Genomic DNA, 116,657 nt, shown 5'->3' with positions numbered 1-116,657 from the left:
CTGTTTTCAATGTTGTATGCCTTCAAGTTGTCTGCAAGGGCTACCAGATTCACAGAACATATGCTATCAGAGACAAACAACAGCAAAATTGAGCTTGCTATGAAAAAACACAGTGAGGTGAGTGAGTGTTTTTTTAAACTTGTGATATTTTACCACACATTTAAGGTGAGATAACCAGACTCATAATTATTCTATAAAATAATTATGTAATTTGATTACATAAGTATTAATTATTATTAAGATGAAAGGAATGCTGACATGGTAATGTGTACAAACCAGTAGTGGTGGCTACTGATCAAGATGCTTGTATTCAGTTTGTAAAATAACTAAATTTCTATCCAGCTAGGCCTTAATCATTAGTGTTGTCTTTATTTATCCAATGGACACATCATGCATGTATTCACTCTAGGTTATTGGTTTAAGCTGACTAAGTGATAGTGATTTCCCCAGTCAATGTTGTCCTGGAATTTATTTAGCTACATGAAGAGAATCGGAAACCTGCTACTCATGATACACCTTGTGAAGATGAAGATGAGCCACCAAAGAAAATCACAAGATCCAATTATATTATGTTGTCCACTTATACGCATCAAGACCTACATTTAAACATATTGTAAAGGTTTTGTGTGACCTTCACTCTCCTCCACTAGTACAAGATTCGGTGCATGAGTTTATACATATATTTTCTGCTTAGTTCATAAGTTGTACAACAATGCTTAAGTAACAGGCAATGAACAGGCCCAGAACAGCTCTGCTCTCTACTGCAAATGTTCGCGCTTATATAGCTGGTAAGCCTCCCCTCTGTTCTACTTGGCTGGGCCCGGTTCAGCTTGGCCCAGCTTGGCCCAGCTCGGCTCAGCTCGGCTCAGCCCGGCTTGGCTTAGACTCAGCTTAGCTCGGCTTTGGCTTGACTCGGCTCTGGCTTGGCTCAGCTCGGCTAAATGCAGGTGGGCGCCATCCACCACAATATATGCATGATTTTTTAAAAGGAAGTGCGGTACTGCTCACACAAATCAACTACTCACAAAGCTGTCCTTCACTTGGCCAAAACTGTGTCTGCTGGTATGTTCATCTATCCTGTAAATTAACCTAAGATATGATTTCTTCAGTTGCTTTGACTATGATTAAGGTTAGAAGGCACCCTCGGAGAGACCTCCCCTCGATATATAGTGCTACAAACTTGAAAAGGTAATATTCTGGTGTGGCTTTTTGAGACAAATCCAATGGTATACTTGGTTTGTTCACCAGACAAACGGTTCTCATTTTATAAATCAGAATGTGGTTTCGAAGTCATGATTCTCATGCAAAATATCTGGCCTACCCTAGGACACTTATATTTCGCTAGTATTTAGTTTCGTGAGTAGCTCACAGAGTAAAATTTCGAAGCAACTTAATTTCGCAGCTCTGATGAGTGCGAAAATATAGTGATGTGAAAATAAATGCAATGGAACAAACATAATTATATTCCTCAGGTTCGGTTCACCGATAAAAAAAATTCAATTTGCGACTAGTTTGTAATTGTGAACCGCAGGTAGAATGATGTGGGCAAGGTCGATAATGCAATTTGATCGCTTGCTGCCATTTGTTTCTTGGACTATCAACAGGCCAGTTTTCACTGGGGCAGCTGGCCGGCTGAGCCGCCCTAACTTTTTGGGAATTTTTTACAGTAAGTACAGTCCAACTCGAAAAACTCGCCCTCAGATAAAATGTAACATTTCATCTCAAACACAAGGTCAACTCAAACGGATTTGTTTGGTCAGTTCCAACGCAATGATAAATTCCTTCAGATAACTCGACCTCAACATCCTTTATTCGAAAAGTTATTTGCCCAACGGCCATGGACGCGGTTTTTATCGCTGTAGAATGCCACTTCATTCCAAGCCATAGAGACAAACATCAACCTCTAGTAGTTCTTAGGCATCATTATTATCATCAACAGAGGCAAAATATTTTTTGTTAACGACTTTTATAAAGGTTTGCAAAAGATTCAGTTTTATCAATCATCCGCTTGGCCGTGTCCCATCGAAAGCGTAAAAGCCTCCGAATGAACTTAAAATAAAATCCGCAAAATTGATCTTTGTTAAAACGCTCAAAAGGAAAAGATGTTTTTTTTTCTGAGCGTATTAACTGCGGTCATGTTTTGCCTATTTTAATTTAAAAACGTCTCGTCAGTCACATCACTTAAAACAAAACAAATCTAAAAAAAATTACAAGTTATTGAAGAGGTGTCAGTGGTGAATCCAAACCTTTCCAGAGCCATGCTGCTTGTGTAGTACTGCGAGTGTCAGTGCATGTGTCTTATTTTCTTTCAACACACGGTGCTCACTGCATTGATTGATGTCCCCAGCAAACGATAACGCTAACTAATGCATGTGCATTGACATCAAATTCCTATCATTATAAATCATTCCTAATGGGAAAATAATCCTAAATAATTGCAAAATAATAACGTAATAAATTTTGACAGTCAAATTATTTTGTTGGTTTATATTTTAACGATGCTATAGTGGTCGTTAAAAACGTTAAAATAAATGTCGTTATAAAATTCAATTATACAGTATCAATGAACAAAGCTATTTAGTTTCGCTTTTTCGCTCGTTTGTTATGATAGTTTAGTTTCGCACATGAAACTTTCACGAGAGGATGACACCGCGAAAACGCAAAAGTTAAATGCCGCGAATACATAAGTGTCCTAGGGTAAGCTGCATAAACCACAGCAGGCTGCAAAGCATATATTTCTTGCACAAACCTGTGCCTTGCAGCCTTAATGATGTGATTGCTGTCAAACTTTAGTTGATTTTGACAGAAAGAATTGATTTTTTTCAATCAGTTGATAAGCTGTTTGGTGTTTTAGGCGATCCCATTGTCAAGATATTTGAAGATTGTTAAAAAATTCTTAAAAATGCTCAGACAAAAATGATGTGCCCAGACTAGATATAGGACACTCAAAATTGAAGATAAATTTACCTCCATTCTCCTATCTTCCTCTGCAGCATAACACTGCTGACGCCTGTCAGCTCTAACCATGCGCTGTCTGCCCCAAATGTTAACCGCCTGATACTCAGAAAACTCTGAGTCACCTTTACAGGAGCTAGAAGCATGGTTACAATTCTGTTGTTCATCAATGAAACGTGCCGATGCATTAATTCAGAAAATTAACGATGTCAATTAAGTCAGTAAATATTGAGGTCTATGCATGATCTAGTAATTAAGTAAAACCTCTTACTTCGAGATCACAGGCAACCGGTTTTACGATTGATAACATTTATTACGACCTATATAAAATTTTCGTGTTAATGATTGGCTAAAAAAGAGATCTTATATTTATCGCTCGTGGACTCTTTTCACATGTATCACTATATATGTCACAAATGAAGCACCCGCTCGAATCTGAACGTTTCAATAGATGGCCTCATTTAAACGCTTATATCTCTGGACAGGGTAAGTATACAAAGACAAAAATGACATCAAATTGTAGCTGATGTTTTAGTATTTTATTGGTTTAATTTTATTTGATCGTCCTTTATGACACAATCACATCTTTTACTACTTACACAATCATATCTTTTACTTTTACTATTTTATCTTTTACTCTTTCACTCTTTTACAATCCATCATTTTTTTACGTCATCAAGTCGTTTGCACATGCACTCATTCACGAAAAAGCCGCCATATTTGTAGAAAACGATCGTTTTTCTTTTATTTACTAGTACTTTTAGGTGTTATTTTGTTACTATAATAAAAAATTGCAAACAATAGCATTGTTTTCAGAAATTCATTGCAAAAGCTTTGTGTTTTTAACGATAAAATTGTCTATAAAGATGGCCGACAACGATAAAATGGCGTCACAAAAAACGAAGGATACAAGGGCTATGTTACACAGGACAGCTCTGGCATTCACACCTCACTATGATCATAGCGAAACAATAGAGTGCATTGGTTGTCACTAGCCTCTCAGATGCTTGTAGTTTACAACTGTACTTGCGACAAAGATTTCCTAAAAAATGTTTGTAACAAGTAGTTTACCAATTTATTTGCATCAATACAACCTGCATTGAAAAGCCACTTTTTCTTTTTTGACTTTAGTTTATCGAAAGAGTACACAATGTTGCGCAACAACGGAGGGAAGTGAGATCACTTGAAAGTAAATACATGTAAATATATAGGTGCATAGATATGCACCTTATAGTTAATATAAATAAACCAATTCAAGGAAGTTATAGGTTAATGACTATTGTTGAGATGATATTGTACAAGATTGAAAGAGAAGAGAAAGATTAGATGTTATAACAATCATCATCTTTTACAAAATATGATTTACTGTCCTACAAATTGCTGCTAAGAGTCTGGGGTACAAATTTTTTCCAAGTAAAGTAACAATAGGTTATGCTTTATTGGTAAGCTTACTTAGTAAGTATTAATGCTGTGTGACTCTGCAGCTGTCCTAAAACTTATGCTCTAATCTAACCGCCATTCTTATCATCGGTTTTTTAAAGCTCACAACATGTCTGCCGGTCTTTTGACTGGCAGAACCTCCTTTCTTATAAACAACGCAACAGTTCAAATATAAAAATTTTGTTCAAGTATATGCAGAATATTCTGATTGAAATAAAATAGCAGTTCAGAGACATGTACAAGTTCTGTATTCAGTCTAATATTCAAACTGCCAGAGAAACACATCAGTAAAAATTGAGCTCAATGTGACCAATTACAGTGCCAAATGTGACTGATTAACTGAATTGATTGGCTAAAAGTTGTTAGATACATAAGCAAAAGCTACATATGTACTTCCAAACTGCTGTTTCATTGTTTTGCATGCAATGTCTAGCACAACTCTATTCCATCTCTTCACTCTGTCAATCAAATAGCCATTATGATAAAAAAACTAATTGAACATTATGAAATCTACAGAAACATCATAAACAGTAGTAAAGACACTGAAAGTAGTTATATGCTATTTGGAAAATCAAATGAACTGCCAAGAGTAGGGAAACTGAATTCTTCTAATATCATGTTGCACCGCTTAACAACTTCACCATCCTTCATCCATTGGTATTGCTCTTTTGTGTTTCCGGTTTTCCACTCGACATTCGGAGCCGCCGCTTGGCTGTCATAGTTTAATGCTTCGCACGCTAAATCTACATAATCAGATGAGATGTCCAAATATTCAAAAAGTTTGACAACTGTCGCTCGTTTGTTTTCTGCCAGACCATCATACTTGAGTGGTTTAATATTGATTCCATTCTGTTGAGCCTGCTGTATTGTAGTCAACTTGGCACACCATGTAAAGCAGGACCATTCGATAAGAGTCCTTGGTCTTACCCTAGCAATGACCTTCATACAAAAGTCATGGTTGAAGCCATTAGTAAATGTGCCCAAATTGGATATATGAGACCACCATTTAACATCTGAAGGATCTCGGTACATCAGCTTTTCAGCGATATAACGCAGGGTTGCGGAATTCCCAAAAGCTCGCTGAAAGGAACTAACTACAGGGAGGACATCTCGATATGCTACAAGAAGCTTATGCTGGGGAAAACGCCTTACGAGATGGCCTATCATGTGCTCATCAAGATGAATTGCCTTCCATAAGACTGACCAACCTGGAGGTGTTTGTCGTAGATACACTGTTATTGTGGCTATCAATATACGTCTGTATTCTTCTGTTTTAGAAAAGCTTTCTGCGCAGCTATAACCATGGTCACCATGTACAATACTGTAATGCAAAGCTTGTGGTGCAGAAAAGGCAACCCATCCCGGTATAGAGTTAAATGCCTGCACCCAGGCTGTGGACCCGCATCTGGTTGTATGGAAGAGCCAAACTACTTTTCGATCTTCCACATCGATCTTGTCTACCAACTTATAAAAGGATTGAACTGGTAGAACAATCAATCTGGTACAACGCCTTATTTGAGCCAACCATATAAAAGGATGTTTTCTTGAATCAAGTATGTCAGAGTCAACCTCTGTGAATGTTGCTGTCTTTGAAGTGACTGACAGAAGATGCACCCTATTATCCAAAACAATATCGGCGGGCGCAAACCTTTCATGAACAGTGAAAAAACTTTGCGGATTTAATTGGTTACTAGAAGGATTGATCCACACCACTCTCTGCACATGAGCCGGGGCTGCAGCTTCTTTACCACTCATTGCAGATTCTATCTTTGCGGAAGTCCCTAAAATAAATTTGTAAACCAGATAAATTGTACCTGAGATGATAACAAAATGTTAGGAGTAAACATAGATTAGAAAGGCTTTTAATCTTGAAACCTTGTTTAAAGGCAATATTTGCAATGAAAAGTTTAACTGTGCCAGAATGCTATGATAAAATTACAAAACAGTTTTTTATCATATGTTCACTTGCTGTTTGCTGCCATAGTAACAAACTTCGTTGCAGCTTCTAAACATCAGCAACACACTTTTTGCATGACATACGCACTTTATAACTATTTTCTATAAGAGCCTAAAAAATGTTCAGAACAGTAGTTATAACTGCTTAGACGCACCAAAATATGTTTAAACTCACCATTAAGCACCCAAATAAGTTTCACAATCCTCACCCAGAAATGGTGAACATACTTCATCAATATTTTAGGCAAGGCTAGAAGGAATAAAGGCAGCATGCTTGCTAGCGATTGAAGCGCGCAGAATGGCGTTACCGGCTGTTAACTTTGATATCCACTACTAGCCACTTTACTTGGTCAATGTACAATCCTCGATGTTGACTCAAGTAGCCGGTCTGAATCTTACCCCTATCTTAATTTTATGACCTTTGACCGGTCTTGGGTGCCGTATAAGAATCATTAACCACCTATTCAGCAACCTGTGAGATAAACACCACGTGTTCTTAACCAAGGCTGCGAGATTTTTTATATATATATTGTGGATAAAATAACGACTAAATAATGAGCTATTTTCTATATAATCACTTAAACTAACTACCAAATAAATTTTTAATGCAATCTCCTTTTGTGAATGTAATCATGCAAAATTCATAAAGCAATCATGCAAAATTAATTAACTAACAAATAGTTTTTTTATGGCCCATAATTGCTCATTTAACTTTTCATCGTTTCTGCATATCTCAAACACTCTGACAAAGAACATGTAGCTTATCTTCATTACCAATCTGCTACTTTATAATCAAAAAACATCAAAACATACCAATGAGCGGAAGGAGTGGTAATTTAGAATTCATTTACACAAGTTATTCCGGCATACAGAAGTGTAGGCCCAGGGGTAGAGTAAGAGCTCCTTAATCTGTCAAATGGCATAGACAATACTGCACAGAGTATTTGAGTAGTAAATTTTAAATCTGACTACAAGTACGAACCTGTATTTAATAACTGAAAGTCCCTCACAAAAAGAAAGCAAGCTTATTAAAACCAGGTGTACAATTGCAGAAATATAAGCATGTGTTATGACCCTGACCAAACAGAAAAACGTAATACCGTAAATACCCAACTAACTGGCGCCTTCATACTTTTAACCATGTGATTACCATGGTTAAAAACGTAATCAACTGATAGATAAGAATCAATACTTTCTGTTAAAATCAACTAAAATTTGACGCCTTTAAGACATCAAATTTTAGTTGCTTTTAACAGAAAGTATTGATTCTTATCTATCAGTTGATACATTTTTTATTGTTTTAGGCGATCTCATTGTCAAGATATTTGAAAATAGAAATCGACAAAAATTGATCGCTGTAAAAACGCTCGAAAATAAAGATGTGCCCAGACTTGCCCAAAATGATGTATATAATGAAACAATCTCTCCATCTCTCGTATTCACATCGGCTATTGCGATAAAAATCTAGTCTAACACACTCTATTGTCATAAATTTTATTTGGTATTGTTCTTGATTGCTAAGATAAAATTTTAAATCTATCCAGAGATGCATTATTATAAATGTTTCAGATGCCTCAAATAAGTGTAATTAAAAATTTGTGATATTTGTTTTCTCTAAATGCTGTATAAACATTTGAGCATCGACTACAATTCTTCCAGTCTACAGTAATTAGGTCGTCGAGTTAACTTATTTCATCACGGCTTTTGTATCAGCAGAGTTCTCAGTTGCTACCCACACCGGAAACTAGTTAATAACTAAAATAAGCAAGCCACATATTTGAAAGGAGTACTTTCAAATATATGGCGAAACCAACTGCATCCCCAAAAAAGTCATGTATAATCAATTTTATCTAGTCATTATTAGTTCCAATTTAGAGAAAAATATACTGGTCACATTTGATTAGTTGATTCAAGTACAAAACCAATGGTTTTATGAGGTGACCAAAATAGTGAACATAAAACATAAATTTCTTCGAAATCAATTGTAATAAATACTTTTATCCTTGTATAGTCGCCATCTAACTTGACACCAAGACCGCTCGCTCGTATTCGAATGACACAATAACAGCTATGACATATCGAATGACACAAGGAATGACATAACCACTAGGCAATAAACACAGAGACAGCAATCCATGAGACAGCAATACTTGTACACAGAAATGAGTAATAGTATTCCATGCAGTACACAAGAGTATAAATGATATAGGCTTAAAAATAATACATGCACGCATAGGTTACTATATATACATAGACTACATCAATCAACCCACCTATCTGACAAATGATTAATAAAGCCATTCATGCACCCGGTTGACGGTTTGTGGACTCACTTGTTTTCACTTAGTAGCATGCAGCATAGAACTTTTTGAGCTCTTATTCACTATGTTTCCATGATGCGCAGTACTTCGGAGTTGCGCCCTCTCCGAATCATGGAAATGGCGCCTTCACACTGAAATCACTGCACACTGATCAGTGCAAAGCCAGTGCAAATTTGCAGCAAGGAAACGACATTGCGCAGTGGCTGCGCATAGCTCTTTTGCTGTGGAAGCCGATTCATCGAAGGCCATGAACTAGTACAAAAGTTATCCCGCTAATCTTGTTTTTTTCTATTCTTCCGATCTTCTTTTACTTAAATTTAATTATGGTCTGCACCCACAATGATGATGAGGTGATTCCTTTCCTAGACTTTGTTATTGATGCCAACACTTTTCGAAAAATAGGTGGCAAATCCCAAAGTAACGTTTAAATAATATATTACTTTGTAAAAATTGTGTTAAGGTTTGTAAAACCTTGTGAATTTGTATTGTAAATAAAAGTATAATGACGACAGAAGCATAAAAAGACCGTTTCTGGTGTTCGGTATCCATGATCAATTCTATTTTTCCATCAGGCGATTCGATTTATAAAATTTCTCTTTTCTGGCTAATTTGCTGAAAACCATTGCGCAGCATGTAAACTTACAATCCCCTCGACTTCGGAGGGGGCTGCGTCGCAGTACTGCGCATCATGGAAACATAATGATTATTTGGTCCGTTGGAATTGAGTCGAGCTATGCAAAATTACCTGTCAATACAGCTCTGATTACACTTCATAAATCCATCCATCAGACAAAATTTCACCACAGGTGGCAACGGGCTATGATGTATTTAGTATGTTTTGCAAATCTTGTTTTGCATCAGCTTCAACCATACTACTTTATTGTATAATTTCTACAAACCAAAAAATTTTCATCTCAGCATAACATTTTTATTAAAAACATCCATCCAAGTTGTGGTCACTCACATAGGTTGAGCTCATATATTAGGACAAATTAATCTACTGCAGCAAACTCAAACAAAACATATTATGGTTTGTGCAACACAGATTTGTGTCTCTCATTCCCATTTATGGCAGTTTCCGGACTGACACAGCTACTCTGCTAGTCACACGACATAAACATCCTGCAATCAACAGGACAAATGGAATAAATATATGTCATTCATAGATATGTCGTTCTACTAGCGTATATACTGAAAGCTTTTAAATTGGGAGTTAGATAAATTGCGAGTAATTTTAAAAATGAATAAATGTTTAACAAAAGCATTAGTACGCCAAGCCAACAATTCAAAGCTTTGTTTCTGGGAGTTGAAGATGTGTTGAAGATTTTCTTCACTTGAAGAAAGTGAGGAAAATCGATCAATTTTCCTTACTTTCTACAAGTGAGACTTGTAGAATCTAACTTCGAGATCACAGATAACGCGTTTTACGATTGACAACATTTATTATAATCTACATAAAACTTTTGTGTCGATGATTGGCTAAAAAAGAGATCATATATTTATCGTTCGTGGACTCTTTTCACATGTATCACTATACGCGTCACGAATAAAACACCCGCTTGAATCAGAACGTTTCAAAAAAGGATCTCATTCAAACGCATATATCTCTGGACAGGGCTAGTCTATACAAAGACAAAAATGACAACAGATTGTAGCTGATGTTTTAGTCTCTTATTGGTTTTAATATCATATCATTGACATTTTTGATGCAATCACACCTTTAAGCAATGCTATTGTTTCAAATTAATATATTGTTTCTAATTCATAAACAGCACTGCCACTTATTTTGATAATAGAATGTTATAAAGCATCTATAAGAATGCCTTCTTATGCTAGGTATTTTTTTCTCTGAAATATTCAGAAGGTCTACAAAATTCTGGTTTGGTTAGTATACCAGCTAACATTTTTTGTGATGAACATTACTGAATGCTAACAACATAGTTTGCCACAGTCTTTGGAAAGTAATGATGGCAAATTTCAGTGTGCTTAGTCTGAGCATGAGCTATCGGGTCTGGGATGATTGCGATGACTGGTTGATTCTCCTCTCAGATTGCCGCCAGCCCTTTGATAACCAATTTGAAGTTGTCCTTCAGCCTGCAAAACCAAACTGCTTCCTGTTTGGTAGAGCGTAGTACAATTTATTTGGCCACTAATGTGGAAAGAACCATGAGAGGCTGTTTTTTGCTTAGCAGGCTAAATGCACTTCTAGCCATCTCGAACACGAGTCCAGATGTTGAATGGCAATAAGATAACCTACTAAAGACTGATTACTTGTGTATTGCAAACCCAGCTCTGGTGGGTCTTTAAGGTATCTCATGATAGATTTCACACCTTTAAAATGTGTTTCGAATTAAACTTCACCACCGCTCCCACTGCCTTTGCTATATCAAGCAAAAGCAGTATATTATCCCACGACCAAACACGAGCGAAGCGATAGTTCGGGAGCTTTATGATAGATGCATATGTGCACACAACTCACGAAAATTATTCATCAATGGCCGTCGCAAACCCTTGCACCGAAATCTCATCAACGAATTTAACCATTTTTCAATGGAGTCGTTTAAGTATAAAAACGATACAAAACACATAAAAACCTATTTAAATATGTTACCAAGTCTTTGAAATTTGTAGACAATACCCTAAACCTTACTCATCTGATCAGATTATACATAAATAAACAGATTAATTTGGCCTAAAATCGCTATTAAAACTTTGACAAGCCTTTTTTAATCAAAATTAAGACCGACCAACGAAATGCCAAGAAGGCCGTGAGACAGAGAGTAGAACCATTAAGTCGTGCGAATTTCACGAAAAAACGTGCACATTTCACCAGTCTATAGCATTGTCGAATTGCCGAAAATTTTTGTAATTAACGTAGAAGTACTGAAAAGTAATCGTTCCTTTTTTGCCAATTTTAAAATAACTGACATTTTAGACACTTATAATGAGTACTTTGTTATTCCAACCGATGTCCAAAGCAGTGAAAGTAAAGGAAATGACGATGATATTTTTCTAACGATTCTTATAAGATTATTATGATGTTTAATTATAAGAATAATTATTCGTTTTTATAAGATTTAATTATAAGAATAGTCATTAGAATTTACAAGATCGAAGTATACAGTGACTGGTGTTGGGCAATGTTACTGTTATTATTTTTTCTAAATAATTTTGTTAAATAGATTTTCTAAAAATCTAGATAAATGTCACAACTTCTTGATATTGGTTGCTGTGACGTTTTGAAATGTAAACAAAATTGTGCATTGGTTTTCTATTATTACTGTATTACTATATTAATAATATTGGTTATTCTAACAATATCAGTGCATTTTGCTTCTAATATTGCATTTCTCCTATTGTAGGGGGAAGATACAAACATATAATATTTTCCTTTCATTATTGCTGCTTGTTGTACATAATAACACCCAGTACATTACAGCTACCATTGCAGCTACCATTGCAGTTATCCTATTGCACCGCAGTGCCATTTGACTGCTAATATTGCATTTCTCAACCATCAGTACCCTTTCTTTTTTCCAGTATCACTTTGGTCGTGGGCTGTATGACAGGGGAATTTCTAGTTATATATTATTATATTCTTTATAATGGAGCATAAAGCAAACTAGCCGTCATCGACCGGTAAAGCTTTTGGATTCATCTCCTTACTAATTCTATCATCAGTACGGAGTTAGACATCAGGATCAGCTGGTGTCGAAATTGGATTTGCTAAACTAAACTTCTCAAGTAAACTAGGAATCTACTGCTGCTGGTGAATCTTTATCCTATCGCTAGCAACGTTCTGCTCGATTGTAACTTCTAAGGAGTAGTGCAGCTTCTAAAATTTTTCATTTTGATTCTGGCTGAAACATTTTCTTTCAGATTGCACATATGCGCTGTTTGTCTCTTTCATCATGATAAGATGGTGAACATACACAGCCTCGATCTTGTTGAATGTTGGGTGAATAGACAGGCTTGGGTCAGAATCACCCTCAGACAATCCAAGAGACTTCATGTAATTGCAAAAACCCCATTCAAATATCAGACTGAATAGCGATGGTGCAGTTCACACACCAGATGATCTTTGCCATTTTTGACTAAACCATCTGAATGCATGTATATCTCCTTTTCAGGTTTCCCATCCAGAAAAGCAGCAACAACATCAATTTTATGTGCTGGCATCTTTCTCTGAACAGCAAATGTTAGCAATGCTCCAAATGGTGCAAACTGCAGTACTGGTGAGAACGTATCGTTATAATCAATTTCATAGGTCTGACCGAACCCTTTGCCTACCAACCTTACTTTGAACTGTTCAATTTTTCCATCTTCATTGTGCTTCACTTTAAACCCCCATTTAGACTGGATAGGTTTTTTCCCTGGCTTTTTCAGTATGCATTTAGATTGGAAAGGTTTCTTTCAGGTAGTATCTCAATCAAGCTCCACGGTTCATTTTCTATCAGAGGTTGATACTCCTGGTTTATTGCTACCTGTCTTTCAAAAGCCTGATCACTTGTTATAGCCTCTATACAGCTTTTTGGTTCACAGATCAGACTGTCATGATATATCATGTAAAGCACTTGGTGACCGTTAGCTTGAGAGTTCTTATCTTTGAAACAATATTTTACAGGTGTAAGTGTCTCTATAGACAACCGCCAGAAATGTCTATGACATTTTAGTTTCATTGTAATGGTTTTCTGCACCTTTTTTAACCAAGCTCTTATGTGAATGCGCTTTCTTCAAACACTAAATTTTGTCTAACCACTTTGTGTATGAAGTCATCAAGGAGCCTGTTCCATTTTGAAGTTTTGCTATAACCGAAAATGCAAAGCTTCTGAGCCTTTTTGTCAAATTTTGTGGCTCGGCATCAAAAACATGGACATAACCAAAAACTTCTAAATTCTTTAAAAACACACTCAAGAAGCCTTAAATCTATTTTTATTGGGGAATTTTTCTATACCAGCACTTTTAGGGAGTTTTATGATGTTTGTTAGCCATTTTAGGAGCCCAATTTCTGTCATAAGCAACTGTATTGACAGCCTCAGCCCATAAAGCATTAAGAAGTCCACACTGAGTAAGCACTGTCCGAGCTGACTATATGAGGGTACAATTATTTTTTTCTCAGCAACACCATTTTGCTCAGTCAACTTTGGTATGAAGCACTGATTCTCTATTGCTCAAAAATACTTTAAATACTCTTTAATTTCATTAGACGCAAATTCTCCACCATTTTCTGTTTTCAGTACAGGATAATCTCACCAAACGGATTTGTTACAACGAATCCCAATATCAATATCAACTGGAGCAAAACCTTTCATGCACAATGGTGATCATAGACAGGTTGCCTATTGTGTGTTATCAGCATGGAATTCCTTGCCATTTTGGCAAAAGAAAATTGATAGTCATGTTGGTTTCAGGGCTGCTTTGAAGCAGTACTCGCTAGACTCTCTGGAATAGATTTGTTCTGATTTCTTTTGCTTAGACAATCATGTTTTCTTCATTAACAATCTCATCTGTTAATTCGGGCTCTGTGCCTTGACTGGCCATGATACTGCGCATATGGGTCCTCATTGCACTTTACTTTTTCTATCATCTTGTGATGTTGTAATTTAATGTAAAATAAAACAAACACACAAACAGTGAAAAAACATTGCAGACTTGCTTGTTTACTGAAAGGATTTTTCCAAACCACTCTCTGCACATGAGTGGGAGCTGCATCTCTACTACTCATTGCAGGTTCTAGTTTTGCAGACGCTGCTAAAAGATATCGATAAAAAACATACGAACCTGAAGTGAGAACACAATGCCAGGTGCAAACATATATTACTATAATTTTTTATTCTTTTAGTTGTGTCTAAATGAAATATTTGCTATGAAAAGTTTTATTGATACAGAATTCAATGGTATTTTAGCAAAAATAGTTTTTATTATATAAAATGTTTACTTGCTGTTTGCTGCCATAAAATTAAGCTTTGTTCATTGCAATTTCAGCACATCAGCCATGCAACCTTTGCAGGAAGTTTATGATTATATGCTACAAAAACCTAAAAAGGCACTCGCCCAGTACAGTATTTATGACTATTTACACTTCCCAAAATGTTTAAACTTAACCATTAAGCACTCAAAAGTTTTACAATCCTCACTCAAGGTTGATAGGCACTCAAGTATGCAAAATAAATTTATTGCCTACTGACTCTGTTATCCACTACTAGCTACTTTACTTGGTTGAAAATCTTATAGTTTGACCTAGCATAATGCTTATCACAAGGTTATGCCATTTGACTTAACTTGAGTGTGAGCATTTGAATATGGACATGGATATGGACTGTTCAGCAGCCTGCTAACTAAATGCCACTTGTTTTTTAACTAAACCTGCAAAAGACATGGCAGGCTGCAATGTGTATATATTTTATCGCACAATGGGGTAAAAAAAGAATGGCTCGTTCCAGTTATGCTTACCAGGTAGACAATGTTCAGGACAATTTTTTTCAATAGATGCAACAATGGTAAATTCATAAAACTACAAAACAATTATAGCCAGGTACTAATAATATCACTACCCTAGCTGACAATATTCAACATCCAACACCGATATCTAACCTGCAACAACGAAAGACAAGAGCTTTGTGACGATAAGAAAGCTCGTGCCTTTACAGCTGACTATGATCACGATTTATAAATATTTTAATGTTCTCAAGCTGCAATAGATTGTATCTGTTTTACACCAGATGTTTCTACTGTATACTAAAATATCTTAGCTTATTTTTGCTAGCTATTGATAGAGCAGTTACAGACTCTCATCACAAAAGTGAAATTTAGAGCATAACTCTAAATTCGTGGGTGTTGTGGAATTACATGAGTGCCTATGCTAAAACCCAGGCTAAACACAGTAAACACCTTTTTATATTTCTTTGCACTACTTCTTTAGGTTAATTTTAAGTGTCAAGGGAGAAATTTGTGAATATAAGTTAAATATTATATATTTAATTATTAGCAGTAATAATAATAATTGTTGATAATAATTGAATTTTCTAAATTTATAATTTTAGAAGTAATAATGAAAACTGTATTGTTTTTGTGTTTTCTCTGATTGTAATAATATTATGGTTCTATGTGTAATGGTTAGCCTCTGGACCTTGAGTTCAATTTCTCCCAAGACCAATTTTGACCGCAGACAAAGTGGCACTTCGGCCCACAAAAATCAGACTGCTGCTATAAGGCCAAATTGAAGTAACAACTCAATCAATGGAGATGGGCACTCCTATAGTTCTCCGTGCAACTTGTATTGACAATAACGCTATTGCGATGATGAGCCCAAGAATCAAAGTTCAACACAAGTAGTATTGAGATGCAAGGCCTACTACTGATTGTAGGCAATTATCTAATAACAACAAGAATGTGCCAGTGGTTTGTTCTCAAGTGTCTGCAAACTCTATTTTCTTTAGAAGATCAAAAATAACAATGCTGTCAATCTAACTAGCCAAAGCAAAAATAACAATATGCTTTGTATAATTAGCCCTATTAGTTATGGCCTTTCTAAGTTTAATAGTTACGTGTCTGCGATGATGCATGTAGTGAAGCAGCGTGTAGCGATGGCTCCTTCTGCTGGCAGGGGGGGGGGCTGAATGTATTCTATTTTCTCAGGGCTTAGTAGTTTTCCTGGCTTCCCAACTCCTGGGGTAAATTACTCTGTTGTATGTTTATCCTCCTCAATAGGGTTATCCTCTGCAGGCTATCTGCTGCAGGCTAATAGGGCTTATATTAGCCTCTCTCTATGCGCCCCTTTTTTTCAGTTTGGCTTGCTGCCAGTGGCCCTGCTTTTCTCTGGCTCGCTGCCAGTTGCCTCTTCTTGGCCTGCTGCCAGCTCCTCCTTATATACTTATTCTCAGATCGTTGACAAGTGTCCATTGGCTGCCTGAGTTCATTCTTGTTTATCTCACAACATTCCTGTAATGTCTATTTTTAGTAACTTCGATGTCAACCAGCATTCTTTTCTGACAGCTGATATCTGACGCCATCTTTTTTGAGATTCCATGACGATGCTGGGAATTCCAATAAGCTAACAAGTCAATAAGCTAAGAGACTAAGTCGATAATTTCTACAAGAATGGCCATAACCTGAAAACCATCAATGGCTGATTCATACAAAATGAATTTTGCTATTATACTTATCCTGAGACAACTACACGTATAGTTATCTATCTAACATAAGGCAAAAGAGATATTCATATTTCATGTGATGCATTTTACAGTTATTATATAACTGTTTTTTTGTTTTTTATAACATTAAAATTCATGCGCAATTACATTATGATTTCACAAAGTCATTTTATCTATAATAAATGATGTGATAAGCTATATATATAAAAATGTTGTAAATACTCGATCGGTTGATGGTTTGATGTACATGTGTCCCTGCTTGTGCTTGTTGTCACTCTGCAAAATAATATTGGGTAGTTCTTGTGATGTATTGTTCTCCTTCGTATGTAGTGGTGACAATTATAATTGATTAGTAGAATGGTAACACATCTCCTTCATACGTAATGGTGATAATCATAATATTTTCATCAGTACATCATTTACTACGCTGTTTGTGACAGCGGGTGGCAATGCTTCAAAGCTACTATTATGCTGTCCTCGCAACGCTCCAATGTCTCTAACGCTGATGCATTCCTATCCCGTTGTTTTTCACGCTGACCTGTCAGCGCTTCAATCAATCATGCATTCCTAGCTGTCATATCTGATGCTTCGGCCTCCTATCTCTGTAGCTTTTCACGCTGACCTACATTCCGATCTTCGCTGACTTTCACGTTGACTCTCAAGCTGGCCTTTCAGTGCTTCCAACACTAATGCATTCTTAGCCTTGTAGTTTTTCACGCTCTTATTTTAGTGTTGCAGTTCTTGTGATGCCAATCTTAGCGTGGTTGTTGCTTTTTGTTACACTGTTTGCCGCAGACTCTAACTTTCACCGTTTCCAACTGTGACATAAGTAAACTAAAAGCACATGAATTTTCTGCATGTAATTACAGGAGTAGACTAAATAAAAAATAACTCATTCTAAATAAATAATAATATATTTGGTATTTACAATAATGTAAAGAATTTTGCTTACTTTTTTGAGCTGTTATTAGTAAAGATATTTGTTGTTTTCTAGATGCTGTGGAACCATTTTAACTTGTCATATAGCCCAGAAAGGGTTCTAAATACTAAAATGTATTAAGCACAATTTCTCCAGCTATAAATATAAAATTTAAACTTATTTTGCAAATATTATCTAAATATTATAAATAAAAATATTATCTAAATAAATTATTTAAATATTATCTAAATAAATCACCAGACACTTCAGTTTCTTCTGAGCTAACAAGATAATTTCTCCCTCAGTGATCACAATGGATGAAGCAATAACTTGACACGATACATCGGTATATAAGAATAGAACTATTTGATTTCCAAATACATTTATAACCTGACGATTCAATTAGATTGTGCAAATTTTCAATACCTAATCAAAACGCAAATCATCTATTTATAATGACGTGTGGTGTGTGGCGATATTATTGTGTAACAAGAACCTGTCCATTTCTGTTGATATTTATTTGTTTATTTAATTTAAAAAGAAGCTGTTTTGTGTTCGTGATAATTAGAAAAATTTAATTCATGAATTCCTGTGTGCGTAGGAGGCCATGGAGTGAGCTTATTATAAGACTAGAATGTCTGTGGTTTTTAGTTCTAGCATCGCTCACTCTAAATATCGTAAGGTTTTAGATAAATCACCATTACACAATTATATTGTTTATAATATATTTTTATGTTTGGCAATATATCTTTAGATGGTAACCATTTTGAAATCATCTACCTTCAAAATTGCTACCAAACAATCAAACCGCCATATTACGAAGTTCTAATAAAAATGTTGCGACATACCAATGTAGCAAAACAAGTAAATCTAGGCTTCGGCTATTACTACACAAGTTCTAGAGCTATCGGCACCAGTATCTTGGTAGTCTCACGGGCTGCAACAGATGATCAAATGTGTTGATGAAGAACAGACAGTAACGATGGGCACAACTAATCTAATACACCAGAAGGCGGACAATTAACACAATTATTATCAACCTTATTAAAATTATTACCATTATTATTAATGTCACTAATTATTGACCTAACAGGTCAATAAATAGTGATGTAGTTTTAGCAGCATTCGGAACATCAGTGTATTCGGAACTGCTAAAGTTGAAATAAAAATTACTAAAGTGGGAAAATGTTTAGAATGGAATAGCCTGCACTATACTTTAATGCCATCTTTTGCAAGCGCTGTTTCTATCATTCGCAAGCATTTTTATCTAGAAAGTTTATTTAACATTCGATAAATATTTGAGAATAGCAAAACTCAATCAACTTGCACATTTTATTTGTACTAGGACCCTGGGCTGCAAAAGATGATCAGATGTGTTGATAATTATCAAATTAAAGCACAGAAAGTATTGATGGGCACACCTGATCTGATAAAACTAGAAGGAGGGCAATTAACGCAAGGGTAAGAGTGTTGGGCTGCCAAGCTGAATGATGCCATATTTTTACTAACCTGTGACTGTAGCTTTTGAAAGACAGACAGACAAACACAGCTCTTACTATAGTAAGGATTGAAGTCATAAAACAGTTTTCATAGACAGCTACCATTACAAATAACAAGAAAATTTAATAAATTTAAATGCTCTCCAGGCTTCAAATGTGTCTGACAGTTCTTATGCAATTATTTGAATTCGTTTGATTACAATTCATTGCACTCTAAATTATGACTCATTCGTGATCATTCAACCTGTCAAAAACAGTCCTTCAACTGTTATCTGTTGACACGCTTGAGAGATTCATACGGATACTCGGCAGTAGTCTTGCGGCAAAGTTCTATTTACTACCAAGTGATACGCTCAAGTACATATACCTAGTAGAGCCACGCTCGAGGGAACCCGCATTGAGAGAAAGTATTTAGTTTAAAAAACGGTGAGAGGTATATTATATTATATTGGAAGAAGGCATAGCATTTGCCACAAAAGTGCTTCCGGTGTGCTTTTGTTCACGTGAGTAGATCCTAAACAGGAGTAAAAACTATCAAAGGAAAAGGTGACTCTGGTAAGCCACATAATTATTAAACTTGCTGGAGGCTTTTGCTGCCTTGACCAGACAAAAAGTTTTTTGTTGCAATCAGCTCGCGACAGTATGACTGTGCACCAAAACACTCACAAATTGATACTTGGTGCTGCAGGCTGGTCAAAGGAGTAAAGACTTGCTAACTGTCAAGTATTGCTCACTTAAAATTAATTTCAATTTCTGTTAAGAGCAAGTAAAAGTGTATATATTCTTTAAATACAAACTTAATGAGCCAAACACAGAGCTAAGGTAGCATACAAATGTCATTAAACCTGTATACCAGTATCCTTAAACCTGTATATAGGTGTCCTCAAACCTGTTAGTCTTGTATATTTGAAAGCTAAACAGCAACTGACTTACTACATAAGTGAGACAAGAGAGTAAAAGGATTATTACATAACAATTACATAACAGGTGAGTAAGTCAATATGAACAAAGAGTATGACAACAGCTATATATAAATACAAGATAATGACAGTAGTCAAAGTCTAAAACTAGTACATATTCAACACTCCCACATAGTTTTGACATGCACACTTATTAATCTGTTAGCCCCATGTTCTGCCGATGTACTACAAAGCGGTCTCTGCATAGGGGTTTAGTTAAGATGTCGGCAGTCATATCAGCGGATGGACAGTATTTAATAAGAATGTGTCCATTTGCAACAGCTTCTCTCAGAAAGTGATATTTGATGTCAATATGTTTTGTTCGGGATTTTGTTGCGGTGTTCTTAGCTATAGCGATTGCTGCTTGATTGTCAACCATGCATGTTGTAGGCATATGAGCATCCTTGCCATCAATGTCATTGAGTAACTTATGTAACCACATTGCTTCTTGTGTTGCATGAAATAACGAGACGTATTCAGCTTCTGCCGTTGAGACGGCTACAGTATTTTGACGTTTGCTTTGCCAGCTTACAGCTCCACCTGACATTAGAAACACATTACCTGAAGTAGAACATCGATTATCTAAGTCTCCAGCCCAGTTTGCATCGGAATAACCGATGACTTTAGTTTCATCTGACTTGTTGTAGCAAAGTTTAGTTGTCAGTGTTCCTTTGATATAGCGTATGATTCGCTTTACAGCAGTAAGATGAGCTTCTGTTGGACATGAGTTGTACTTTGACACTTCACTTACTGCTTGTGCTATATCTGGACGTGTTGCAACTGAAGCATATAAAAGTGAACCAACCATTGCTTGATACTTTTTTGAATCTACAGGCTTACTGATTCCATCATTTTTTATGAGTTTAACATTTATGTCTGCAGGTGTGGATACCGGGTTTGAGTCTTGCATACCAAAGCGATTGATGACTTGCTGAAGATAGTACTGTTGATCTAAAGATATTGAAGATTCGTGTTGATCAATATTAACTCCCAAGCAATAGTGCAGTGGTCCTAAGTCTTTCATTTTAAACTGATTTGAGAGAGCATGCTTCACTTGCATTAATGATGCATCGTCATCACTCATTATAATGAGATCGTCAACGTATACAGCCATTATAGTTTTGATGCCTGAATTGCTATCCCTAACATATACACATGGGTCAGTAGTGGACTGACAAAAATCTATAGACTTCAGAAAACTATCTAGAGCAAGATTCCAGCATCTAGGGGATTGCTTCAGTCCATAAATAGACTTGTTGAGTTTACACACGAGATGTTCAGATCCAGGTTTAATAAAACCTTCTGGTTGAGACATGTAGACTTCTTCATCAAGTCTGCCATTCAAAAAGGCAGTTACAACGTCCATTTGATGAATGTACATGTTGCGACTAAGACCATATGCCAGTAGCGTACGAATTGTTGCAAAACCAACAACAGGTGAGAATGTCTCATGATAGTCTATTCCATGCTGCTGTGAATAACCCTTAGCTACTAGACGACCTTTGAATCGCTCTATAGTTCCGTCACCTCGATGTTTAGCTTTAAACACCCACTTGCATCCAACAGCACTACGTCCTTGAGGTAACTCTGTAAGATTCCAGGTATTATTATCTATCAGTGACTGATACTCACACCTAGCAGCTTCTATCCATTCCTTATGTTGAGAGCTTTGTTTTGCCTCTGAGAATGTCTCTGGTTCAATTATGTGACCAGCTTGATGAGCAACGTGTTGAGCCTGGCTTACATACTCATCAATTCCATAGCGAACCGGAGGTCTACGTTCGCGAGCAGATATGCGTCGCTGTTGCCCTTCACCAGTGCATTGTCCAGATAGGTTTGGAGTTGTCTGTTCATTTACTGAATGTTCAACAAGAATAGATTTCTGCTTTGTATATTGGTCACATGATGGTTTAACGGTATTTGTAAAGTTTGTTTCATCAAATACCACGTCTCGCCTAGTAGTGACTTTACCAGTCGATTCATCAAGCAGGCGGTATGCCTTTGACTGTTTGCTGTATCCTATAAACCTTAGCTTCTGGCACTTCTTGTCAAGTTTCTGTCGCAGTTGATCTGGAACATGAGCATAAGCAATACATCCAAACACCCTTAGATTGTCTATGTTGGGTTTGCGTTCATACCACTTCTCATACGGTGTGAGATCATTCTTGTGTGAGGAAGTAGGAAGCCGATTTCTAACGTAGGCAGCAGTAGAAATGGCCTCAGCCCAGTATTGCTTTGACAATTTAGCATGGCACAACATTGAACGCGCTGCTTCACACAGAGTTCTATTCATTCGCTCAGCAACACCATTTTGTTGCGGTGAGTAAGCTGATGTGAGTTCATGATGAATACCTTTAGATTTCAAGTAGTCGGTAAATTCTTGAGACAAGTATTCACCACCTCTATCTGATCTCAGTGTTTTAATGGTTTTTCCAGATTGGTTGGTTGTATGTGCTTCAAACTCTTTGAACTTCTCAGGTACCTCAGATTTGTTTCTAAGAAAATACACAGCACAGCATCTAGAAAAATCGTCTATAAAGGTAACAAAGTATTTGCTACCTCCAATTGATTCTGTTTCCATTGTACAAACGTCAGAATGCACTAGTTCCAGCTTCTGGGTAGCCTTGATATCTCCCACAGGTTTGAAGGGTTTACGAGTCATCTTTCCTTCAGCACAGCCTTCACAAAAAGAAATGTCTATTGCAGGTAAGCTTGTAGCACAGACTATATTTCCTTTACTCAGTTTTTTCAGAGTAGTGCTATTCACATGTACTAGACGTTGATGCCAAATCTCTGCGCTAGCAGTGTTTGCATATTGAGTTTCAGTTTGTACACAGTCTAGACTGAACAGCTTATTAGCTAGTGATCCCATGGCCCTAACTCGACCACTAGCATCCTTAATCCAACATCGAGTATGGCCGAACTGAACAATGTAGCCTTTCTGAGTGGCAGCTCGAACTGAAAATAAACTGCTTGTTAGCTGAGGGACATGAAGTACATTGTAAAATGCAGATGCACATTGAACTCTACGATTGAGCTTTAGCATCACTTACAACACCAACTCCCACAGCTTCAACTGTTCGACCATCACCTAGGCTGACCATTGCTATTTGTTCTAGCTTCTTGTAGCTATTAAAACTTTCCCTGTTAGGTGTCATCTGACACGATGCTCCCGAGTCAATTAGCCAGGATGAGCTACAGTGCAATGAAGATGTATTGCTATGATGAGTGATAAATGTAAATTCATTGCCTACACAGCCATTGTCATTTTTACGTTCAAAATGGTTTTGCAGCCGCTTCCATGCTACATCAGGTGCTTCTGTATCTGTTATTAAGTAGAGAAGTTCAGTACTAACAGATAGAGCAATTACTGAGAAAGCCTTACGATACCTGGATTTAAAAGCAGTTTTCAGCGCTTGATCAGCTGAACCTTCTGGTGCTTTCTCAGTACCATCCACGATATCGTATAGATCCTTTAGCAGCAAAATGTGTTTCATCTGGAACTTCCATGTCTGATAGTTCTGACTGTCCAACTTATCTATTGTCCATTTATCACTATCCATTGTAGAATGAGAGGTAGAATCTATGTTCTGGTTCAGTAGTGCTTGTTTCACTGTTCATGGTATCAATTGTTTAACTCCTGGTTCACCAGTCGTTGGTCAGTCAGTATAATAGCCGATCACCCTTTTTCTGGTATCAAACTCATGTACAGCTTCTTTGTTTGCCTGCCTGGGCCCATAACCTGTTAGTCTTGTATATTTGAAAGCTAAACAGCAACTGACTTACTACATAAGTGAGACAAGAGAGTAAAAGGATTATTACATAACAATTACATAACAGGTGAGTAAGTCAATATGAACAAAGAGTATGACAACAGCTATATATAAATACAAGATAATGACAGTAGTCAAAGTCTAAAACTAGTACATATTCAACAAAACCTGTATTCAGATGTCAATAAACCTGTATACAGGTGTCATTAAATCTGTATACATGTGTCATTAAACTTTTGTACCAGTGTCATTAAACGTGTATGCATGTGTCATTAAACGTGTATACTGTTGTCATTAAACTTGTATGCATGTGTTATTAAACTTGTATGCATGTGTTATTAAACTTGTATGCATGTGTTATTAAACTTGTATGCATGTGTTATTAAACTTGTATGCATGTGTTATTAAAGCTGGATAAAGCGTCAATAAATTTAGTTATCTTCAATATATCACAGAGCAAACAATTTAGGCCCTACTTTATCTTCTTCAGAAAAGCTATGGATTCAAATGACAATGGTAATCTACTCAACGCACTTTCCAAGTATAGAATGAGACATGGTTTGGAAGACGCCAAAAGAATTCAGAGTCAAATTTTAGCCACTTCACCATCCCAGATTGTTTCCATACTGAATGAAGCCGATAAAGGCAAGCTGCCAACAGTTCTTCTCGCTGCTAAAATAGGTCACACCGATCTTATAAAAAGCATTTTGAGCTCAATCAGTGAACTGGAGAAGAGCTATCTTTTGGAACAAAGAGACTTTCATGGCAACACACCCCTAGCTGTAGCAGCGTACAATGGCTATGCAGAGACTGTGAAGGTTCTGCTTAAAGCTATCCAAACTGGAAACGAATACCAAGTTTTTCAGATGCAAAACGAAAATAATCGTACAATATTTCATCTGCTTGCAGTGAATTGGAATGTAGATATCTTCCAAAGCCTCATATATGCTGTTCCATCAAAACTATGTCACAAGTGTTTTAGCATTGAAGACATCCAAGGTAACACAGCTATTGCATTGGCAGCTCACTATGGTCACAGTGAAGCAGTAGAGTGCATGTTACAATCTATCAGTCTGAACCAAAGATACACAGTTCTCGAGTTGCCCAACAAATTGATGGCTTCAGCCCTTCACCGAGCAGCTTTTCGGGGACACATTCAAGTAGTTCAGTCTATCATTAAACTTGTTAGTAAGCAGCAGATGATTGAATTACTCTTTCTACTAGACGGTGACCAAAATACAACGCTACACTGCGCTGCATATAAAGGTCATGTGGGCATTGTACAACACATACTTGACATTCTAGAAAAAGATGATCAGTATAAACTTGTGACAGCATGCAATGCTAATGGCAGAAACTCAGTTCATATGGCTGCTCTTGGAAACAGTATTCATGTAGCTGAAACCTTTCACAGACTGGTTTCTAATGAGGAGATCAATGCTTTAATTAATTCACAGGATAGTCTCGGTGACACGGGCCTTTCTCTTGCTGCGTTCAATGGTCATACGACAATGATAGACTGGATATTAAACATTATAAACCCCGACTCTAAGCTAAAGGTTCTACAAACTAAAAACAAAGAGGGAGAAACTGCTCTTCATAGGGCAGCTGTTTCAGATCAATTTGCTGCCTTAAAAACCATCCTAGACTCGCTCGATGATTCTCAAAGATACTGTCTGTTGCAGCAGCAAAACACAAAAAAAAGCACAGCTTTAGTATTGGTTGCTGAGAGAAAACACACACAAGCTTTAAAATACATTCTCGAAGCAGTAAATTTACCAGAAAGGCATAATCTTCTAAAACTTGAGACATTGGATGGAATGACAGCATTATATCTAACGTTTCAAAATGGTGATGTTGAAACATTTAATGTTATTGCAGAATCAGTGAGCTCTGAGACTTTAATAGACCTGTTAGCCCATAAGAACCAACGAGGCCTTTCTTCTTTACATATTTCATCTTGGCTGGGCCATGTTGGTTTTATTCCTATTCTAGTTGAACAACTGCCTTCTTTCGATTGGTACAATGCGCTCACAGTTGAGGATAGTGAAGGCGATAATGCTTTGCTGATATCACTGAGCATGGGACACACAGATATGGCCATCGAATTTCTGAAGTCTCTACCAGCAGCCAATGTCAGCGATTTGTTAAGCATAGCAAATGATAATGGTCGCACCCCTCTTCATTTAGCAGCATATGAAGGACAAAATGAGGTTGTAAAGGTCATTATGAATCTGGTAAACAACGAAAAACAAATTGAACTGCTGGCTATGCAAGACATCGATGGCAATAATGTTATATTTGAAGCAGTCTCTACAGGAAATACAGGCACAGTGAAAATATTTTTGGAGCGAATAGAAGTTAATGTAATTTACAAGCTGCTAACTAAAGCCAATCATGAAGGTAAAACTGCAATTCACCAAGCATCGCTGAATGGTCATAAGGCAGCCATTGAAATGCTTCTAGATGCTCTCGTCAATGTCCAGATATGTGATTTGCTAGTGACCCAAGACAATGCAGGAAACACAGCTGTTGCTGATGCTGCTAGTACAGGTCAGACAGAAATACTATTTTCTTTACTCCAGCGGTTAGATGATAGCAACAGAGACAAAATCATAACACTTCCTAATCTATCCGGTAAAACATTACTTCACCATGCTGCCTCTGCTGGACAACATGAAACAGTGAAATCAAAAGTTGCTGAGCTTCTCACTAGCAAACAAATGCAGAGACTTCTTTCGTTCAAAGACAAAGATAAAAAAACTTCTGAAATGATTGCTATAGAGATGTTGGAGTCAAAAGCCATGGCAGATGCTGAAGATGACAATATAGATGGTATGTCAAAAGATACAATAGTTTGCTAGCTAAGGTTTGCAAAGCCTTGCTTATGCTGATTTAATAAACCTTTACTTTACTCTACAAACACTTTACTAGAAAATTTCTAAAATCTCTAAATATGTTTTTTAAGTACTCTCATCGGCGTAAATGCTCAAGAAACATTGTCACTCAGTATCTACTCCTTATATGCTGAGTGTTTTTAAGTTTTATATATAGTTTATTGTAGCTTTATGCAGCAACAGTTTGGCCCTATAACGATTGATGATAGCTACACCAACCATAAATTGCTAGCATGAAATGATTGCTCAGCATTCTGTAGGTCCAGTACTGTTGCACGGCCATTAGGTCTCCAATTTTCACAGCTTTTTCTTCTAACACGTGGTGACTGAAATCGTGACTAAAATGGCTGACTTTTGAACTTTCAGGAACCTTCCAGTTATCTAAAAATAAAAAGACTATTGCATTGATTTATTTTACAGTTGACAAAGGTACAACCATGAAGTTTCCCCAAAAAGACAAAAAGAATTACCTTTCAAGTGATGACGACGCAGTGGCAGCAGCAGTTATCAGCCCAAACATAAATCTGCAAGATTTGTCCTTACAGCCACTCAAAGACACATACACCAAAACCAAAGAAAGGAATCTCATGCCTGCCCTTACAGAAGATGAAATTGAAGCATACTATCTTAAAGGTAAAATATAATTGTTTAGATTTTGTCCTAGTAGTTCACTAAAGTGAAGGGAACATTATTTGTGCATACCGTGAAAGAATGCACGAGACCCAATGTCAAAAATAGTTATTAATAAATGGGGTACGTGATCATAAGTACAAATTTAGCAACTCGTGTATCTATAAATTTAGAGTTATCTTTTTAAAAAAAATTACAACAATTTATGACTGAAATGGTAATTACTTTGTCTACAAAAACCTGCAAGCAACTCCAATAAATCATTTCTAGTGTACATTGAATGCATTTGGTTTTAGCATGAGGTTAGAAGACACTTGATAAAATACCAGAGACTAGGATATACTTGATAAGATACACCTGAGATTAGGAGAGACCTCATAAAATATACCTGAGTCTAGGATATACTTGATAAGATATACCTGAGACTAGGATATACTCGATAAGATATACCTGAAACTAGGATACACTTGATAAGATATACCTGAGACTAGGATATACTTGATAAGATATACCTGAGACTAAGATACACTTGATAAGATATACCAGAGATTAGGATATACTTGATAAGATATACCTGAGATTAGGATACACTTGATAAGATATACCTGAGACTAGGATATACCTGATAAGATATACCTGAGACTAGGATATACTCGATAAGATATACCTGAAACTAGGATATACTTGATAAGATACATCTGAGACTAGGATACACTTGATAAGATATACCTGAGACTAGGATATACTTGATAAGATATACCTGAGACTAGGATACACTTGATAAGATATACCTGAGACTAGGACATACTTGATAAGATATACCTGAGATTAGGATACACTTGATAAGATATACCTGAGACTAGGATATACTTGATAATATATACCTGAAACTAGGATATACCTGATAAGATATACCAGAGATTAGAATATACTTGATAAGATATACCAGAGACTAGGAAACACCATAAATTATACCAAACATTACAATACTTATAAAAAGTTTGAATCCTTGTTTTTACTAGTGCTCACCATGTGTGCACTTACCCTCTGCCAACGGACTCAACATAACTTAGCTATCATGTACCTTTAGTTAATCTAGTAAAGGTGAAAACTTCTTTATTTTTCCTAAAATTGTGGGAAGTATACACTTCTAGTTTAAATGCCTTACATTCAACAAATTTGAGCGCAATGGAAAACCAAGTCACTATATAAAATACTTTACTTATTAACCTTAGCCTTTGCTATACAGCCATCCCTCAACATATGGAGTTAATTAATTCCTAGAATTTTAAAATAGTTGAAATTGTCATGTGTTGTAGCAAATATGTTTTAAAGAGTATGCTGTATTTTACTTGATTGGCTTAAAGATAGAGGTAGCGATAAAAATATTTAGTGTAGCTTACACTAAATTATGCTTGATAAAGTTTAAGTAAACATATAACTTTTTTTGGTTAATCAATCTAATTTCTACCTGCTTCTTTGCTAGGGATGACCAAACTACAATGCTTTTAAAAATTTCAAACATTATATGTTAAAGGTGTTTTTGAAAAGTAAATAACTGTTTTAGTTGCATATGGTATGTTGCAAGAGTCACATCTTAGAATTCATATGCTACAATTTTTGTTGTAATGACGAGTTACAAAACTCATATGTCTAGAGAATTTTAGGTTACTGTTTCACCTGTACATGATATGCTACAATGCTTGTATGTTTAGTGAATCTTTTGATAAGATCTAAGAACTTCACAGTGAGCATATTCTATTGTCTTACTAATAAAAAAGTTTTTAGTATATCTAGGCCTATTACTTAATCCTTAACTCAAATGAAAAATCTTATTTATGCAAATGTGCTAAAAACTTTGAAAGATTAAAAAATTAATATATTTGTGTAAAGCACACATTTATTTCAGAAACATTGCTTTCTTTCAAATCGATTTTTTAGATGAATTCGATATGCCCTCTGAGATACAGGACACAGAAATTGTGAAAACGACCGCAGGAAACGAAACTCAACTATTGGGTGTTATAAGCAGGATACCAAAAGATACCGATTCATATTATGAAGGTATATCTAAGGTTTTTGGCAGTGTACATAATTCATGGTATAATTGAATAATTGGGCCTAAATTTGAAATTTATAAAATATTCATTAAAACTGTACATCTGCTTTCTAAAAACAATGCAAATAGGAAGCACAAAATACGTGTCACAAATTTTTATTGTGTTGCTAAAAATGAGTCATCATGATTATTATTTGTTTAAAGAATGTGATTAAATATACCTTACCAAAGTAGAAATGCTCTGGTTAAGATATAAAATCCAAATGATACTAAGCATTTATTGCTAGCTTTTTTGTAGCGTTTCTGTTATAAACTGAAAGTAAACAAGGCCACTTGCAATGAAAAATTCAAAATTAAGATTGGCTCATAAACATTTGCCATGCAGTCTTTGTATTCTTAAGTTATTAAAATAGAGCCTCATGGTTTTATTTAGTAAATACATCCTAAAATACTGTGGTATAACTTGATTTTGGTTTTCATGTAAACATGGTATCCTTTAAAAGAAGTATATATTAATAGCAAAAAACAATATTACCACCAAAATTAACTTTACATTATTTATATATATATGTGAATGCGTTTTTTAGGACTAGCTGATGAGAAGTCAGAAGATGTAGTCAAGCCTGATGTACTTTCAGAAAATAAGGGTTAGTTTATGTAATTGCATTTGAGTATTATGTAACGACGTAGCAGTGATGGTAAGACAAATATAGTTTTTATGCAGATTAGGCAAACTGCATATGTTTTTTTGCATCATTATTTTAACTAGACCAATTTAGCTCTTGCTCTCATTATTCTTTATATATTTAGTTTCAATATTTTTAAGTGAATGACTTTGAAGAAAACCTATATCAAGATATTGGCCCTCGATCATCCCAGAAAAGTGATCTTCCTAGCAAATTGTTGTCTGTGAATGAGCAAACACCATCATTAGAAAAAAATCTGCATTTAAACATAAAAGCTGCTATTCAGCCTATGGCCGACCCAGAAATAAACAACAGCCTTGAAGGTAGGTCTGAAAAATATTATTAAAAATTTGGTAACTTGAACAAAAAAAAGAATCATACATTCCATGATTTTAACCTTCGATATTCACCCATTATAGGTGATATTAGTTTTAAAAACTTGTTCTTCTCTCACAGCTTGTTCTCATATACTGCTGCAGTTATTATTATTAGCTTGGTGATAAATCCTAAAGATTTTTTATTGTAATGAATGTGGAGCTACTAGATAATTTAGAAACTTATAAAAAAATTGTGTTGAATAGTTGCTTGCAAGGAAATAATCATCTTAAGTGAATGGCTAAAATATGCATAGACTAAAACGATTTTAACTACATTGCTTTTTGATACAACTTCAATCATACCTGTGTAACACATACTTCATTTACAAAAATAACTGTTTGTAAGCAGTTAAATTACTGTATATGTAAATAGCATACTTATAAAAATCTAAAAAACTCATTATTTTTCTGTTGTCAATGTTATTGACATAGTGAGAAATATCTTAAAAGCATAAATATAATACAGTATAAAATATATGCTTTTTAGATTTGGTTAAGGATTGTAATCTTTAGATGATCACTCCTTCTAGGATGAATCTAACTTCTTTATTCCTAGATGAGAAGATTTTGATGAACAGAAGAGAACATGAAAGAGAGTGGAAGCAGCTAGGAAAAGCGGAAACACAGTATCAAAGGCAGATTGCGGAACTAACAGCTAAGTTAGCTGCCGCTGAGGAGAAGATTAAAGAGTTGCAAAAAACCAAACCTGACTAGTGAGTTTCTCTACTGGATATTCTGTACTTTGTAGATGACGACAACTTTTATCAGTATAAACTACGATGTACTAGCTGCCATCTTAAGATGTAAGTCACAATGAGTATAAAGATGTGTTTTATATGCTAACTATAGGTGAATGTCCGATGTTGCATGGGTAATGAAAAAAGCTTAAAAACAGTGGCAGGTAATGTAGCTGACATTGGCTAAGTTTCTTTATGACCTTGAGTAACTTAAGCTAGTAACTTAAGCTAGTCTAAATCTTTACTATAATAAGAGCACTGATTGCAACTGTGCTTATAATTGTATCACACCATTATGTCTCATGATCAAGCATGCTAGTAGAAACCAATAGTATTTTTCCAAGGACTTGGAAGTGTGCACATTTTACCTGCTGTAATAAGTATGTACACAATTATTCCATCATAGGACAATAAGAGGCTGTGTGGACTAGTGGATAGCACGCCTGTATAGAAAACCGGAATCTCCTAGTTCCAATGCAGTGCTGAGAAAATACTTTTGCTCCTGAAACTTTATCACTGTAACTGGACAAACGAACGACAGACAGACAAACAGAGAGACAGCCAGACAGACACTCAAATTTATATACCTAAACAAGTGGAACAATAGGTCTAACTGGTTGCCTCGTATCTACATAAAATTTCTTAAAATTTTGAAAAGTTCTTTTAAAGATCAGGTTTTTTATCTTTAAAGGAAATCTAGTGGTTTACAAAAAATAGCAAAATTCTGGTCTTGAACACTAATCCATAATTAAGATACGCATGTTACCCATCAACTGCACTGCGATAAACAGCAACAAATCATGTGACTATATCTAGAAATGTAATTTTTTGTATTTTAGAAAAAAGTCCATATGTATAAAGAAATTGAGACAGTTTAAAATTATAAACATCAGACAAGTTTGTCAAACTAGATGGAAAGTTAGATGAGACTAAGAGAGCTAAGTGAACACCATAGAAATTCCTTGACCAATTTGCAATAAACTATGCTAGCATTTACACAGTTTTTATGAGAAAGAGAGAGTACATCTAATACTTAATGGTGAACATCGATTTGAGTTTATTATCATAGAATATCTGTTCCTGTTTGCAGATGATGCAATGCAAGTATGATGGATGGCACCCATAAAGATGTACTGCATCTTATTTCAACAAGAGATGTTGATTCTGCGGTCATCAGTGGTTGCCCTGTTGCTGCGCTTTATGACACTCTGTCAGTGTTGCACATTATGACACTCTGTCAGTGTTGCACTTTATGACACTCTGTCAGTGTTGCACTTTATGACACTCTGTCAGTCTTGTGTCATTAAGTCCTTAGTTTTGTGCATTTAATTTTCTCAGCAAATGATTTTCAGAACATTTGATTTAAAATTACAAATTTTTAAGGTCATAAAATCTATTACATTTTTTCTATAAAATAAGAATTACATACTGTTGTAAACAGTCGAACAGTGTAAACCCTCTACTTACAAAAAACCATAAATGCAAAAGTTGTAAGTTTTTAAAGTCTATTGTTAAAAATTTTACTTCGATTTGCAACAGATGTTTCCACATACAAAAGGTCTTTTGTATGTCGACCCGCTTGTTTTATACTGTGGCCCATTAGCTGATTTCGCATCTTGGACTGTTTTTTTTTGTGTGGGTACAATGTACAACTTGACTTATATTTGCTAGCAAATTCAGTAAATGAAACATATGTTGTTTTTGATTTAAAACTGTTATTGGTCATATACATATGAGGACAGCTTTAATAATAAAAATAGTATGTGCTACTACAATAGTTGTCTACTCTTGTGGATAAAAAATTGTTGAATCAAGAGAGAAGAAAACTCCATTTTACCTATTCATCTAACTTACGCTATAGAATATGACACTGTTGTCCATCGGTTGCCAAATGGTTTAGCTCTCACTCCATTTTTACTTTAATTCCAACATGGCTACTTCATGCAGGCATAGAGCTACTCATAAAGTCATCTAGCAGACTATAGTTGAGTGGCTAGAAACTGGTGATAAAAGTATCAGATAATCAACTTGTTAGGTTTTTGTAATCTTGCAAATCTAAAGGTCAACTGTCCAGCTCCACTTTTGATTGTATAGCTGGATCGGTTGATGATTATCAACTTATACATATATCGTTGTGATACCATCAAGAATTAAATAACCTATTTAGAGGTTTTTACTCTATCTAGAAATCTTGCGCTGAAGACAAGTCTAAAACTAAAAGTGTACACGTAGAGGCCTTCAGATAAATTTAGAAAGAGAAGCAATTACCTGTGTTGGTGCTACTTCTTTTAGTCAATTGAATGCCTATGAAAAATTGTGGCAGCGCTTATTTGACAAATACTTTCATATCAGTTTAAATATTTAATATGTGCTAATTTACAAAAGATATTCTTCTTAAAAAGTAGAGTTTGGCAGTTTTGCTATATTTGTAGACTATGTAGAAAGTTGCTATGTAAAATTAGGAAAATATAAACAGCGGAATTATATCACTATGTTGTAGGTCGATAACCTCAAGGATTTTCTCCCTTCCTTTTTCTGATGCATGGAAAAACAGAGAAGTTAATATAGAATATCTTTAGCTTTTATGCCCTTTCTATAGAAAGGGATGTTGACCAAGGTTGCTGTCAGGTCAATGAAAGCAGCCTTGAAGGCTGGTAATACTGTGTCAGATGTTTCTGGAAATGAAAACATCAAAAGTAGGGCTAGGCACCAAAACCTCGTAACACAGTTCTAACACCTAGAGAGAAATCATTCCTTGAATGATTCAACTATTGATAAATTATATAATATTCTCAAGTCTACTCACTTACAGTATGCTACAGAGGCCACACTTATGCTTCATAATGAAAGTTATTACAAAGAGGGCATATGATCAACTCACTCCTTATTATCGCGCTTAACTTTCTCCAAAAGTAGACAAATATGATCAATCTGTATTAGCCATTAGCAATCATGCACATGATAGTGTGTCACCACTTTCTACATATACATGTTTTTTAAAACATCTGTATCATGTATTGCTAACTGCATTTCATGATCAAGAGTCTAATGTTTTCATTGTCACTTATCAAACCGTTCAATCTCAGAATGCTAAATGAGTACACTGAGTTCAAATAGATCTGACAGTTAGTTAGAGAGTAAATACGATACATATATGTACAGGGTGTTCCTTGAATCTAAATCCGTTGCTTCTATTAAAAGCTATGCTTATATAGGCAGCCAGAGGCTGCTGGAAACATAGGCAAGCTAAACAAGAACATCATATCTGAAATATTTTCTCACATTAAGTTTTAAAGCACACAGCACAGAGACAATGTAGATTTACTAATAGAAAGTAACGGCTGTGGTTAACCCCTATAAAAACTCTCACTACCGAGAACTTGTAGGCCTTTGAAAAACAACATGAAGTCTACTTATATGAGAAGCTCATTCACAATTGAATGTTAGTAACATGTGTTACTAGCAAAATTTCCAAACTACTGTACAGAGAACTCGTAATTCTTTTAGTTCTCACCGGAAAAGCGAATTTGATAATAGTGCACAAAATTATTGAAATAAAAACACCAATATCAAAGATTTTCATCAAACGTGAACGCCGCAAATGTAAAAAACTGTTGGGTACCAGAAGTAAATATTGATTTTGAGAAAAGCAAGAGCCATGAGTAGTCAGAGAGAACTTAAAGCTTAAAACCAATATTGGTCCTGAGAGAACCTAATAATGTATCAAAAGATAAAAGACTTTAATTTACTTTAATTTCTGATTAATTATGAATCTACACTTGGCAACACTTGAAAGCAATTAGAAATAATTCTACTTTGAGAAATGTTTAACACAGAACAGATCTGTAATTTGGTAGACTTCAAAATCACCAACAAAGCCGCCCATTCAGATTTCAAATTAGACAGGTCCTACCTTTTACAAAGATTACCTAATAGCCCTCAATTGAAATCTTTTAATATTTAGTAGAATTGTCTTCAATTCTTTTTTACACCCTTCAAAGACATTGGTTAAACAGGTGCTAAACCAAAAGACCAGATGTATTTCTGCACAACATTTAAAGACTAATGTTCTACAAATAGGTATCACTGATACGGGAATTTGCAAGATGTTTAACTTGATATACATCAATATATCAGGGCAATCTTGTCACCACTTCCAATAGAAGAGTATACAAACTAGAGAACCTGATATGCATGTAGTAACACACGTAAACATGAATGATTGAAAAATAACAAGAGAGTAAAGGGGTGAAGGGGAGGAGAGGGAGCGAAATAATGTTGAAAAATTGGTGCAAAAAAGTACTTTCAAAAGGCCATGGTGAGTAACTATGGAGACTGGCTAGCCATGGTGAGTAGCAATGGAGACTATAGCTAACCAAAGTTTGTATTAGGAAACATGCTAACTGCTAGCTCTGCAAAAAAATTTGAAAGTTTGGTTGGACTAATATGATAACCTTGCAATAATCTTTATGATGTCTATACCCTCTGTTACTTCTGAGCTTCTATGCAACTGGCAGAAACTTGAACATAAATATTGCTACAGCTTCGACTAAGTTGATCATGCAGTTTGCGTTTTTGGCTGCACATTGTTTTGTCAGAAGCCCAGATAAATACATAACTGGCAAAAAATTACTCACAAAAATTGGTTTACCTAACTTACTTGGATAGTCTAACCTACTTTAAGCTACTGCTTTTCTCGCATGCATGATGGCTGCCATCTGTCTCATTTTCTGACTTCTTGACACTTTTCCAGTTCAAACTAAGATCCAAATGACAGACGGCACACTATTATTTTTTAATGCAACCACTATGAAAATGGTCTTTAGTACTACTATTATAGGCACTATTATCTTGACTGGCCAGTCACTGGCCAGTTGCTAGCAAATGACTGGTAAGTGACTGGTAAGTGACTGGCTTTGTAGAAAATGCTAATCATAATTTTCTTAGCAATGAACTATAGCAATAAAATAAGGATGACAATAATTATTAGTAATAACAAAAGAATGCTAACTGCAATTGCTTGAGCAATGCAATCATATGATGGCAATAAAATATATATGACAAAGTGTCTCGAGAGTTCAAGCTTTAAATTCGGCATTTTGATAATCATTTTGTTTTAGATAAATACCCTGGAATATGGTATATCTTATACACTCAGAAAGTCGCCAGTTCTGTGTTTATCTGATGTCCCATTTTAAGAGTAGCTAAAGTCAGTGTACCCTATTTACTTAACTACATAGAAGAAACTCAATACAGAATTGCACTTGTAGATTAATAGCTCAGTGAACATGGAACATGAAACCCTGATTATGGTCGTGAAGGAAAGAAGTTATTCAAATGTTATTTTAAGCAAAAAAATGAATAGAACTGGGTGGAGTGTGTTTTTCCATAAAACCAGATGTTATTTTTTATTGATCATACCTTGTCAATACAATTGTCTGCATAGCCAGAAAATAATCAAAATATTAGCCCTATTGTTTTTGCTCAAAACACCATTGATGTTTGCTAGTGAGTGCATTCTTATTAAAACCCATGACTTATATTTGACCTTTTAGAATGTGGCTGGCAGTTGTTGACAATGATGCTATTAACTTGTTCATCGACTCCACCCAAAGACTACAATGCAGTACAAACTACTGTACAAATTCACATACTTTGGTGTGGTAGCTGATGCAGCAGTGAATGACAGCAATTGTGTTTGGATTAGCAGCGTTTATCATAATTAGCTTGAAGTTTGTCTGTGAGTAAATAAAAAAAACATGCAAGTTGTTTTACCATTGTACTAAACAGTCTGCAATAAAAATAATTGATAAATGTAGCATGATTTCAAGTTGCAGCATTTATAATAAAATTTGGTGTTTAGGGCAAAATTATTTTGCTTTGCTTGCATTTTGCCTTTTTCTGCTGCAGCTTCTCTTACTTACTAGCCAGTTTACATTAGCATGTACTCATCACAATGGTTGTAATAAATGCATGATGATAATATATGTCATAGTGTAATAAAGGTATCATTATAATATACATGTATATCACAGTGTAATAAAGGTCTCATTATAATATATATCACAATGTAGTAAAGGTATCATGATAATATATATCACAGGTAATAAAGGTATCATGATAATATTTGATGTATCCCTCTTACAGTCGGTCGTTTCGACAATGACTGTCTCATGGTTTAGGCTTTATCACTGACTTCCATGCAGCTCTGTCTTCTGCTTTCTCTTGCAATCTGCATAACAAATCTCACAGTATAATAAAAGTATCATGATAATAAGTGTCATTATGTAATAAAGTTATCATTGATTAAACGTGAATTTTTGAAAAATTAATATAATTCTAATTTGATATAAAACATTTGCACTTATTTTAAGATGTCTATGCATTTATTAATAAGTTAAGAGACAAATTGAAAGACTTTTGTCAAAGCAATCAAAGCTAAATCAGTTCTAAAATTGGCCTTTTTTGTAGCTTCGCTTGTTGGAATCAGTTTGCTCGCCATTCGCGTTGCGATGAAAGAAACTTTAAAGTTATACCGGAACCTACTAGCGCTGACTTAGTCACAAGTACTACAACTGTGAATGTAAATAGGATTGCAATATTTACATTTCTGCTTACTGTTAGAAATATTTAGAAACATGAATAATGTTTATTGAAAAGGATTGAGTTTCTTTAGACACGTTCATCTTCTTCCTAAATTATGACAAAAGATTTGCTAATGTTTACACATACCGACTTTGACCATTTACGTAACCCTTATTATAAATGCAAATATATTCTTAGCGTTCAAGCAAAGCTTGTGACAGGCACACATATTCACCTACGGTATTGAAGTAGTGCATGTGATAAATATAGATATTTACCTACAATGTTCGAGTAACGCTTCTGACACCAGATATGCACATGCAAATATTCACCTACAACGTTCAAACGCACAAAAATATATATTTTCAGTGTGGTTCAGGCTTACACATCACTGGTGTAAAAAGTGTGTGTTAGTCAGATAGGACTTATTCTTACAAGATTATAAATGAGTGCCAAAGAGGTATTTAACAATCAATAACTTGCCTTGGCGTAAACACACAGATGTAAACTTCTGTTAATTAATGAAATGAGTATAGAATTTTTTGAGTTATGCCCATGGCTACAGAATAAGTTGTAAACAAACTACACACATGCAAAAAGTACATAGATGCTACAAGATGCTACATCAAATAATGATCATCTCAACCTTATGACTTTTTCCTATTCTTTGGTCGAATATAACTTAAGGAGGTAATCCTGGCTTTGACAGTATTGTCATGCTTGCTTATTTAAACTTCAGCATCTCTTATGTACCACAGCCAATAAGATATTGTAGCCGTTGGACATTAAATACCGAGTTAAGGCTTTTGGCTTTTCTTTAATGAAGTGTTACAGAGATTTATCTTCTTGATCAATAAATGCCAATCATGTACCCGAAGCATTTAGCAAACACCATTATTATTATTATTATTATTTTACAATTTCACAGATATGATATTAAAATTCAAACATGATATAAAGACTTCACCCTCATACCACTCATTGCCAAGAAGTCATAACTGTAGTATTCATTCTATAACTGTAGTATTTGAGCTATAACTCTAGTATCAAATCTACAACCGTAGTATCTAACCTATAGCTGTAGGTCTTCAATTTATAACTGTAGTACTTACATGTAATATACAGTTGTAGAGTCTAATCCGTAACTCTATGATTCATTCTATAGCTGCAGTATTTAATCTCTAAACTATAATCTAATCTATGACATATCTAGTTCATACGCAATGAAATAGAATAAACTGCCACGCCATGCTTGCAACACATTATTCATAGCATTGATGTTAAGCTGCATCGTAACAGATCTACCCTTTTGCTTAAGTGTCTAACATATTCTTTTCCCCATGAATAAATGAAGCAGCAGATAAGTTAGCTCGATAGATCTATTTAGGAAACTCCTTCATTTATCTCTTGTTGGACACATTCAACTTCTCTGTTTACTCTGTTGAGTTCTTATTATTATAAAGTAGTCTAGAGACATACGCACACGTGACAAGCCAAGGCAATGCCTGACTTTATCTTAACATTGCCTGTTTTTACTCTGCAGTCTCTGTGTTAACCTCAAAAAAGATATTAGCCATAGTGCACACTGTATGTGTACTAATGTCATTATTATTATTATTATTATTATTATTATTTATGACAGAATAATTTTTTGAGAAATAAGTTAAAAAGCAGCAGCCATTTTTCATATTTCCTTCCGTAATGTGCTGACCTTTATATGACTACCTCTACTGCTCCTAGCTAACAGTTAGCCTGAACAACAATCAATTCTATAATAGCATTCAATCACGCGCCAGCTCAGACTCGTTCAGCCTGGTTTGATGTCAACAATGACAATTACGTTATTGGGTGTTTGCTTTATTCTTGAACCAATCCCTGTTCACATATGAATAAAAGATTGCGAAAGTATTATAGAGTGTTGACTTGAGTGCTTAGTCCATTTCTCCTCTTAAAGGCCACCTGGTAAGAGTCAAATTGTTTCCAAAAATAGTTGACACTCTTTAGCAACCGTATATCCTTTTATATTCTAGTTTAACATTTCACAGTAATATTGGAGATTTGTTTCCTTGCTGTACACACAGCTGGATATAGAAAGATCACTTGAACCTTCTCATCCAACCAATCCCTTAGTGTCAGCCAGAGCGTTAACTCAGCTTCTCGGATTTGATTGTTATTTTCTCGTCTGCCAGGACCTTGAAAAAATGGGTAAGTGTACTTATTATTTTGTACTAGTTTTTGTTTGCATAGACACCAATATGGAGTTGATTGATTCAATAAACTATAGATAACTATTAAGTTTTAGCTAGTATAAGCTGGTTAAACAATATTCTGGTAGTACTCTATACATATAAAAACTAAATAAATAGTACATTCTGCAATTCTAAGCTCGTTAATATAGTTCTTGGTTGGTTATTGGAAATTACTTTGTGATGAGTTCAAATTTTGCATTGCAATTTACATGGCACTTCCATAGTCTTTGACTATCAAATGTTTTATTTCCCAGGCTTGAAGAGATGGTTCCTACGTGTGAGGGCTGTTGACCTCTTGCTCTCTGTTCTTACACTGCTTTTCATCACAGGCATCCTAGTAATGAATACACAACTTTCTGCTAAAAACTCTCACAGCCAACTGTCACCAGTTCCTCAAATGGCTAATGTCGAAGGTGTAAATGATGCCCCGCTATCAGGAAGAAGAGTCAGACGCAATGTTGATGATGGAACTTGGGTACTTATTTATAAACAATTTCTAAGCAAATTGCAGACAGACTCACTATGCTATATACAATAACTAGCTGTGCTACTCGGGATTGCCCGGGTAATAAAAAGTCTTTGGACAGAAAATTGATTTGTATTCAACATATAACAGCATTTGCCATTCTAACTTTTATACTACATATCATGAGAGAAATGTTTTGTGTAGTTGAAATAAATTAAGAGAGAAAATAAAACAACTGTAAAGGTTTTCAAACAAATGGAAGTTTAAAAATTCATTACTTGAAAGAAGCGTTTCGTTGAAATAAATTTGAAGGAAAATAAAACTGTAAAAGTGTTTAAACGTAAATGTGAACTTATTAGAGAGTAATGGTTAAATATAGTCTATTTTGATACGATTCCAATAAAAGAATATTTGGTATAAAATTATATGATTTCAGTTTGTTTCAGTGTTGGCGAAAATTAGTGTGCGGAAATATTGTAGGTTATTAGATGTACATAGAGTGGTATAGAAACCCACAGTCATTATCTGATGCAATCACCTCCTAGTAAAAATCATCATCATTAAAAATAGTACCAAAATACCATGTTAACCTTGGTAACTATATAGGTACCTACAGTGACTTTAGTGCATTTTGTGGTTATGATTTGCAAGATAGCACATTAAAATGCACTACTTGGAGAGTTCTTACTTTTGAGACAGGCGTGCAACTTAAATGCTGAATTTAACTTGAATGAATTTAATTTACTAAACACATACATTAGCGAAGGAAGTTTTAGTATGTATTTTAGCAAACTTCAAACATTTAAAAGAAATTTTATCCTTTACTTTATGAAACAAATGGCACTTGTTTCAGCTATGTTAGCTAATCGTGTTCATTATAACGGATACCGGATATACCGGAGAACGGATACGGATAACTCGCCATTGCGAGTTCAGGGATGTGTATCTTTTAATAACATATATAATCGGTACACTAATAGCCAAACTTCAGATTCTGGATAAATTATTGTTGATTTCGTGGGCCGAACAAATTTTCCCTAACGAGAAAAAGACGTAGAAGCTTTGTGTTGCATATATTTAGGTCCCAAAATGTTTCAATATAATTGTTCGCGTGAGAAGAATTGGCCTTGACCTTAGCTGTAGTAACTGAACCTTACGAAAATATATTTCTTAACGGGGCATCATAACGCGTGGGCGCATTGGTAAAATAATCAATGTGCGCTATAGCTATATCTATAGCTAGACACACCTACACACCAACAATGAGAAATATATATATATAGATTTGCTCGTTGATTTTTACTGTGGTGGAAAAGCCATTTTTAAGGACTCTTAAGTTAGTCACTGTATGGGTTTTTGTTGCTCTTAGTTCTCAGGTCATTAGGTCTTTTTTGCTATGTTAGTACTTTTAAAAATATATAACACATAGTTTTAAATCTTAAAATGAATGCAGCCTTTCCTTAATATTATTTCTACTCAAATAGTACTACAAAAATTTAACTTGCAATGGATTTAAAAGAATATTGGCAGTTTGAAATTATTATTTGCTTCAAAGAATTGGCCTGTGGTAAATAAATATTCATGCAATGGCAAAAACATCAGATGGCACATGCCACAACTTGACAAAAGAAATTTAGATTTTATAGCAAATGTTAACAACTTGTGAAGAGGAGTGATAAAACACGAATATAATGCTACCTTGAATGATTAATCAATATTATTGACGCAATTAGGTAGAAAAGATTAAAAACTCTGATAAAGGAATAAGCTTTAAACAACCTTTAGGATAGATTTTGAAACAATGGTGAAACTTTGTGTGAAAGAAAATAACTATTTTTTAGGAGGTACCAGCTGAGGTGTACCCAATCACGCTCGGTGTCCCTGCCAATTGTGAGCAAGCCACCATTCTGTCTGAGTTTCCAAATGGCACTTGTTTCAGCTACTGCACAGCTTCATCATGTGGCAGTGATGCAATGGCCAGCTTAGAAAGTGGAAAGTAAGTACAATAAGTATAAGTAAGGGTAATAGTAGATTTTCCCTAGTTTTAAAAATGAAGGCAGCAAAAGATGAAGTCCTGATTTTTGGCTATACTTGCTGCTACAGCATGTGGCAAATGGTTGACCCGTTATGACTTTCTACAGAGTAAATGTCTGTACATATTCTGGACATTTTTACCTGTTTCCTTAACAATGATTATTCTAGTTATAACATCTACCCATTTGGAAAGTTATTGGAAATATATTTTAAGTTATACACCAACCGAGGCCTGTATCTTTGTGTTAGCATTAAAGATGACAATCTGAAGGCTGCTTGTAAATATTTTGGCAGTAATTAAACTTTAAGTCATTATTCTTTCTATGGACTGCTGTTCAGTATTTATGTAGTTCAGAGCTGGTGTGCACAGCTCGAATCATGCAACTGGGATTTCAGCGAAGTGGTACAGGTGAAATCTCCCGATGGATCAAACAGCATCCCGATGTTACAGCCAGATATGCTGATATTTTTATAGATGGAAGCGGACAGCTGATCTTTGGTTAGTTAAACCTACCAGCCATGCTTTAATTATTTGATTGGATTAAGATTTGAGGGGAGGCAGAGATGAGCACACTTTTCTTAGTAACAGAAAATAAAACAGTAATAATAGTAAAAATTGCAAGAATATTAATAGTAACAATAATTATAGTAATAACAATAGTAAGATAAATATTAACAGAAAAAAATAATAGTATCAGTAGTTGAAGTAGTAATAGTAATAATTGCTAGATGTAGTAAGAAAGGCAGAGGGTGAGGTAAATAACAGAAGACATTTGGAGAACTTACACTACCTTTGAACGTAATCTTGAATTTACACTTACACTCATTTTATTACTTACCCATATAGAGTGGTGTAGAGTTTTCTGTCTACATTCTTCTGTACGTCGAATGTATAATTTCCTCTTTCCAGCTTTTTCGCTACATCCAAGACTCTAACCACACATTCCGTTCCCAACTATTCCCTATAATTTGCCCATTTTCTACTATCAAGCATTGAGAGCTCTGTTTTCAATACTGATTTAAGGTTTCTCATCTTCTGCTCTTGAACTTTTGACCTCTTGACATTCTAATGACTGATTTTAGCTTTTTGCTCTCACTTTATGACAGCTACAGTTACAACTAATTGTAAATTTTTACAGTCAAGCGATGATAGGTAAAGACTATTGACCGACTTTTTTCTTCCCTTTCGGTTTTCGACAGTTATAATAAAACTGTTGAATTTAATCTTTGACCCTCAGTCCTTAGCTGATGGGAGAATCTTACAAAATAGGTTCCATTTATTGTCTATTGATCTTCCTTTACTCTTATTATCTCTGCTTCCTTTTGTTCTCAGTCAAAACTTTCCAGAAAATCCAAAGATATTTACTATGAAATTTTCTTATTTTTTATTTAAAAATAGTTGCTTTCTACTATAACCAGTTATTCTATACTTGCTAAATTTTTCTTAACAATTTTACTTCGTTCCTCCTGGTATCATTATTTAGCAACCACTCCAGTTAGCCAATTTATATTGTGGTAAGCTAATTATTTCAGTGCAATCTTTTTTATGTAGTTTCAGACAACCTTAACTCTCTTAGTGTCACCATCAAGGAAACCGAACTTGATGAACAGCAGCATTGTTGGCTACCTAAAAATAGCCACCAAATTTTTGGTTATGCAGTTGCTTGTTTTTAAGCTGCTCTTGGAATCTCTTTATTGTTATTGATCAATTTTCTTTGGTTCTTGTTCTTAAAGAATTAATATAATTTGTTTCAGTTTTCTTTCTTTTGTCACTTGCGCCAGGTTGATTCCAGCATTGAGCAATTAAGACTCATCCCTTCATTACCTCTTTTAGCATATTCATAGTTGTATTTAAAATACCTGCTCACTATTTCCCAGTGTACTACCATTTCAATTTGGAGCGCTCATGTCCATACTTTAGCCTGGGCATGGCTCTCTTAGGGGTGGGAAGGGAGGAGAAAGAGAGCCTGGGACACATTGTGAAAAAAAGGTAAGATAACTTCTGCAAAACGAGCGACATATGTTACATATGAAGCTTAGAGTGATACTAATGGAAGCGTGTGGATAGATTCAGATCTCACGATGTATTAGATGTGGCACGTTTAAAAGCCTAGCGTCACGGTCACGTAACTTGATCTAGTAAAATGCCCTATGTTTTTGATAAGCTTGGTGGTTATGTAATACCCTGTTTGATAACAAAATGATAAGAACCATAGGTTACTATTCTCTTGCGTTTTCACGTTTGCAGTTTCGTTTCATATACTAATAAAAAAATGGAGCGATTCAAAAATCATCTATCAAAACTAGGCATAGTCACACTGAGACCAGAACAGTCTTAAGCTTTACAACATATTATTGCAGATTTTGACCAATTTATAGTTCTTCCTACGGGCCTCGGAAAGAGTATTTGGTTTCAGATGGCATTGTTTTGCAGTGGTAGATCCGAGTTGTTCATAATAACTGTCGCGAGTATAATCATGATACTCGCGAGTAAAATAAAACTGAGATTACTTTTTACTAGATAAACTTTTCTTTACTAGCAGCGTGCAATTCATTTTTGTTGTTCTATTGCTATTCGTTTGCTATGTTTTTTTATTTAATTGATTTAATTTTTTATTATAGTTAAATCAAAACATAGTTAACTAAACATATGAAATAATATAACTCTCGTGATTGATTTATTATGCAACCAACATCTCATACTTACCAACCAGCGTTTGTTTGCTGCAAATTCAGATTAAAAATAATACATAATACTCGTGTATATCATAAATAAGACCGTCTCATGATACTCCTTCGGAAATAACGATTGTGATATTAGCGACTGGAGAAGTCGACTTTTAGAGTTGTCTTCCCCGGGTGTTGCTATGTGTCCAGGTTCTCTTTCCCCCCCAAGAGAGCCATGTTGAGGCTATCGATACCTCAGCTTTAGCCTACGCTGGAATAGAGCCAAGCTTGAAAATTTTAATACGGTCATTGCTATAAGTTCAAGCATTATAAGTCTCCAAGTGTACATTTGCTAAATAGGTTTGTACTTGTTTACAGACAATAAATTGGATAAGTTACCAAAACATTTGACTATTCTACCTGGAACATTAGCATAGTCTAGGTTGCAGTGAAGTACATGTAACTGTGATATTGAATATTACAAGTAAAAGCATAGAAACTCGTATAAAGTTCTCATCAATCTGAATCTACAGATTCACACTAATATTGTATCCACTAGCATCAGCCCTACCTCTTTAATAAGCATGATGAAAGTGGCTTTCGTGTTCTGTCATAACGACTCTATGATCCCTGTAGTCTATTAAACAAAAATTATATGATATGTACTGTCTAAATATGCATAATTTACAGTATATATAGCCTATGATAATTAGAGTATATCATTTATGTACATGTAGTCTATGTTATGTTTCGTCTATAGTATGTATAGCCTATGATAATTAGAGTATATAATTTATGTAGTCTATTTTATGTTTAGTCTATAGTATGTATAGCCTATGATAATTAGAGTCTATAATTTATGTAGTCAATGTTATGTTTAGTCATTAGTATGTATAACCTATGATAATTAGAGTCTATAATTTATGTAGTCTATGTTATGTTTAGTCTACAGTATGTATAGTCTATGATAGGTATAATCCATAATTTGCTTAATTTACGTTGTGTGAGATGTTTGAATATAACAGACTGCAATAATTATTCTTTTTCTTAAATTTAGACATTATGGTTTGTGCTGTTTTTTACAGATGTTTGTTCAATTGATCAACTGCGAGACACGACAGCGGCTGGATACTTTGAGTCTTACCCTTTGAGTTCTGTCGGAACGGCAGGAAGTCAACAGAATTATTATGTGCACTGTGAACATTGCCTTACAACTGGTGAGGTAAGCTTTGATAATTTTGACTTTGATAAACAGACCTGTGTCTTATTCATGATACCTGATCTGTAATACTGTGCATAATCTTGTATGAAGTGAGGATAATTCCCAATATACGATCTGTCATATTTAATAGGTAGATTATTATTTGGGTACTCTCTTTGTGGACCTGCCAACAGCCATGCTTCCCTTCACAGACTCAGAAAACCAAAAGTTCATAATCACGATTAAAAATCCAACTAACAGAGCTATTGCGGAGTACTTCTACCCATACATTGTGGTAAGACCACTACAGTCATACATAATTATAATTTTGTATCTTTTAGACAGGGTGAAACAACTTCGAATATTTTAAACATGGCTATGTAATTTGAGAGTTTCTCTTTTTAAATAAACAGATAAATTTATCATATGCTGTTAAATGCTATTTATTAATATATGGAGGTTCATCAGTATTTATCAAAATATTAATAATAAACCCAATTTCTAGGTTTATCTCTTGTGATATTATTTGTAGAAAGCGGGAAGGTTTTATAGAAACAAATGCTACTAATAACAAAACGAATTTTTAGCCAGCAATCTCGTCTTTAAATAACTACCCATCCTTGCAAGTGGGTTGCACAATTACAGTGCCATCAGAAATTATAAGAGCACCTCAAATTTTAAGAGAGATTTGCTGGTAGCAAAGATTTACTGCTTTAATTTTTTAAAGAACAAAAGTTGGCAATCAATTTTTTTTCACTGAAGGCCTGTATGCAACTGACATCAACAAAAACAAGAGGTAGCTTAGTTATTTGCTTATTGTCAAGTATCATAACAAATTGATGACTTCTCCTTTGAGCCTTCATATATATTTTATAATTTTTATATGTCAGCAAAAAATTGCAGTCGAACTTTGGATATGAACGAAGGCGCTTCACCGTTATTTTTTGTTCATAGGATTATCATAGGATTATCACTTTGGATTATTTCAAAACCGCTTAAACTCATTTTAAACAATTCCTGTTTTCTCTGCCAGTTAGAAATGAACGTTCATTTAAAATGTGAGATAGTGCAGCCAATCTAGCCAATAGCGGTATCTACTATGGTAATCTACTAATCTAACCATAGTGGCAGTGTACCCTTTTATAGTGTTGCAATGATAGATGGACCCAATATTTCCACAGGAAGGAACAGACTTGACTACTGTGGGCGGTCAGGTTTTACATGATGCTATGAGTGCTGGAATAAATGAAGCAAAGAACTGCATGACAACTCACGGACCTACTGGATGTGTCTATGGCCACAATACTTTCCTTAGCTCAGCACCTCTAGCTGAGACACAGATGCTTTACGATGGCTGCTACTCAACACACCTAGCCCATGTTCTCACACAAATTAGCGTCTCCCAGGTCAGTGGACTAAATTATTTTATTGTTTTATACATTTTATTCTACTTGCTCAAGCTAAAAGCAAACATAATTTGACTTGTACTCTGACTATTATTGAGTTTGAATACTGGAGATTATCTATCAGCAGCTGGTATTGGAATGTGGAATATAGAATTTGGTGACTTGCTTTCCCAATGTTTGAGTTTAACCATTTTTACAATGTTGATTTAAACAAGACAAGTGGGTATCCTTGTAGCTTGTGAAATTTTTAAAATGCATTTTAACTGTACAATTTTTAACTTCAGCCTTCTTCAGTTTGGTTAAAATAGTTTAAAATTCAATAGAAAATTTCAATTTCTGTTTTATCAAAGAAATATGTTCTATATTCACAAAATATTCCAAAAACTATTTGGTGAAAAGAGTGTAAAACCTCATAATATATCCCTCAATAAGCAAGTACTGGGTGTTTACTGGCACTAACTAGAGCTGCTACCTACTAAAGTTATGGATATTACTATAAAGAGTTTTCAAAATTCTGACGCTGAAAAAAAAACTTCCAATAATCTTTCAAACATGTCTTTTCCACATAAGTAGCATAACCTTACCTGAGTCATATTATGGCAGACTATTCGAACTGTATTAACCAAGGGGCTAGACTATTGTTTTTTTGTTCTATTCCCTCTTCCATCAAATATTAGTAAAAATCTTTTAGTTGAGCTCAAGTTGAAGTAGAGCCATTTGAAAGCAAAAAACTAAATTTACTGAAAAGTTTTGTTAAATTATCTCAGTTTAAATTGAAAATCTCCGTTTCACAACCATCAGAAGTCTAATTTCATTAGAGCTTCTGATGATTGTGAAACTTTCAATTTTATTAATTATCTGAGTTATCGAAGACTTGATTTTTAGAAATCTTTGTTTATATATTAATGTTTTTGGCCCAATTTTTATGAATAATAAATTTTTTATCAAGTTGAGATACAAAAACTCAAAGCTGCCTCATAACGTTAGCAAGAACAATGATATCACTTGAAGTCGTTTTCTTGTAGACATACTTTGTCAAAATAGAGGAATACTCAGCAAGCTCAGGCACTGTCATGCAAGATGTCTACAACTTTATTGGCCTTGAATACTTTGAACCACCTGCCCCAACTGGTAATTCGATGGATAAGCCTATCTTAGCAGAGACAATTCCTATGATGGATGCATTCTTTGAGCCGTTTAACCAGGAGCTCAGAGACCTGCTTGGGGATGACAAGTGGCTCTATACAAGATAATAGCATAAAAGGCTATACTTGACTCTCTGTTACTTTAGTGTGAAAAATAATAATTATTGTACTTTTCTATTAAACCTAATAATATGAAAAGACAGCAGCAATACTAAAATGTAAACAAAACTGTTACTAAAATGTTGGCTTACGACAAAAAGAAGACTACTCCAAACGTCCATAAAATTGGCAGAGCATTCAAAATATGCTTTTCATATGCTTTCATTGTGTAATCTACTTGGTGTGCTAAGTTACCCATAAGTTACATTCTTGATATTTTTAACCGGTGAAATCAAATGTGTGTTTTTCCGTTTCGTGATAATAAAATTATATTAACTTACGACCAAATCTTCTTTTGGGATACATATTCTGCAATGACCTACTTTAGCTATTATTAAAACATAAATTTATCAAGTCATAGCACAAGTTACCATCAATGCTCCTGATTTACCCCAACTATTCAAATAATACACATGCGAGCTCAAGACTTTCTCTAGAAAGTAGTTTCGCAAGTCAAAAGTATGATATCTAAACTATGACCAGAAAACGGCTCTTCTAAACAGATGAGAGGCACTAAACAAGTGTGAAACAACAAGTGCAATTTCTACATGCGAAAACGCATGGCATTTTTGATTTAATCTACTTCATGTTTTATTTAGGAATTTAAAAATTGTTTGTAGTTTCTTTAAAGCTCGCAGTTTTGAAAAGGAAAAGAATAAATATTTGACATTTCATCGGAGGCTAAAATTGCTGCACCTTATTTTTTGCATCATGATCTGAGGGCTGAACGGCTTGTAGCGATTGATGTTTTATCATTTGTATTTCATTGAAACTCATAACAGGTTTATTGAACCTAGTCTTTACAGTTTAATGTAACAACTTCAAGCTTTCACATTTTTTGAAGAAGTTAATCTGGAAACTTTTTTACAAAATCCTAAATTAATTGGCCTGTGTGACTAAACAGCCAATCAAGGTGAAAACATATTCTACTTTAATAGAAATCAATGTCTGCAGTGTAGAGTTTGCAAAAACTTCTCTAAACAATAAAAAGAGAAAAACAAAAGGTTTTAATTACATAATTATATTAATAATGAGAGTCTATTTTGTCAGTTTCGTCCAGTTGCCACTACTTATCATGGTTTAGGTACTGGGAACACATACATTGTGGGGCCAAATGACATCTGAGCTTGACACTATACAAGCAGGAATCATCATTAAAAGCTTAGCAGGTTAGAATACAACTTTGGACTTCATGGTCATTATGCACATACACTACTAACTGTGTTATTAATTTTATAAGACTTGATATCGCTAAGGTTTTGCATGAGAAGGTTATCAGACTCAGTGAAACAATGCAACACATTTAGAGCATTAAAATAGAGAAGCTACAAAATAATTCTCAAAGTTTGCCAAACGGCAACTAATAGCACTCTCAGCATGACTGAAATGGTACACTAAAAACATGATAACAACAGAGTGAACAAACTGTTTACCCGTAATTCATAAAGAGGGTATTTTCAGCTCAATGGGGAACTGCACGGGTCAATGCCATATTCTCCCAATTTCAGCTCCTCAATTTTTTGATATAAGGCATTAAGATATAGGGGTTACTCACAAAACCACTGCAGATTAGCTGATGAGGCTCATAGAGAGCCACTTTTAATAACTCACTATCCGCCAAACAGACATTAATTGCAAAAAATGTTTGTACAGGAAAACATTTCCGTGCAGAAAATACAGCATTTGGAGAATTGAGCTGCCCCTACACCTGACATGATCTAAATCTCTTGGTTTGGATTTCCTACATACTTGCTGACTCAAATCTCCAGAGTTAAATCCTTGTGTGCTTAAAATTGCACAATATGCATCTTGCCTTTGTAGGATTTATCAAGGCGTTGATGTCCCACTAGCAAATGGAACTGGAGGCCTATGGCAAAATGCTGGCAAGTGTCAAAATCAAGCGTGGCATCTAACAAAGTGGCAACTTATCACTGCCGCTCTTTTGCATATGCCTAAACCTTTTAAACAAAATGCTGGAGGAGACTCAATAATGATATGAGTTTAAAGTAGCACCGAGACAAACCAACACTTCTAATGTGCATGGCTGACATGAATCTGTATGCAAAAAAGAAATGAACATTGATTCGCTAAAACACCTTTTTTAAGCCTAAACCAAATACGTACATTGGAATCACCTTTGTTATTAAATTTTTTTAAAAACTAATTCTCTAAAAAGGCTGTGCCAATAAATAGCCTAGACACGCTAACTCGTAACACTAAGAACACTAAGAATACTGATGAGTGCACAGTGATTAACTGACATCAATGTTAAGGAAACTGCGGGCTCCTTTGAGTCTCTACACAAATAAATACACCGAGTGTAGTAACAACGTGAATATATATTTGCACTATATATATACAAATACATGAAGTCAATGTGTGCGCATACAGATAACAGCATGATGAGAGATGGCAGCTATCTCTGCCTTTTCCTTCTCATCCGGCTCCTTATAGAGCTAGCTTTTGGGATAGACTTCGCCCTCTTCTGCAGTCTCGGTTTGCCAGCATTCCATTAGCCAGATCCGTGTGTCCAGCTGGCTCATTTATGAAGGAGTCTCCTGCTGTGATAATAAGACTCGGTTCAGCCATCTCACCGAGCGTAAGATTGGCTGAACAGCCGACCCTGATCTCCGCACTCCACAGTTACATTAATCCTTTTTGGTTGCGCACAAAAACTCTGTGTGTTATCTATTGTGGCAATTTCTAGGAAGTTTTTGAAATACATTCCTTTTATCAAACCGAGAATAAAGTATGAAGCCGAGAATAAAGTATGAATGTTCATCATCAGTATAATAATATAGCTTTTTATAGGACAGCTGCACTTACATGATACATTCTAAAAGACAACGACATTCATGAGGGTCATTGTATCACAAGCTGATATCAACTGGCTTGTTTTTGATATATTGCATTTGCTTACTGGCCACTTTTACACATTATTGTAAATTCTGATGAACAAGTCAACCCACCGTAAGTCAAGTCTAAAATTTGGTTTAAGAATTCTGGTTTTGGCCTTGTACCTGCCATTTAAACCAACCCTCTTCTCTAGCTCAAATCATTTGATTGCTAATAGTTCAACCGGCATCAGAGGCAGGCAATCCGTTGCTGAAGAACTGGCATTCAAAGTTGCCATCAGCACAACCGCCAATGTTTTTTGCGCCATCGGCAATGCATACAACAATTAGCAAAAGAAACAGAGACAACAGTTCTAATGAAGACTACCAGAAATGAAGAATCATACTTTATTATTGTATTTGCTCACCTTGCCAATAGAATGAGCCAACTGCCACCTTTGATAATAAGCATGTTTTCAATAGAAAAGCTATACTGCAGGACAGAGTTCTGTCAGGAATCGCAATTAATGTATAAGAGAAAATATGAATGGAAAATAGTGGAAAGAAGGGAATCCTGGCAATGACATTTGAATAATGAATAATGGGCCGTTGTATTTCATTCATCTCATGTTATTCATCCCATTTATGATAAGTTTTATCTTAGAAATAGCAGTATCATCTAGGAGAGAAAAATCTTTTACAATTTCTACCATTTCTTTCAAGTAACTCATGTTTTCAAAGGAAGCAATACTTTTTAGGTCTAACACTGTTCATTGTATAGAAATATCTCACGTGTTATTAGTTTTAATATTGCTGGGCTAAAACCTATTTCTATTAAAGTTACTGCTCAACAGATTTTTTTTGTGTCTACACGTACAATAAGGCTTTTTATAATCATTAAAGCTTTTGGCACTGATTTTTTAAGATCTGATGTTATACATTTGAGCTTATTACAAAAAAATAATTTCCTACTTATTTGTGTCGAAATTAATTTTCCAATGTTGTTATTATTAAAAACATTGGCAGCATCCATTTTTGGTAATAGTTGGCAAACCAGGCCGAGTCTTGGAACTCACATCAAATGTGATATGAGACAACCTGGATGTAAGTGTATAAGGGTACAAAGTGTATCGGTTTTGAAACGTTCCCTAAATTATTTTGACTGATCAAGCTGTTAAATGGAAATAAAAAAAACAAACCATTCCAACATAACAAATAAAAAGTTAAACTTAAGCGTTAAGCAAAGATGTTAAACAAAGACATAAAGCAAATATGAAAACTGTGTTTATGTAATATATTACTTTAATATTCAGATATTCATTGAGAATAATTTTTAAACACAATCTTAAACTTTTACCACAAAATACTGTTTTTTTATGACATTTGCGCTGATACTGCCAGTCTAGACAAAAAAGTAAGTTTTTGTTTCATTTTAAATTTGAAGGCATATTTTCCTTTTTATAATAAAAAATGATGAATCTTTGTGGGAAGGAAAATAGCTATTTTAAAGAGCTACCAGCTGAATTACAGTGCACCGTTGGGATAAAATTACTCTGTTATACAGTTTGTTTCCTTATGATTTAGAACATTATGATTTTCCCCCTCGCCATATGAATATTATTGCCCCACACGAAATAACAAAGATGTCAATATTCTGTTTGCTGAAAACTTTCTGAAGATGCCTGAAAAAGATACAATGACCGATTTCTCTCAGCTTGACATTCCTTCTGTGAAAAATAGTGGTACATAATACTCAGTTGTAAAACTAGTAGCAAAGTTGCAGTTGCGATCTCTTTGAACAGAAGATGGGTTGAGTTGCTCTAAAGCAGGGTTGAACAGCTGAACCGATTAAACTAAGCTACTAAAATGACCTGCCCTCAACAATCTGATGTCATACTTGACTAACACCAAGTCATTACAGTCATACTTCGACTTACGAGCTTTATGCATTCCGAGACTGCGCTCGTATGTCAATTTACCCGCATGTTGGTGCAATTTATTTATATATAGAACAATTAAATATATATTGATTGGTTTTCATACTCTAAAAATGCAAATAAAACACTCAAAACAAGATACTGTAACAAAAACAACATGTTGGTTATGTCCTAACATACTACATGCTTTCAAAAACAACAAATAAAAAATAATGCAAGGAAATGTAATTAATTAAAATGTAAAATTAAATACACACAATAGCAGTTAATGCTAGCATTTGCCAGGTAGAGAGATAATATCTCCCTACCTGGTAAATGCTAGCATTAACTGCTATTGTGTGTATTTAATTTTTTTTATCAAATTATTTAATTATTTTATCAATTACTATCTTTTATTTAATTAATTTATCAAATGCTAGCTAACGCTAGCATTTGCCAGAGAGGGAGATATCCTAGGGAGTCATAGAGAGTTGTTCTTCATTACAACAGTTGACTTTAATAAATTTGGATTTTATCAATGACTTGAAAGACAAACTTAGAAGCAAACCTAAAAGCAAACTTTCATTTTTAACTAAACATAATTAAAATTTCTTCGGCGTTCATAGTTTGAAGTTTCTCATTGGTTAGCTAATTTTTCCTTTGTTTCGCTTTCACGACTAGCCGGCCGTTTTAAGATAAACCTATCTAAGGACGTTTGCCTTTGTCGCCCTTTCAACATGTTGCGATTAGGACAAACACAGGTGTCGTCACAAAGGGTTAATGCACGACCACTAGCCAACTTGTCCAAATGTCTATTAAACAGTTTGGATAGACAGCGCCGGCCTTTTCACATAGCATCGTTTCAGTTACGCTTTCACCGGCCAATTGTTTGTCCAATGCCATCAGCGGTCGTGAAGATCGCTGCACCGTTTAGAAACTATGGTTAGTCCTTTTGCGAACTAAATGCCCTGAATATAATCCTTCTGTTTGATAATTGTGAATGTATTTCTGTCATATTGCCGAGCTAGCTCTATCACGCATACACATTTCACATATTTTTCAATATTTTTCCGTTTAATATCAATTGTTATCATTTCTTTTTTCTTGTACATGTATTATCTTTCATTTTACTGGCAAACTTTCGGTCTACGCACAGTACGTTTAATTCACATAATTCTGCACAGAAAATCGTGCACAAAAAACATGGTACAAAAGTATAACCTGAGCACTTAAAAATACTGAGTGATGCTGTTCTCATAAAACACCTCTGGCATACTTAGCAACTGACTCAAGAGCTCGTATCTCAAACATGGCTCGTATGTTAGTGCTGAAACTTGCTTGAAAGCTGACTCGTACCTTAAGTTTCTCGTACGTTGGAGCACTCGTAAGTTGAAGTATTACTGTATTATGAACATGGGCTAATAAAATAATGATTAATCAATGTCAACTACTCTCGCAGTGCCGAAGGCTTTTCCTTGTTGAAGAAAATCTTATCGTCGTTTCAACCTAGCAAACATTAAATAGCTAATAGAATAAAAAAAGCCCGTAGCCGTTTTCAAAAAGTTTACAAACTTGAAATAATGAAACTGAGGATAAAACAAAAAAATCAAAAAACTAAATTTTGTATGCAAAACCTACAGACAGAATTCTTGCAATGATAAAGCAAAAAACCTTGCAGCTTAGGCTATTATTAAAATCGAATATTTGATAGAGCAGTTTATCACATTGTGGTGATATTCATACTGCTTCTAATATTAAAACAACTTTATCAATTTAAAAGTGGGACAGCGACATTTCCCTTATTTAAAAGTAAATCTAAAATTTGACATTACCCAATTCACACGCTTTTGACCAAGTAATAGTAACAGACAGAAAAACTGCATTTCTATTTACATTAACCTCAAATCCATTCATTTCAATTCTAATTCCAAATACAATTTTTCGTTTCTATGTGTTTTTGTTACAAAAACCCTACTGATTTTTAATAGCAAAATCTGCAAAAGTTCGAAAATGCAGGCATTTATATGGCTAAAAATATGAAGCCATTTTAGAAATTCGAAAGTACTTTATGAAATTTAATGCAATGTTTTGAGAGAAAGAATAAACACCAAAAAACTTTTGCTAGCGTCTCAATACTAAATAACCAATCATATTGACTGAGATTATTATGTAATTAGAAATAGTAATCATAATTATTAATGATAAAGGTAAAATATTTAGCATTTTCCTCCAATGTATTGGGAGTTTTTTTTATTTAAGCCAATCATGGGCTTTGACTGCTTTGCTACATTGGCGTTGCTCGTTCACTGTTGTTTTTCACATTATCGAATAGCTAGCAAACCACATCGTAACCCATCACAGAGCATACGATCGTCACTACATCTACATGTAACTACAATCTAATATCTACAACTGACGAGAGTTCCCATCACTTAGCAACATGATTGAGTTAGAGACTAGCAAGCAATTTGATTGGATAAAAACTCCATTGTGTGGGGTGAGTCAAGAAATTGAATAGGGAATCTGTATAAATGCAACATGAGGCTTAAGCGTGAAGAAAACCGCAACATACGAACATTGTGCAGTTTAAAATAATCAAGCCTTAGTAAGCAACTGTATGTCAGTTTTCTGAATGAAATTGAGTTTGCACAAGCCAATTCTAAAAGAACCAGTGTTTTTGTAAGCTGAAACGAATTTTCCTAGTTTTATCAAGCTTTGAAATAAATTTAACTATTCTATCAATGTATGTTCTACTAATATGTTTGACGGCATGATGTGTTATGATTAATAAATGGTAATAGCATTAATCAGACAATCTGTTGAGCTTTACTAGAAACATACAGAGCTTCCAATACAGTGAAAAATTACCACGCCAGACAGAGATAATCAGCACATAATGGACAAGCAGATGCCGAAACTAAGAGAACAGCTTGTCAACTCTCTCACTCGGGTGAACTCTATTTCAACTTGGATTACTTTAGCTATAAAGGGACATAAACCAGTCGATGCGCTAAATAGTCTTCTTGACAATCTGATAAAAGTGCTTGCATAATTATCGGCTGCAAACACTCTTTATGACACACTACTGAGTAATGATGTAGAAAATAATTTTCCTTCATACAAATTGACTGCGGGGAAATCTGTATCTGAATTCATGCAAAGCCCTCAGACAGAATATGACAGTGCTGTAAACTTTATAGTACAGTATGAGAGGATTATCAATTCTCAGTCAGGGGTAAACTTGAAGCATGATATTCATTTATTGTTCTAGCATAGTCCGTTCATGCTTGAACAGCTAGACGGTATTGCCAATAAAAATGTCGGTCAATCGCAGGCTGCTTTTGTTTTTGTAAAGATAGATGGCTTTATTAGTAAACTGCAAGATATTGTGCATAGCCTAGATGCTTGTAATTAGTGCTGAAGATAGTAATGATTTATTTTTTGATGTAGATGGGTGTATTATGAACTTAGAGCACAAGGTTGTAGTAGCTAAGCAAATGCCCCATCTATTTAAAAGTTCAAGGTAGGCAGTAATGCCTCAGGCTAGTCAGCCCTAATCTTAAAATTTTGAAGATCACACTAACACACTCGTCTCACTGACAATAGCATCGCCTACCATGTCTTCTAACACTACCACCACTCTCGATGGAGATAACTCCATCTTTCTCAATTCTGCATCATCAAACACTCTCACTGAACAACTATTTATTTTAACCCAAGCTTTGACTACTGGTGCAGGGATATCCATCATGTCAAATGGCACAGGTGTGACAACAGTAGCGGCTGGTATATGTGTATTGGTTGCGTCGGATGGCACATGTGTGCTGGCTGCGGCGATTGGTGTAGGTGTGCCAGTTGTGTCGGATGGCACAGGTGTGCCAATACAGTCTGGTGCAGGTGCACCACTCATAACCCAGGTAAGACAAAACAGTGTTGATGCAGGGCGAATCGGGGTATCTATAAGGGCACAAGGTCTTTTGCTGAGTACTGGATTAGCCACAGTACCAGACAATTTTACGATACAATTTTCATTTGCAACAGGGTTTAGACCAGCTATTAGGATCATAGGCAAGACCTTTGAATCTAAGTATCACTGCTGCGTATGATGAGTATGCCCATTTTACGAGTACAAGTTATCCTAGCAGCTCCTCATTGGCGAGGAGAGACAACAGTCGCTTCAAAAAGGCACCATTTTCTGTTTTCAGTGGAAATAGATACGAGTGGGCTAAATTAAGGGCTCTTTGGCTGTCATACGGTCACCATGAATTAGGTTTTGAGGAAGAAAGGGCTTGGGCACTTAAACATTGTCTTAAATGGGAAGCTCTATCTCATGTGAGATCTAGAGCAAATTTTAGCAATTTTACATCATTTTTAGCAAACCAACCTAACGCACTTGAAAGAATGTAGAAACACCTAGAAGATCTTTAGTACACCTAGAACATCTAAAAGTACATTTGTAGAGCTCGAACGAACGACTATAAAAAACCTTACAAAAGGTGACATTAAAAGTCTGGTAAGCTTCATAAACACTGTGAACTGTGTTACAGCCTGTTAGGTAAAGTTAAACAGCTTTCAGCTGTTACACCAACCTAAGTTGATGTAATAAAATCAAAGTTGTCCCTGATAATTAGGAGAGAATGGATGAAAATTTATTCAGCTTTCTCTACTAATAACAAAATCTAACCCTTCACAAGGTTTATGAGGTTTTTGGAATGTGGGCACGACCTCTGCATCAGAGAGTTGGCAGAAAATTTAGCAAAACCAACTAAGCATGCAGAGAAAAACAAGAAATTCTGTGCCACAGGTAAAACACACGTTTCTTCTACTGAAAGTGCAGCAGGTAGAGAATCATCTTCCTGTCTAATACATACCCATCCAAAAGTTACACACAACACAATAGAATGTAGAAAGTTCAAAAATATGTGAATGAATGATCGGGTAGATTTTTTAATAAATTATAAGGCTTGCTTTTGTTGCTGCAGGTACTGACGGAAGAAAAAGCTTCCAGGTTGCAAACAAATGCACCACATGTCAAAAAGATGACCACCACACCCTTCTGGATAAACAGAGACCAGGAAGGAAGTAAACCAGCAGTGATTACTTGAAGGCAACTGCTGACAGTCGTGTCAGTACCAACCGCTAAAAATTGGATACAACCAACTTGGTATTCCCAATCCAAAGTGTCCAAATGGCAGGATCTTCAAAAAAGCAGTAGTGTTCTATGAAGGAGGGTCTAATACCCCTTATGTTGCAATGAGCTCTGTCAAGAAAATCAATGGTAAAAAGGTGAGAAAGGTACAGTTACAAACCACTAGGGATGGGAACAATGTCACAGACCGCCAAACCACTGTTTACAGAATTCGGCTAATAACGACAGAATGGCAAACAGTGCCTGTGATTGCCTATGGAATGAAAAAAACAACTAGTCAAGTCATAAGTTTCAACCTAAATACACTTCAATCACTCTTTCCAAACATAAATGACTTAAAAGACCTGGTACAAACTGAGGCCAAGGTAGACATTCTACTTGGCAATGACTATTATGGTTATCATCCAAAAACTAAAGTGGACACAGCAGGGGCTCATCTGAGCTTATTGTCTGAAACTTTAGGACAATGCTGGCAAGGATGTAATTCCTCTCGCAAGCAGAGGATGATAGGCAATCTCATTGGGACATCATGCATTGAGGAGAATGATGCACGCAATTCATTTTACAAGAAAAGTAAAATCTGCACAGGAACATGTATGAAAAAGGGTGAAGTCTAAAGAACAGATATCTTTATCTGGTGAGAATATGTGGTGATCGAGGTAAAGCCATGATGTGGTGACTGCATGTGTGGAAAACGTACAATACGAAAACACACAGAGTCTTTTCAAGAACAACAAGAGTTGGATATGATCTAGAACAATCTTAGATATAAGCCAGACAAAGAAATCTGGACCACAACATATCCTTGGTTGAAAGATCCTACACTGATCTCTAACAACTGCAACGTAGTAATTTCTACTCTGAAGAACACTGAAAAAATTTTAACGAAATTAAGAAGTGACTGGACCAGAATTTACAGTGACCAAATCCAGGACATGTTAGCCAGAAAAGCGGCTAGGAAGCTTTTACCAGAAGAAATCTAGAATTGGGAAAGTTCAACTCTCTACATCAGCCATATGGCGAATGAGAATCCAAACTCATCTTCTACGCCTATGATAATTGTATTCAACAGCAGTCAAAAGTTCAACGTTCAGTCCCTCAACGACTCATCGGCATAAGGACCTGACAGTTATATGACAGGATTATTTGGCATTTTAGTCAGATAGCAAAAAAATGCTTGCAATGTGAGGAAGGGTTAGAGGATTGTGAGATAGGGAATCCGTATCAAAGCAACATGATGCTAAAGCACAAAAAACCGCAACACACGAACATTGTGCAGTTTAAAATAATCAAGCCTTAGTAAGCAGCTGCACATCAGTTTTCTAAATTAAATTGAATTTGCACAAGCCAACTCTAAAAGGACCAGTAATTTTTGTAACTTGAAACAAAGTGTTTTAGTTGTATCAAGCTTTGAAATAAATCTAACTATTCTGTCAATGTACACTATAATTTACTAATGTGTTTGACAGCAGGATGTGTTATGATTAATAAAAGACAATAACACTATTAAGATTATTTTTTGAGCTTTGCTGGAGACTTACAGAGCTTCAAATTTAGCTATAAATAATTACTTCCTTATGTAATGGTAGTAATATTCTATTGTGATTTGGAGTAAATTGTAACTAACCAAAAAACTATGTTTGCAATATATCAGTACAAAACTCTGAGCATATAAAATCCAACAATAGCCTTTGCTCACGTCTTCAAATATTCCCATTTTAATATTGTCTAAAGATACTATATTTAGATACAGATAAAAGTTTACATGAATAAAACTACGCATAAGGATAATAAATAAATTTAGTTATTATAAAAGTGCTGAATAATAACACATACAAGTGCTGAATACACTAACAAAAAGTTAATGAGTACCTAACATCAACTGATAAAATCCTTTGCTCAAGTTTTCAAAGGGGCTCCTAACATTATTAATTTATCAGTTTATCAGTAGCCTGTAAACCACAACTAATCAATATCAAATATAGGAGTAGAAATCGAGAGCCTGAAGAGTGTTGTCATTTCATCACATGAGAAGTCTTCTATGAACACAGTTAGGATGACGAATAATACGACTCAGACAACGGTATGTCCGCTAGAAGAATATCCTACCGAACACGTACTTTTAGCTATAGTAGTTAACTTCATCTCTATACTCCTGAATATTTTCCATCTGCTGATCCTAAGAAACACCCAAAAGCTAAGGAAAAAGAACTATTTATGCATACTCGTGCACATATCGATTGCGGATATTGTCTTTGGCTGCACGGCAAGTGTCAGCGCTGCTTACAGCCTGCCGAGTATTCTTTCTTTGCTCAACAACCAGCTCAGCATGTATATTTCAGATGTGCTTCTACTTGCTGCCATGTGTTCTAGGTATGTTCTGCTAACATTTGCAACTTTTGATAGATACTCCGCTATATGCCGACCCTTTACATACGAGTCGTCAAAAGTGCTCAATAACATTGGAAAAGTCTTTTGTATGGTGTGGTTCCTGATTATATCATATGGAGTCATTGCAGTAATGTTTTTTCCTTCGGTAACATGCATTCTCCGAGGAAAACCTATAAAGAGTAAAGGTACGTTTAACGCAACACCCGCTCTAGTGACTTCTAGTGGAACTTCCTTGCTGCTTCTTGCCATTCCTACTACACTACTATCTTTGACACGAAGAGAGCTGAACAAGATGAAGCGCAGAAGATGCTTGCGTGAAGACGATCGAGAGCTCGTTAATTCTTTTAATTTTGTTTGCGGTACGTTCATCATTTTCTATCTCTCACTTACTCCCTTTCTCATAGCTCTTTCAATGCAGTTTACCTCAACCTTCAAGATTGAGGAAATTGTCAGCATAATGACACAAATCAGTGGTTTTGGGCAATACCTGTTTGGAATTGGTAACATTTTACTATTCGCGGTTTGCACACCTAATTACCAAAAGAAGATACGAGAAGGACTCAAAGTATGTTTGGGAGGCCGAAAGATTCACCATGCAGATGATGCTCCAACAGTAACAGAAGAAACAACTACTTGAAACTTTAATATTAGGTAACTGTCTTTGAGTTGGACAATATTAGTTCACCTACGAAAAAAATAGTGTTTACTGTTCAAGATGATGTTGTTGGTTAAAGTGTTCTAGTTAAATGACATTGTGCATGCATGATATTCAAAAACTTACCAGTGTTGTGACTTATACTTGAGACTCTGATCTAGATAAGTAGTGCTTTATCTGTTTTATTGTTGAAATCGGTATAATCTGATTTTTACAACTGTTATACATATAGGTGGCATACTAAAATGTATTGTTGATAAAATAACATTAAAATAATCTATCCTGCTTTTTACAACGCTATTCAATAGTTTTATCAATTCATAATAGGCTGGTTTCATATTGAATTGTATGGCAGGCATTTAACTCATCTTGTTTGATTTTCACTTTTTAAAATCTTCGCTCAAACTGATTTAGCAAATTTGAGTCTTGTGTCATGTGTAACTTTTACGAGTTTGATGTTGCAAACTTGCAAAATGTGTAATCTTATCTTCTTCTAATTGCGTCTTCCACAGCTTTATTCTAGTTTCAGAACCTTAAACTTTACAGCAAGGCACTGAGCTGTTGGTTGAAGCCTTAGAACTTCTGGTTAAGCTCGAGTAAGGGGTTTGTAATGTCAACAATAAATTGTGTCATGTGTAACTTTTACGAGTTTGATGTTGCAAACTTGCAAAATGTGTAATCTTATCTTCTTCTAATTGCGTCTTCCACAGCTTTATTCTAGTTTCAGAACCTTAAACTTTACAGCAAGGCACTGAGATGTTGGTTGAAGCCTTAGAACTTCTGGTTAAGCTCGAGTAAGGGGTTTGTAATGTCAACAATAAAGGCAAGATAACACAACTACCTGCTGTAACTTAGTTACGTAGTAAGCCTGCCTTTCATCTCTTTACATTCTTTGAAATTTTTTGAATATCCGCAACTTAAGCACTTTACTTCACAACAGTAAACAGTCTGACTGTAGGATGATTAAATATTGTGGAGACAATCAGCAAACTGGCAGTTATTATGGTCGCTACTTATGCTGAAATTTACAAAAAAGTACTAGCTCTGAAATAATTAAATACTGAGCTTGCTGATTATTTTAATTTATAATGTATTGGCACAATGCTAGGCTAAACCTTTTGGTTTCAGCTTGAAACAATCTAGTTTTTCTTTTACATAAATAGTTCATAATAATATTTATTTTGTTGTATTGATGTTGTTCTATGTATGCTGAGACCTCATACGTAATTTCTCAAATTGAAGCTCAAATTTATTCAACAAATTTTTTAAAACTGTTCCTACCTTTCATAGTGCAATGCATTCCCTAAAATGAAAACAATCCTTCTGTTATTTCTAACTCATCAGTAATGCCATAAACTAATGTAGCTGATTGAGCAGTATTTGTTAGGTCTGTGGTCTCATCACAAATCAGAGAATAAAATTAATACTTTTATATCGACTTGTCCAATGTTCTTTCAATATTTTCTGCCATATCAGTGATTCATTTAAGGCTGCTCTTCTGGAAATTCTTAAATAAACATATTTTGCCTGGTGCCATGCAAGCCCTTTGGTAGCAGTGAGATTTACTGCTTCACAAACGTTTCACTGCAAGATCTCTGTTTCTTTGTGACGAGTTTGGAGAAAACTTATATTCTCAACAAGAAGTTTATTAAATGCAGCTTCCAGAGGGTCTTTAAACCTTCTAGAAGACCTCAATACAGTCCACCGTCAGGTTACAATGACCCTGTTAAAAAACCTTTTGCCTTTCGACTTGGAACACAATGATTTTTGTCCTCGCCATGCGAATCCTATTTTGCCATCTGAATTCAACAAAAAAAGTTGCTTGATATTCAAGTTTGGCAGCCAATGTGCCTCATGACATCAAAATAACCAAAATTCTGATATACTTATTGCCGAAAACCTTCTCACAACGCCCGAAAAAGAAACGATTAATGATTCCTCTCAGTTTGGCATTCTTCGTGTGAAAAAAGTAGTACAAAATGTTTTCCTTCAAAGTAGTAGCAAAGTTGGACTTGCAACTTTATCAAACTGAGGGTCAAGAATCAAACATCCTCCTCCCTTAATCGTCTGACAAAAATCCACTTAACTAGGAAAGCAGCATAGTTCATGCTTATTTGTCAAATTAGTTTGAAAAAGGTTTTAATGAAGTCGGCTAAAAGTTGTAGTGAAACGAAGCTAGAAACAAATAGGTGATGAAATATTAGCAATGAAAAAATTGAAGTTCAGTAAAAAAGCTCAAATTATGTAAATGTGTACTGAAACTTACCTTCAAATGTGTGTTTAGTAAGCAAAATGCATCCTGTGCACAGTTACTAATTGCATTAGTTACTAATTGTTAATACCTATAGCACTTATACCAAAAGTTTGATGATTTTACCCGGAGGATTTTTGCATTATATAATTACTTTGAGTTCATATACCCCTTTATATTGCACTAGCTGCATTACCCGCCTACAGTAACAGATTCACGTGCAGCATAAGGTTTATTGAGAGTTGGCTTTCATACTGTAAAACAACTCCAAATATGCAGTTACATCACCCTCTCTCCATCTCTCCCTCTCTCCCTCTTTCCCCTCTCTCCCTCTCTCCGTCTCTCCCCTCTCTTCCCTCTCTCTCCCCTCTTTCTTCCTCCCTCTTCTTCCTCTTTTTCTCCCTCTCTCTCCCCCCCTCTCCTCCTCGCTCTCCCTCTCTCTCTCCTTCTCTCCCTCTTTCCCCTCTCTCCCTCTCTCCGTCTCTCCCCTCTCTCTCTCTCCCTCCCTCTTCCCCTCTCCCTCTCTCTCCCCCTCTTTCTCCCTCTCTCTCCCTCTCTCTCTCCCCCCTCTCCTCCTCGCTCTCCCTCTCTCTCCCCTTTTCTCCCTCTCTCTCTCCCTCTCCCTCTCTCACTCCCTCTCTCCCCCCTCTCCTCCTTGCTCTCTCTCCCTCTCTCTCTCCCTTTCTCTCCCTCTCTCTCTCCCTCTCTCTCTCTCTCCCTTAGTTCAACGCAACACATGCAGATAGACAACATTTTTGGTTTTTTTGTCGGGCGTATGAAGAAACAGTTTTCGGCGTGTGCCTACTTTTGAGCAGGCGACGTATAGCTGGTCATGGCTGATGCAGGGTGACAGTAAGTCGATAGCAGCTGCTCTCTTTCTTTTCACAATTGCGTATCGCAACCCTCGGAGTACTCGTGAAAGTTCTGTAATAGTAAGTTACAGTAGGCCTACTCGTAGCTGGAAAAAAATTAGTAACTCGGCTGCTGAAGGAAATGAACATGACCCACTATCACGAACAGCGGCAAATCCAACGTTATTAAGTAGTGGAGATGTGGCAATTCATAGACAATACAACATCATATAAGAAACACTTACCTTTTTGATGTGGAAATTTAGTAGGTGAGAAATGCGTTTATCCAGTGGCTCCAAGAAACAAACGTTTACGTGACCTTCTCGGTACACGTTGGTAGTAAATATTAATTGCATGTAAATAACTACTCGTTAATTTATTTTATTTAATGAATAGTACATTTGTATAGCTGTATAGACACCTTTGTATAGGTCGCAGAACTCAGGAAAGATGCTTTTTAACACGGCAGAAAATTTGCCGTTTAAAAAGCGTGCTAACCGGGGATTTCGGTTAATGCGCCCGAGCGGTGAAAGTAAAACAACAGAATCGCCACATCTTTATATAAGCCGCTTGGCTCAAATCGTCAGAGAAAAGTAGCGGCTAATAGTCCATATTACGAAATTACGATATTACGATATTACGAAATTACGATATTACGAAATTACGATAATTAGTACTCATATTAATTCGGTTGGCTTCGTTCGACCGAATGGAAAAAGAAAGACCGCTCTATAATTTATTTACCGTTACTACACATATTAATTCAGTTCGCTTCGTACGACCGAAATTCGTACGACGATAAAAAGAAAGACCGCTCTATAAGGCGGACAATCAAACAGACAGACAACGATTGCCGTTTATATAGTAGATTTTGATTATACGACACCAACTCTAGAATGGATTAAAATTATATGGCGAGGGCGCACTATATATGCAAACTGCATCATTCAATTTTTAGTTACCCCGAATGAATTGTTTATCGCCAAGCAAAACAATTCAGTTATACCAGAGCATCTGCATAAATGTGTCTACCACTAACTTCCAACTGTCTAAAAGTGTTTTTAGTTAGAGCTTGATCTGATATAAAAATGAAAGTCGATTCTACTCTCAAAAACATCTGATTATGTTCAGAGATACCAGCCGGTCTCCTAAACACTATTGCTTGGTTAGAAAATATATGGAAACATCCTGTTACTACAGTAGTTGTCAACTCTTGTGTGACAAATACTTCTGGTTGAAAGGTAAAATAATTTTGGTTTTCTAATCATCAAACCTGTGCTCTAGAATATGCTACATTTGTCTATCTATCGCTTTGAAGCTTCCTAAAAGTTTGGCAAGCCCTCACCTTTGCCTGCAGCTTAATTTAAATATGGCCATTGCTGGTACATGGCTAGGGACCATCTCAGACAAAAAATTTGGTTTACTGGTCAAAGTCTGATAAAAGAAATAGCAGCTGAGCCAACTGTTTTTTGTACGCATGAAACTTGAGCAATCTGATGAACAGCACCCCTTTTTTTGTGTAGTTGAATTTGTCGATAATTATCCACTTATGAATATATTAGTATTCTACTAGGAATAAATCTAAAAAACGTTATTTAGAAATTCCGCAACGCACTTGCCAAGTTTAAAAGTTTGCCGTATATATTTGGTATTATTCTTAAAAATTTAAATTGTTTGTTAATTATATAAATGCATAGTTTAATAAAACCCAGATTGTTACTGATTAAACTAGATCAGTTTGATTACATGTCAGCTGATGCCACAATTTTTGTTTCAGAAAACAACTAGAATAACTAGAATAAATTAGATGTGACTTGAGCTAAACCACTAATAATTGACAAATTATAAGGCAAGCAGTTGCTCCAGTTAAGACCGAACATACTACAGATAAACCAAAGCTCACAAATATTGCAGACCTGCTAATAAAACAGCTGGAAACTATGAGACTTACAATTTCCTTACTTACTAGTAATCAGTAATTAGAAATGGCTCATCTTATTTGTCTCAAGTATTGTCATGTGATGAGCATTGTATAGTTAGCGGTTTCACTTTGATGACGGATAGTTTCACTTTGATGACAATGCAATGCAGATCAGGTTTCTGGACCACCTGACCATTAAGTTGTTGTTAGTTTCTGTCTCTAACCCTTTTATACAAGCCTGGTCATGAGAATAGCAGCAAACATTAACTCTGAATCTGATGAAAGTCTATACTAAAATTTTAATATTATATTAGAGTAATAAATAATGATATATAAGGGTGTACAGAAAGAGTTGTGTTCTCATTTTAGCTCAAATCAAAATGAGAACACAAACCCAGTATTGGATGATTAAAATGATTGAACATTTAGTTTAGACAGCAGCCATATCATACACATAACTTATATAACTCACCAATAAAAATACATTTCAAATTTTTTTGTTAACCAACCACAGGCTTTTAATAATCAATGTTAATTTTTGCTCTATTTCTGGCTTTTTTACTCTTTTCACTTTTCCTGTTTAAAGAAGTGGTTTTTAGCATTTGTAACTCTAAATCAATGTAGATTATTAATAATTCCAAAGCTCACTTTTCTCAAAAGTAAAAAATGAGGACCTATTTGTATCAGGCAGTAACACTTATCCATAAAACACTGCATATATTGCTATCTGTACATAATGTTCCACTGCATCAACATCATGTGAGGCTGACCGAATTCTACAAACAGTAGTCTGTAAATAGAATGCACGTTCCATTCACAGTCTGATGTTTCCTTCACCACTTATCAAACTGTTTAACCTTGTACTGCTATATGAGTGCACTCAGTTGAAGCAGTGCTGGCAGTTCTATAGAGAGTAAGTGAGATACCTACCTGCATAAGGTGTTCCTAAAGTTGAAATTAAGCGCGGCTATATTATGCTATGCTGGCTGCCAAAGTTTACTAGACACACAGGCAAACTAAACAAAAACATCATATCTGAAATACTTTCTCACAATGACTTTTACAGTCTATGTCAAGAAAATATGTTGGTCTACAAATAAAAAGTGGCTGCTACAATTTGCAACCGTTAAAAACTCTCAACAACAAGAGATTTTACATTGAAAAAAAACCTTCAAAAATTTGAAAACAAACTGAGTACTGATAGCAAAAATAACAGGTTAAACTGTCTCGGGTTTGAGATAGTTTAAACTATTTTTTGTAATAAACTATAATTACTATAATTTTTATAGTAATAAACTTCCATGAAAGCCTCTAACCTACTGTGAGGAGAACGTGTCATGATCTCAGTTCTCACAAAAAAAATAATTTCTAGTGAAAACGAAATGTAAATACAAGAGATACGCATCAAATTTAACACCTGCAAAAAGGTGAGGCTAAAAAGTACATATGCATTTTGTGATAAACAAGAACCTTAAGTGTGTAAGGAAACTTACAGCTCGAAAATGTCTAAAAGGTGAGACTAAAAGGTACATATGCATTTCGTGATAAACAAGAACCTTAAGTGTGTAAGGAAATTTAGAGCTCAACACCGATAACAGTCACTAAAGATGAGCATAGCAATAAATAAAAATACTAACTTTTTGCCAATTAGCTATGATTCTGATCGTGATAATGCTAGAATACTAAAAAAATACCAATTTCAACAGAGGTCATTCACTATGATGATCATATACTCCAACTAAATCATCAACTATCATAAGTTTTTTAGAATATTAAAAGGAAATAGTTGTAATGGAAACGTGATGTGCGTACTTCACATTCATACCTCTCGATAATTATATAGCAAATATCAGTTACTATATCTGTTTTTCAACGTTATAATATAAGCAATGTATCTGTAGTGATAAAATCATATCTATAGTATTCAATCTATAATTAAAATATGCAATCTATAACTGTGAGTCTTTAATTTATAACTGTAACATCTGATATATAATTGTTGTGTCTACTCTTTATCTTTAGTATCTAATTAATAACTATAGTATTGAATTTTTAGCTGTACTGTCTTAACTATACCTGTATTATTTAATCTATGATGGCATGTCTTCAATTTATAACCTATATATATCTAATCTACAAAATTAGTCTCCGATATATAAATTATGCATCCAAGCTTTACCTGTAGTATCTAATATATTGCTGCAGTATTTAAGCTGAACCTGTAAAATTTAATATAAAATTATCAATGTCAAATCTATAGCTTTAGCATCTAGTCTATAGACTTTAGATCTAATCTATAATTTTAGTGTCTAATCCGTAATTGCAGTATCAAGTCTTTCTGTAGCATCATATTTGTAGCTGCAGCACTTGTACACAACATTGCTAAAACTAAACCATACTAACACTAGCATTCGGTATTCATAGTTTGTTAACATTATTTGATATTATTTTTATCAATTATTGATGTCGTATCAACCCTATCTAAGAATATTAATATGATGTTAACAAATTAAGAATATCAAAATCATATTAACCGTACTAGATAAGATTGACAATCAATCTCATCTGTTAACTTGGGCTCTGCGCCTCAATTAGCCTTGCTGCTGCGCATATGGGCCCACCTGGCACCTAAATTTTTTATAATTTTATTACATCATGACTTAATGTGAAATAAAACAAACAAACAATACTTACATGCAAAATATATGAAGCTTTGTTACAATTTCTTATGATTTTTAGTATCATGTTAAAAAAGGTTAAGAGTTATCATATAATACCAATACTAGCTAAAATAATTATTAAAATATTAAAGCTCACTAATCCAACTTTAACATGTTAACACTACATTGCAATAAATTAGCTTATAAATAATCATATATTAAAACTGGCTAATGACATTAACACCATGCTACTACAGCCACAGAACATCATATCAAGATAACACCTAACAGTACTTATGCCAGTTATACATTGGATAAGAGTACATTACGTTAACACTAAAAATGGTAATAAATTTAGTCTATAAATAATCTTATAATGTTAAAACTGGCTAAGTATATTAACACCATGTTACTACAGACACAGAATATTATATCAATATAACACCTAAAAGTGCTTATGTCAGTTATACATTGGATAAGAGTACTCACATTACGTTAACACTAAAAATGTTAATAACACAGTTATAAACCAATTATAATTTTAGATTCCTGTTTAATTTTGGTCAATAGTATTGGAGATCGGTTCTTTTGGTTCTTACGCAACCGAGTATAGAAAGATGCCTAGAGAATTACAACTAATTTTTTTGTGTCAACTGGAGCATTAACTTCTCGGATCTAAGCGTTATTTTCTCATTTTTTATTCTTGCAGAATGGGTAAGTATTACTATTACACATTGTACTACATTCGGTTTTCATAGACTAATATATAATTGATTGATTCAGCAAGCTATAAAAGTGTAGTCTACCAAAGTTTGTATAAATTAGATATATGATTATCTAGTAATGATCTATACACGTAATAGATACTTCAAAATAATTTTCTGAAATTCCCAGTTGGTTAATATGATCAATTGTTTTGTTTTAGGCATCTCTTTTGTGATAACTTAAAATTTTAGTTTGAAATTGACTTTGTTAAATTGGTTTATAAGTTATGCATTACTTACTGACATTAATTTTATTTCAAAGATAAATGTTTTTCAAATTATGCCATACAACAAATACGTAACAGAAAAAAAACATAATAAAGCTGCAGTTAGCCACTAAAATCCACTAAATGGTTTGACATACAGCTTTTAACATGAATATTTCTGCTAAGCGAACGAATATTAAATTGAAGATCGTTAAAGCAGCGAACAATAAAACTTTGAAAATATGACTGACAGATGTTCTATCACACAGGTTTAAAGAGATGGTTTCTGCGTATGAGAGCTATTGATCTGTTGCTCGCTGTTCTTACACTGCTTTTCATCATTGGAATCCTAGTAGTGAATACATAACTTTCTGCTAAAAACTCTCACAGACAACTGTCACCAGTTCCTCAAATGGATAATGTCGAAAATGTAAATGATGCCCCGCTATCAGAAAGAAGGGTCAGACGCAATGACGAAACTTGGGTAAATATAAAACCACTTCTAAGAATTGTGCAGGCAGATTCACCATATTGTATTCAATAATTCGCTTGCTGATTACATGTAAGTGTTACTAGTGCAGTGAAAGAGCTATTTGTATAAATGATGGAGTAAGATGGAATATGTTTTGCTTTTCGTCGCAACTAGTTATTGTGCCATCAGTGCTTCCTTTTTGCTACACTAGTATTTTCAGCAGTATATATCACATAGTCCTAAAGTAGAAAATAAATACAACAATATATTCATAGTGAGCCACTACTCTTTGACGTCTACACAAATTGTACAAAACAGCTTTAATTGGTTGCAGAAATTGATAAAATTTGATAAATTTTATAGGAACTACGTTTGTTAAAATAGTCTGAATTAAGAACTATTGTTTGCTCAAGACAATTAACCTACAACTAATAACTACTTATGATCCAAAACAATGTCTGGAACATGCTGTAGCTTGAAAAAAAGATATTTAAGTTCTATAGCAACTATTACTACTTGAAAAGAAAAGTGATATATGTACCAATCTAATCAATGGTGCTATCCTAAGGAGGGGCTTTATTTACTAGCCCAATGTTGTATTGATCGGCTGCTGTAGTAATACGAGACCTGGCTCAAATTCACAGAGTTTATTTGCTATAATGTCACACACTACTTCAAGTATAGAGCTACTAATAAAATCATCAAGCACACTATGGTTAAGTGGCTAGAAACTGGTGATAAAAATATCAGCTAGTCAACCTGTTGTGTCTTTGTAATTGTGAAAGTCTAAGGGTCTACTGACCAGCTCCATTTTTGTCTGTAAAGCTGAGTCGGTTGATAATTATCAACTTATACATATTTTATTTTATAAATTTTATTTTACTTATACATATTTATATACATGTCTTTTTTAGTACACCTGTATCATGTATTGCTAACAGCATTCCATAATGAAAGGTCTAATACTTTTTTCATCACTTATCAAACCGTTCAATCTCAGAATGCTAAATGAGTACACTGAGTTCAAATAGATCTGACAGTTAGTTAGAGAGTAAATACGATACATATATGTACAGGGTGTTCCTTAAATCTAAATCCGTTGCTTCTATTAAAAGCTATGCTTATATGGACAGCCAGAGGGGGCTGAACACACAGCCAAGCTAAACAAGAACATCATATCTGAAATATTTTCTCACAGTAAGTTTTAAAGCACACAGCAAAGAGACAATGTAGATTTACTAATAAAAAGTAACCACTGTGGTTAACCCCTAAAAAAACTCTCACTACCGGGAACTTGTAGGCATTTGAAGGACAACTTAAAATCTACTTACAGTAAGCTCATTCGCAATTGAATGTTAGTAGTAAGATTAAGGCGGATGTTGCATTTGATAATTTCCTCATCAAATATCCATCAAAATTTTTAAACTACTGTACAGAGAACTTGCCATTTTCTTAATTCACACCAGACAAACGAACTTGAAAAATCGCACAATTTGTTGAAACAAAAACACCGCTATCAGAAATGTTCATCAAATATGAAAGCTGCAAATAATACAAAATATTGGGTATAAAGAAGTAGGCTTTCATATTGATTTTGTGAAGAACAAGAGCCGTGAGTGGTAAGGAGGAACTAATGGAAGAAACCAATATTAATAGATAAAGGACTTTAATTTCCTGCTGATGAATTATGAATCTGCGTTTGACAACATTTAGAATCAATTGAAAACAATTATACTTCAGCAAATATTTAACCCAAAAACGATTTATAATTTTGAAGACTTCAAAATAGCCAAAAAACCACTCCCTCAGATTTTAAATTGAAAAGATCCTACATTTTACAAAGACCACCTAATAGCCGTCAATTAAAATTTCTTAACATTTAGTAGAAGTGTCTTCAATTCTTTACAGGTTTTTCAGAGACATTGGTTAAACAGATGCTAAACCAAAGGACCAGATGTATTTCTACACAACATTTAAAAACTAATGTTCTGCAAATAGTTATCACTGATACGGGAATTTGCAAGATGTAAAACTTGATATGCATCAATGTATCAGAACAATGTTGTCACCACTTCCAATAGAGAATTATACAAATTAAACAACCTGATATATATATATGTACATGTATATGTAGTAACACATGCAAACACGAATGATAAGCAAAGAAAAATAAAGAGCAAAAAGGAGAAAGGAGGGGGAGAGCTGCGGCAAAATAATGTTGAAAAATTGGTGCAAGAAAGTACTTTCAAAAAGCCATGGTGAGTAAAAATGGAGACTGGCTAGCCGTGGTGAGTAGCAATGGCAACTGGCTATGCAAAGTTTGTATTAAAAAGCATGTTAATTGTACTTGAGAGATTTTTGTGAAAAAAAATGTGGGTAATTTGAAATTTGGCCAGTCACTGGCCATGCAGTCGCTAGCAAATGACTGGCAAGTGACTGGCAAGTGACTGGTAAGTGACTGGCTAGTGACTGGTAAGTGACTGGCAAGTGACTGGTAAGTGACTGGCAAGTGACTGGTAAGTGACTGGTAAGTGACTGGTTTTGTAGAAAATGCTAATCATAATTTTCTGAGCCATGCATTATAGCAATAAAACAATGATAATAATAACCATTATTAATAAAAATAAAATGCTAACGGCAATTGCTTGAGCAATGCAGTCATATGATGGCAATAAAATATATATGACAAAGTGTCTAGGGAGTTCAAGCTTTACATTTGGAATTTTGATGCGCATTTTGTTTTAGATAAAAACGCTAAGATATGGTATATCTTATAAACTAAGAAAATCCCTAACTCTGTGTTCATCTGATGTCCCGTCTTAAGGGTAGCATAACTCCAAACGCTGCTAAAGTCAGTGTGCCTATTTCATTACCTACATAGAAGCAACTCAGCGCAAAATTGCACTTGTAGATTTATAGTTCAGTGAACAAGGAACATGAGACCTTAATTATGTTCGCGAAGGAAAGAAGTTATGAAAATATTATTCTAAAGCAAAAAGAGAATAGAACTGGGTGGAGAGTGTTTTTCCATGGAGCGAGATGTTGTTTTTTATTGATCGTACCTTGCCGATAAAATTGTCTGCATAGCTGAAAGCTAATCAGAATAATAGCCCTATTATTTTTGCTCAAAACACCATTGATTTTTGCGACTAAGGGCATTCTTCTTAAAACTCACGGCTTATACTTGACCTTTTAGAATGTGGCTGAGAGTTGTTGACAATGATGCTATTAACTTGTTTATCCGGCTTTACCCAAAGACTACAATGCAGTACAAGATACTGTGCAAATTCACATTCATTAGTGCAGTAGCTGATGCAGCAGTGAATGACAGCAATTGTGTTTGTACATGTATTAGCAGCGTTTTAACATAATTAGCTCGCGGGTTACCTGTGAGTAAATTAAATAAATGCAAGTTGCTTTCCCATTGTACCAAACAGTCTACAAGAAAAATAATTGATAAATGTAGCATGATTTCAAGTTGCAGCATTTATAATAATAGTTGTGCTACCCGGCGTTGCCCGAGTATTAAAAATCAGCTTATAAGCAATGAGAAGTAATGAGAGTTATTAGCTATTAATATAAGTAACTTGCTATTAGCCTGGCAGATTGCCAATGGAAAATTTTAGGAAACGAACTAATGACAATCACTTACTTACGCTATCACCCTGCGTGGTATGCAAAGGTATGCATACCCAACATACCGTTGGGTATATGTGCTCCCATACAGAGACTTATATCGGCATATTGAGAACTCATTATCTGTGGCCTATTGGGTAGGGTTTCAGGTTGGTCATCGGTAGGGTCTGAGATCAAATCTTCTCCGTTATGGATTATTTATTCCAAGACTTTAATAGTTATAACTAGAGGGACACAAAAACACATATCAACATACTTTGAAAAAAATATATGTATATTTATATATATATATATATATATATATATATATATATATATATATATATATATATATAGATTTGGTGCCTAGGTATTTGGTATTTAGGGCAAAGTTATTTTTCTTTGCTTACATTTTGCCCTTTTCTGCTACAGCTTCTCTTAATTTCTAGCCAGTTTAAATTAGCATGTACTGATCACAGTGACTGTAATAAAGGTCTCATGATAATATATATCACAGTGTAATAAAGGTCTCATGATAATATATATCACAGTGTAATAAAGGTCTCATGATAATATATGTCACAGTGTAATAAAGGTAACATGATAATATATATCACAGTGTAATAAAGGTGTCATGATAATATATATCACAGTGTAATAAAGGTCTCATGATAATATATATCACATTGTAATAAAGGTAACATGATAATATATATCACAGTGTGATAAAAGTCTCATGATAATATATATATCACAGTGTAATAAAGGTCTCATGATAATATATACATCACAGTGTAATAAAGGTCTCATGATAATATATATCACAGTGTAATAAAGGTATCATGATAATATATATCATAGTGTAATAAAGGTATCGTGATAATATATGTCATAGTGTACCAAGATACACCACTTGCCAAAGATACACCATATACCATACCTAAATGGGACAAGCAGGAAAAAGACAGGATAACTAATTAACACATACACATATGTGCAATGTTTTTCAATAAAAATAAAATGAATAAGAAAACAAATAAACAGAATATAAATATATTGTATTATTATAACTATGATATTTGTATAAAGCCTATCAGTCTACCACATAAGTCTCTGTATTGCCAGATCGCTTACACGCAAAATGTCATAATCGCTGCTGATGGTGGAAGGTTGATTTGGCGACCTTATGACACTTCACATGAAGAGTTATTTTTGAGTCATTTATGCCAGTGAACTACAAGGTATGCTTTTTAAAAATGTGTTTTAAATATAAATATGTTGTTAAAATTGCGCATATTTCTATTAAATATATAATGGTACCATGTTTATCCCTGCTACAGATCTGACAGCACTATGAGAATTATTACGATGTAATAATAGATGTAATAAAAACACGAGTATTTTTATCATCAGTACAAACTACCTTCAATTCCTAGCATAGAAAAGAACTATATACCTTTTTGAAAATCATTCTATTTAAACTTTGGTTCTACAAAAAGAAGTAATGACAGCTGTAATGAACCTAAAAGTAGTATAGCACAGTCTGTTCAGATCTTTTTTAGAGTAACAATATATCTGCTGTTATAAAACTGCTTCTTTTATAGCTTTTGCTATTATGTTTAGCAATGTATGAACTTGCAGTCTAAATTTGGTACTCTAACCACAAATGTAAATTACTCTGCGTTTACCTACTCAGACTGCTAGTCTTGGATAAACTCGTGTGCTTACATTTTAATTGTTATTTGACGTTTATTATTTATTTTATTTTATGCTGCCAATTGTTAAACTTCAAAAATATAGAGATGTACACCAATTTATACACATTTATAGTTACTAATCAAGATATACATAGCTCTGCATAACGCTATATACTCCCACGCGCTATGAATACATGCAGTTGAAACATCTTTGTTGTTATCAATCACTCTTCAATGAAAATGAAGGTATTTGACAACATGTTATACCAGATATTGATCATCTCAACCTCCTGACCTTTCCCTATTCTTTGGTCAAATCCACCTTAAAGAGGTAATCCTGACTTTGACAATATAGTCATGCTTGCTTATTTGAGCTTTATCAAGTCTTTTGTACCCCAAGGTGTAGGATATTGCAGTCATTGGAGATTAAATATTGGTGAAGGGTTTTAGCTTTTGTTTAATAAAGTGTCATAAAGATATATCTTTAGGGTCAATAAATAACCATCATATACCCAAACCATCTAACAAACCACCATTAATATTATTTTACAATTTCACATACGATATATTACAATTCTAACATGATATAAATAGTTCACATTCACACCAGTCAATGATGTAAATATTGTCTATCAGCGACTAAAGGCTGTTTTTGGAAGCAATGATACAAGCAGCATGGCTATAGCAAACAAGTCATAAATGTAGTACATGTATTCATTCTACGACTGTAGTGTCTAATCTGAAACCACAGATTTAAATTGACAATGGTAGTTGTCAATTTATAACTGTAGCATATACTGCATAACTGTAGTATCTATTCTACAACTGCAGTATCTAACCTATAGCCGTAGCTCTCCAATTTATAATTATACTACCGACATGGGGTACAAAGTTTTTGATTCAAATCGGTAACTGCATGATCCATTCTATAACTGCAGTATTTAATCTCTAAACTATAATCTAATCTACAACATATCTAGTTCATACGTAATGAAATAGAATAAACTGCCACGCCATGCCTGCAACATCCTATTTATATCATTGATGTTAAGCTGCAATGTAACAGATCTATCCTGTTGCTTAAGTGTCTAACAACTTCTTAGCACCATGAAGAAACAAAGCAGCAGATAAGCTAGCTTGGTGGTTCTATTTAGGAAGCTCCTTCATTTATCTCTGGTTGGACACATTCAATTTCTCTGTTTACTTATTATAAAGTAGTTTAGGGGTGTATGCACCCCTAAACTACTTTATAATAGTAAGTCTAGGAACATATGCACACGCGACAGACCATGACATGTAGAAAAAAGCTATGCCTGACGTCATCTTACCGCTGCCTATTTTTACTCAGCAGTGTCTGTGTTAACCTCAAAGAAAAGTATTAGTCATAGTGCACACTGTATATGCACTGATGTTAATATTATTGTTTATAATGCCAAGATAATTTTGTGAAAAATAAGTTAAAATGTGGCAGTAGTTTCTCATATTTTCCTCCTGTAATATGCTGACCTTTATATGACTACCTCTGCTGCTCCAAGCTAACAGTTAGCCTGAACAACAATCAATTCTATAACAGCATTCAATCACACCTCTGCTCACACATTGTTCAGCCTGTTTTGATCTCAACAATCGCAATTAAGTTATTGGGTATTTGCTTTATTCTTGAACAAATCCCTGTTCAGATATGAATAAAGAATTGCTAAAGTATGATATAGAGTTGACTTGAGTGCTTCGTCCATTTCTCCTCTTGAAGGCCACCTGGTAGGGGTCAAATTTTTTCCAAAAATAGTTGACACTCTTTAGCAACCGTATATTATTTTATATTCTGGTTTAACATTTCGCATTGTTATTGGACATTTATTCTTTTGCTGCACACACAACTGGACATAGAAATATCCATTTGACCTCCTCCAATCACTCCCTTAGTGACAGCCAAAGCATTAACTCAGCTTTTTGGATTTAATTGTTATTTTTCATCTGCAAGGATCTTGAAAAATGGGTAAGTGTACATACTATTTTGCACTATTTTTGTTTTCATAGAGACCAATACGGAGTTGGTTGATTTAATAAACTATAGAAATGCATTTAATTCCAGCTTGTATAAGTTGGTTAAATTATATTCTTGTAGTACTCTATACATACAAAAACTAAATCGATATTATATTTTCCAATTCTCAGTTTGTTAATATAGTTCATGGTTTTGTTCTTAAAATTTATTTTGTGACGAGTTCAAATTTTGTATTGCACTTTACATTGCAATTACATAGTTCTTGACAATTAGATGTTTTGTCTCCCAGGCTTGAAGAGATGGTTCTTGCGTGTGAGAGCTGTTGACCTCATTCTCTCTGTTCTTACACTGCTTTTCATCACCGGAATCCTAGTAATGAATACACAACTTTCTGCTAAAGACTCTCACAGACAACTGTCACCAGTTCCTCAAATGGAAATTGTTGAAGGTGTAAAAGATCTCCCACTATCAGGAAGAAGAGTCAGACGCAATGTTGATGATGAAACTTGGGTACTTGTACATAAATTTCTAAGAAAATTACAAACAGATTTCCCATGATATATACGATTATTTGCTAATTGATTTTCCCTGTAATGAAAAAGCTATTTTTAAAGACTCTTAAGTTAGTCAGGTTCTTTGTTGCTCTTAGTGCTCAGTTCATTAAGTCTTTTTTGCTATGTTACAACTTTAAAAGTAACACATAGTTTTCAATCTTAAAATAAATGCAGCCGTACTTTAATCTTGTTTCCACTAGAATAGTACAACACAGTTTATTACTTGCCCTGAATTTAAAAAGAATATGATGGAATTTGAGGACATTACTATCATTCAATTTGTCACAATTTGAAATTATTATTTGCTTCAGAAAATTGGCCTGTAGTAAATAAATATTCATGCAATGGCAAAAGCATCAGCTTGCGCATGTCGCAACTTGACAAAAGAAATTTAGATTTTATAGCAAATGTTAACAACTTGTAAAGATGAGTGATAAAACACGAACCTAATGTTAATCTTGAATGATTAATCAATATTATTGACACAATTAGGTAGAAAAATTGGAAATTTCTGATAATAGAATAAGCTCTAAACAAGCTTTAGGATAGATTAAAACAATGATGATGAAAGTTTGCGTGAAAGAGAATAACTATTTTTTAGGAGATACCACCTGAGGCATATCCAATCACGCTCGGTGACCCTGTCAATTGTGAGCAAGCCAGCATTCTCTCTGAGTTTCCAAATGGCACTTGTTTCAGCTATTGCACAGCTTCATCATGTGGCAGTGATGCATTGGCTAGCTTAGAGAGTGGAAAGTAAGTACAATAAGTATGTAAAAGTAATAGTAGATTTTTCATAGTTTTAAAGATAGAGGCAGCTAAAGATTGAGTCCTGATTTTTGGCTATACTTGCTGCTACAGCATGTAACAAATAGTTGACCTGTTATGACTTTATACAGAGTAAATATCTGTACATATTCTGGACATTTTTGCCTGTTTCCTTTGCAAAGATTATTCCAGCTATATTATTTACTCTTTATGAAAATTGTTAGAATTCTATTTTCAATTATACATCAGTTGAAGTCTGTGTCTTTAAGCTAGCATAAAAAATGACAATCTGCGGGCTGCTTGTAAATAGTTTGGCAGTATTTAATTTATAAGCCATTATTCTTTTTATGAAAAGTTGTTTACATTTATATAGTTCGGAGCTGGTGTGCACAGCTCGAATCATGCAACTGGGATTTCAGCGAAGTGGCACAGGTGAAATCTCCCGATGGATCAAACAGCATCCTGATGTTACAGCCAGATATGCTGATATTTTTATAGACGGAAGCGGACAGCTGATCTTTGGTTAGTTAATCCTATCAGCCATGCTTTTATTATTTGATTCGCTTAATATTTGGGTAGAAGGTAGACATGAGCACACACTTCTTAGTAACAGAAAAGTTAATAGTGATACGAGTAAAAATTGCCAAAATATTACTACTAATAGTAACAATAATAATAGTATTAACAATAACAAGAGCAATATTATTGGAAAAAAAATAACAGTAATAGTAGTTGGAAGAGTAATAGTAATAATTGCTAGAAGTAGTAGGAAATGCAGAGGGTGAGGTAAATATCAGAAGACATTTTGAGATCTTAGACTGCATTTACACTTACACTTGAATTTACACTTACACTCATTTTGTTACTTACCCATATAGAGTGGTGCACTGTTTTCTTTCCTCATTCTTCTGTACCTCGAATGCATAATTTCATCTCTTCAGCTTTTTTACTACACCCAAGAATCTAACCACAAATTTCGTTCACAACTACTCCCTATAATTTGCCCATTTTCTACTATCAAGCATTGAGAGCTCTGTTTTAAATACTGATTCAAGTTTTCTCATCTTCTGCTTTTAAATTTTTAAATTCTTGACATTCTAAAAATTGATTTTAGCATTTTTTCTTTCACCTTATGACAACTACATGGTAACCACTGATTGCAGTCTTTTACAGTCAAGTGATGATAGGTAAAGACTATTGACCGACCTTTTTCTTCCCCTTTCCATTTTTGACAGTTATAATATAACTGGTGATTTTAATCTTTTACCCTCATGCCTTAGCTGAAAGACAGTCTTGAAAAAATATGCTCATTTATTGTCTATTGATTTCCTTTTACTCTTATTATCCCTGCTTTCGTTTTTTTAGTCGAAACTCTCCAGAAAATCCAAAAAAGTTAACAAGTTTTCTTTTTTTATTTAAAAATAGTTGCTTCATTCATTTTTAATTTGAGCAGCTACTCTACACTTGCATTCTTAAGAATTTGCTTCCCTGGTATCATTATTTACCACCAACTCTGGGTCTATAGTTTACGTGGTCTATGTTATGTTTAGTCTATAGTATGTATAGCCTATGATAATTAGAGTCTATAATTTATGTAGTCTATGTTATGTTTAGTCTATATAGTATGTATAGTTTATGATAATTAGAGTATATAATTTATGTAGTCTATGTTATGTTTAGTCTATATAGTATGTATAGTTTATGATAGGTATAATCTATAATTTGCTTAATTTAAGTTGTGTGAGATGTTTGAATATAACTTAATGTGAGAATTATTCTTTTTCATAAATTTAAACATTATGGTTTGTGCTGCTCGTTAAAGATGTTTGTCCAATTGAACAACTGCGAGACACGACAGCGGCTGGATACTTTGAGTCTTACCCATTGAGTTCTGTTGGAACTGCGGGAAGTCAAAAGAATTATTATGTGCACTGTGAGCATTGCCTGACAACTGGTGAGGTAAGCTTCAAGTGTTTTAATTCTAATAACATATAAACAGACCATTCACAGTATTTGATCTGCAATACTTTACATAATTCTATAAAGAGGACATAATTCCCGCTATATGAATCGTGTGTTTGATAGGTATCTCGTTCCACGGACACTTTACTCGTGAACCTGCCAACCACAATGCTTCCCTTCACAGAGTCAGCCAACCAGAAGTTCATAGTCACGATTAAAAATCCAACTGACAGAGCTATTGCAGAGTACTTCTACCCATACCTCGTGGTAAGACCACTACAGCCATACAACATACATGTAAATATTTTGTATTTTTTAGACAGGGTGAAACAACTTCGAATATTTTAAACTTGGCCATGTGTTTTGAGAGTTTCTCTTTTTAAATAAAAAGATAAATTTATCATATGCTGTTAAATGCTATTTATTAATATATGAAGTTGCATCAGTATTTATCAAAATATTAATAATAAACCCAATTTCTAGGTTTATTTCTTGTGATAGTATTTGTAGAAAGCGGGAAGGTTTTATAGAAACAAATGCTACTAATAACAAGATGAATTTGTAGCCAGCAATCTCGTCTTCAAATAACTACCCATCCTTGCAAGTGGGTGGCACAATTACAGTGCCATCAGAAATTATAAGAGCACCTCAAATTTTAAGAGAGATTTGCTGGTAGCAAAGATTTACTGCTTTAATTTTCTAAAGAACAAAAATTGGCAATCAATTTTTTTTCACTGAAGGCCTGTATGCAACTGACATCAACAAAAAACAAGAAGTAGCTTAGTTATTTGCTTATTGTCAAGTATCATAACAAATTGATGACTTCTCCCTTGAGCCTTCATATATATTTTATAATTTTTATATGTCAGCAAAATATTGCAGTCGAACTTTGGATATGAACGAAGGCGCTTCAGCGTTATTTTTTGTTCATAGGATTATCATAGGATTATCACTTTGGATTATTTCAAAACCGCTTAAACTTGTTTTAAACAATTCCTGTTTTCTCTGCCAGTTAGAAATGAACGTTCATTTAAAACGTGAGATAGTGCAGCCAATCTAGCCAATAGTGGTATCTACTATAGTAATCTACTAATCTAACCATAGTGGCAGTGTACCCTTTTATAGGGTTGCAATGATAGATGGACCCAATATTTACACAGGAAGGAACAGACTTGGATACCGTGGGCAATCAGGTTCTACATGATGCTATGAGTGCTGGAATAGATGAAGCAAAGAACTGCATGACAATTCACGGACCTACTGGATGTGTCTATGGCCACAATACTCTCCTTAGCTCAGCACCTCTAGCTGAAACACAGATGCTTTACGATGGCTGCTACTCAACACACCTAGCCCATGTTCTCACACAAATTAGCCTCTCCCAGGTTGGTGGACTAAAGTATTTTATTGTTTTATACATTTTGTTCTATACTTGCTCAAACTAAAAAGGAACATAATTTGACTTGTACTCTGTCTATTATTGAGTTTGAATACTGGAGGTTATCTATCAGCAGCTGGTATTGGAATGTGGAATATAGAATTTGGTGACTTGCTTTCCCAATGTTTGAGCTTAACCATTTTTACAGTGTTGATTTAAACAAGAAAAGTGGGTACCCTTATAGCTTGTGAAATTTTTAAAATGCATTTTAGCTGTACAATCTTTGACTTCAACCTTCTTCAGTTTGGTTAAAATAGTTTAAAATTCAATAGAAAGTTTCAAATTCTTTTTTATCACAGAAATATGTTCTATATTCACAAAATATTTCAAAAAAAATTTGGTGAAGAGAGTGTACAACCTCATAATATATCCCTCAATAAGCAAGTACTGGGTTTTTACTGGCACTAACTAGAGCTGCTACCTACTAAAGCTATGGATATCACTATAAAGAGTTTTCAAAGTTCTGGTGCTGAAAAAAATAACTTCCAATAATCTTTCAAACATGTCTCTTCCACATAAGTAGCATAACCTTACCTGAGTCGAGATATCACAGACTCGTTGAACTGTATTAACCAAGTGGTTACACCAATGTTTTTGTTCGATTCACTCTTCCATCAAATACTATGAGATGATTTTTGAGCAATTTACTCTTCCATAAAATACTAGGAGATGATTTTTGAGCAATTTACTCTTCCATAAAATACTAGGAGATGGTTTTTGAGCAATTCACTCTTCCATCAAATACTATGAAATGGTTTTGGTCAAGCTCCAATTGAAGTAAAGCCATTTGAGAGCAAAAAACTAAATTTAATGAAAACTTAATAATATCATTACAGTTTCTGATGATTGTGAAATTTCCAATTTTATTATTTGAGTTACTAAAAACTTGATTCTTAGAAATCTTTATTCATATATCAACTTTTTTTTACCTAAATTTTACAAACAATAAACTGTTTATTACATTCAGATATAAAAACTCAAAGCTGCCTCATAACGTTAGCAAGAACAATGAAGTTGTTTTCTTGTAGACGTACTTTGTCAAAATAGAAGAATACTCAGCAAGCTCAGGCACTGTCATGCAAGAAGTCTACAACTTTGTTGGCCTTGAATACGATGAGCCTCCTACCACAGTTGGTCCATCTCCTCCTCTTCCTCCCAAGCCTATCTTAGCAGAGACAATTCCTATGATGGATGCATTCTTTGAGCCGTTTAACCAGGAGCTCAGAGACCTGCTTGGGGATGACAAGTGGCTCTATACAAGATAATAGCATAAAAGGCTATACTTGACTCTCTGTTACTTTAGTGTGAACAATAATAATTATTGTACTTTTCTATTAAACCTAGTAATATGAAAAGACAGCAGTAATACTAAAATGTAAACAAAACAGTTACTGAAATGTTGGCTTATGACAAAGAGAAGACTACTCCAAACATTTAAAAAATTTGACTGGCATTGAAAATACACTTTTCATATATTTTCTTTGTGTAATCTACTCGGTGTGCTAAGTTACTCATGAGTTACTTTTCTAATATTTTGTAACCGGTGAAACCAAAATGCGTGTTCTTCTGTTTTGTGATAATAAAATTATATTAACTTGCGATAAAAAATCTACTTTTTAGGACACATGTTTTGCAATGACACTCTTTAAGTATTATTAGAACATAAATATACTAAGGTATAGCGCAAGCTACAAAGAGTGTCTCTAATTTATCTCAACTATTCAGGTAATAAACATGCATGTTCATTACTTTTTCTAGACAGTATCCCCACAAGTCGAAAGTATAATTTCTAAACTATGACCCAGAAAATGACACTTCTAAACATGCAGATGTGAGCGGCACTAAAAAAGTGTGAGATAAACAAGTATTATTTCTACATGAAAAAATGCACGGTATTTGTGATTTACACAACTTTATACTTTAGGAATTTAAAAGTTGTTTGTAGCCTTTTCGAAAACTTAAAATTGTGAAAAATGAGAAGAATAAACAATATTTTTACATTTTCATCGGATGCTAAAAGTGCTGCAGCTTCTTTACTCGTATTATAGTCATTGTCCTGGAGCTGAACAACTTGTAACATTTAACGTTTTATCATTTGTATTTCATTGAAACTTATAACAGGTTTATTGAAGCCAGTCTTGAGAGTTTAATGTGACAACTTCAAGTTTTTACTCTTTTTGAAGAACTGAAATTGGAAATTTCTTTTGTAAAATTTTAAATTAAATGTGTGAATAAACAGTTGATCAAAATGAGAATATATTCTACTCTCATGGAGACTATTGTCTGCAGTGTAGAGTTTGTAGAAATTTCTCCAAACAGTAAATAGAGAGAAACAAAGGGCTTTAACTAATCATGTATAAATGCTAATCAGAATCTATTTTGTCAGTTTTGACCCAGTACTTCAGCTGCTCCTGCTTATCATGGTTTAGCTACTGGCAGCACGTAATTCATGGAACCAAATGATATCTGAACTTGACATTATATGAGCAGGAATCTTTTCAAGGCATCATTAAAAGCTTAGCTGGTTAGAATACAACTTTGGACCTCATGGTCATTATGTACATGCACTACTAACTGCATGTGTTATCCATTCTATAAGACTTAATATTGCTAAGGCTTTGCATGAGAAGGTTATCAGATTCAGGGAAAAAATACAACACATTTGGAGCATCAAAATAGAGAAGCTACAGAGGAATTTTTAAAGTTTGCCAAACAGCAACTAATAGCACTCTCAGCATGACTGAGATGATACACCTAAGAACATGATAACAACGGAGTGAACAATCTGTTCACTCGCATTACTATCAGGAGTGTATTTAGTGTGTATAGGGAATGGCACAGGTCAATGTCATATCCTTTCAAAGGCAGCTCTTCAACTTTCTGAAAAGGCACATAAGAGATAGAAGCTACTCACGAAACCACTGCAGATTAGCTGATGAGGCTCATAGAGAACCAACTTCAATAACTCACTATCAGCAAAACATACATTAAATGCAGAAAATTTTTGTTAGAGAAAATATGTCCGTGCAGAAAGTACAGCATTTGGAGAACTGAGTTCTGCCTAGACCTGACATGATCTAAGCCTTTTAGTTTGAATTGCCAACAGAATCCTTGACTCAATTCTCCAGAGTTGAACACTTGTGTGCTTGACATTGCACAATTTTTATTCCACCTTTGTAGAACTCATCAGGATGTTGATGACCCACTAGAAAACAGAACTGAAGGCTAATGACAAATGCTGGCGATTGTCAAAATTAACCGTGGCACTTATGAAGGTGACAACTAATCACTGCTGTTTCTTTGCATAGGCCTAAACCCTATAAACAAAATGAAGGGCGCTAAATAATGATACAAGTTTTAGAGTGGCACCGAGACAAAGTAATTCTTCTACATAGATGACATGAGTCTGTATGCAAAAAGAAAAGGAGCATTGATTTGATAAAACACATTTTTCAAGCCTAAATCATATATATCAGAATTACTTTTGTTATTGAAAAACTTAAAAAGCTAACTTTTTAGAAAGGCTGTAGTGCGGCCATAAATAGTCTGGACATGTCAACTGTTAACACTAAGAATACCGATGACTGCAAAATCATTTGCTGACATTAATGTTAAGAAAACTGTGGGCTCCCTTTACTCTCCACAAGAATAAATACAGCCGATTTATCCAGAACAACAATGTGTGCACATACAAGTAACAGCATGCAAGCTCCTTATTTAGCCAGCTCTTGCGATAGAATCTGTCCTCTTCTACAGTCTCGGCTTGCCGGTCCTCTAACAGCCAGATCGGTGTCTTGAGCAGGCTCACTTATGACAGAATCTCCTGCTGTGACAATAAGACTCCGTTCAGCCATTTTATCAGGAGTAAGATCGGCTGGGCAGCTGACTCACTCCGCAATTTCATTAATCCCTTTCGGATTGTGTACAACAACTCTGTGTGTTATTTATTGAAATGTTTTTGAAATATACTCATTTTATTAAACTGAGAGCGAAGTGTGGTTGCTCATCATCAGTGTAATAATACGGCTTTTTATAAGGCAGCTACACTTATATGGTGCATTCTAAAAAGTATTGGTATTCATGAGGATCATTTTAGCACAGGCTGATACCAACTGGCTTCTTTCGATATATTGCAGTTGCTTACTGGCCACTTTTACACATTATTGTAAATTCTGATGAACAAGTCAACCCAGCGTAAGTCAAGTCTAAAATTTGGTTTAAGAATTCTGGTTTTGGCCTTGTACCTGCCATATAAACCAACCCTCTTCTCTAGCTCAAATCATTTGATTGCTAATAGTTCAACTGGCATCAGAGGCAGGCAATCCGTTGCTGAAGAACTGGCATTCAAAGTTGCCATCAGCACAACCGCCAATGTTTTTTGTGCCATCGGGAATGAGTACAGCAATTAGCAAAAGAAACAGAGACAACAGTTTTAGTGAAGACAACCAGACATGAAGAATAATACTTTATCATTGTATTTGCTCACCTTGCCAATAGAATGAGCCCAACTGCCACCTTTTATAATACAGTATGCATGTTTTCAATAGAAAAGCTATACTGCAGGACAGAGTTCTGTCAGGAATCGCAATTAATGTATGAGAAAAAAGATGGATGGGCAAGGTGTGGGCATATTTGTAGAAATATTTCAATTGTTGAAATATTTCTACAAATATACTTCATGCATTCAATAAAACTATGTCTGTTGTTCTTACGCATTTATTTCATCATCTTCATTGTAATGCTGTCACTTTGAGTACTGATATATCAAACCTAGCCAAAAAATTAGTTTAATTTTTTAACTTTAGCTCGAAGGAATGCAAATCATTTTCTGATAAACATGCGAAGCCTGTTGGTTACCTGTGATAGTCAAGAATTTTACTAGAATTTGTCTCATGAAAAATGCAACTGTCAAATCAACTGTGGGTAGACTTTTAAGCTGAAACTTTGTGACATATTTTTGACCTGTAACCCAGCATTTATGGTAATTACTTTATCTCGCTTGATTTTTAAACAATAACTTTGACTTGCGCTTTTTTTACACCAAGCTAGCAAGTGAATGTCTAAAAACATTGTATTAGACACATTTCCAATAGATAATTTTTGTACGGATTTGGCTACAATTTTAAGACACTCATTCATTTCAATATTAAATGCAACTTGCAAAAGTGTTTTTTGCAAAAAGTAGCTACTGAATGTCAAGGTTTTTGAAAGCTTTATTTCAGATCTCAATATAAATTTAAAAACACCATATATACTTTTTTACCAAATTACTAAGCCTTTGAAAAACATTTTTATAACTGAAATACTAACATACCACAAAATTTTTCCATACCAATTTTATTGTTGTTATTATTATAAAAATTAGCAGCATCCATTTTTTTTAATAGTTGCCAAGCCAGGCTGACTCTCATTACTTACATTAAATCTAATATGAGACAACCTGGATGTAAGTGTAAAAGTGTACAAAGTGTATTGGTTTTGAAACGTTCTTTGAACTATTTCGACTGATCAAGCTTTCAAACTAAAATAAACAAAGCAAACCAGTCCAACATAAAAAATAAAAAGTTAAACTTAAGCGTTAAGCAAAGATGTTAAAGGTTGACTTGCAACAAAATTCAAATCACAGTTATTTGGTATCAACAGATTCACAATGTCTTACTCTGCTGGAAATGTGGAAATGCAGAAATGTGATTAAAAGCTCTTAAAAGCTCAAAAACGAACAGTTAACCGCAGCCATCACAAAAACGCCGTAGATTGGAATCAATTTCCAAAACGGCTCAAATAGGACGTAGTTTGAACAAGATGGCTTCTGTTTACACTTTCATGCAACTTCATTCGTCGAAATAGTTTCACAAATATATTCACTCTTTCAATAAAACCATATCTATTGTCCTTATTCGTCTATTTTATCATAATGGTAAAGCTGTCATTTGAGCGTTGATATCTTAAAACCCACCATGATAATTTGTTTAAATTTCTAATCTTAGCTCGAAAAAGTAGCATCTTCTGATGAACATGAGGAGCTTGTTGGTCACCTGCGATAGTCGAAAAAAGTTGCAGAAACTGTTCGCGCGATTTGGCAGCAAATGTGGGTTGCATGATCAGATTATGACTAGATGATTAAACCAGGCTGATACGATACTGTGAAGTAGCGAGCATTTATATTCGATACGGGCTTTTTGGTAAAACTCGATGTATTTCTCATAAACTAGTGCTACGAGAAGTTTTATATTGAGCCTTTTATTGACTTTTAATTTAACGTGATAACATCACGTGTCAAAACAATAACCAAACTGTTGGATTACGTCAGCCCAATAAAGAAATTCCAAACTACGGCGCTTTCGTGATGGCTGCGATTAACTGTTTGTTTTCGAGCTTTTAAAAGCTTGTGATCACATTTCCACATATTCTGCACCTACAGCACAGCAGAGTAAAACATGGTGAACCTTTTGATACCAAATACTTGTAATGTGAGTTTTGTTGCAAGTAAACCATTTTAAAACAAGAACATGGTAAAACGTTTTTAACCCATGAAGCAGATATGAAAACGGTGTATATGCATAATATTACTTTAATATACATATTCATGAAAAATAACTTTTAAACACAATCTTAAACTTTTAACAAAGTATCTTGTTCTTTTTTAACATTTGCGATGGTACTGACAGTCTAGACTGTTTAACACGAAAGTATGCAAAGATGTAATCAACATCTGACTTTTTGATATGATGAGGATGATAGCAAAGATAAAGAGATAGTCTACAAACCTGTTGAGTTGTTCTAAAGCAGTGTTGAATAGCTGAACCCATTAAATTAAGCTAGTATAATGACCTTCTCTCATTAATCTGATGCATACTTGACTAACAATATGTTTTTATTTTGGACATGGGAATAATAAAATGATGATCACGCCATGTCAACTACCCTCACAGTGGTTCAAACTTTTACATATTGAAGAAAACCTTAACTTTCTTTCAACCTAGCAAACATTAAATGGCTAATCAAATAAGAAAAGCTCATAGATATTTTGAAAAGTTTACAAGCTTAAAATAATGAAACTGATGATAAAACCAAAGAAGCAGTCGACTAAGCTTTGTATGCAAAACCTAGAGACAGCATTATTTCAATATAAAAAAATCTTGCAACTTAGTCTATGATTAAAGTAGCATTTTTTGATACAACAATTTATGATATCGTACTGAGTCTAATATTAATACAACTTCAGCAATCTAAAAGTGAGAAAGTGACATATTCCCATATTTAAACAGGGAGCTAAAATTTGAAAGAACCCAATTCACACACTTTTGACTAACTACACTAATAGTAACAGACAAAAAATTAAACTTCTATTCACATCAACTTTAAATCTATTCATTTCAATTCTAAATCAAAACAAATTTTTGTTTCTTTTGGCTTTTGCTAAATATGATCTATTAAAAAGACCCTACTAGTCTTTTACTAAAAAATTTGTAAAATATCAAATGTAGGCATTTATATTGCTAGAAAAAAGAAGCCAAAATTAGAGGAAATATCTTCATATATATAACTTCATGAAATATCAAACAATGACTTGGAAGAAAGAATAAATACCAAATAACCTTTACTAGCGCCTTAATACTACATAACCGATCTTAGTGATGGAGAGTATTATCTAATTAGAAAGAGTAAATTTAACTCGTGAACAATACAATAACACTCCAAAAACAGTGTTTTGAAGAATAAACTTATATATAATTTTGTTATAGATGACATCTGAAAAGATGTTACTTGCATATGAAAGTTTCATGAAATTCCTGAATCGCCATCTTCACTATCTTATCTATTAGCATCACTACTAAACTCCCTAAGTCCACTTCTTGAAACTGCTGTGACCATTCAAAACTGCTTTCACCTTAAGCGTAAATGTAGCTTAGGCCCTACACTTCTGGTTGCATAATATTCTTTGTTGGGTTTTTTAATAGAAACCATTTTGGTTTTCGGCATTGCCAGAATTACTGATAAACTCAATTGATTGAACATAACTTCATAACTACACACAAGTACTCACCTTACTGGCTATGTTAGCCCACTCTGCTAAGGTCACCACTATAGGCTGTTTATCTGTGCAACCATCAGAGTTACTATTTTCTTTACTACTGCTACGGTGATTACCTGCTACTGCATTACCAAAAATTACTGAATTGACCACTTTCATAGTCAACACTACCAATGTGACCACCGCCACTGTTAGTGCTGCCACCAATATTATCATTATTACTAACTAACTCATAGCTTGATGGTTGACCCCTTCAAACACAGCTACTGTTATTTTTGTTCTTAACTTGCCTCATTAAAATAATAGGACTTCATGCATTTGTAGAAATACAACTCCTTGGTCATGTTCAACTGTGCAGAAATTGACACATGGGCATTGGCCCAGACGTACCTACCTCTGCTTGTCCTAAATAAAGCTCAAGGGTACGTCCAGTGATGCTTTTATAAACATAGGGAATTTTTTGTAGAGCAGCCCTGATTGCCTCAGCATTCGCCAAATCTATGATGGCTGCCTCATGATTACCTCAAAACACTTTTGGGGTTCTTTTTTGCTTCTTTTTCTCTCTATCTCATCTATCTCTTTTTCAATCTTAGCTATCTCTTTTTATTTAACTAATGCTACTAAGGTTAATATATTGTTTTGTTACTATTTTTCAATGATGATGATTTTGTTGATTTTTACCAGGCAGCCATTGCATTAGATAAATAATATTGGTTTTTATACCACTCTGTACGCCTATACAATATTTTTGCCATTACATGCCAACATTGAAGCTAACTAAAATCTTATAACTGTATACCAAATAAGTTTTCATTGTAATCGTAGCAACACCGATTATATTTAGTCATTACTTGCTAATGAACTCACATTTACATTTGAACGCCTTTACAGTTTTATTTTTTTTCCTGATTTATTTAAAAAAAATTCTTATTTCATGATATGAAACTTACGAGTTGCAATTGTTTGAACAAGTTGGAAAACATTTACAGCTATTTTTCTTATTTCTTTCAAACTGCACAAAAATAACTTTTCCCCTGATACAAAATTTAAAAGCCAGAAAGGTAAATGTTGTATAATGTATGTTAAATAAAAATAATTTTTTGTTTAAAGACATTTTTATGGGAAACGCCGGGCATTCAACTAGTATAGGCTATATCTAATCTACAAAGTTAGTCTGCAATATATAAATTATGTATCCAAGCTTTACCTGTAGTATTTAATAAATGACTGCAGTATTCAAGCTGAACCTGTAAATTTGAACACAAAATTATAAAGTTAAATCTATGGCTTTAGCATCCAATCTATAGATGCTCAAATCTATAACTGTAGCTTCTAATCCATAACTGCAATATCAAGTCTTTCTGTACCATCATATTTTTAACTGCAACATTTGCACACAACATTGCGAAAACTAAGCCATATATTCACCACGTTGTATACAATAATTTGTTTGCTGATTTGGTGTAACTATAGTGCTACGAAGGAGCCATTTGCATAGACTATGAAGACAGAAGGAATATGTTTTGATTTTTGTCTCAAATAATTATCTGGTCATTGGTGCTTCCTTTTTGCTATGCTAATATTTCAGCAGTTTATATCATATAGTCCTAAAGTATAATATAAATACAGCAATAGAATAATAGTGAGCCACTATCCTCTAGCTTCTACTCAAATTGTACAAACAGCACTAATTTGTTTTAGATTTTAGTAAAACGTGATAAGTTTTATTGAAACTACCTTTGGTAAATTTGTCTGAATTAGAAACTATAGCTTGATTGAGAGAATCGACCTACGGTTAATAAATACTAATGCCATTAATTAACTAATACTTTGATCTATACTAATCTACCATTCGGTTGTTAGGAAGCCAGCATTCTCTAGGAGTTTCTAAATGGCACTTGCTTTGGCTATTGCACAGCTTCATCCTGTGGCAGTGATGCATTGGCCAGCATAGAAAATGGAGAGTTTGTCTAATAGGTATCATTTTCCAACTTAACTCAAGGATAATTTAGGGTAATAACAAGCTGTTCTGCAGTTATAAAAAATAGAAGCAACTAAATATTTAGTGCAGATCTTTGGCTATACTTACTGTTAGCAAATGTAAAAAATGGTTTGATATATCTACAAAGTAAGTGTCTGTACATCTTCTCATAAGTTGCGCCTATTTCCTTAGCCAAGATTATTTCAGCTATAACAATTACATAATCTGAAAGTTATTGGAATTCTTTTTTGAGTTATTCATCAATCAAGGCCTGTGTCTTTGTGATAACACAAAAATGACAATCTGTGGACTGCTTTAAAATAATCTGGCAGTACTTAAATTTTAAGTTAATATTCCTTCTATAAATTGATGTTCTATATTTATGTAGTTCAGAGCTGGTGTGCACAGCTCGAATCATGCAACAGGGATTTCAGCGAAGCGGTACAGGTGAAATCTCCCAATGGAGAGACCACCATCTTGATGTTACAGCCAGATATGCTGATAGTTTCATAAGCGATGGTGAACAGATGATCTTAGGTTATGAAGTAAAATCAGGGCAACTGCCGAACTAGGCCAAGCAAGAACTGATGCTTGGTTATGGTAGCTTAGGCACCTCCAATTCAACTGTTCTTCCGTCACTGCCACTGTAAAAGTCGTTAATTCTGACTTGCTATCACGCAGCCAATAGCAGACTGTGGATATACCAACAAAACCCCAACAAGAGCCAATAAATCAGACTCTGTATAACAGCCAATATCAGACTGTATATATACCAGCGCAACTCCAACAAGAGCCGATAAATTAGATTCTATATAACAGCCGATAGCAGACTGTATAAACACCAGTGCAATCCCATCAAAGGAGCCAATAATACACTCTATATATTACAGTCGATAGCATACTGCATATATATACCAGCCCAACATTTAAGCCAAGCTGTCTAAGTTACAAAAGAAGTGTTGTACTTGAATGAATTTATTATGATATCATAGTATGCCTCATCATACTAGCCAAGTCTCAACTGCCTCTCTAATGCAAATACAACTGCTTATGTAAGCAAGCAGAAGCAAACTCAACATATGATTGGTGGTTATGAGCATTTGAAATTTGTAAGTCAAAACGGCAGTTATTTTTTAAAAGAACAAACCCTATTTACAAGTAAATACATGATATAAAAACTCGGCTACATTTTTGCAATGTTTAGAGTTAGTAATAAAACAAACAATACACAAATATTCTTTCTCTACTTTTAGGATAGTTTTCTATTTGTGAGTTCAAAGAAAGGGTTGCATTAGGATGCTGCTAGCAGGTGTATTCTAGCCTGCTCTTATCCTAGTGAGCGCCTTGGTTTCCGGCAACTGTTGACTTAGGTCACAATATAAATTACCTGGTTGCATATATAAGCCCAAGTTACTCACTGTTATGCATTATCTGACATGGCACTCAATTGCAAGCATTGCAACTTCTCTACCTGCAAGCCACGTGCACTTGGCCATCATGAACGTGAACATGTTCATTGGTGCACTCTCTGTGACTGCTATTTTGACCAGCGTGAGAAACTAGCCACACACAAAGACTCCTTCCATTGGAGGTCCATTGGCACCAAAACTGAAGGGAGGGAGAGCTGGCCTCCGCATTCTTACAAACAACGACCTGTGCCTTGCCCAGTACATGAATGCAAGCCATACTCAAAGGAGTCCAAGAGGTCAAGATGGCGACCAGCACCGGACAAGGCTCCTACACCCCGCCAATCCATGGAGTTTGTTCTAGCTTGCCCCAGAGTGTCACTTCCGGAACCTTGCCAGCATTTTAGTGACACTGATCTTCTAGGGCTGCTGGACTCACTAGTGCACATGCAGCTGAAGCCTGTGCTCACACCCCTTGGCCCTTTTAAGGGCCACCACTATCTGATAACAAGTTATCCTTCACCTTAGTGGCGGAAAGTCTTTTTCGAAACTTTCACACCAATTTACTACAGTTAGTTCAGGGGTTGGCAACCAGCGGCTATGGCGCCGCATGCAGTTCTTTCATCCCTTTTCGGCCGCTCCTTCTGACTTTGGTTTTTTCCCTTTGTTTTTCCTTTTTCCTTTTTTACCATATGATAAATAATTCATAAAAATATAGAAGTTGTATCACTATATTTTGTAACATAATTTAATAAATTGTAATTATGGTGACAAACATTGTTGTTTGTTATGTGTCATTATTTATGCTTTATTATTATTATTAGTATCTGATCAAATCATCGTCATGTGGCTTTTAATTTAACATAAAAGTACAGAAAACATACTACCAGATTAGTGAGGAGGACCAGATCACTACGAGATACCTTCAGATGTTATGTCATTGAACTGGGTTAAACAGTTAGAAGTTTAGTAAGGCTAGCCATCTACTTAGGTCCGCAATATTGTCAGCAACACTACTGACAAACGACAACACTAATGCAGGTAGTACACTTTATAACAATTTATGTACCAATAAAACTGCCAACATTATTTTTTGTTCTTTGCAAAAGTGTAATTTTGTTTTCTCAGCAGTTGAAACATTATACACGCCAAACCTTTTCGTTTTATGGTGTAAACATGGTATAAAAGCATTAAAAACTAATCAAAAATGTTACATGCAGTATTTAATTTTTAAAATTTAAAATATCAAAGTGGTTTGTGGCTCTACAGCGTTCTTTTCTGCGGAAAACGGGTCCGAATGGCTCTTTAAGTGGAAAAAGTCACCGACCCCTGGGTGAGTTAAACCTATCACAATGCTTCCATAATTTGAGTCCTTCAAGATTTTAGTGAATATACATAAATTAAATGTTATCTTTAATAGCAGGAACATTGCTAGTAAATGTGGTAGGAGGTTACAAGCAAACTAGTAGTAATAGGAATGTTAATAATGACACCAATAGTAATAATAGTAATAGATACATAATAACAGTAGCACTAGCAATAGCCTAAGTAATAGTAGTTGCAATAAAATAATGGTTGTAGAAAAAGAAATAATAATAATACTTGTTAGAAATAGTGTAGGAAGAAAAACAGAAAATGAGTAAAAAATCAGAAGATATTTTGAGAATGTGGACTAAGGTAATATATTTCTTAACCAATTAGAGTGGCGTACTCTTCTCTATCTAAATTCTTCTGTTTATCAAACATGTAATTTTGCCTTTCTAGCAGTCCACTACGCACAATGCTTCAACTATTCATGTTTTTCTTATGATTGTGCTGCTTATTACAGATGTTTGTCCAATTGAACAACTGAGTGACTCTACAGCTGCTGGATACTTTGAGCCTTACCTTTTGACTTCTGTAGGAACTGCGAAAACTCAAAAGAATTGTTATTTGCGCTGTGAGTATTGCCTTATAACTGCTAAGGTAAAGTTCAATTGTTACACTCCTACTAACCTACAAACATACCTGTGAGTTACTCATAGAATTTGATCTGTAAGAATACCAAAAGAATCATTGATGAAATAGAAAACACTCCAAATATATGAACTGTACATTTATTCGATTGTTTCATGTTGAATGTTGTGATTACGAAACTGCCAACAGCCATGCTTCCCTTCATGGAATCAGCAAATCAAAGGTTTTTAATCACAAATAAGAACCCAACTGACAGAGCCATTGCAGAGTACTTCTACCCATACATCATGGTAGGACAACTACAGCCATACAAAATAAACATTTTGTATTTTTTATGCACACCAAAACAGCTTTAAATATTTTTATTTCATGTAAGCCATTTGAGAGTTTTTTTTTGTAAACAAAGATGAAGTTTTCATATTTTATTACGCGCTAAATAAAGATAGATGGAAGTGTATCAGTATTTATTAAACTATCTGTGAGAAAACTACTTTGGAGAGTTATCTCTCTTGCCATGTTATTTGTACAAACCTAAAGGTTTTGTATGAGTAACTACTACTTATTGCAAGATCAATGTTTGTCCAGCAATCCTACCCTAAAACAGCTCACTTTCTTTGTAACCTAGTTGTGTAATTACAGCACCACATGTGAGTTGATCTCTTCATCTTCACATTTGATTTTCATATCTATAGTATGATTGTTATATCTGAACAAAATATTGTACCAAAATATAGAAAAAGATGATAACACTTTACTAAGTAAAACTTGCCATGTAAAACTAGGAAAATAGTCAAGGATTTACTAATCTATACAACTTGATAATGTTTTTAAAAGTCTGTAATTGTTGCTATGCTAAGTGAACTCATTATTTGAGCAGGCATAAACAGACCTAGATATTGGGGGCAATCAGGTTCTACATGATCAATAAGAACTGGAATAAATCAAGCAAACAGTTGCATGACAGCCCACGGGCCTACTGGATGTGTCTATGGCCATGATACTCTCTTTGGCACAACAGCTCTAGCTGAGACACAGATGCTTTACGATGGCTGTTACTCCACTCACTTAGCCCATGTTCTCACACAAATAAGCTTCTCCCAGATCAGTTGACTAAACCATTTCACTGTTTAATACAATTTATTCTACTTGCTGAAGCTAAAAGCAAACATAATTTGACTTTTACTCTGACTATTATTGAGTTTGAATATTGGAGAGTATCTGTCAGCAGCTGTTATTAGAATATTGATATAGAATTTGGTGGCTTGTTCTCCACAAGTTTTAACATGATTGTTTTACAGCGTTGGTTTAGACTAGTATCCTAATAGCTTGATAAAGCTTTTAAAAATCTTATTGCACAATATCACCATAAAGTTCAAAAGTTTGTTTTATTATAAAGCATGATAAATAAATGCCTAAATTAAGTCATAAATTTGCTAAAATTTTAAGTAAATTTAGTGAAAAAGTTTCAAAATCACATAATATTTACCTCAATGAGATGGTAGGGAATATTTCTTATCACCAACTACAAATGATGTCTGCTTAAATCATGGATGTCATTTTAAAAAGTTTTAACGCATCTGAATAATAGAAGTGACTAAAATTAAATATTCAAAAATGTCTTTTACACACAAGCAAGTTACCTGAGCCTTGCCTCACATAAGCTTTTGGGAGTCAAATTATGACAGACTCTTTGAACTGTAGCTATTACACAAATGGCTAGGCCAATGTTTGTTGTTCTACTCACTATTCCATAAAATACTATGAAATAATTTTTGGTCAATATTTAGTTGAAATTATTTCTAAACAAAACAAATTTTAATAGAAATTTTATACTATGGCTGCATTTATACAATCATGGCAACTTCTGATGATTGCAAAATAATTACTTTTCATTAGTTATTTTTAATACCAAATAATGAAAAAAGTTACTAACAGGTTAAGACTGATTACAAAACTTACTTCTTGGAGATTTTAGACAGATATGAATGTTTTTCAGCCTTATTTCTAAAATACTACACAACCAATTAGATTGAGATATAAATGCTTGAAGTTGTCTAATAGCTCAAACAACTGTCTCATAGCTGTCTCATGAACAACAATGCTACATACCACTATGTTTTTGGAGACATACTTGGTGCAAATAGAGGAATACTTGGCAAGCTCAAGCGCAGTCATGCAAGAAGTTTACAACTTTAATGGTCTTGCGTACTTCAAACAGAATACTACACCTGTTTCTCCTCCAACCGTTAGAGGTTGACTTGTAACAAAAATCACATTAAAATTATTTGGTATCACAAGATTTACCATGTCTTACTCTGCTGTGTTGTAGGTGCAAAATATGTTGAAACATGATTACAAGCTTTTAAAAGCTAAAAAACAAACAGGCAATCGCAGCCATCACAAAAACGCCGTAGGTTGGAATTCCTTTCTAAAATGGCTCAAATGGAATGTAGTTGAACATGATGAGCTTCTGTTTACACTTTCAACTTTCTGTCTACACTTGTAACTTCAATCGTTGAAATATTTCTACAAATATACTTCATGCATTCAATAAAACCATGTCTGTTGTTCTTACGCGTTTATTTCATCATCATCATTGTAATGCTGTCATTTTGAGCACTGATATATCATACCTAACCAAAAAATTAGTTTAATTTTTTAACTTTAGCTCGAAGGAGTGCAAATCATTTTCTGATAAACATGCGGAGCCTGTTGGTTACCTGTGATAGTCAAAAAATGCTGTGAAAATTGTTCGCACCATTAGTCAGGAAGTATGGGTCACATGATCAGATTACAACTAGATGATTAGATCAAGCTGAAACAAAACTGCAAAGTAGCAAGCATCTATACTTGATACAGGATTTCTGGTAAAACTCAAAGTGTTTGTCATAAACTAGTGTTATGAGATGTTTTATATTGAGCCTTTTATTGGCTTTTTATTTCACGAGATAACATAACATGTCAAAGATCATAATATAAAAATCACAAGGCGTTATTTACAAAGCAAAACAAAATACCTGCTACTACGCTTAGCAAATAGGCCTACATGTGGCGATGGAAAAATTCCATCACCAATTATTGCATCAACTGAAAATACTGGAGCGGTCTATCAGGCTAGCTAATGGCTCTAAAAACTGTGCTTTGTGTTTAAAAGAAAAACTTGAACAAACATAATGAAATGATCAGCACCTGTAGACGCGCTGGCAAATTCTTACTGTCAAATTTTAAAACCTGATGTTTCCATGAAGCCTTTAACGACCATAATCATCCAGCTACAAAGTTTTAATATTTTTAATAATTCAAGCTGTCTATAAAGTAACCAAAACTGGTACAAAAATTTTATCTGAAGATCGCTCTTACCAAGCATGAAATCATTAGTAATCAAGTGTTTTATCATTTTATTTAAAGTTATAGTCTGTTTTACTGATTATAACTTGCTCTGATTTTACCATTGAGCACTCTGCTCAGATCCTATGCTTTTACTTATGTATATATAAAAATATATATTAATATATATATATATATATATATATATATATATATATATATATATATATATATATATATATATATATATATATATATATATATATATATGTATATACAAATACATTATATATATACATACATATATAATGTATATACATATATATATATTTATATATATATACAAATACACTATACATACATATATATAATGTATATACATATATGTTTTGTTCTTCTCTAGGTTGCTAAAATGTAGCAGTTAGGCAAGATAATGATCCTTAAACAAATTGGGTGTGCTTTGTGAGAAATAAGAGGAATGTTGTAAGAATAGACTGCCAGAGATCTATGCACTACCTACACCTTATTTTACTATAGAAAATCCGGTTTACTCCTAGCATTGCCTAGCTGAATAGACAATCTTAGAACTTTTTCTCACTGAATGTGCCACGATGCATCTGATAAAAAACTCACAAATGTCCCTTTGTATGCCTGAAAGGCAATTACCTTTGTTGAGTGCATTTATGGAATGTTATCGTGAAACCAGCTAGCAATGCAAGTTGAAAAGCTACACGTCATGCTGTGGCTATCTTAATGACAATAAAAGAAATCTCAAGCTATTCCAACCTTACTGCTAATATTATATATTGATGATTTGAATCCCAATACTTAGACTGACACTCTTAACTTGATATTTATAAATTAATCATCTTTAGACATAGAACGTGACATGCTCTATTACTTTTGTATGAGTGGGATACTGTTAGAAGTAAAGTCTCAATGAATGCCTTAGCCGGTTCTTTTTCAAGTTATGATACGGTGCTTTACTGCTTTACGTATCGTGTCATAAATACCTTAGCGCAATACGTAACATGATACACGTAACACAATACGTCATGTGACCCTTAGGATACGATGACCATTATATTATGCAATTTTTCCCCTTTACCAAATGAAATATGATGATCTTTTGCCCTAGCCTTACGAATCTTATTTGCCATACAAATTCAACAAAGTTTTTAAACGAAGCTCAAATTTGGCAGCTGGTGTGCTTATTATGTACATTAAAAAAACAAAGATGCCAATATGCTGTTTGCTGAAAATCTTATCACAATTCCTAAAAGAGATAAGGGATGACAGATTTCTCTCAGTGCAGCATTTTTGTGTGAAAACACTGTAATATTTTCCTTTTAAAACTAGCCAAAAAGTTGGAGCTGCAATCTCTTCAAGCAGATGGTCCGTGGTCAGTTAAATCTTATCAACTTGCTATCAAAAAAACACTTCATTATGTGTTAACCAGAACATTTTCAATTCAATCTAAAAAGAAAAGATGTTATTTCCACTCTTGGCCAGTCATTATTGTGCAGATTGCATAGAGTTTCTATTGAATATGAACTGCCATAGCCAGCCGCAAAAAATTCTGCAGGAGGCTCGAGCCACTTTTTAGGAAACCTTGTCAGCTCATAGGGTACATTTTCTTCGGACTTGAATAGTTTAAGCTCTACAGATAACTCAAATAGACTAATTAACTCCGAAATTATATTTAACCTACTCCTGGACAACATTTCACACAAACCATTCATTTTTGGAAGCTTACTCTCATGAGTCACAAAGTTCACCTACCCAAAAACAGTTGCTGAATCAGTCATGACTTTCTTAAATTCAAGTTCTACTTGATGCCATAACTTAAACTTCCAACTACAGCATTCAATTCTGCGACATTTAATTGATTCCCATCATCCATTTTTAACCAACAACTATGCTCACCAATTTGACCATCAACCTCTAGACCAACAGCAGACTGTTCACATCACACCATGTGACACCTTCTTCTTTACCATGCACAGACCACCAACCACTAACATGATCCCTTTCTCTTCCAGTAATGCTTTAGTCTCAGAAAGTATAGTTTTAACACAAAAAAGAAATATGGTAATCACAATTACAATCATGAGTCTGCATTTTCATGATGTTACATGCTACCCGCATCCATCCACCCACTAATTTGCTTAGCAACGGAAGAGATATTTCTTTGTTCATTGCACAATTATTGTTGTTCTTGTCAAGAAGTACCTTATTATACATCACAAACCAAACAGTTTGATTAGCAGAAAGTATGGTAATGACCAAAATGATATTTATAGAAAATGTTCTGACAGATAAACAAAAATGTGAACCATATTTTTTTTATACAGGTATTATTCATTGAGCATTTAACAGCCAGTATCCGATTCTGCTCAAATAAATTTTTCACCAGTTGTGCAACTATTGTAATTGCATGGCATGATATTAATTTATGAAAATTTCTTAGAATATGAGATTGCTCTTGTGGGAGATTTATATCTCAAAAGATTGTAAGTTATGATACTTTTTGCTATCATCTACGTGTCTCTCAGTGATCCAATTTCCCACATTTTCGTCCTTTTATAACTGAAAGCTAAGCCCTAAACAGACAGATCAACAAAACTTTTATTGTCTAAGCCATCTCAATTTATAGAGCCCTAAGCTAAAGACACACATGAACTTTACAGTTTGACATGAGGTTTATATGAACTTATTTTATTCTAACGCAAATGTCTAGCGTGTCTGGTTGTAAACTCGTTCAGTCTGAGACAGCATCACACTCAATATGGACAGACAAAAACTGATGGCAGTTTAGACTAACTAGTAAAATAAAAACTAGTTATTCTATTTACTAAGAGCAGAGCTGGCTTTTACTATTTGACGATGTCCATAATCTACTGTAAAAATTGCGCCAGCAAAATGACTGGAAGTATTTTATAAACATGGCTATTACAAAGCATCTGTAAGCAGTTTTTGGAACTTACAAATATGTGACTTTGCCTCAAGTTTCAATATAAATTTACATGTTTAACAGAAAAGCTAATGTAGGGTTATGTTGTGTGTCTGTACAACAGATATCTTATAGCTAGGGAATAACGACAATTTGAGGAAAGTGGAGAACTTAAATACATGTAACTGATAGCAAAAGGAATTGTAAATTATATTTTTTGGCATGCTATTTACCACAATTATAATCTCATGTTCTAAACAAGTTTTATAGAATATTAACATGTCATGCAAGCGCTCGTTCAGCTAGTGACTTCTTTTTAAGAGCAAAATTGGACACTCGCTACTAAAAACCCAAGGAATAATACCTATACATACGGGATAAACTAGTTCATACTTTTCAATTATCTGTCAGAACATGTTCTATTAGAATTTTTTTTGTTATTACCAGAGTTATTGATAATCAAACTGTATAGTTTGATATGCATAATGATGATAGTGTTGTACTTCGTGAAAATAGCTACAACAAAATTAATGTTCAAAAAACCAAGAAATCCCTTTTTCAATCCTTAACAAACTATTTCAGGCAATAGAGCTTACTTTGTGTGTGTAGGCGTATGTGTTGGTCTGCATGAGCGCTATGTTTAATAATTTTTTGTTTAATTTTAACTTATATTCACACATAAGTGTTCTGTGCCGTCTGCGCCAAAAGTATTTGTATCGAAACTTCATCTTGTTTCTGAGAACTAGCCTGCTACACAACCTCCTGCTCTTTGCATGAAGCCGGGAGTGTGTAACACATTGCTCCTAATACAGACGACTTCATGAAATGAAAATACTCTCCAGTAAATGGCATTCCAAAACTCTTTGTTTGCTTTTAACCTTCAGACTATACAATATATTGAAAATGGAAATTTTCTATGTGGAGATGGTTAAAAATATTCCTTACTCACACTACTTGGTTTATTTCATTAGGTTACGAATGTAAAATATAATGCTTTGTTTCATTATTTGTACTAAATCAGCTTAACATCTTTTCTCTGCAGCTGCCTATTTATGCTATGCCCAAAAGTTGGGCTGTCTCATCATGCTGATCAGGACTATATTTTTCGTGAGCAGCGCCACAGCACACAACCAGTTGTTAAATTATGGTTAATAACGCTGAACATAGATTATTTTGTAGAAAACAAGCTATATTAATTTTTTCTCTATTTATGGCCTTTTTACTTTTTAATTTTATGTCTTTTTTAGAAAAGTAAATGCTGGAACTTGTCTAAACATTAATTTATTCAGATTTTTCCCAAACTCAATTTTTTTCAAAACATAGAAAATGAAAATTATTTTTATGAGGTAGTACCACTTTTTATGAGGTAGTAATACTGCGCAATATCAATCTTCACATAATGATCCACTGCATCAACATCATGTGATGCTGACCGAATTCCATGACCTGTGAATTCCAAGTCTGTGACACATTCTATTCATAGTCTAATGTTATCTTTATCTTTACTAGACACGCAGGAAAACTAAACAGAAACATCATATCTGAAGTATCTTCTCAAATTTACTTTTACAGTCTATATCAAAGAAAAAATGTTGATCATCAAATAGAAATTTGCTGCTACGGTTTGCACCCATTAAAAATGTTCAACAACAAGATATTTCAATTTTCAATTTTAAACTAAAAAGATCTTTTGAAGTATGATTACAATATGAATACTGAAAGCAGTCATAACAGTATAAACTGTCTCAAGTTTGAGAAAGTTTAAGTTATTTTTACGTAATAAACTTCTATAAAAGCCTCAAAACTACTGTGAAAAGAGATTGTCCTGCTCTCAATTTTCACAGAAAAAAGGAATTCTGTTAAATAAGAAATGTCATGATCAAAGATGACTATCAAATTTAAAATATTCAAATGTAAAACAATGTCTGAGGCTAAATAATACATACACATTTTGTAATAAACGAGAATCCTAAGTGTGTAAGGAAACTGAGTTTGACATCAATGACAGTCATTAAAGTACTTTACAGACATACCACTCGATGGTTATATAGCGTACAGTTAGTAAAACTGCTTTTCAAAGTATTAGCATAAGCAATGTAACTGTCATGATCAACTCATCATATCTTTAGTATTCAATCTATAACTATAACATGTAATCTACAACTGTAAGTCTTCAGTTTATAACTGTAGCATCTAATATATAATTGATGTGTTTAGTCTAGATCTTTAGTATGAAATCAAAATCTGTAGCATTGAATCTTTAGTCAAACGGTTTTAACTACATCTGTAGCATCTAATCTGCAATTTATCAATTTACCTAATAACTTATGTCAATCTAATCTACAAAATGAGTCTCTAATCTATAAATTATGTAGGCTATCCAAGCTTTAACTACATGTATAGTGTCTAATGTATGTCTGCAGTATCCGAACTAACCCTGCTAAATTTAGTACAAATGTATAGTTTCAAATCTATAGCTTTAGCATCCCATTTATAAATGTATGCTTGAATCTATAACTGTAGTCTCTAGTCCATAACTGTGATATCAAGTCATTCTTTAGGATCATATTTTTAACTGAAGCATTTGCACACAACATTGCAAAAACTAAACCATACTAATGCTAGCATTCAGCATTCATCCCGTGTTACCATTCTTTGATATTATTATTACAACATAATGACATCATATCAACCCTATCTAATATCATTATATCTGATACTAACACATTAAAAATATAGAAATTAATTTAACCATACCTACAAGGAAAATAACAAAACTTTGCGAGCAATTCTTATGAATATCAGTATCAGGTTAACAATGGCTAGGATTATTATGAAATACTAACACTGGTTTTAACAACTATTAGCACATTAAATATGACTGACCCTGTGTTAACCTTTAACACTATTTCACAATAAATTAGTCTATAAATAATCATATCATGTTAAAACTGGATAAGAATATTAACACCATGTTACTACAGACACAGAATATTATATCAAGATAACACCTAAAAGTGCTTATGCTAGTTATACATTAGATAAAAGTATTCACATTACGTTAACATTAAAATGTTAATAAAATATTAACACTCATCAATGGTATTTTTAACAGGTTTACACTGACCAATGATATTTATGCCACATTAGCAGATATTATGATGGATATTACTATTCTAAAACTGCCTTACCTAAATTATATATGTCTTGGTGTTTGTCTGTCTGTATGTCCATGTTTAGCCATAAAGTTTTAGGAAGAAAAATCCGCTTCACGCTGGATTTACATTCAAAACTTCTAGTTCTACAGACAGGCATGCTATTGAATAAGCTACATTGTCTATATGGTTATTATAATACTAGTGAATAAATTGTTCAAATACCTTTTACCAAACTAACTTTTCATGGCTTCACGTTTAACACCCAGCTAGTTTTATGCATGAAACTATTCTAGAATAACAATACATGCCCTTATGGAAAGAAAAATGTTTAAACTCACATTGTCAACAAAGCTATAGCAAACAGTACAGAACTTTAGTGTGTGCTGCAATTGGTGCATTATGAATTACACAGAAATAACCACAGTAGCGAGAAATAAACAAATACCATCACCTAAAAGTTAGAATGGCAATTGTCGACTATATTGATTAAAAAAAAATTTTCTGCGCAAATTTTTTTAGTATAGTGCAACGCAGAGCATTTAGCTAGTATTATTAATATAATGATGGTATTCACTAAAGATATTAAGATGTTAACAATGACTCAAGATATTGCCATGCTCAATATTGAATGATTATGACATGAAATTGTTGAATAATATGCGTCAGGATATGGAATAAATTCACCAAGGATTTTTAGATTATGTTACCTGCTAATGATTACACAATAAAACACTGTACAACACTTGCAATGGACCATTTCATCCAACTGATGGGCACCTAAATTGTAACTGATCGACCGCCTTGCATTAATCTTTACTATCTTAATTTGTTGTCTCAGCAGTAGTTGTGTAAACAGTAGTGTAGGAACATACTACATGTACATGTAATGTGAAAGGTTAAATGTATGCATAAGTCATGTTGTACATTATTTTATCCTTGCCTATATTTGTAATGCAGTGTCTGTATTAATTAAAATGATTAGCTATAGTACACACTATATATGTAAAATTATGAAATTATTATTATTGTTGTAAAAGTTTTTTTTCACAGTCGTGTGGTGGTAGGTGACTGGTTTTAGTCCGTGTTGAGTCCGGGTCTTAACAAAAGGCCAAAGGATCCAACATCTTCCTCAATTCCACTAAGAGAGGAACTTCCTCAAATGTGAGCTGTTTCTAAGATGGCTGTCTTCTGTATACTCTCAAAAGACATGTTCACTCCCACTTCGGCCAAGTATGCTATATGCCTCATTGATATTGTTCCGAGTGCACCAATTACTATTGGTATCACTTCGGTCTTCACCTACCACAGTCTGTTTATCTCGAACCCAAGCTCTTTGTTATTATTATTATTATTATTATTATTATTATTCATAAAAACAGATTACTTTTGTCAGCAGTATGTTAGAATGCAACAGTAGTTTCTCTTATTTTCCTGTCTAAGTACGCTGACCTTTATAAGATCAGCTCAACTGCTCCTAGATTATGGTTAACTTGAACAGCAATAAACTCTATAATATAATGATATCACTCCTTGGCTCAGTCTTGTTCAGCCTGCCTTATTCTCAACCATGACGGATATGTGATTGGATGGTTGCTCCTCTTTTGAACCAATCCCTGTTCACACATGAACAAAAAATTGCTGAAGTATAATAGAGTGTTAACTTGAGTGTATAGTCAGTTCTCCTCGTGTAGGTCACAGATCAACTAGTTTTTAACATTAGTTGAAACTCTTTAGCAGCCAAATATAATTTTATATTCTAGTTTAATTTTGCACGTTGGTATTGGAGATCTATATCTTTGGTTCACGCCATTGGGCATAGAAAAACCTTAAGAAATTTAAATTACTTCTTTGGTGTCAACTAGAGCATTGACTTCACGGATCTAAGCGTTATTTTGTCATTCTTGCAAATCTTTCAGAATGGGTAAGCATTACTGCTATATTCTACTAATTTTGATATTCATAGACAATAGTATAGAATTGATTGATTCAGCAAGTCGGAATAGTGTAATCTGCCAAAGTTTGTATAGATTAGATATATGATAGTCCAGTAATGATATACACACATAACAGACACACCAACATAAAGTTCTGATATTCTCAGTTTGTAAACATAATGACTTTTTTTGCTGTAGACATCTCTTTGGTGATAACTGAAAAGTTTAGTTTTGAATTAAATTTGACAAATTAGTCTATAAGCCATGTATTACTTTACTGGCAACAGTTTTATTTCAAAGAATTTTTTTTTAAATTTTTTGCTATACAATAACCATTAAATAAAAAACGAACAAAAGGGCAATAGTCAGCCACTAAAATCAAATAAATGGTTTCTCCTATAGCATTAAAAATACATTGGTCTGCTAAGCAAAAGGATATTAGGCTGAATATTGTTACAACAGGTAGAAATAACATTTGCAAAGTATGATTGGCAAGTGTTCTATATCACAGGTTTAAAAAGATGGTTCCGGCATATGAGAGCTTTTGACCTCTTGCTCTCTGTCCTTACACTGCTTTTCATCACCGGAATCCTAATAATGAATACACGACTTTCTGCTAAAGACTCTCACAAACAACTGTCACCAGTTCCTCAAATGGCTAATGTCGAAGGTGTAAACGATGCCCCACTAGCAGGAAGAAGGGTCAGACGCAGAGTTGCTGACGGAACTTGGGTAAGTTTAAAACAACTTTTAAGAATTGTGCAGGCAGATTTACTATAGTGTGTACAATAATTTGCTTGCTGATTTGGCGTAACTAGTGCGGTGAAAGAACTATGTGTATGGACTATGAAGTCAGATGGAATATGTTTGGTTTTTGTCGCAAAATAATTATCTAGTCATTGGTGCTTCCTTTTTGCTATGCTAGTATTTCAGCAGTATAGATCATAAAGTCCTGAAGTGGAATAGAAATACAGCAATACATTCATAGTAAGTCACTGTCTTCTAGCTTTTTTCAAATTGTACAAAACAGCTCTAATTCGTTTTAGATTTTATTAAAATGTGATAAATTTTATTGGAATTATCTTTGTTAAATTACTCTAAATTAGCAACTATTGTTTGTTCGAGAGAATTGATCTACATTTAATACATATTTGTGCTATAACTTAAACAACATTTGGAACACGCTGTAACTTACAAAAATACATTTAACTTCCGTAGCAACTGCTATTAAATAAAATAAAAAAGTAATAAGTACCAATTCAATGTTAATCTGGTGATTTATTTAATAGTAGTATTGATAGAATTAAAAAAATGAATTGAAAAGCTCTGAAACAACTAGTTTTACACACATTTAGAAAATAATATTTCAAAACAGTGAATTTCAAACAAGAAATAACAAACTTTTTAGGAGGTACTAGCAGAAAAATATGTAATCTCTCTCTCGAGACACTAATCGGTTGTGAAGAAGCCAGCATTCTTTTGGAGTTTGCAAATGGAACTTGCTTTAGCTACTGCAAAACTTCCTCATGTGGCAGTGATGCATTGGCCAGCTTAGAAAGTGGAGAGTAAGTTTATTAAGTATAACTTACCAACTTATTTCAAAGATAATTTAGGGTATTAACAGGTAGTTCTGCTCTGCAGTTATAAAAATAGAAGTAATTAAATGTTCAGTGCAGATCTTTGGCTATACTTACTGTTGAAAAATGTAAAAACAGTTGAAATGATCTTCCGAGAAAATTTCTATATATCTTCTCAAAGCTTTCGCCAACATCTCAAAGGTTTTGCCTACTTCCTTAGCAAATATTAATCCAGATATAAATCCTATTTTTTTAGCAAAGGTTACTTTAGTTATAACAATTACATAACTTGAAAATTATTGAAATTTTATTCTGAGTCATACATTACTCGAGGCCTCTATCATTGTGATAACACAAAAATGACAACCTGTGAACTGCTTAAAAATAATCTGGCAGTACTTAATTTTAAAGTTATTATTATTCCTATAAATTGATGTTCTAAATTTATGTAGTTCAGAGCTGGTGTGCACAGCTCGAATCATGCAACTGGGATTTCAGCGAAGTGGTACAGGTGAAATCTCCCAATGGTTAAAGCATCATCCTGATGTCACAGCGAGATATGCTGATATTTTCATAAACGATGATGGACAGCCAGATTTTGGTTAGTTGAACCTATCAGCAATGCTTTCATAATTTGAGTCACTCATGATTTGAGTAAATGTACATTGAATTAAAAGTTTTTTTTATTAGCAGGAACATATTTAGTAAAACTATTAAGAAGTTACAGGCGTACTAGTGGTAATAGGAATCTTAGCAATAACAATAATAAAAATAATAGTAACAGTAATATAGTAATAACAGGAACACTAGCAATAGCATAGGTAATAGTAGTTGCAATAAGATAGTAGTAATGGAAATAGTCATAATAATAATATTTGTTAGAAATAGGAAGAAAAACAGAGATTAAGTAAAAAATCAGAAGATATTTTGAGAATACGGACTATGATAAAATATTGCTTAGCTAATTAAAGTGGCGTACTCTTCTCCATCTACATTCTATTTATCAAACTTATAAATTTAGCTTCTCTAGCTCTCCACTAGACTTGATTCTCCAAATAGACAAGTAATTGCTATGATAACACTGCTTATTACAGCTGAATGCCCAATTGAACAACTGCGTTACACGACAGCTGCTGGATACTTTGAGTCTTACCCTTTGAGTTCTGTAGGAACTGCAGGAAGTCAAAAGAATTATTACGTGCACTGTGAGCATTGCCTTACAACTGCTAAGGTAAAGTTCACTTGTTATGCTCTTAATAAAACATAAGCAGACCTGCAAGCTATTCATGGTATCTGATCTGCAATAATGCTGAAAAATATTGATGCTACACTTCAAATATAAGAACTATGTAATTCTTAGGTTATCCTCGGAAGTAATATAGCTGTGGACTTGCCAACAGCCATGCTTCCCTATATAGAATCAGCAAACCAAAGGTTCATAATCACAATTAAAAATCCAACTGACAGAACTATTGTAGAGTACTTCTATCCATACATCATGGTAAGACAACTTCAATCTTGTAGAATAAATATTTTTTACCTGTTTATGCAGGGTGAAACAGCCTACAACGTTTTACACCCGACCATGTCATTTAGGAGGTTCTTTGAAAATAAGGAAATGACATTTTAATATTCTACCAGACGCTAAATCAAGACAAACAAAAAATATCTCAGTATTTATTAAACCATCTGTGACAAATCTACTTGAAGGTTATCTATTTTTATATTACCTGTGCAAAATTTAAAGGTTTCATAAAAGCAACTACTATTGCAAATACATGTATCTAAATGTTTATTTTACTTTGATGAAAGGTTTCAAGAGGTTTCAAGGTTTGTGTATTTGTTTTTTTACATAATAGTTACAAGATTTGCACTCATTTCAACTTACGTGGTATGAAGAGATTGTATTCACCCACTGTCAATTATGTTGAAAATATAATTGCCAGCTGCTTCAACAATTTTCCAACTAATATCCTCTGATATTTGTTCTTTTAGCAAAAAACGGGTACTGGTATCAAGGCATTTTTAACACTATTTACCAAAATATTTATTTGATTTTAGTAGCAAGCTGTTGCCTTTTTTGGATTTTTGTTGTTGTTGTTTTAGTATTCTTGTAATGCATAATTTGAAAAAAACATTTCTATTTGAAATATAATTTTTTCAATCAAGTAATATGCACATATATATAAATATATCTATAAACATATATATAATTGTTTTCTCACCCTGGTTAACCTGTGTCGGTGGTAATTTCTGCTCTAACTCGGGTCTCCTACCAGATACCTGGGAGTTTGAGATCTCGCCTCAAGATCTTAGCTGTTCCCAATAGCGCCCTTTTCTGCAAATCACCTGAGTTGATTGCTGTCAGTATTTGGGCAAGCCAAATTTTATGTGCCGGTGTTATTGCGCCCAGTGCCCCAATGACTACTGGGATTACAGTTGGTCTTACATCCCAGCATTTTTCAATCTCTTCTCCAAGAGAGAGATATTTCTCTACCTTTTCTTTTTCTTTGCTGGCTATATTGTAGTCATTGGGTACTGGTATATCTATTACAGTAGCCCTATTGTTCTCCTTGTCCACCACCACTATATCTGGTTGGTTTGCTAGGACATGCTTGTCAGTCCGGATGTAGAAGTCCCAAAGGATCTTAGCGCAGTCATTTTCATTTACCTTACCTGGAGCTTCCCGCCGGTGTTGTGGTTTATTAAGGCCATACTCGTCACATAGACTTTTATACACAGCACCTGCGACTTGATTATGCCACTCAGTGTATATGTTTTCTGCTACCTGCTTGCATCTAAATATGATTTGTTGGATGGTCTCAGGTGCATCTTCCCACAGTCTGCATCTAGGATCGTCTCTAGTGTGATAGATTTTTGTTTGGAGCTGTCTTGTTGGGAGCACTTGCTCCTAGGCTGCCATGATTAGCGACTCTGTACTGGCCATTAGGTTTCCTTGGTTCAGTCACATATATGTCTGGTGAAGATCGCCAACCTGGAATATTTGTCGGTGGTAAGCACTATAAAGAGGTTTCATGGGCCAGTTAATTTTCTCATCATCAGGGTGAAGCTCCATTTTCAGAGCAGCCAATTGAAATTCAGCTAGCAACTTATTTGAAGGGACCATGAAAGCTGCATAGGCTTTGATGCTTTGTTCTTCCTCTTTCACTGTGTGTTGTACATTTTTGAGTCCCCTACAGCCATCTTTCTTATCGAGATACAATCTAGTAGTATCAGATTTTGGATGGTGTGCTCCATACATGGTCAGCAGTTTACGAGTTGCTATATCTGTTTCCTTGATGGCTTACTCAGTCCACTTTATTATGCCTGCTGGATATCGAATTACTGGCAGTGCATAGGTAATTATTGCCATGACTTGGTTCTTGGCATTGAGCTAGCTCCATAGGACCTGCCCGAGGCGTTTCTTGTATTCGGTAATGGCTTTTCGACGTAGCTCGGCTTTGTGGTTGATGTTGCTTTGCACAATCCCCAAGTACTTGTACCCTTGTTCTATATTTTTGATGGTACCATTTGGCATTTTTAGGCCAGTTGTGAGCATAGAATGGTTTTTCTTACGAATTAGCCTTCTACATTTTTCAATACCTAAGGTCATTCCGATGTCTTTGCGATGGACCTAATGATCACCGTCCCGTTGCCTTACCAACTGCGCTATCTGTCCTGTATATATATATAGATATATATATATGTTTATATATATATGCAGCATATATATATGATGCTGTTTATATATATATGCTGCATATATATATATATAAATGTATAATTGGGTAAAAATGAAAGTTAAAGTTAAGTTTAAAACAACTTTATTACTAATAGTTTCATATTGCCATGCAATAATCATCAGATAAAATTGTTAGCACTGAAAACGACTTATATATGTCGTTTTCAGTGCTAACAATTTTATCTGATGATTATTGCATGGCAATATGAAACTATTAGTAATAAAGTTGTTTTAAACTTAACTTTAACTTTCATTTTTACCCAATTTTACATCGCTCTATTTTAATATTGAGCACTTTCATGCAAGAGACTGTTCATACTGCATCTACTGTATATAAATGTATATATATATATATATATATATATATATATATATATATGTATATATATATATATATATATATATATATATATATATATATATATATATATATATACATATATATATACATACATATAGATACTTATACACATACATATAGATACTTATATACATATAGGTATATGTGTATATAAATATATATTTCTCAAAATCTTTCTTAAATTGCTGGGTTTTTCGGATCTAGACCATAATTTGGAGGCCCTGTGTACCACACTGATAGCGTGCGCACGTTAAAGATCCATCTCTGTCCTTTCACTCATTGGGCAAGTGAAATGGCTACCTGGCTCTGTCGGATTGGACATGTTGCAAAATGCATCTCTTTGAATTAATCTGACAGTTTCAGAAGAAGCCCTTGATAAGTGTTGGAACCACCCAAGGTAGCTTTAAAAAAACTAGTGCTGCCAGTATGTTTCTCTACTAAAGAACATGAAAACATTACCAAGCATTGTGACTATATGACAGAAGCATGCCATAACTTGACTTTTTACTTATATATATGTGTATTACAAATAAAATGTATACATTATATCTATTTCTATAAATATATATAGACTATTTAGTGTAAAGTAAGTTCTCTTATTTTGTCCTTGTTCTTGTGCTCACTTTTGTGTAACCTACATGTGCAACTACAGTGTCACACATGAGTTGTTAACTTTACCTTCATCTTTTGAGTTTTCATGTCTACGGTATAGCTTTCACATTTCAGCCAAATAATTTACCAGAGTAAAGATAAAGTGAATATGCTTCACCAAGTAAAACTTGCCATGTAAAACTAAAGAAATAATTGAGGTTATATTAATCTAGACACATTGACAACTTCTTCAAGCCTCGGTTATTGTTGCAATGCTACGTAAGTAAACCCACTATTTTACCAGGCAGAAACAGACTTGGATACTGTGGGTAATCAGGTTTTACATGAAGCTATGAGTGCTGGAATAAATCAAGCAAAGAGTTGCATGCTTGAATATGGACCTACTGGTTGTGTTTATGACCACAATACTCTACTTAGCACTGCAGCTCTAGCTAAGACGCAGATGCTTTATGATAGCTGCTATTCGACTCACTTGGCCCAAGTTCTTACACAAATTAGCATCTCCCAGGTCGGTAAACTAAATTATTTTACTGCTTTATACATTTTATTCTACTTGCTCAAGTTGAAAACAAACGTTATTTGACTTGTACTCTGACTATTATTAAGTTTGGATATTGGAGTTTCTCTATCAGCAGCTGGTATTGGAATGTAGAATATAGATTTTGGTGACATGTTCTCCACAAGTTTTAACATGACTCTTTTTACAGTTTTGGCTTGGACAAGTACCCTTATAGCTCAATAAAGCTTTTACAAATTCTATTGCACTATTGCACAATATATAAATGCTTAAAGCTGTCTCACAGCTTGAACAACTGTCTCACAGCTATCTCCTGAACAACGACGCTACACACAGTTCTGTTCTTGTAGACATACTTTGTCAAAATAGAAGAATACTCAGCTAGCCCACAAACAGTCATGCAAGATGCCTACAACTTTGTTGGGCTTGTGTACTTTGAACCACCTGCGACACCTGTTAATCCAATTGATAAGCCTATCTACTCAGACACGATAATTATGATGGATGCATTCTTTGAACCGTTCAACCAGGAGCTCAGAGACCTGCTTGGGGATGACAAGTGGCTGTACAACAGATCTTAGATAGATATGCTTGATATTCAGTTGTTTAAGTGCTGAAAATCATCATGCTTTTATTATAAATAACAGCCCGAGCAAGCATTAGTGGTATTAAAATACAAGCAAAGCTGTAACTTGAACGTTAGGTTTATGGTAATGAGAAGAGACTACTCCAAACATCCATAACATCATTTTTACGTTAAAATATGTTTGATATGTTTTATTTTCTTGAATTCTTTAATGTATTTTTTAATTCTTAGTATATTTTTTAATCTTATTTAATTGGTGAAATAATTGTGTCTTCTAATATTGTAATAATAAAATTATACAAACCTACGATCAAATAATGGTATAAAAACCCTGACAAAAGTTGGTCAGAAGGTTTCTGAAGCATCTCTGAACAGATGTGACATCCTAAACACAAATGACGCAAACATATGCTACTACTACATGCAAACACATGCAGTAGTCAGGATGCACACTATTTAATGACTTAGGGCTACAAAGATACACACAGCAATTTTTAAAAGCCCAAAGTTATAAAAACCGAAAAAAACAAATATTTTAATATTAGGGGTGAAAAAAAATGCCGCATCTATTTTATTTGTAATAGCCATCACACGGCTTAACTACTTGTAGTATTTAAAGCTATATCATTTGTAGTGCAATAAAACTTTTAACAGGTTTAATGAATTTAGTCTTTAGATCAGTAATAAGACAGCTTCAGGTTTTCAATTCGTTAAGAAGTTAAATGGGGAAGTTTTGTTTTATAAAATTTGAAATGATTCGGTCTTTGTGTACATAAACAGTTGATCAATTCAAGAAAAATGCTCAAGATTACTGCATTGATCCCATTAGGCTTTTACAGATACCAATGTCTTAAGGTCACAGTTTTTAGAAACCTGTAAATTATAAGAAGGTGAAAAGAAAAGATTTTTGCTGCAAATATAAAACGTTTCCTCAACTCGGACAATGAAAGTTGATGATAATGTTTACTCAAGCTTGAATTTCCCACCAGCAACCCAGGAGTTTGAGCACTCGGCTTGAGAGTACCTCAAACTCTACCAGTTTAACCAAAACATTAACAAAAGTTTAAGGTCTTTTTTTACACGAGACATTTTCCTTGATAATTTTGATGGACTTGATTGAGCATGACGCA

At 34.3% G+C, this 116,657-nt stretch overlaps 4 protein-coding genes across 7 annotated transcripts; 3 read left to right on the top strand and 1 right to left on the bottom strand.

Moving 5' to 3' along the window:
• Positions 1-4,752: 4,752 nt before the first annotated feature.
• LOC137400193 (uncharacterized) lies at positions 4,753-6,594 on the bottom strand. Its single transcript, XM_068086513.1, has 2 exons — positions 6,527-6,594; positions 4,753-6,176 (listed from the first exon to the last, which is right to left on the bottom strand). Exons 1-2 carry the CDS (start codon positions 6,582-6,584, stop codon positions 4,948-4,950), a joined length of 1,287 nt encoding a protein of 428 aa, XP_067942614.1. The 5' UTR covers positions 6,585-6,594; the 3' UTR covers positions 4,753-4,947.
• A 13,165-nt stretch (positions 6,595-19,759) lies between these two features.
• On the top strand, positions 19,760-33,136 carry LOC137400800 (serine/threonine-protein phosphatase 6 regulatory ankyrin repeat subunit A-like). The gene is made up of 8 exons (XM_068087138.1): positions 19,760-19,798; positions 24,466-26,810; positions 27,293-27,505; positions 29,444-29,566; positions 30,149-30,208; positions 30,388-30,570; positions 31,181-31,337; positions 32,452-33,136. Coding segments are annotated over exons 2-8 (3,075 nt in total). The 5' UTR covers positions 19,760-19,798; positions 24,466-24,472; the 3' UTR covers positions 32,453-33,136.
• A 6,770-nt stretch (positions 33,137-39,906) lies between these two features.
• LOC137399882 (uncharacterized) lies at positions 39,907-84,975 on the top strand. Of its 4 annotated transcripts, none has more exons than XM_068086140.1 (8): positions 39,907-40,151; positions 40,450-40,670; positions 79,816-79,970; positions 80,356-80,504; positions 81,805-81,941; positions 82,068-82,211; positions 83,105-83,329; positions 84,411-84,975. In XM_068086140.1, the coding sequence occupies exons 1-8, from the start codon at positions 40,148-40,150 to the stop codon at positions 84,645-84,647; spliced, it is 1,272 nt and encodes a 423-aa protein (XP_067942241.1). In that variant the 5' UTR covers positions 39,907-40,147; the 3' UTR covers positions 84,648-84,975. The 4 variants fall into 4 exon arrangements, with proteins under 4 accessions (XP_067942241.1, XP_067942240.1, XP_067942239.1 ...); XM_068086139.1 differs by lacking the exon at positions 79,816-79,970 and adding an exon at positions 42,503-42,657; XM_068086138.1 differs by lacking the exons at positions 79,816-79,970; positions 80,356-80,504; positions 81,805-81,941; positions 82,068-82,211 and adding exons at positions 42,503-42,657; positions 43,046-43,194; positions 46,448-46,584; positions 46,715-46,858.
• Positions 84,976-114,755: 29,780 nt separating this feature from the next.
• LOC137400799 (uncharacterized) lies at positions 114,756-115,522 on the top strand. Its single transcript, XM_068087137.1, has 2 exons — positions 114,756-114,932; positions 115,292-115,522. Exons 1-2 carry the CDS (start codon positions 114,756-114,758, stop codon positions 115,520-115,522), a joined length of 408 nt encoding a protein of 135 aa, XP_067943238.1.
• Positions 115,523-116,657: the final 1,135 nt, after the last annotated feature.

Source organism: Watersipora subatra, chromosome 7 (genome assembly GCF_963576615.1).
Source record: "Watersipora subatra chromosome 7, tzWatSuba1.1, whole genome shotgun sequence".
NCBI lineage: Eukaryota > Metazoa > Bryozoa > Gymnolaemata > Cheilostomatida > Watersiporidae > Watersipora > Watersipora subatra.
Note: the sequence above shows the minus strand (reverse complement) of the source record. Positions and strands in the feature narration are given on the sequence as shown.

Excerpts from the sequence above, each read along its gene's own strand:
- LOC137400193 (XM_068086513.1), bottom strand. The coding sequence starts at position 6,584 with ATGAAGTATGTTCACCATTTCTGGGTGAGGATTGTGAAACTTATTTGG. Across the intron at positions 6,177-6,526 it reads ACTTATTTGGGTGCTTAATG|GGACTTCCGCAAAGATAGAA; the intron begins GTGAGTTTAAAC and ends AATTTATTTTAG.
- LOC137400800 (XM_068087138.1), top strand. The coding sequence starts at position 24,473 with ATGGATTCAAATGACAATGGTAATCTACTCAACGCACTTTCCAAGTAT. Across the intron at positions 27,506-29,443 it reads TGAAGCATACTATCTTAAAG|ATGAATTCGATATGCCCTCT; the intron begins GTAAAATATAAT and ends TCGATTTTTTAG. Across the intron at positions 29,567-30,148 it reads TACCGATTCATATTATGAAG|GACTAGCTGATGAGAAGTCA; the intron begins GTATATCTAAGG and ends TGCGTTTTTTAG.
- LOC137399882 (XM_068086140.1), top strand. Across the intron at positions 40,671-79,815 it reads ATGTTGATGATGGAACTTGG|GAGATACCACCTGAGGCATA; the intron begins GTACTTATTTAT and ends ACTATTTTTTAG. Across the intron at positions 83,330-84,410 it reads CACAAATTAGCCTCTCCCAG|ACGTACTTTGTCAAAATAGA; the intron begins GTTGGTGGACTA and ends GTTTTCTTGTAG.
- LOC137400799 (XM_068087137.1), top strand. The coding sequence starts at position 114,756 with ATGAGTGCTGGAATAAATCAAGCAAAGAGTTGCATGCTTGAATATGGA. Across the intron at positions 114,933-115,291 it reads CACAAATTAGCATCTCCCAG|ACATACTTTGTCAAAATAGA; the intron begins GTCGGTAAACTA and ends CTGTTCTTGTAG.